Here is a 144,179-nt window from a genome sequence, read left to right as displayed (position 1 = left end):
TAAGGAAAACAAATTATCTTACATAAATTTTCGAGAATAAATTATATTTTATATCACATTACAAAATAAAATATATTCGCATACATCGCATGAGTTTGTGACTAGTTTAATCTAATTTGTCAAACACTTTCACAGGTTTTTACAAATCGAACCTCATTATGCACAAAACTCGTGTTCGATATCTAACGTTTGCTCCTATCAATAATAATCTTTTAAAAAAAAATTCTAACATTTGCATAACATTATAAAATTGTGGAGTTAATCACTAACTTGAAAATGAAGAAGCCATGTTCATTATCTAACATTTGCTTAACATTATACACTGTGGAGTTAATCACTAACTTGAAAATGAATAATACAACATCCCCCAATTATTATTTATTTTTATTTCAAAATAATTCGATAACTGAAGATAAGAGATTACCTTTAATGTTGCAATTATCAAATTAGAAATATTAAAATATGTCAACCAATCTTTTTGCTTAATAGGGCATCTCTCTATCATCTTTTTATTCATTTATTTATTTATTTATTTATTTATTTATTTATTTATTATTATTATTATTATTATTATTCTTATTATTATTATTATTATTATTATTTTTTTACTTCTCAATCGTTTTTTATTTTTATATTTTTTGACTTGCTAATTGGAGATAAGGAATTTCAACCATTGATAGATCCATTAGAAGAATCAAGAGATGCTGACTAGTAGTACAGGGCTCTTGGCATTCCTCAATCTAAAGAACATATTGGCCAAAAGCGAGTTCCCCAATAAATCAATCATTTTGAAAAACAACTGAGTATTGTTCTTTTTGGTTAGCTAACGGGTATTATATTTCATGGTATCTTGTATATGAAATGTTCCTCTTTTATATGGGTTTTCATATATATGTACATGTTAGAGAATCATAACTCACACTTCTATAAAATATAATTTCTTATAAATACATATCTGTATTCTAAATATCCTTATGATTTTCTAATTGTCAATAAGAATGTCTTAGACCAAGAAACAAACACCCATTAAATGTTGTACAACATAAAGGCAATTCCTAAATGGGTTTGAAAGAAAAATGTAATCCAATAACATTGGAGCATATGTCCATGGACATTGAGAAGGAGAAAGTTCAAGCAGAGAGGATTTCTTTAAATTCAATATACACACAAATAAAATCCTCGAAACCATTTCCTTGGAAAAGGGGTTGCCAAGAAGAACTATGTGCGAGAAATTTAAACCCCAGAAAGAGAAAAAGACTCAAAATAAGGATACCCAAATGAAAATAAAGAACATAGAAAGCAAAAACCATGGAATATTGGCGTGGTGGCTCATAGACAACAAAGAGCAAAGAGGCAGAACAAAGTGCTTAAAACCTAATCTCGAAAAGTCCTATAGAAGAAGAGGGGCTTATGTATCAAAATGACAATTGTGTCCTCGGGATTGCACTCTTAATTCCTTTTAAAACCAAAATTAACAATCCAAAAAAACCATTTTATACTTGCATACATTTTACAAAAGGATTCTAAAGAAAACATATATATAAAAGGTTGGAGCATTTTAGAAATTTAAGAATTTGTGTGAGGATATTTTATTACGCAAAATAATGAAACCTAAACAGAGAATCTTGTTATTAGTATAATATATATATATATATATATATATATATATGTATGTATGTATGTATGTAGGAATGTATGTAGTGAGGGTAAAAAGAAAGGCCACCCCTAATTTGGGCCTAGCCCTTTGAATCCAATTGGTCGTGTTGTCTTCCACTTTAGCCCAGTGAAACATGGTCAGAGATGCCTCACCTTGGAAGGTCCCACTGATGATAACCAGCCTCATCAAGGACATGTGTTAATATGGGGACGAACATATTGTTGAGCACAAAATTGGCATCAAGCACAAGTTACCAAATGATCTTCTCAATGTTAGAATTCAAGCCCCACCTTTGATAAATGATTTGACAAGTATGAATAGTACTGTAGACACAAAGAACCACTTAAGCCCTAAGGGTAGTAGGGCCCACACACTTGTGGAATATATTGCCATCATAAGGGCTCCACTAAGAGGATGTTATAAAAGGAGGAAGAAAAACCAAATAAGGGGTTGGAACAAAAATTAGAAGAAGGATATACGAGAGAAAAGTGAGAACACGGTCTTGGGATTAGAGAAGTCTTGCTTGGATTTCAAATAGGAAACTCAGCTGCTTGAAAGCTTTTTTAGCTAGGACTGATTTGAAGTAGCCCGATATTAAAATAGAACTGGGTGTTGTCCGTCATAGCATAAATCACTTTAGGGATATCCCATTGTGGACTAAACCCAACTAAAAATATAAATAAATTGGGGGCTTAAGCCCAATCAACCTAGGGTTGTTAGGAAAACACCACCACAATATATATATAAAACCCATCATGGGTCTAGTTAATTTATGTCCTTAGGGCACACATTACTATCTATTTTAGGAAACTTTTTATAGAAAATTGAAAAAACTAACAAAAACATAGATCACTTTTTTATTTTTCCATAAAAAGTTTTATAAAGTGATTTACATTATACACGTTAGTATGACCCATATATTATATTCACAGAATATTTGTTCATAAATAATAATAATAATAATAATAATAATAATAATAATCATCATCATCATCATCATCATCATGTTTTGGGTTGGCGTTTCTTTTTATTCAGCCAACTCATAATATATAACCACTGTAAGGTCAAAGAGACCGGTTAAACAGTGTGATTGTGTAGGCATATGTAATTCCATCCTGCACTAAAATATCCCACTTGCTTTTTATAGATCAACTTTCAAAATAAGTAGTTGAACTTAGAACCGATCACATCCCAACTTTTTTTCTATATAACCATAGTCCAATAGCTACAAGTTTCTCAAAAACACAAAAAAAAGAAAAAGGAAAAAGAAAAAGTACTATATCTACATTGACTATACCTATTTAAAAACATAAAATTTATCTGAAAAGAAAGCATTATAGTGAAAACATGAATCCCATTTCAACCCTCGTCTTTGTGCTTCTTTTGACTGTCTTTCCAGCCCAAATTTTTTGCCAGAACTTGATTGATCAAGCTTGTGGTTACACTTCGTAGAAGTCACTGTGCCTAAGCACTCTTCAATCGGACTCTAAGGACAAATCAGCAAAAGATCTCCAGACTATAGCCAAAGTTGCAGGATAGCTTCACTTGGAGCCCAGGAAGTTCAAATGAACACCCCTGAATTGCACCCAAGAAAAAAATTATTATAATATTTTTTTATTTTATTTTTCCTATTTTGACACTTTAAATAAAAATTTGAACATCCTAACCTTAAGTCCAACTGAAATAAACTTAAATATAATCATCTTAACAATATCTTAACCTTTTTAAACACAAAGAAAAATCTCAATAACAAATCAATTTAATCTAAAATCTAGGAAAATTTTTTAATTAGCCCAAAAACGGAAGTAAAATTTTCTAATTTTAAACCTTAGGAAAAGCTCATTTAGATCTTAAGAAATTTTTTTTTAAAAAAAAAAGAGAAATTAGTGGATGAATGATTGCTTGACTACGTACATTGAAACAAATGTAGGTAGTAGGATTGATAATGAAGATATCAAGCAACAATTTCAAAATACAAAATAACATAAAAGGCTTTTTGTTTTTGTTTTTTTGTTTTTGATGTCAATATATTTAATTTATCTTTTATTTAAAATTTTGTATAATTTATGTTTTTTATTGAACCCCTTAGAAAATAATCCTGGAATCGCCATTGCAAAGTTGCACTAAAATATACAAGGGCTAAACCTCGAGTAGTAAATGCCGAAGTCACCAAACTGCAAGGTTCAGCAAAGGACAAGGGCTTGAAGCAAGCCCTAACCAATTGCGCTGAGAACTATGGAGATGCAATTGATCAAATTCAATCCTCGACTGCTGCCTTGGGATCTAAGAAATATAATGATGTTAAGACATGGGTCTCAGCTGCCATGAACAATGCAGCCTCATGTGAGCAAGGTTTCCAAGATCAATCCGTCAAGTCTCCAATAGCTTCTTCGAGTACCACATTTACTCAACTAAGCAGCAATGTGTTAGCCATTACCAATCACCTCTAGGCCTTGATTCAATGTTGGCACAAATAAATTTTCCAACTATCAAGTTGGTGCACATCTACCTTTGTGTTGCCCTGAACGCACAAAGATTGCCAACCTATAAAATTTCCATACTCTATAAAGTATCAATAACATCTACTAGTTTGTACCAAGAAATAGTTTATAAATGATACCATACGTCTTAGTATTATCTTATTTCATATATTTTTTTCATAGACTCATTGCACAAGCAATGCATCCTTCTTAAGGCCCTAACACAATCAATATTAGCTGCAATAGTATGCATGTTAATTCTTAGGTCTAATGCAACGTACCCGTAGCGTAGACATTATAGAATTGAAAAAAAAAAGGAGAATTTAATACAGAGTCTCAATAAAAGAAAGGAGCCCAAAAGGATGGTGCACTAGTGACTAAACACTAGTAACGTTTGCTGCTACATCATCCACATATTTCTAACATTTTGTTCTCTTATTTTTAATTATTTTCTCCTTATTAAATTTTGATCACCTTGAAATTACACTTCAATATTCCCCCCCACTTTTAGTGGATTCTCTCTCTCTCTCTCTCTCTCTCTCTCTCTCTCTCTCTCTCTCTCTCTCTCTCTTTGTATTATTATTATTCTTTCTTGCAACTCTACTTCAGATTGATGATTTTTTGTGTTTATTATATATTTGTATCAGGTTGATACAATTTGGTGTTGTGTCTTGTGAGTTTCTCTTCATATTTACTTTCTCTCCCTCTTATAATTTTGGTTTGAGTTAATTCTTAGATACTATGTAAGAAAGAATTTGAGTTTATATCAAAATACAATCTACATGGCTATGTATTTAAATGTGCCTATCAATTATTTTAGTAATAGCAATTATTATAAATTTGTGATAAAATTTGATTATCGTAGTAATAATATTCTTAAAAGAATGAGAAATTTGAACAATTAATTTGAAACTTTAAAAAGATTTCTTTTTTGAACTAAAACTTTAAAATGTTTAGTTGTATAAAAAAAAAGATAAAGAAATATATAACACATCTATATCTATATATAATATAAAAGCGAAATGTGTGACTTTTTGTTAACCACTCATTGCGCCACGTGATTACATAATTAATGTCATGTATACATTTACTAAACAATTGTGTTTTTTCATTTTTCAATAGGCACGTTTTCAATCAATAGGCACATTTTTATTTAATAGACACTTCTTGGGTTAATAGGCACGTTTTGGTATATCCCATATTAAGGGTTATGACCTCACCTTTTGGTATATCAAATTTGAAGGGTTATGACCTTTCAATAGGCACATTTTGGCATATATATTACAACTTATCTTATATATACCTATATTATATATACAACACAAACTAAATTAGAGACGCAACATTTTGTCTCTTATTCCTTCCCACAAAAACTAATAAATAAAACAACATTGTTTACTTCTGCCTAACTAATAAAACTTTGTGTTATTTGTTTCAACATCATTTTTTAAAAATTTTATGCATTTTTGCTTACTACTCCATCCACTACAAAAAAAAAGTCTACTAGCGAGAATAGAATACCCTCGCAAAAATTCAAATATCGTCGCAAAAGGTTATTAGCAAGGGCATATGGCCCTTGAAGGCTGTCGTATTTGCTCTTGTTGCTAGAAGAGATTTTGCGACCATATCTTCGCAAATAAATAATTTACGAGGGCAATCCACTGTCGCTACTGAACAAATTTGCCCTCACAAATATATTACCAAACGACGAGAAAAGTCAACGATTTATTTTTAGCAAGGGAAAACAATCGTCGTTAACAACTATTTGTGATGACCTTTATATCCTCGCAATTAGTTATTTGTAAATTCCAAATTAACGACATACTTTTTAGTGACAAATAATAACATCGCTAAAATTTATTTGTAAGGGCTTTTAACCTCTCGCAACTTATTTTTAGCGAGAAAAAGCAGTCGTCGTTAATAACTATTTGTGAGGACTTTTATACTCTCGCAATAGTGACAAATAATGTCATCGCTAAAATTTATTTGTGAGGGCTTTTAACCCTTCGCAACTTATTTTTAGCGAGAGAAAGCAGTCGTTGTTAATAAATATTTGTGAGAACCTTTATACCTTCACAATTAGTTATTTGCAAATTTCAAATTATCGACGAGACAAATAATAACGTCGCTAAAATTTATTTGCAAAGGATTTTAACACCCTCGCAAATAATTAAGAATAATAGTGACGACATTAAGGAGTGTCGCTATTCTATTAATTGTGAGGAACTTTGTCATCACTATAAAGTTATTTATGACCAAATTTTTATGTCATCAATGGTAATATTTTATATAATTTTTGAAATATTTTATTATTTATTTATTTTTAATTTATTTATATCATTTTTGTTTAACTAACATGTTAAATTAGTCCAATAATTACTAAAAATTGATCCATTGAAAGATAAAAATTCATATAAGTTCAAACTTTAAAATATAAAGTATACAAAGAAATCTTAAATTTAAACCTTGTTTTAAACTTAAACAACTAGAATTATGTTATTGTTTAAATTTCAACCTTTATGTTATTGTTTGAGTTGTCCTCTTCATCTCTGCTAGTACCATCCTAAAAAAAAAACATTAAACATGAGTTAAAATGAAACAATTAAAGTGAATTTGTATTTGCATCAATGCTTCAATAAATAAGTACACATATACCATATCAAATCTAATCAAATAATAATATATCATAAACAACAGTAAACTCCTTAGGTCTCAGATAAGCTATAAGCAAGAAAAGCTGTATTAGAACTTACCTTTTCAGTAAAGAGGTTCTGAGACTAGTTAAGAAGTCAAGTTTGCTATTCACAGCTTTGTATTTAAAACAGTGTGCAACATCCCTACAGACTGCTTATGGAGGCATAAAGCGTTGAGCTTTGTATCGAGCATATAAAGTCTCTAGCTCAGAATTTGGGTATTCTAAAAAAATTGTCCAAGCTCCATTAAGTTTTTGTGAAAAAGAATGGTAATCTCTCGAGTAGCTATTGGTATAATAATTCTAAAAATAGAAATCAAGCATGTTAACAATATCATATAGCTATGATACCATAATTAATTTCAATAAACCAACATAGCAATAAGTCACTCACTTGCCATCATAAATCTCAACCTCTATTTCACCATCTCCGGCATTGATGCCTTTAGCCTTTCCTCGACCCCTCTTTTTTCCAGCATTAGTACTTATTGAGTATTGATAAAACAAACAATAATATAAATTTGATAACGAACGTGTACCTATTGACATAATTATCTAAAATTATGTCAATTGTTTAATTAATAATGCTAGTACCACAAGAAATTGATTCTGCTTGTCAGTTGGAAGAAAAAAAGAAAAGAAAAAGCTCTCCCAATAAGGGAAAGAATTGTATGATAATATTGTGAAATAAGTTAATAACAAAACATATATCACATTTAACATCTGTTGTTGTTGTTGTTTTTTTGTTTTTTTTTTTGAGAAACACACACACACATATATAGGGGAAGTATTTAACATCTGTTGTTGACCTCTCATGTTCACTTTAATTGTTTCATTGAAGCATTGATACAAATACAAAACATATATCACTGATTTTAAAATGTATATTACACTCATCACAGTCTCATAACATTATTGTAATTGTTAGGATCGAAACGATTTTATTATATTATATAGTTAGCAAAGAAAAATTATATATTTATAGACATTAGCAACCAGTCAAACTTAAGAATACGGGAAGCAATTATTACAATTTTAGTTGGCATACCTTCTAAAAGATACTCTAGGGCTACATAACCCAAAGTTCTTGAAAGCTTAATGTTGTTCTTGTTTTGGGCCCCATTAGACACTGTAAGACCAAAATCTGAAAGCTAATTCTAGACGATGTAAGAAAGAGAGAGAGAGCTTCAGTGAGTTAAATGGAAGATAATTAATATGTTCAATAGCAATATATATAAGAAAAATTCAAGAATTTTATTAAGGAAATCATAGACTACAATGTTTTTTTAAATAAATTTTGCCTTAGCATTGAAGTTGGAATCCAAAAGTATAATTGGTCCTTGTCACAACCAAAGAAAATAATAGATGGACACTAAGAACTAAGAAGGCATCATCACAAACCTCTAACCTATGCTTGTTAGATTTAAATCAGACTACATATATCCCAACTCTGATCAAGCAAACCAGAATGTTCTTTATAAAATTAGAGAGCATTTTTACCAACAAAAAAAAAATTATATAGACAATTCAAAGAACTATTTAAAAACTTGAGACCAAGAATAAAATAGCTTTCATCTAACGCTATACATAAAATGGGTTGACAAAAAATTGCAAATCAATTTTCATATTGGTTATCTCTAAAAAAGGGAGCATGAATTGGCACATGTACTGCTTGTTAGACATTGAGCTTGAGTCCAAGCAAATGAGTGTCTATATAATCAACTAAAGGGGGAAAGACCTTAGCTTTTCTAACTTGCCCATGCTTGCTCCTACTTTTTAACATAAAAGTACATTACATAAAAATAAGATAATAATAAGTTGATACAAAATTGAAAAATGGAAGAAGACCCAGAGCTAAATTGTTGGGTGTTGTAAGAGGCAAAGTTCAAACAGCAGGGATCATTGTTTTAGTATGACTCCATGATCTCCTTCCAACCTCCTTAAATTTAAATGAAGATAAAGTCTATTAAAAAAAGAAAGAGGGGGGGGGGGGGGGGGGTGGGGGCCTTCATCTCTCAATTTGCTTGCCACTAAAACAGTAAATGAACTTTGGTGGTGAGGAAATAAGTGAAATTCACCCAGATACTTTCCATTATACTCAATAACCCACTGAAGTTTGGCAGGTCACAGAGAGAGAGGTGATTGGCAAAAGCTTCGACCCAGATCCAATTCCACCACACTAGCAGAACCTATCACTAGATTCATTACCTAAAATACTCAATCATTGTCCAGGTAATGGACTTTCCATAATCTGACAGATCAAAATAAGATTTAAAAATAAAAAAGAGACGTTGAAACTTATAGGCGGAGAAACACTAAAATAGAGCTCACATTAAGGTTAAGTTGATAATCATTCTTCTAAGCTGGTAGCAGGTGCACCAAATTAAACATGATAGTTGTGTGTGTGTGTGTGTGTGTGTGTGTTTGTAAAGCAAGAGAAGAATACAAGGCTGACTTCCTCTAGATAATGTATGGATTCCAAACATATCAAAAACCATCTGAATGCGGGTATAAGGAAATATTGGTCCAAATATGTTGTCAATTACTTGGCTATTGGCATTTAAATAAAAAGTTATATTTGTTTGGAGTGTAAAAAAAGGAAACATGGCATAGTAAGTGCATAAAACAGGTCCAACGAGCATTACCTATGGACAATTGTTGTATCACCATGGCCAGTGCAAATTATAAGCATGGTATTAGTGGGTAACGTGGCATAGAGGCTACAGATTCTAGCATCCAAAATCAGGTCCTAATTCCAAAAGAAAAGAATATAAGAGCAAGTACAAATGTAAACTATAACCTCTAAAGGGGTTACCAAAGAAAATTAAATATATTTTAGTAGATAATTATTTTCCCTATGTTTCATAATAAGTTACTCAGAACACAGGTTGTTACAGACAAGATACGAGTATTATATAGCCACAATGACAATGACATCTACATTTATATCTCCACTAGTATCCTCCACGACACAGGACACAGTGGCTCCATTCCCTGCCTCATTTCATAGGGAACCTCATTTAGTTGAAATTTGGCTCTTCACAAGGACCACGTTTGGTGTAATGAGCCCAATTTTGTTTTAAAGTAGCAAAAAACTTGCAAAGATGATAATTAATATCTTCCACCTGCTTTTCATAATGAGTATATATATATATATATATATATATATATATATAAGCTATTTTTTTTCTTAAAGATCTTCCAAGTTGGAACTATCAAATAATCAAACCATTAATTCTCCAAATCTCCACTATTGCTCAAATTTCCATTCGCTAATGGTACAATGGAAAAGAAGTACTTGCCATATCGAATCTTTAAAAGTGCTAGTTCCATAGTAGCTTTTGCATCTTCAATACTGTCATGACCATTGCTTGACTGTTGTATCTCCTGAGAAGGAAATTTCCTGGCAAGAACTCTTAGAGCAGTTTTGTAAGATGCACCACGGGGGTGCTTGTACAATACTGCAGTATCTATCACCAAACCATGAGAGATCTTTAATGCTAACAAGTCATTCTCCAAGGAATGCCCAACAAGGATGGTCTCTTTGTAAACCAGCTTTAGAAAATCTTCCTGAACATGGAAGCAACTGTAAATAAAAAAAAAATAAAAAAAAGAAGAAGAAGAAGAAGAAGAAGAAGTAGTCTTTAACATGCAATCAATCGGTGAAGCAACAACATACAATCATGGTAATCAAGTAAGCATACACCCCTGAATTTCCTCAAGGCTTGTAGTCACCCCATTTAGCAACTCACATGTGATTCCAATAAACCTGAATATCCACAATGAATTATTATCAATGGAAAATAGTCAAGTCAAATCACTTTTGACACACTGATAACAAATATGCTTTTTTTTTTTATATATAGGAAATAAAAATTTTATTGAATAAAATGAACATATTGTTCATGATGATGAACACCTTGGACATGAAAACTGATAACATACATACAGAGAGAGAGGACATCCAATTGGCACAGTCACATCGTGTCGGACTCAACTTTTATTATGTAATATATGATATATAAAATAAAAAAAACAGTCATACTTAAAGTAAATAAATAAATAAAAAGACAGTATTGATGATACATACTGGGAACATTAATATGTATCATGGGAAGTTGCTAAAACTCCAACAAAGTTTCTTAGCATTACAGCTTGCTTTAATGATGAAAACACAAGATATCCAAAACCCAAATATTTCTGTTGAGTTCATTTCTTAAAAATCCCTCAAAAATATCCAAATAAATGTCTACCAAAAGCTCAAACGAAAGTGTATAAATGTCTACTAGAAGCTTAAACGAAGGTGTACCTGGTGTTGTAGTTAGTGATAGTGTTTGATGGTTTAACCAATTTATCTAGCACGACCTGGAAAAATTCAGTCATGGCTAATTAGACATCCAAGAAAAATAACGTTGATTACCAAATCTTGTATATACTGTAGGAAGAAATAAACATGTCCACGTAATAGACATGCAAAATGGAAATTTTACAAAGATTCTACAAAAAGAAGAAAACATTTAGGTATTCTATCAAACAACTTCCGTGCATGTAATAAAAAGTTTGTTAGTTAAGTCCACCCCAACAACAGCAAATTTTTTTGAGAAAAGGGGGTGATTGGCAGAGAGAGAAACAAATTAAACTTTATAGAATAGAAAATAATCAAACCTTGAATTAGAAGGTGAAATCAATGTGATCAAAACATGCTTCGATTGAGTCAGGGAAAGTAGCTATGAGAAGGAGATAAAACGCTCCAAGCAAAATGGGATCGAAGGAGTAAAATGCTTGAGTGTGATATATAATTGGCTGAAAGGATAAGGGAAAGTGGCTGGATTGAAGGCCAAAAGACCAAATACTGAAACCAAGTCGCACCTAACGGCAAGATTGGAGGTCGACGACGACGGTGGCGGTGGCTAGCATCGGTGGGAGAGTGTGCAGTGGGTGGCGGTGGCAGATGGGTCCGATGGAGGGGAAAAAGAGAGAAGAGGAGTGAGGGGAGAAAGAGAGATTACCGTGGGAGAGAGAGTGAGAATCACAAGGAGAGAGCTCATGAAATCCCTAATAAGTGAAAGACTGAGAGGGAAAAAATTTTGTGGAAATTTTGTGAGAGGGAAAGAGTGAGAGGGAAAATTTTGTTTATTGGGGGTGAAAAAGTACTTTCTGTAAAAGATTCGAATTAGTACCAATAACAACTTACCACTTAAGATTTGTTACGAAAATATTGTAGACAGAACACTTCTCTTATGATAATGAGTAGTATTAAACCCATCGACTTACTAAATTAGAGCCAACATGATCTAACCCAACACAATACTTTAAATTTGTTTTCATGAGCTGATAGATTCTCTTAAAAACGCACAAATCGAAGTTGTTGACAAAACTTTCAATCTAACCTATTCCACATTATTAATACTTCTAAAGAATATGTATATTTGAAATCATTTAGTTTAATTTATTTAGCATTTAAATAAATAATAAATCACATAAAAATTAAAAAAAATTAATTTCTAATTTTTTTTATAAATAAAATAGGATAATTAAATTAATTTTTTTTATTCCTTTCATTATTATTAATTTTTTGGAAGAACATGTTTATGTTCTTTGTGTTATTCCCAAAATATAACTCATATTCTTAAATCAATAAAAATTAACAAAATAACATTTTATTAAGCATTTTCTCGCACAATCACACACTCAAAAGAAAACTTTAGCCCTAAAACCTCATTCTCAAACCGGTTTCCAACTCTTCTAAGACATTCTCAATCCTTCCTCTCTAAATTTTCCAAAAATATTAGATCTCTCTCTAACTCCATGACCGAGCACCGCTACCTTCGCTCATCACATTGCCACCACCAGATCTCTCTTTAACTCCATGACCGAGCACTACCATCTTTGCTCTTCGCTCATCGCTCATCGCTCATTGATCTGCTCTCTCTATCTCTCAATTTTGCTCAAAATCAGACCCAAATGTCTCAAACTTCTCCTCTCTCAAATCGATTTCTCTCTCTCTCTCTCTCTCTCTCTCTCTCTCTCTCTCTCTCTCTCTCTCTCTCTCTTTGTCTCTCTCTCTTAAACCAGTGGGTCTTTCTCAATGGGTTTTGGTGTTTGGTTGCCAAGAAAATGCAAGAAAAGAAACAAAAAATTGACTAATCCAATTTTATATCTGTGGCAGTGAGGATGCGTGGTGGTGGTGGCGGTGTTTGGTTCCAATGAGACTTTTTGGAATTTTATGTGTATCTTAGTCATTTTAATTGTTTTACCAATATTTCAATCTTTTTGAACTTTTCAATGTATTTTGCATGTTCTGGGGAGTATTTTGGAAATTTTTGAGGTTTTGAGGATATTTTGATCATATTAGGCATATCAAAGGTATTTAAATCATTTTAGTCATTCGTGTAGTATTGTGGTTGTACGTGCCCGAATTCCCTTAGTGGACTGGATTCGAAATTGGGCTGACAATTAATTTATAATGTGGGCTATGGATTTCCTACTATGGGTAATTCTTAGCCAAGCCTAGATTATGTGTTGCTTTTCCTTAGTAGAGCTCTCTTCTCCCTCTAAGTTACTCTCCCTTTACTAGTTTTCTCTCTCTTTCGCTCAGAATGACCAACCCCTTCTCTCTAATCCTTTTTCCTATTTATAGCTTGAGGTTTGTGGGGTGCTCATGATTACCTTCTGGTCTCACTCGTGTGGGTGGGGCCCGATCTGATTATTCCTGACAAGGAATATGCTTCCTTGGAAATAGTGGTAATGGCGTTGGAACTGGTTCCAGCCTCTAAAAGGTTGTTTGGCAGCAATATTCCCCAAGGCAATACCGAGCTGCCAAGGTCGCAGGCTGCCGTACAATGGTTATTTTGAAGAGGTAGTGTTTTTGAGTAAAGTCAATTATTTAAAAGTTATTGAATGGTAAAGCATTTAATGCCCACTTCAAATAGGTAATAAAATAGTGAATATCATTAAACCAATATATCAAAAGATAAAACTTAAGTACAATACAATAGGTGCACTATATTAGGATCTCCAATTGAATTCAAATGTTTGGCTACATTGAATTTAATTGCCATTGGAAAAGACAAGACTAGTTTTATTTTTATTTTTTTGTTAATGATCCAAGGTTTTGAATTCAATTAGAAAAAAGAAAAGAGAAAAAAAAAAAAAAACCTAATGTACTACACCTAAAAGATTGTACCTAAAATATACCCTTTATTACATGGGCAAATTATTACCAAGCATAAATTTATCTTGAATCTTTTGTAGAAAAATATTTTCAACTAGTCTATTATATTTATTAGAAACAATATATTACTAGAAACATAGTAATCATTTAGTTCTATTTTGGTTTAATTTAACAAAATATTTCATTCTAGTTACTAAACCAATACACTTGACCCCCTTTGTTCCACTTTGACTCAAATTCCAATCGATTTTGGTTGTCTTAGCCATTTTTAATCAATTCGGTAGGTATGCATTTGAAATATTATTTTTGTTTAAGTTATAGCTTCACATCTAATAATTTTACTTATTAATTTTTTAAAAACAAGATAAAATAAAAACTACAATGAACAAATGTTTGGTAAATGTGTTATGAGAAGCATTAATTTATAATTTGATATTCTAATGATTAATTCGAAAGGCTAATCTTGGTCATTAAAATGATTTATTATTAGTGGGTGTATATTTTTAATCATCACAAATAATACACTTTTTGTGAGGAAATTCTATTGTCGCTAGCCAAAAGTGTGGAGGAAAAATTTCCCTCCAAAAGTTTTGATATTTTAATGATTATTTGCAAAGGCTAATCTTGGTCCTCACAAATAATTATTATTAGTGAGGGCATTTTATGAACCCTCACAAATAATATCCTTTTCACGAGGGATTTTCATTGCCCATCGCAAATAATTTGATGAAAACTTTTATCTCTAAAAAAAGTTTATATTTTAATGATTGTTTGCAAAGGCCAATCTTGGTCATTGAAAATAATTTAGTATTAGTGAGGGCATATTTTTAACCCACAAAATAAAAAAAATAAATAAAACTTTCTACAAGGGATTTTTATTGTCCCTCGGAAATAATTTGGTGGGAACATTTCCCTCCAAAAATTTTGACATTTTAATGATTATTTGCGAAAGTCGATCTTGGCCCTCACAAATAATTTAGTATTAGTGACGGCATATTTTTAATTGTCACAAATAATACACCTTTTGTGAGAGAATTTTAATTGTCCCTCGCAAATAATATGGAGGGAAAATTTCCCTCCAAAATATTAGCATTTGCGACGGCTGCAACACATAATTGCGACAGCTTTTTTTGTTGGTCACAAATATTTCACATTTTACAAAGTGTTTGCGAGGGCTTTATTTTGCCATTGGAAATAGGATTTTTTGAGAAGGCTTTTTGGGTTTGCCAAAAATTCATTGTCGCTAAAAGGCATTTTTCTTGCAGTGATCTAAAGAATAATGAATTTTTTTTTTCCTGAAACTCATTCAATATCTATTCTCGTGCATCGCACGGGTTAGGTACTAGTGTAATATAAAAACAAAATGTTTGACTTTTTTTTTTACCACTTCTTAATGCACCATGTGACAATATAAATTTATGCCACATATACATTTAAAAATACTGAACAGTTGTGGCTTTTCATTTGTTCATTAAGTTTCAGTATCTAGTCACCGTTTCACATGAGACATATATATTAAAACAAAAAACTGTCATTGAGAACAAGAATGTTCAGAAACCATGAAAACAAAAACCAAAAATTATTCACTAGCAAATAGATTAGGACAACAAAAAAAAGAAAGAAAGAAGGTAGTGAAGATTTTGAAGGTGATCTTACCAAGGAGATTTGATACGTATCCTGATCTTAACAAGGATTCAAGGTGTGTAAACTTACTAATAAAACAAAATTAGACGCATTGTAAAGTATTTAATTTGAACTATACATAAATGAAAATTTTAGATCATGCATAATATGTCCAGTGTTGTATACCTTGAAGCGAGGTTAGCAAGATTGGAGGAAAGATCAAGACATGTCCAGATCAATGATTAGAGTTAGGAGTGGCAAAATCTGACAAGACCCACGAACCTAACACAACTAACCCGTTTGTAAACAGGTCATGAGTTCAAGCTAAACGGGTTCAGGTCATATTTGGGTTGACATGGATGATCTGTTTAATAATCTGGTCGTGTTTGTGTTTAATATGTGAACCAGTCTGACCAATATGACCTGTTTAAGTTATAAAAGTATTAAATTTTGTTATTATTGCTTTTTTGTTGTTGTTGTTGTTGTTGTAATTATATGTTTATTACTATATATATGGTTATAATTGTATTTTAATTTTAGATATATGGAAATTAATAATAGGTTATTTAGGTCAGGTATGACCTACTAATCACACAAGTTGTTAAACAAGTCAATTGTATTGACCTTTACATATCTTGTTAATTAAACGAGTTAAATGTGTCATGTCGGGTCAACCTGTTTAATAAACAAGCAGGGTTAGGGGTTTAGGATTTTTGGCACATTTATAAACAAGTCTAGTTCGGGTCAACCCATATAGCTGAGTACTCATGGCTCGACACGACACGAACCCGACTTGCAAATATGAATTGCCACCCCTAATGAGAGTCTTTGTGAATCCTATCATGCCTACCTTGGAACTAAACTATTTGTGATGTACCCAGATGATACCAAGGTTGGTGAATTTGACCTTGTATATTTCAATGAAAATGAATTTTTGGAATAGTATGGGGCATTGAATTTCAAGATTTTGCAGCAAAAATTCTTTATTTTTCTTAACATTTGGTTGCTAATGGGACTAAGGCATATGGAAGAGAATAAGAAATCTGAGAGGAAAAACACTTGTAAGGAGTTTAAAGAAATCATTTAGTATTATTGTTGGGACCATTGGTGTGGCTTGATTCCTAAACCTTTCTACTATTTAACCCAAAAAAAAAAAAATACTTACAAAAAAATCAACTGCTCAAAATGTTGGGAATTTAGAGGAGTATTATAATGAAATAACAAAATGATCCATTAGACAAACAAAAAATTTGATTGACTTGAAGGTACAATTGAATGTTATCCTTATATAATAGTCCCCCCCTCCCCCCCCCCCCCCCCCCCACAAGAGTTGCTAAAGGGTTACCAACAATTTGTCCCCAAGATACAACTAAGTTTATTGGGTTCTACGAATAACAATTTTGGAAAAGACTTACAGGTTTCTTGTGTTTCTAAAAAAGATGAAAGGGAAGAAGTTAAAAAAAAGATACCGAAAGAATATGAAATACTATTTATACCCAAAGGATTATGACACTTCAAAATGTACAATTTCATTCAATATGACATTTTCAGTCAATAAGCAAATTTTGATTCAATAAACATTTTTTCGGTCAATAGACACATTTTCATTCAATAGGCACATTTTGGTATATATATATTACAATTTATCTTGTATATACCTATACATACCTATACATGCAACACAAACTAAACTAGAGACCAACATTCTATCTCTTGTTCTTCTCACAAAAAACTAATAAATAAAACAAAATTGCTTTCTTCTACCTAACTAATAAAATTTTGTGCTATTTCTTTCAATATCATTTTTTTAGGGCAAATTAAAACTTACTTACCTGTAGTTTAGCCAAAATTTAAGTTGCTTATCTGTGGTTTAAAAGTTGGCACATTGCCCACTTAAGGTTCACTCCATTAGATTTCCGTAACTCACCATTGTTTAAAACTGTTTTTTTTTTTTTTTTTTTTTTTTTTTTTTTTTTGGGTTTCATTGGTGGTAGGCTTTGATTTTAGTGTGATGATGGTGGCTAGTCATTTTTTTGTTAATACTAGTGTTAGCTGCACGTGTTGCCCCAGTAGTGAGAAAATTAATATAGATTTTGTGTATGAAACCGTGAATTTTGGCTCACTCCAATTTGACTATATTAAAAAAGAAGTTTAAGAATACAACAAAATATCACAATATTTTCACAATATATCTTCATTTTTAGGATTCGAATAGATTTTTTTTTTTTATAGAGAAATGCTACCTACATTCATAAAATTTTTAGAATAAATTCTAAATGACAAGTTATTATTGGTTTTGAACTGATAACATTGTTATTATTATTCTCAAAACATTTATTTTTAGTTGCAGTTGGTCACAGTCTTATATTCTATTATTTTATTTCAACTTGTAAGAAATTGATACTTCAATTTTTGTAAGAATATTGTGAAATTTGTTGTGTCGGTATAACAATATATATGCTAGCTTACATAAATATTTAAAAGGAAAAAAAAACACAAACCGATTACAAGGAAAAAAAACTTTAGACAATGTAGGAATTAATGTTAAAATGTTGTGGACTTAGAATTCTTTTATTTGATCTATAAGAAACTGAGATCTCAAAAATTGTGAAAATATTGTGATAATAATAAGTGTTGTAACATTTTCTCAAAACAATTATTTTCAGTTGTGGTTAGTCGCAGTCTCATATTTTATTATTTTATTTTGACTTGTAAGAAATTGACACGTCAATAATTGTGAAAATATTGTAAAATTTGTTGTGTCAGTATAACAAAATATATGCCAACTTACATAAATATTTCAAAGAAAAAAAAAACACAAACCAATTACTGGAAAAAAAAAAAAAAAACTTTAGCTACAGTGCTAGTTGAATAAACCAAAAGCACTGTAGCTCTAGTGCTATCTATCAATAATAACTTACCTATGATTTATTGTGAAATTAATGTTAAAATGTTGTGGATTTAGCATTTTTTTTATTTGATATATAAGAAATTGAGATCTCAAAAATTATGATAATATTGTGATACTAATAAGTGTTGTAACATTTTCTCAAAACATTTATTTTCAACTGTGGTTGGTCACAATCTCATATTTTATTTTTTTATTTCAACTTGTAAGAAATTGATACCTCAATAATTGTGAAAATATTGTGAAATTTGTTGTGTCAGTATAACAATATATATGCCAGTTTATATAAATATTTAAAAGAAAAAAAAAGAAACCGATTATTAGGAAAAAAAATTTAGACACTGTAGAAATTAATGTTAAAATGTTGTGGACTTAGTATTTTTTTATTTGATTTATAAGAAACTGAGATCTCAACAATTGTGAAAATATTGTGATAACAATAAGTGTTGTAACATTTTTTTAATACATTTATTTTCAGTTGTGGTTGGTTACAGTCTCATATTTTATTATTTTATTTTGACTTGTAAGAAATTAACACATCAATAATTGTGAAAATATTGTAAAATTTGTTGTGTCAGTATAACAATATAAATGTCAGCTTACATCAATATTTAAAACGAAAAAAAAAAACATAAACCGATTACTGAAAAAAAAAAAAAACCAATCTCATATTTTATTTTATTATTTTATTTTGACTTGTAAGAAATTGACAGTCAATAATTGTGAAATTTGTTGTGTCAGTATAACAATATAAATGTCAGCTTATATCAATATTTAAAAGAAAAAAAAAACACAAATCGATTACTAAAAAAAAAAAAAACTTTAAGCACTATAGTTGAATAAACAAAAGGGTTGAATAAACCAGAAAAAAAGGACTCACTAAACCAAAGCACTGTTGTAGCTACAGTGCTGCACAGTGCAAAAAACACTGGATGTACAGTGCCAAGACACTGTAGCGGCATAGCCGCTTTTTATATAGTTAATAGAGAAAGATGGCTTCAAATATTTCTTCTCATGGGTGGCAAGATGACTTTGTGTTGGAGAAAAATGGCTCGTTTTAGTCTTTTGGCATCATATTTTTAGTAGGATTACTCATAGTGTTAGGAGTATCTTGAGGAATTGATGTAGCAAGAACAAGATTATGCTATGTACAGCTTCAAATTTAAAATTGTTGTTAACAGAAAAATGAAAATTCATATATTCAATTAAATTGTGTTATCCATAGAGATTATCCAATTTATCTTACCTGGAGATGTAAATTTCGAAGTGCACTACAAACATTTTTACACAAAATTCTTAGCAAATGATTAATGACAAGAAATCCCTTTGCATTGTAAGTACTTCTATGTTTTGCTGTGATTCTTTATGGTAAGCAGTAAGTTGACAATGGTTTCAAGAAAGTTATATTTGGTAAGAGTGTTCTTAATAGGGCATCCCTCTATCCCTTTTTTTACTTCTCTTTTTTTTCTTTTTTTGACTTGCTAATTGGAGATAAGGGATTTCAACCTTTGATAGATCCATTAGAAGAATCAAGAGATGCTGACCAGTTGTACAAGGCTCTTGGCATTCCTCAATCTAAAGAACATATTGGCCAAAAACTAGTTCCCCAATAAATCAATCATTTTGACAAACAACTGGGTACTGTTCTTTTTTGGTACCTAACTGGTATTATATTTCATGGTATCTGTATATGGGATTTCAGATATATGTACATGTTAGAGAATAATAACTTACACTTCTATAAAATATAATTTATTATAAATACATATGCATATTCTAAAAATCTTTATGATTTTCTAACTGTCAAGAATGTCTTATACCAAGAAACAAACACTTCGTTAAATGTTATACAACATAAAGCCAATTCCTAAATGGGTTTGAAAGAAAAATGTAATCCAGTAACATTGGAGTATATCTCCATGGACATTGAGATGGAGAAAGCTCAACCAGAGAGGATTTCTTTAAATTCAATATACGCACAAATAAAATCCTTGAAACCATTTCCTTGGAAAAGGGGTTGCAAAGAAGAACTACATGCGAGAAATTTAAACCGCAGAAAGAGAAAAAGACTCAAAATAAGGATACCCAAATGAAAATAAAGAACAGAGAAGGCAAAAACCATGGAATATTGGCGTGGTGGCTCATAGACAACAGAGAGAAACGACGTAGAACAAAGTGCTAAAACCCCAATCTTGAAAAGTCCTATAGAAGAAGAGGGGCTTATGTATCGAATTGACAATTGTGTCCTCAGAACTGTACTCTTATGGCCTGTTTGGGAGTTTAGAGAAGGAGAAGAGTAGAGGAGAGTAGAGGGGAGGGGAGTAGTGGAGAGGAGAGTAGAGGAGAATGTTTACCCTCCACCTTGTTTGGATGTTTTTATAATTAGTAAGGGGGAAGGGAGTAATTAGCCCTTCCCCTTGTTTTTAACATTGTAATTTTATAAATATAATAAGGGTAAATTAGGTAATTTACTTTATCAATAATTTTATGTACTCTACTCTCCCTCCAAATCTCTCCAATTTGGGGGAATTAAAAATGAGGGGGTTGGAGGTAGTTGAAACCCCTTCAAACCCCTCCCCCTCCTTCCTTAAAAAACTCCCAAACAAGGTAATTGAATTACTTCCCTTCCCTCTACTCTACTTCCCCTCCTTTTTTAAACATCCAAACAGGCCATTAATTCCTTTTAAAACCAAAATTAACAATCTAAAAAACCATTTTATACTTATTTACATTTTACAGAAGGATTCTAAAGAAAACATACATAAAAAGGTTGGGATATTTTAGAGAGTTTAAGAATTTGTGTGAGAATATTTTAGTACGCAAAATGATGAAATCTAAACAGAGGATCTTGTTATTAGTAATACTAGACTCATCACATGCACTTTGCGTATGTAATAATGCTCTTTTTTATTTAGTGTTATAATGTGTAAAAGTGATATATAAATAACTGTGTATTTTTTTTTATTAAAAAAAAGAGGTAAGAAAATGTGAAATAATGTTTAACAATGAGATAGAGAACCACAAAAAGTTGAAACTCATTGGGACATTGAAATTTATTGATTGGGATAAGAATTATGATAAGTAAAAAAAATATATTGAGATTTAAGCAAAACAAATATAATATACATTAGTGTGGATGAATGAGGATTTGTGATAACTGTATAAAATTTGAATTAGAAAAAACATAGACATTTTGGGATAAGAATGAGTAGTTTTTGCGTGAGGTAGTGAGTTTTTTTTTTTTTTTTGAAGTAATTTTTTTTTTATAAAGATAATTGAAGTATTTGAATACAAATAGATTACAAATACAGATAGGAATCATACATTTAAATACAAATGAGTGGTGAGAATAACGGTTTTTTTCCTTTTGTACTTGAGATAGTATTACGCTTTTAACATTTTTTTGGTAGAAGAAATTTTTTTTTTTTTTTGATAAAGAAATTGAAGTATTTGAATATGAATGAGTGATGAGAATAACATTTTTTTTCCCTTTTGTACTTGAGATAATATTACTCTTTTAACCTTTTTTGCTTTTTTTTGTAGGAAAAAAAATAAACTAAAGGGTATGTTATTTTAGAATTTGTATGAGGATATTTTGGTACACCAAAAATTGAAGACGAAACAAGGAAATCCTATAGTGTGTGTGTGTGTGTGTGTGTGTGTGTGTGTGTAAAAAGAAAGGCCCACCCCTAATTTGTGCCTAGCTCATTTGAATCTAGCTGGTCCTATTGTCTTCCACTTTAGCCTGGTGAAACATGGTTAGAGATGCCTCTCCTCGGAAAGTCCCGCCGAGGACATGTGTTAATATGAGGAAGAACATCTTGTTGAGCACAAAATTGGCATCAATGACAAGTTGCTAAATGATCTTCTCAATGTCAGAATTCAGGCCTCACCTTTGATGAATGATTTGACAGGTATGAATAGTACTGTAGACACAAGGAACCACTTAAGCCCTAAGGGTGGTAGGGCTCACACGTGTGGAATATTCTTCCTTCATAAGGACTCCACCAAGAGGATGGTATAAAAGGAGGAAAGAAACCCAAATTAGGGGTTGGAAAAAAAATTGGAAGAGGATAAACAAGAGAAAAGTAAAAACACAATCTTGGCATCAGAGAAGTCTTGCTCGGATTTCAAATAAGGAACTCAACTACTTGAAAGCCTTGTCGGCATAGCTTGATTTGAAGTAGCCCGATAGTAAAATAGAACTAGGGAGTTGTCCATCATAGCATAAATCACTTTAGGGATCTCCCATTATGGACTAAACCTAACAAAAAATACAAATAAATTAGGGGCGTGAGCCCAATCAGCCTAGGGTTGTGAGGAAAACGCCACCACATGCAATATATATTAACTCATTATAGGTTTGGTTAATGTATGTTCTTAAGGAACATTAACTATCAGTTTTGGAAAACCTTTTATAGGAAATTGAAAAAATTGACAAAAATATTTATCACTTTTTTATTTTCCCATAAAAAGTTTTATAAAATAATTTGCATTACACAGGCTAGTAAAACCCATATATTATATTCACAGAATATTTGTACATTAATAATAATAATAATAATAACTAGCCTCTGAGCACGCGCTCACGCGAGTGCTAAGAGGCTCTTCTATTTTTTGGGAAATGGTTAATTTATAGCATTTATTATAATTTGGGATTACTATATTTTTCAATCACAAAAAAAAAAAAAAAAAAAATCTAGGGGTGTGATGAGTATTATGTGCGGTGAAATAATTTTTCATTACACCCCTAGGTTTTTTTTTTTGTGATTGAAAAATGTAGTAATCCCAAATTATAATAAATGCTCTAAATTAACCCTTACCCAAAAAATAGAAGAGCCTCTGGCATGCTCAGAGGCTAGTAAGGTACATGAATAAATTAATAAGTTTTTTGTTAAAGGAAATGCTCCTAGAAATATCCTAAAATATAGTAACTACACATCCACGTTTGTTTGTTTGTTTGTTTTTTTTGTTTTTTTTTTTTTTAACTTTTATGTATGACAGTTATAATTTTTTGTCTAATCCTAAAATATATTGGGTAAATCGTAAAATTTACCCATTTACTAAACATCCATAACATAAGTAAATAAAAGCTTAAATTTCAAATTTTATGGCAGGAGATACACGTTTCTTTTGGTGTTGTTGTTCTTTTTAAAAAAAATTTAATAACATTTATCAATTTTTTTTAATCCAAAAATTTAGTTTTTTAGTCCTAAAAGTTAGCCACTTACTACACATCCATAACAAAAATTAAAAATAGTTTAAATTTCAAATATATCAACAACATCAACAACCTTTAAAACTAAGAAAAAGGTATGTAACATTTTTTATGAAGTAGTAAATTAATACTTATGGAAAAAAATTTAAATTGAATTTCACATAGAATTATACAAATGATAAATATAGTTTCTATTACGAAAGAAATTTTTTTACAATAATTTCTTAGATAACAACCACTTTATGTGAGGTTTAATACATATAATAGTTTTTGTAAAGTCTCTCACCCGAACTTATCTAATATTTCATTCCAATGACTCCTCAATGCAATCCAAAAAATTTGTGCGTACGTCAACCTGAGAGAGATAAAAGAATTAGGGTTAAACCAAGTATTTAAAAAAAAAAATTAATCAACAAACCAAAGTTAGAATTTAACTCTATCGTGGACTCTTTAAAATCTAATCATCACATCATCAACTATTTAAATAAATAACTAAATAAATAAAATAAAATGTAACGCCAAAAACATATACAATGATGGTAAAAACTAAAAAACTTTAACGTCAAAAACACTAAAAGAGAATCAAATAAACACCAATTAACTTCATATCAGAGGAGAAAGTGAATAATTAATTTTTTTTATTAAAAATGAGAATTATCAACCTACATTGGAAATGTAAGCCTCAGAAGTTTATTTGTAAGCTGTTCCTTGTAGAGAAAGAGAAATAGGTGTCCATTAATTTTTTTTTTTTTAAAGGAGAGAGAAAGAGAAATAGATGTCCATTAAAAAAAGAATAGAAAAAAAAAAGGAGTGAAATAAGTCAATCCGTGGGGTTGGTGACTTTTATGGGATAAGTCCTCAATTTGTGGAAGATATCTATGAGTAGTTTTGGTTAATTTTAAAATTTTGAATAAAGGATGGTGAGACATGTGATGATAAGGGTGAAAATGAGGAAATCAGATAAAAGTAGATTGGTGGGAGGGAAGAGAGATAAATGGAAGGGTTTTTTTTTTGGTAAGTGGGGTGGGAAGTTTTTTTTGTTATTAGAAATAGGTGTGTCGGTCAAAAAGAGAAATAGGCATGGGAATTTTTTTTTTTCTTGTTTATTGGAAAGTTAAAAGGAGATTTTTGTGGTAGTTTTGTGTTTTTGTATGACTATCGTACGTGGGATGGGGTATTTTTTTTAAATAATAATAATGTATTTTAAAAAACAATAAAAATGGGTTGGTGGGAGAGTGTTCCTATTTTGTAGTAAATATTTTAGTGCAATGTCTCCTCAATGCAATACAAAACATTTGTGCATACGTGAACTTGAGAATGATAAAAGAATTAGGGTTAAACCAAGTATTTTTTTTTTTTTTTTTTATAAATTTAATCAACAAACCAAAGTTAGAATTTAACTCTATCATGAACTCTTTAAAATCTAATCACCACATCATCAACTATTTAAATAAATAAATAAATAAAATTTAACGCTAAAAACATATACAGTGATGGTTAAAAAAAAACTAAAAAACTTTAACGCCAAAAACATATACAATGAAGGTAAAAAAAAAAAAAAAAAAATCTTAAAAAGAAAAAAAAATATGTAGAAGGAAAAAAGAAGAAGAAGAAGAAGAAGTGAGGAAGTAGAAGATAAAGATTTTTTAGAATTTAACTCACTCTTTAAAATCTAATCACCACATCATCAACTATTTAAATAAATAGCTAAATAAATAAAAAAAATTTAACGCCAAAAACATATACAATGAAGGTAAAAAAAAAATTCTTAAAAAGAAAGAAAAAATATGTAGAAGGAAAAAAAAAGGTGAGGAAATAGAAGATAAATATTTTTTAGAATTAAAAACTTAAATGAAAGTCATTCATAAACCAAAGAAAAGAAAACAAAGAGGAACTTGCAAAAGATAGAACCTAAAAATTTGTTGGTTGAATGTTTCTTTTGTAGCATAAGGCATCCCTGTCTTTGGATCACAATACCTACAACATGAAATGACAATTCATTAAGAAGTACAGTGGTAGAGTATATGAAGGAACCATTCATTTCAAAATTACATTTAAAAAGAAAAAGAAAAAAAACAGAGAGTTAACGTGATACATATAAAAAAAAAGAAAAAAAAAGTAGAGCTCAAAGAAAGTCAATCATAAACCAAAGAAAAGAAAACAAAGAGGAACTTGCAAAAGATAGAACTTGAAAATTTGTTGGAGCCTCTGACAATAAATGTCTTTAATTTGAAGAAAAAGAAAGGAGGATGTAGAGCTAAACTTAATGTCTTCAATCTGAAGAAGAATGAGAGATAGAATGTGAGATAGAAACTGCTAACGTACGTGAGTTTGTGGGTTTTAAAGTGTAGGAGTTTTAATTTACATATTTATCCTCGTTAGTTGAAAATTTGTAAGTGGATATGATAAGGGTAATTTAGACATCTAAAATACGGAATCCAAACAGGGGAAGCACCTTAAATAGTAGTATAGATAATAATAATAATCATATTTTGGGTTGCAGTTTCTTTTTATTCGGCCAACTCATAATATATAACCGCTGTAAGGTCAAAAAGACCGGTTAAACAGTGTGGTTGTGTGGTCATATGTAATTCAATCCTGCACTAAATATTCCATTTACTTTTTATAGATCAACTTTCAAAATAGTTAGTTGAACTTAGAACCGATCACATCCCAACTTTTTTCTATATTACCATAGTCCAATAGCTACAAGTTTCTCAAAAAAACAAAAAAAGAAAAACTACTATAGCTACATTCACTTTACCTATTTAAAAACATAAATTTATCTGAAAAGAAAACATTATAGTGAAAACATGAACCCCATTTCAAGCCTTGTCTTTGTGCTTCTTTTGACTGTCTTTCCAACCCAAATTTTTGGCCAGAACTTGATTGATCAAGCTTGTGGTTACACTTTGTACAAGTCTCTGTGCCAAAGCACTCTTCAGTCAGACTCTGAGGCCAAATCAGCTAAAGATCTCCAGACAATAGCCAAAGTTGCACTAAAATATACAGCGGCTAAAGCTCAAGCAGTAAATGCCGAAGTCACCAAACAACAAGGTTCAGCAAAGGACGAGGGCTTGAAGGAAGCCCTAACCGATTGCGCTGAGAACTATGGAGATGCAATTGATCAAATTCAGTCCTCGACCACTGCCTTGGGATCTAAGAAATATAATGATGTTAAGACATGGGTCTCAGCTGCCATGAACGATGCAGCCTCGTGTGAGCAAGGTTTCCAAGATCAATCCGTCAAGTCTCCAATAGCTTCTTTGAGTACCACATTTACTCAGCTAAGCAGCAATGTGTTAGCCATTACCAATCACCTCTAAGCCTTGATTCAATGTTGGCACAAATAAATTTTCCAACTATCAAGTTGGTGCTCATCTACCTTTGTGTTACCCTAGACGTGCAGAGATTGCCAACCTATAAAATTTCCATATTCTATAAAGTATCAATAACATCTACTAGTTTGTACTAGGAAATGGTTTATAATTGATACCATACATCTTATTATTATCTTATTTCAAGTTTTAATTTTTTTTTCATAGGCTCATAGCACAAGCAATGCATGCTTCTTTAGGCTCTAACGCAATCAATATTAGCTGCAATAGTACGCATGTTAATTCTTAGGTCAAATGCAACGTACCTCTAGCATAGCCATTATAGAATTGAAAAAAAAATAAATAAAAAGAAAAAAAGAGGAGAATTTAACGCAGAGTCTCAATAAAAGAAAGGAGCCCAAAAGGTTGGTATACTAGTGACTAAGCACTAGTAACATCAGCGGCCATATCATTTACCAATTTCTTGCATCTTTCTCTCATTTTAACTATTTTTCTCCTTATAAAATTCTCACCTTACAATTACACTTCAATATTCCCCCCACCTTTAGTGTACTCTCTCTCTCTCTCTCTCAGTGGATTTTTAATTCTTTATTGCATCTCTAATTTAGTTTGATAAATTTTTGTATTGAATTTTGTTAGTTTATAAAGATTTAGAATCATTATTGTATTATGTTGGCAAACTGAGATCAAAACATGTCTACTTTAGGTGTTTAGGCAATGCTTAAATAAGGGTGTTTCAAGTTTTGAAGTCCAACTGTTTGCAGAAAAGAAAAGTGAAGTTCTGCCTTTCTCAACCGATCAAGAATTAGGCTCGACTGATCGAAAATTGCAAGTCCATTTTATTCTGTAGAATTTCAAACAGGCCCAAGCCCGTGAAAACGTTTAGGGTTTTACTTAAACTTCTCTCTCTCTCTCTATATATATATATATAAAAGAAAAACCCTAGCCACATTTTGGGGTGCTGAAAAAGACTTGTGTTACTCTTTGTGAGATTTGAGAGGTTCGGTACCTTCTAACTACACAAGAATCTATCGGAGCTAAAACTACAATCAAGGAATTGGTAGAACTAGTTGCTACATCGAGGTCAACAAGTGAAAGTGGTTTGAAACCTTTGAGTCGGATCTCAAAGTCACAAGCAATGTGGCTTGTGTTGCTGTAAATCAAAGGAGAGAAGGAGTCCGTGGATTCGGAGCTTGCACGTGGTTGTGTCAATAAGTTACTACTGGAGGTAGCATTAGATTTAGGGTTAAATATTTTGTAAAGACTTTAATTCTCTTATAGTGGATTTGGTTTACCTTAAGGATAGTTAGGTCAAATCCTCCATAGGTTTTTACCTTGAAATGTTTAGTTTCATCAGTTTTCCTGGGTCATCATATCGTGGTGTTATTTACTTATCCGCATCTTTGCATGATATGATATATTTGTGATTAACCTAGATCTGAAAATTAATGTGAGTAATCACTTGGTAAATTAATTAGGTTAAACTATCTGGTTAAGGGGTCTAAATGAACTTTCAATTGGTATCAGAGCAGGTTAGCTCTTATTTATAGGTATTTTTACTTAGAATTGATCATTGACCCTTGCTATCATGGAACGTGGTCACTCTCTTGCGATCCCCCAACACTTTGATGGAAATAACTATGCTTACTGGAAAGTTAGGATGAAAGTCTTCTTGAAATCTATTGATTAGAGAGTATGGCTATCTGTTGAGAACGGTTGGGAAAGACCAACCACTGCTATTGGTGAATGGACTATTGCCCAAAAGGAAGCAACAAGCTTTAATAGCAAGGCTATGAATGCGATATTTAATGATGTTTCTATGGAAACATTTAAGGGAATCTCAAATGTGGAGATTGCTCACACTGCATGGAACATCTTGCAAACAGTGCATGAAGGCACTAAGGCAGTAAAAATTAATAAACTACAACAGTTGACATCTAGATTTGAAAGTATTAGAATGTCTAAAGATGAGTCTTTTGATGAATTCTATGCTAAGTTGAATGATATTTTTAATTCTGCTTTTAAATGGGGTGAAGTCTATGATCAACCTAAAATTGTTAGGAAAATTTTTAGATCTTTTACTGGGGATTTTAGACCAAAAGTGACTGCCATAACTGAAAGTAAAGATGTTGACTCTATTCCTGTAGATGAACTTGTAGGATCTCTTTAGTCCTATGAATCTGATTTACCGAAGACTAAAAAATCCAAATTTATGGCTTTAAATTCTGTTGATGATGTTGAAGATTGTGGATTTCATGATGAACTCTCATCTACTGAGATTGCTTATCTTGGCAAGAACATTAGAAATTTTCTGAGAAATAATAATAGGAGGGCAAGAAATAGAAACAATGTTAATTACTACTCATCATTGCGTTACGTGATTACATAAATTAACGACACATATACATTTACCGAACAATTGTGCTTTTTAATTTTTCAATAGGAAAGTTTTCGGTCAATAGACAACTTTTCATTCAATAGGCACATTTTCATTCGATAGAGACTTTTTGGGTTAATAGGCACATTTTGGTATATGCAATATGAAAGGTGATGATGCTGACAATCATCAGTGAGCTGAATAGTCCTCACGTGCCCTTGGTAACCTGCGCAATACAAATAAAGAGAAAACTTGCAGAGAGTATTGACGTAGTATCGGTCAAAGACTTTCCGAAGGTTAAATTAGAAAAGAAAGATTTTCTATCACTCTAGAGCACTAGAGCTAGAATATATCATGCGTACCTTGATTTGTGAGGGCTTTGAGGTTTTTATAGTAGTGAATGAGGAATGAGATCCCTTTGAAGTAGGGATATTTCCTTGTTGGGAAAGTCTGGCGATTTAGGGTTTCCAAGATTTTAGGGTGCCTTTCCATATAAAAAAGATACAGGCATTATCTTGTGTGTTCTCCAAAATGTTTCCATACATAGATATCCGTGGAGTGCAAGTCAAGATATGTTGGAACCGTCAGCCTCTTGGACCCGTCGGCTTCTTGCTTCGTCCATGGATTCCCGTCGGCTCAAGGAGGCATCCGTTGGGTATCATGGTAGGGTCGTCGCTTTTCGTCCCGTCGATTTCTATGTCGACGCTCTTGGTGTCGTTGCTTTTGGACCTTTGTTTGTATCCATAAAGCTAACGGGTCTGTAGGTACTATCAGCTTACAGACCCATTAGCTTCGTGGTACGATATGCCTTAAATTATACTCTCAAGAATACCCTTATCAGCTACCCTTTACTCCGTGGTCCCGTCGGCTTTGGTTGATGGCTGCGGAGTAATATGGGAATTTATGATCATTAATTAGGTGTTTTATTGGAGTGTGTGATATTGAATGGCATAGGTGCCATAGGCTTTAAATGCTAGGGGACACGTGGCGTTAGTTGGTAGGCCTTGTTTCCAATTGTAAGGTTTAAATTTATCAACCATTGTGTTGGCTTTATTCTGTGCCAATTTGCTTGTAATTCAGTACTTAGAAACCCTGTATTTAGGTGGGATTCATGTAAGGGTAGTGTGTGAGAGAGTGTGAAAAAATGCTCAAGAATGTGTAGTGAAGCAGGGACTTGCGGTTGAATCTCGTGGGTGGCTTGCGGCTAGCAAGCCACCAGATGATGCACACGAGTGAAGCATGCTGAGAAGTTGAACAGTTATGCCAACTGGAGCACTATAGGACAAAATGTCTAGTCTAGTCATTCTATTTGCTCGCGGCTTGAACTCGTGACTCAGATAAGTCGCGAGGCCAAGCTACCAGCCAGCCCTGTTTGGGAAAATCTGACTCTTTGCATTCTTTTCTCACCCCAGTAAAAATACCTCTTATACCCACAAAATGTAGAGAGCTTCCAGAGAGAATTTTGAGAGAGAAACCCTAAAGAAAGACAAGATTGACTCATCCACAATCTTCATATAGAGACTCTTCAAATTCCTCTACTCTCTTCCTCTCCATTGTTACATCCTTAAGAGGTCCATTACCAAAACCTTTTCTCACCATACTCACATCTGTGAAAAGGCTGTTTGGTGCTTTAGGAAGCAGTTAGGAAGGGACCCATTTCATATTGGTTAATGCCATGGGCTATAGCGGAATCCGGTTAGCTAAAGAAGAAATAGGTTCGGCGCAACCTTGTTGGAGTAGGAGCTTAGAGGGCTTAGGTACATTGGGTAGATTAGGCTTGGAGGGTCTACTATTATCCATGTATCCCAACTACATTCTTTAGTGGATAATTGACCGCTTGGAGGGCGGCGGAAAGGTTTTACGCCGAGGACTTCAGTTTCCTCTTCGATAACATATCGCTGTGTTGTCCTTGTGTTTGCATCTCTCTTCCCTTAATCTTTGCCATTTAATTTCTGCTGTGGATGTGATTTTATTTGGTTTAGATTGTATTATCAATTCTGTTTTAGCTTATCTACATTTTTCGCACGTACATTGTTTGTTTATAAGCTTGAATTGGTAATTTGTATTTTGGGGGTCTAAACGTTCAAGGGTGTTTTTACACGTTTTTGAACTTTCAATTGGTATCAGAGCGGGTGCACTTGCAGTGGTTCAAACACCTTAGTACGATCCTAGACCCTGTTTGTTATGGGAAAGGTTATGCTGAATTGTGGTTTAAATGATTATGATAATGACTCTATGTGTATGTTTGAAGGATGTTCCAACTATGAACTCTTAGAGTTATTGAAAACCAAGAAACATGCCCGGATGTTTGTCCACATGTTGAAATATTTTGAAAATAAGAATCACATCTTACACAATAGTCTATGTGAGTCTAACTCCTTAATTAAGAGGTATGAAAGAAGAAATAGATTATTGTGTGAGAAGGTTGACAATTTGAAAAAGAAAATTCAATCTAACAAAAGCATGGAAAATGAAACTAAATTTCTGTTTGAGGGTCAAGAATGCTTATCTCATGCTTGCTTGTTTGTGCACACCTCATTGAAGGTATTTAATTCATGTTTATGGTATCTTGATAGCGGATGTTCTTGTCATATGATAGGGGATAAATCACTGTTCAAATCACTCAAAGAGAAGATTGGTGACTATGTGACATTTGGCGATAGAAGTCATGCTCAAGTTCTTGGCAAAGGAACTGTTAAGATACCTGGTTTACCTTTGTTGAAAGATGTCTTGTACATCAATGGGCTACAGGTGAATCTCTTAAGTATCACTCAAATATGTGATGAGGACTTCCTTGTTCAATTTTCAAGGAAGGGGTGCATAATCTTTGATAAAAAAGGGATTCAAGTCTTGGAGGGAAATAGGACTACCGATAATTGCTATGGAGTAGTTCCTACAGCATCCATCTCGTGCCGAAGTGCGCGTGTTGACATGTTGGAACTTTGGCATCACAGATTTGGGCATGCAAATTTTAAACAAGTAGCTAAAGGTTCTAAACTAGAAGCGGTTGAGGGACTTCCAAAGTTTGGAAAGGTGGAGAAGACTATTTGTGGTGCATGTCAATTGGGAAAGCAAACAAAGGCAAGTCATCATAAGGTGAATGTAATCACTACCATATGTTGTTTAGAGCTTCTTCATGTTGACCTAATGGGGCCTACAAGAACTGAGAGTCTAGGGGGAAAGAGGTACATTATGGTCATTGTTGATGATTTCTCAAGATACACTTGGGTTGAATTTCTTAGAGAAAAATCAGAAGCATGTGAAAAATTGGGAATTCTTTGTAAGAGATTACAAAACAAAAAAGGGGTTCCTATTGTCAAAATAAGAAGTGATCATGGCAAGGAGTTTGAGAATGCAAGATTTGAGTCTTTTTGTGAGAAGAATGGTATCAAAAAGGAATTTTCAGCCCCCAAAACTCCTCAACAAAATGGGGTGGTTGAGAGGAAGAATCGGGTGATTCAAGAAATGGCAAGAGTTATGCTTCTAAACAAGCAAATTCCTCAAAAGTTTTGGGGAGAAGCCGTGAACACCTCATGCCATATTGGTAACAGGATATTCTTCTGAGCGGGAACAAAGAAGACCACTTATGAAATTTGGAATGGAAAGAAGCCGAAAGTGAAGTACTTTCGAGTGTTTGGAAGCAAGTGCTACATTCTAAATGATCGGGAGAACCTTGGAAAATTTGATGCAAAAAGTGATGAAGGCATTTTCCTTGGGTACTCTACTACTAGCCGGGCATATAGAGTTTTTAACAAGAGAACCAAGACAATAATGGAGTCCATCAATGTAAAAATTAATGATGCCATAACAAAGGAAGAGATGGTTGATGATGGAGAAGGACCAAGCACTAATAAACCCATTGTTGATGCCAAAGCTCTAGATATAGAAGTTGAAGGACCTACACTGGAAAAGGAATCGACTCCCATGAATTCAAGAATGGAAACAAGATCTATGTCAAGAACATCAAGTCCTCTCACTCCTCCGGAAGTTCATCCTTCCATCTCCCAGAATGATGAAGTCTCCACATCAAAGAAGCCATCATCAAGAGTGGCTAAGAACCACCCGGATAGCAACATCATTGGGTCTTTAGATGAAGGTCTTCGCCTTAGAAAAGGAATATACTTCTGGCCAATTATGTAACATACCATTGTTATCTTGCCCAATTTGAACCAAAAAGGGTAGAAGAAGCTCTCCAAGATGAAAATTGGGTTGAGTCAATGCATGAAGAGCTGAATCAATTTGTGAGAAATGATGTATGGGAACTTGCTCCAAGACCTGAAAATGTTCATGTCATCGGCACCAAATAGATCTTCAAAAACAAGACAGATGAAGATGGAGAGATTATCCGGAATAAGTCTCGGTTAGTGGCTCAAGGATACTCTCAAGTAGAAGGAGTAGACTTTGATGAATCCTTCGCTCTTGTTGCAAGACTTGAGTCTATTCGCATTCTTATGTCAATTGCAAGTACTATGAACTTCAAAATCTATCAAATGGATGTAAAATGTGCTTTTTTAAACAGATACCTGAATGAAGAAGTGTTTGTGGAACAACCCAAAGGCTTTGAGGACCTCACTTCCCTGATCATGTGTTGAAATTGAAGAAAGCCTTGTATGGCTTGAAACAAGCTCCTAGAGCTTGGTATGATCGCCTTACCCATTACCTCCTGGATAGAGGGTTCAAAAGGGGGTATGCCGACCAGACCTTATTTGTCAAAATGATGAAGATTATCTTCTAGTGGCTCAAGTATATATTGATGACATAGTATTTGGAGCTACCATTGATGATTGAGCTATAGAATTCTCAAAGGAGATGAAGAAAGAATTTGAAATGAGCATGGTGGGGGAGCTTACATTTTTCTTGGGCCTTCAAGTGAAATAAAAGAAGGAAGGCATATTCATCTCACAAGAAAAGTATGCTAGAAATATTGTCAAGAAGTTTGGACTAGACTCCAAAAAGCATGCCTCCATTCCCATGAGTTCGTCCACAAAGCTGAATGTTGATTCTTTTGGAGTAGAAGTGAGTCCAACCTTGTATAGGAGTATCATTGGGAGTCTACTTTATCTTACAGCCAGTAGACCGGATATTGCATTTAGCGTGGGTGTTTGTGCTAGATATCAAGCTACCCCAAAGGAATCCCACCTAACTGCAGTGAAGTCAATCATACGATATATCAATGGAACTCCAGCTTATGGGTTATGGTATTCAAAGGACTCAAATGCTTGTCTTGTAGGTTATTCCGATGCTGACTGGGCTGGAAGTGTGGATGATCGAAAAAGTACTTCAAGAGGCTGCTTCTACCTTGGTAACAACCTTGTCTCTTGGATGAGCAAGAAACAAAACTTCGTGTCTCTCTCTACGGCTGAAGTTGAATACATAGCTGCTGGAAGTTGCTGCACTTAACTCTTTTGGATGAAGAAGCTACTTCATGACTATGGAATTCCTCAAGATACAATGTGTGTTTTCTGTGATAACACAAGTGCCATAAATCTCTCTAAGAACCCAGTTCAGCATTCAAAGTCAAAACACATAGAGATACGCTATCACTTCATCTGAGATTTGGTGGAAGAAAAAGTTGTGAGTCTTGAGTTCATACACACTGACAACCAAAAGGCAAACATCTTCACCAAACCTCTCGATGGTCCACAGTTTGAATCGCTCCGTAAGACCATTGGTGTTGGTACAATTCCTTGACACTTTTGTGTGTTGTGTGTTCTTCCTCTCTAATACTTCTTTGTTGAACACACACTCTTTTGTTGAGCATGCTCTGTCTTTTTGTTATTTGCTTTAAATTTTTTATATCGTTTTTGTGTCAAAAATCCAAAAACTCATAAAAAGTAGAAAATCCTAAAAGTTTGATCATCTTTGTTGGGATTTGTCTCAAAACATGTTTTGCCTTGTACCTTTATGCTAATGGCCTTGTGCATCTACGAGCATAGCTTGTTCTCTATGCACTAATTTCAGTGTGGGAGAAATCTTGACATCTATGTGACTGTTGTAAATAGATCTTCAAACTTGTCATGAATGATTAAGTGAATGGTTTTGTCGATCTTGAGACATGCATAGACTTGTGCCTATATATCTTCCTACTCTTTTGTTTATTGTTTTTGCTTAAAAGAGCTCACCAAATGTAAATCTTCAAATGAAAAGAGATATTGAGCTGCAAAAGCTTGTCGCACATACTAGTATTTGACTAGGAAAAAGGGAAAGCGACCTTTATAAAGTGTACAATGCCCAAAAAGCCAAAGGCTACCTCACAAATTGAAATATCAAAGTTTCTGGCATCCATCTCACTATGAGATGTCCTGATTTAAAAAGATCTCATGATATGATGTATATGGAGCCAAATGAAAAGCTTCATTTTCACGCTATTCAGTGTTGTGGGAGGTCATATATGCATATTTCTATAATTGAGATGGGTCACATTATCTAGTACTTATTGTGTATGCCTTGGTTGAATTGATCATTGAAGCTTCACATTAGACTAAGGACTATCTCATTTTTGAATTCCCCACACATCACACAAGCGTATGATCAATGAATGTCATGTTCATTTGTGTGATTGTACTTGATTAAATGTTTTTTCACATGCTCAATCAAAGTTGTTCAAACACAAAACGATTTTTGAGTGTTTTAAATTGTTTTTGGAAAGTATTTTTGTTCTTTCAAAACTGTCAACAATTTTCAAAAACAGTGTTGCCCTGTTTTGGCGACTCAGTCGTGGGTTGATCCAGTCGCATGCCCCAGTCGCGAGCTCATACAGAGATTTTTTGCTACTCCCTGGTGGGTAAATGTCCCAGTCACGAAAAATACTTAGAATATTTTTCAAAAAGTTTGGGTCTTTAGGTTTTTCGCGGCTCAAAGTGGTGACTTGTTCGCGGGTGGAAGGTCTAGTTGCGAGGGGTACACAGAGATTTTCGTGGCTTTCGTCGTGACTTCCTCGCGGGTAGAACTTCCAGTCGCGAAAAACACTTAAACAAATTTTCTTCAGAATTCTGTTTTAAGTGGTCTGGCTACTCAAACTGGCAACTTGCGCGTGACTTGACTCAGTCGCGAAAAACGCGTATTTTGCACAATGAAGTATTTTCCCAAAAATGGTTTCAACAGCTCTTCATTTTCCATTGCATTTTGTGTTTTTGTGTCTTCATGCCTCTCAAAATCACTCTGTTCTCACACAAAATCCACATATTCTTCCTTCTTTGATCACCAATCTTCAAGAATAGGTATGGTTTCCATTTCTGTCTCATTGTATATTACTTTTCTTGACCAAGTTTTCTTGGATTGGGTTTTCTTGTGAATTTTAGTATTGTCTTTGATTGCATATGGGTATTTGTTGATTCGATTCGTTTATCATATGGGTTGTGTTGTTTTTGCATTGTTTCTCTCTGGCTTTGAATGTACATTTTCCTGTAGTTCTCATACACTCTGTAACATGATGGCGACCCTAACAGCATCAAAAAACATAGAACATAAACATAAATTCCATAAAATATCCAAAACACAGCATCAGAAAACATAGAACATAAACATAAATTTAAATTAAGTAAACTGAGTTAAACTGAGTTTCTGACGAGCTCCCCCTCAAATTTACACTCCCCTTCAAGAGCTGCCCTCTTCTTCCCAAAATTCTCCCCCTTTTTGATCGGAATGGCCAAAGGGTTACTGCTGAGAGGAGAAGCTATCAAGTTTTGCTGAGAGGATGTTCATCTAATCTTAAAGTGCAATCAGCCTGTCAAATTGATCGGTCTGGACATCTCTGAGCCTATCAATCCTCTCTAAGATAATTTGGAATGAATCTGGAGGTACAACTGATGAAGATGAAGCTCTGCTCCTTTTACCACGGCCTCTTGAGCTTGAAGCCTGACCTACAGCGTCTGTCTCAGTGTCCATGGGTTCACCTTCAGCTTGTTCACCTTCCTCTTCATCACCTGGGAGACGAATTTGAATCCTTGTGATGGTCAGTTTGTTGATGGCTGAGGGTACAGACATCAGACTAATATCTTGAGAGATGGGAACATCTTTCAGCCTGAAAATCCTCATAAGAAGACTTGGAAAAATTAGCTTGGCCCTAGATGTTGTTCTAGTCTCATCCACAATGGTGTCAAATATGTGAGAGCTAATGTCTATGAATGTGTTTTCTTTGAGCTCCATGAGAAATATAGCTCTGGCATTATTGATTGTAGTCAACTTCTTAACTGGGTACAAATTGAACATCATGATAGTGGTTAGACACCTCATGTTAGCAGGAAAGGCAGTAGTGTTGAGGCATCTTCCCTCTTGTGATCCACCAATGCGAGATTGGACGGTCTCTATGGATAGCATCCTGTCCTTGAAGTTGGTGAAATCATGGTCCTCTAATTCTTCAAGACCCAGCACCTCATCTATATCTCCTACTACTATCATGAATTCCTTTTCTCTTATCCAACAATTCAACTCATCTTCTTGCAAAATAACATTGGCATAAAATTCTCTGATAAGAGGCTCACATACCATAGGTAGGTCACTCAATAACTTTTCCCATCCTCTGCCCTCAAAGCACTTTGGAATGAAGGTGTCCTTTAAATCCACCAAATCCACAAATCTTTCCTGAATGATGGGAGCCTTTACGAAGAAGTCTCTGTATCTCTCAAAGAGTTGAGTTGATCTAAACCTGGTGTTGTCCATTTTCAGTTTTTTATCACCCTTCTTGGCTGTAGTTTTCTTCTTGGTAGGTGACATCTGCAAACATAGCAGAAAAAAGCCACAAAACACAACACAATAGATAGAAACGCAACCATTAGACACATGGTTAGTATAACAGCAAAGAGTATACAAAAAAAAAAAAACTCAGTTCCTATCAATAGAACCACAGCGGAGCACATCGATAGTGGTCACAAATACACAAAATAAGAACACTAGAAGATTCAAACCCAGGCATAGACCACAACTTGGAATAAGCACATGTGTTGAAACAGTGTGTACCACATTAAGACACATAGCAGATAGAAACCACAGGGCAGAAGAAGAACACAAGATAAAAATAAATAAATAAACTATAACCAAACAATCAGAAAGCAATCGAATTAAACCAACCCTACTCACACATAGAGAAACCCATTACAGACCTAAAAAAAAAATGACAATACGGCATAGCATGATGGGAATGGGATGCATAAAAAATAATATAAACAAACTCAATTAAAGAGACTAGAATAAGATAACATCCATGCCGAGCATCATAACAACAAGATCAACCAAACCCAAACCCCAAAACTAGACACTCAAGAACATAACCCAACACCGAAACACCAAAAGACACAAATCTTAGCAACACCACATAAAACCAAGAAAATAGGGCTATAGACATGAAATACTTAAGGAAAAGAAGAAAACCCATACCTTTTTCTCGAGGATTGAGGTTGAGATGATGAAGAACAATGGTGGTTTATGGGACAAACACGATGAGTTTGAGAGAGGTGTAAATGAAAAGACAATGAACAGTCACAAAAGTTCGAGGGAAAACTAAAAAAAAAAACTTTCAAAAACTGAATATAAAACGCAAAATATGCGTTTTTCGCGACTTAGTCAAGTCGCATGCAAGTCGCCAGTCTGAGTCGCCAGACCACTTAAAACAGAATTCTGAAGAAATTTTTTTAAGTGTTTTCGCGACTGGAAGTTATACCCGCGAGGTAAGCCGCGAAAATTTCTGTGTACCCTCGCGACTAGACCTTCCACCCGCGAATAAGTCGCCACATTGAGCCGCAAAAAGCATTAAGACCCAAACTTTTTGAAAAATATTCTAAGTATTTTTCACGACTGGGACTTTTACCCGCCAAGGAGCCGTAAAAAATCTCTGTATGAGCTCGTGACTGGGGCATGTGATTGGATCAACCCGCGACTGAGTCGCCAAAACAAGGCAACATTGTTTTTGAAAATTTTTGACATTTTTGAAAGAACAAAAATACTTTCCAAAAACAATTTAAAACACTCAAAAATCTTTTTGTTTTTGAACAACTTTGATTGAGCATGTGAAAACACATTTAATCAAGTACAATCACACAAATGAACATGACATTCATTGATCATAGGCTTGTGTGATGCGTGTGGAAATCAAAAATGAGATAGTCCTTAGTCTAATGTGAAGCTTCAATGATCAATTCAACCAAGGCATACACAATAAGCACTAGATAATGTGACCCATCTCAATTATAGAAATATGCATATATGACCTCCCACAAAACATGATAGCAAAAGAACGAAGCTTTTCATTTGGCTCCATATACATCATATCATTTGAATTTTTTGAATCAGTAGATCTCATTTGGAGATTGATGCCAGAAATTTTGATACTTCAATTGATGATAGAGCCTTTGGCCTTTTTGAGCATCATACAATTTTCATAAAGGTCGCTTTCTCTTTTTCCTAATCAAATACTAGTACGTGCGACAGGCTTTTGCAGCTCAATATCTCTTTTTCATTTGGAGATTTACATTTGGTAAGCTCTTATAAGCAAAAAACAAAAATAAAAGAGTGGGAAGATATATAGGCACAAGTCTATGCATGTCTCAAGATCGACAAAACCATTCACTAATCATTCATGACAAGTTTGAAGATCTATTTACAACAGTCACATAAATGTCAAGATTTCTCCCACAATGAAATTAGTGCATAGAGAACAAGCTATGCTCATAGATGCACAAGGCCATTAGTACAAAGGTACAAGGCAAAACATGTTTTGAGACAAAACTCAAACAAAGACGATCAAACTTTTAGAATTTTCTACTTTTTATGTGTTTTTGGATTTTTGACACAAAAAAATGAAAAGATTGATCAAGAAAATGATGTAAAAACATTTAAAGCGAAAATAGACAAACCACCAAGAATCATACAAACAAACATATTCACATGACATAGGAAGAATTAATGCATGGACATGTTGTAATGCTTATGCATGAGAACCCTTTTTCACCCACACATCACGTGCATTTGGGGTGATATCCCTATAGGATTGGGTACGAGAGTTAGGACTTTCAAACCTTCTTGTGAAGCTTTCCAAGCAGTTGGTGAATGCGCCAATCATCTTCATCACATCTATCATTCCAGGATCACCATTTCGACCTCTTAATGTTTCAACGACCCAAATTCTCTTGTCATTTCTTGGTCCTATTAACCTTTGATCACTAGCATTCCTCAATGCTCTCAGCTTATGACAATTTGGTCGGGTGTGCCCTTGAAGTCTGTAGTGATGACATACATGGTTCGTTTTAGGACCTCTTTGCGATCGTGGAAGGGATTTTGCTTTGACTTCAAATCTGAACACAGATTGATTATGGGACTTGTTCAACACCCGCTGGTCAGCCACATTCTTCTTCTTCTCAACCTTTGCTTTCTCCACAGTAGGGGCAACTACAGCCGATTCTTTGGCCTTCACAAACTTCACTTCTTTGGAGGCATTGATAGTTGTGCTACTTTCTCTAGTGTATCCTAATCCGGTTTTGTCAAAAAAAGTCTTTTGAGAAGAAAGGACATCATCGAGCTTCATTGTGGATATGCGCTCTATTTTGGCATTTGCTTGAACCACCTCAAGCTCAAGGAATCTTACTTTGGTGTAAGCTTCGATTAGTTTGCCATTTAGCGTCTCAATCTCACACTTAGCCTCTTTGTATCTCACTAAGAGACTACGATAGTCCTCCTCTACTCTGCTCTCTTCATCTTCTTTACAGCCACCTTGGCCACCCTTGCATACTCTCCCGACTTCTCAAGGAGTGAATTGTAGTTCTCTCAAAGACCAGCTGTATCTTCATCTTCTTCAGCATCCGATTCTTCTACAATACCCATGGATTCCTCATCACTATGCTCCCCAAGCTCTTGCACAAGAAAATTCAAGTCCTCCAAAGACTTAGCATGAGCGATAGTCATGAACGCTGAGAAATTCCCTTCTTCATCACAGCTATCCTCCGAATCAGAGATGGAAGAATTTGAGTCACTAAGAGTGGTGGCATAAGCCTTCCCTTTCGATCTCAAATAATTAGGACATTCCTTTTTGAAATGGCCATGCCCATTACATTCAAAACAAGTGACTCCTTGAGTAGATTGGGACTCCTTCCCGTCTCTCTTCTTGAAGTTCTTTTTCTCCTTTCTGAAACTTGTGAATTTCCCTTTGTCACCAAACTTCCCACTGTTCTTGAACTTCAAGAATTTTTGAAAATTCTTTGCAAGGTAAGCTACATCCTTTTCGACTACATCCTCATCCGATGAGTCGTGTGCTTCTACTCTTTCATTTATCATCTTAAGAGCAAGTGATTTGCTCTTTCTTTGATTTGGCAACGACAACTCATATGTTTGGAGAGAGCCAATCAACTCTTGAACTTTGATTTTATCAAGATCCGTACTCTCCTCAATTGTAGTCACCTTTGCTCGAAAGCTCTCTGGCAGTAAACGAAGAATTTTTCGTACAACTTTTGAGTCCTCCGTTTTCTCTCCCAAGTTAAACTTGCCGATGACCACTTCATTCAGCTTACTATAGAATGAGTCAAAGGACTCAAATCAAGTGGTCAGCATCTGTAACTTGGTGTCCTTAACTTTCTTCGTTCCCTCGTATGTGGTCTCCAATATCTGCCATGCCTCCTTGGCAATGGTTATGTGAGATAGCTTGTGGAACTCATCTAGAGATACACCACAAAAAATAGCGTTAAGTGCTTTGCTGTTTGCATTAGACACTGCGAGGGCTGCCTTATCCCATGTGGATTTGGCTGCCTCCGGTCTAGTCCAGCCAACATCAACAGCATCCCAAATAGATTCATCTATTGAACATAGGAACGCTCTCATTCGTACCTTCCAAAAGGGATAATTACTACCATCAAAATAAGGTGGAGCATTCAAAGATTGAGACCTGTCCATCTCAATATGGGGTCAAGGATCGCACTAAAGTGTTTAAACCACAACTAGTGCACCCGCTCTGATACCAATTGAAAATTCAAAAACGTGTAAAAACACCCTTGAACGTTTAGACCCCCAAAATACAAATTACCAATTCAACCTTATAAACAAACAATGTACGTGCGAAAGATGTAGCTAAGCTAAAACAGAATTGATAACACAATCTAAACCAAATAAAATCACATCCACAACAGAAATTAAATGGCAAAGATTAAGGGAAAAGAGATGCAAACAAAAGGGCAACACAGCGATGTGTTATTGAAGAGGAAATCGAAATCGTCAGCGTAAAACCTCTTCGCCGCCCTCTAAGCGGTTAATAATTCACTAAAGAATGTAGTTGGGATACATGGACAATAGAAGACCCTCCAAGCCTAATCTACCCAATGTACCTAAGCCCTTCAAGCTCCTACTCCAACGAGGTTGCGCCGAACCTATTTCTTTTTTAGCTTATCAGATTCCATTATAGCCCATAGCATCAACCAATATGAAATTGGTCCATTCCTAACTGCTTCCCAAAGCACTATACAGCCTTCTCACAGATGTGGGTATGGTGAGAAAAGGTTTTGGTAATGGACCTCTCAAGGATGTAATAATGGAGAGGAAGAGAGTAGAGGAATTGGAAGAGTCTCTATATGAAGATTATGGATGAGTCAATCTTGTTTGTCCCACAAACAACCATTGTTCTTCATCATCTCAACCTCAATCCTCGAGAAAAAGGTATGGGTTTTCTTCTTTTCCCTAAGTATTTCATGTCTATAGCCCTATTTTCTTGGTTTTATGTGGTGTTGCTAAGATTTGTGTCTTTTGGTGTTTCGGTGTTGGGTTATGTTCTTGAGTGTCTAGTTTTGGGGTTTGGGTTTGGTTGATCTTGTTGTTATGATGCTTAGTATGGATGTTATCATATTCTAGTCTCTTTAATTGAGTTTGTTTATATTATTTTTTATGCATCCCATTCCTATCATGCTATGCCGTATTGTCATTTTTTTTAGGGTCTGTAATGGGTTTCTCTATGTGCGAGTAGGGTTGGTTTAATCCGATTGCTTTCTAATTGTTTGGGTTATAGTTTATTTATTTATTTTTATCTTGTGTTCTTCTTCTGCCCTGTGGTTTCTGTCTGCCATGTGTCTTAATTTGGTACACACTGTTTCAACACATGTGCTTATTCCAAGTTGTGGTCTATGCCAGGGTTTGAATCTTATAGTGTTCTTGTTTTGTGTATTTGTGACCACTATCAATGTGCTCTGCTATGGTTCTATTGATAGGAACTGAGTTTTTTTTTTTTTTTTTTTTTATTTTTTTTTTTTATACTCTTTACTGTTATACTAACCATGTGTCTAATGGTTGCTTTTATATCTATTGTGTTGTGTTTTGTGGCTTTTTTTTGCTATGTTTGCAGATGTCACCTACCAAGAAGAAAACTTTAGCCAAGAAGGGTGATAAAAAACTAAAAATGGACAACACCAGGTTTAGATCAACTCAACACTTTGAGAGATACAGAGACTTCTTCGTAAAGGCTCCCACCATTCAGGAAAGATTTGTGGATTTGGTGGATTTGAAGGACACCTTCATTCCAAAGTGCTTTGAGGGCAGAGGATGGAAAAAGTTACTGAGTGACCTACCTAAGGTATGTGAGTCTCTTATCAGAGAATTTTATGTCAATGCTGTTCTGCAAGAATATGAGTTGAATTGTTGGATAACAGAAAAGGAATTCGCGATAGTAGTAGGAGATATAGATGAGGTGTTAGGTCTTGAAGAATTAGAGGACCATGATTTCACCAACTTCAAGGACAGGATGCTATCCATAGAGACCGTTCAATCTCGCATTGGTGGATCACGAGAGGGAAGATGCCTAAACACTACTGCCTTTCCTGCTGACATGAGGTGTCTAACCACTATCATGATGTTCAATTTGTGCCCAATTAAGAAGCTGACTACAATCAATAATGCAAGAGCTATATTTCTCATGGAGCTCAAAGAAACACCTTCATAGACATTAGCTCTCACATATTTGACACCATTGTGGATGAGACTAGAACAACATCTAGGGCCAAGCTAATTTTTCCAAGTCTTCCTATGAGGATTTTCAGACTGAAAGATGTTCCCATCTCTCAAGATATCAGTCCGATGTATGTACCCTCAGCCATCAACAAACTGACCATCACAAGGATTCAAGTTTATCTCCCAAGTGATGAAGAGGAAGGTGAACAAGCTGAAGGTCAACCCATGGACACTAAGACAGAGGTTGTAGGTCAGGCTTCAAGCTCAAAAGGTCGTGGCAAAAGGAGCAGAGCTTCATCTTTATCAGCTATACCTCCAAATGCATTCCAGATTATCTTAGTGAGGATTGATAGGCTCAGAGATGTCCAGACTGATCAATCTGACAGTTTGACTACACTTCAAGATCAGATGAACATCCTCTCAGCAAAACTTGATAGCTTCTCCTCTCAGCAGTAACCCTTTAGCCATTCTAGTCAAAAAGGGGGAGAATTTTTGGAAGAAGAGGGCAGCTCTTGAGGGTGAGCTCATCAGAAACTCAGTTTAACTCAGTTTACTTAGTTTAAATTTATGTTTATGTTCTATGTTTTCTGATGCTGTGTTTTGGATATTTTATGGAATTTGTGTTTATGTTCTATGTTTTCTGATGCTGTGTTTTGGATATTTTATGGATTTGCCAAATTCGTTAAACTCAAGGATCTTATTTATTTAAGTTGTTTTCCAATGCTTTATACTTGTACCCATGTTGCTTTTGTAAGCTTTTAGGGTTTATTCTGTAGGCTTTTAGGGTTTATTCTGTAGGCTTTTATGGTTTGTACCATGCTTAGGCAGCCTTTATGCTTTTGTATCTTTGCTTTGTAGCTTTTGTACTTATTGATTTTCTATGCACTGCTTTAAGTACATCACTCTTGTGCCCTAGTAGGATCTTATTCCTAGATGCATATACTTCTTATATTGTGCATTAGTTGAGTGTTGGACATGCAAATGATTTTTTTGCATTTAAGCTTAATAGCTTGCATGTCCGGATGTTCATTCCAAGTGTGAATGAGCATTGTGGTCACTATTTTATAGTGATTGAGTGTATGGTCAAGCTTTGGTTTATTACTTTACAACATTGTGCTTGATCGAATTGTGCTTGTCTCATATGCATTACAAGTTTTTCTGCATGCAATGATCATATTATGTTATTGTGTTTCAGGAGACACTTGTTCTTATGATTCAAGAGCTTCACGGATTCTAGAGTTTGGTGTGAGTAAGTTTTGTTCAACTGTTCCTAACTCACATGTTAAGTCTAGAGTTTGTTTTAGGGTTTTTTCACGGAATAGCCAAAGGGGGAGATTGTAAGGTTGAAATTTATCAACCATTGTGTTGGCTTTATTCTGTGTCAATTTGCTTGTAATTCAGCACTTAGAAACCCTGTATTTAGGTGAGATTCATGTAAGGGTAGTGTGTGAGAAAGTGTGAAGAAATGCTCAAGAATATACAGTGAAGCAGGGACTCGTGGTTGGATCTCACAGGTGGCTCGCGACTAGCAAGCCACCAAATGATGCACATGAGTGAAGCATGCTAAGAAGTTGAATAGTCACGCCAGCTAGAGCACTACAGGACAAAATGTCTAGTCTGGCCATTCTGTTTGCTCGAGGCTTGAACTCGTGACTCAGTTAATTCGCAAGGTCAAGCCGCTAGCCAGCCCTATTTGGGAAAATCTGACTCTTCGCATTCCTTTCTCACCCCTGTATAAATACCCCTTATACCCACGAAATGTAAAAAGCTTCCAAAGAGAATTTTAAGTGAGAAACCCTAGAGAAAAACAAGATTGACTTATCCACAATCTTCATATAGAGACTCTTCAAATTCCTCTACTTTCTTCCTCTCCATTGTTACATCCTCAAGAGGTCCATTACCAAAACCTTTTCTCACCATACCCACATCTGTGAGAAGGCTGTTTGGTGCTTTGGGAAGCAGTTAGGAAGGGACCAATTTCATATTGGTTGATGCTATGGGCTATAGCGGAATCCAGTAAGCTAAAGAAGAAAGAGGTTTAACACAACCTCGTTGAAGTAGGAGCTTGGAGGGCTTAGGTACACTGGGTAGATTAGGCTTGAAGGGTCTTCTGTTGTCCATGTATCCCAACTATATTCTTTAGTGGATTATTGACCACTTGGAGGGCGGCGGAGAGGTTTTACGCCAAGGACTTCGGTTTCCTCTTCGATAACACATCGTTGTGTTGTCCTTGTGTTTGCATCTCTCTTCCCTTAATCTTTGCCATTTAATTTCTGCTGTGGATGTGATTTTATTTGGTTTAGATTTTGTTATCAATTCTGTTTTAGCTTATCTACATTTTTCGCACATACATTGTTTGTTTATAAACTTGAATTGGTAATTTGTATTTTGGGGGTCTAAACGTTCAAGGGTGTTTTTACACATTTTTAAACTTTCACCAATCATAGGCGTCGCTTCATATAATGTGCCCCCTGGCTTTATAAATAGTTTCTTTCCTCTTTTATTTCTTTACTTCTTCTTGAAAGCTTTGTGAGACCTAGAGCTATCGCGTTGTCAATCCTACTGTTTGTCATTTTAGAACCGCCATCTTTCGAGGAGCATCATCTAGATACTTTGTCTGTTATCTTGGTAAGCTCCCTTCTCTTCTGAACTTTTACTTTTACTTTTCATGACCCGTCATCTTTTTATGTTTTGAGACCCGCCAAGATAGGCTATTAGAAAAACCTCTGTCGCTTGAAGGTGGATAGATGTCAGATAAAGAAGTGACGAGTGAGCTATCGTCGTTAGTCCGTGAGGGTGTGGGCTACGATGAGATCTATCCGTCAAGGTGCGATCCCGAGGAAGATTTCCCTTGGTCCCCAGAAAGGGAACCGTCTACCAACTCTCTTAGTGACGGAGAGGAAAATGAGGAGGAAGACGATGAGGGAGATGTGGAGGGAGAGTATGAGGAGGGAGAGGAAGAGGAAGATGAAGAAGCCAGGGCAGATGAGGATGAAGTAGATAGGGAGGATGAGGAAGACGGAGGGAATCAATTTGAGGGAGGTGAGTCAGTAGGAGAGGATGGGGGTGGTCATCCCTTTATTCTCCCTGCAATATGGATGGTCAATGACTTCCTTCCGATGATGACCACTAAAGTGTTTAACACCCTTCGAGATCGCTACCAAATCCTTGATCATATCCCTATTCGTCTACCCAAAAAACTTGAAAAGTGCTACCTTGGGAAGACCGCGGACGTGGGCATGTTTGATGTTATGTTCGTAGCGGGGTTAAGACTACCATTAATGTACTTACACTGTCAGCTGGCCAATTACTTGGGTCTGTCCATCAACCAAGTTACTCCCAACGCTTGGAGAATTTTCATTGGGGCTGAGGTGATCTGGGGTCAGCTTAGTGGGAGGAACCGTCGGCTAACCCTTGACAAGTTCGTTTATTGCTACCGTCCCCAATACATCTCCTCGTCTCAAGGGATTTACCATTTCTTAGTGAGGAAAATGTCGCTTATGCTAGTGCCAGACATGCCTGATTCAAACAGAAACTGGAAGAATAGGTACTTTTTTGTCTAGAGGACGGACTGGGTGTGTAGACGGGAGGAATGGGATAGCATGCCCCACAGGTTTGACAATACATGGGGTATTATCAGGGACTCAGGTATGCCGCCGTCCATGTTTCTTTTACTCTTGCTTTGTTTTTGTTATCCTTTTAACACTGTCTATTTTTCTTTCAACTTGGGTTCGTCCACAAATAACTGACGAGCAGGAGGCTTTCATCTGTTAGGTACTGGAGATTCCTCTGGATCAAAGGAGGTGGAAGGATCTTGTCACTTTAGACACCCTTCAAGCGTACTATAGTGTCCCTGAACCATTAGCTAAAGCCCATCGCTTACACGCCTTTTCCCATCAACGTAAGTTCTGAACTTTTTTGTTCAACAACCGTTTGTCTTTTTGGCCTTTTTTACTAACATCTATTTACCTTCTTGGCAAAAATGGAAGCAAGATGACAGTGAGCATTGGTGAAGGCAGTTGCTGCGCCACGCAAGCAGAAGGAGCCATGCAGGTCTTTAGCGTCAGCCTCCAAGGTCGTTGCTAAAAGGACACTAAAAAGAAAAAAGTAATGGCAAAGATGTCTGTCTGAGCAAGAAAGGGACAGGCCCCACCGTCGGTGACAAGCAACCGAAACAGCTGTCGCCCCCCAAAACTGGCCATGGTGTCGATAAAGGATTGATGATAGGGAAGGCCCTGTCGTTCAAGGTGTCGTCTGTAGGCTATTTACACACAAGGACCACGCCGTTGGGATGGTTGATTCAATCATCAAGGAGACGGACCTAGATCGTTGCGCCGACCAGACCACAGAGGATTTGGGGGCGTCGGCCTCTTTGACCTATCCAGGGTATATTCCTTCTAAGCCATTGTGTTGTGTGTTTTATCTTCATTCTTTTCCTGACAAATTTTTTGATAGGCGTTGGTGCGGACAAGGGCGCTTCAAGACAAGTGTGTTGCCAACGAAGGGGTGATCCATCGATTTCGCAAGCGTTAGGAGATTGAGAACAAGGAGCTGGACCAATACAAGGAGGCCATCGGTACACTTGACGAGGAGCTGACGCTTGTAATCGCGAAGTTGAAGGAGGAGTCCCGTCTCCAAGAAGAGGCGGAGAAGGTGAAAACCAACCTGATGACAAAGCTAGCTGCTCTTCATGAGTAGACGAAGAAGGATAAAGCTGACGCCGTCGCGGAGTTCTGGTTGTCCCAGCCTTTCTTCGATGCTTGCGGCGTCTATTATGGCAACGGATTCGACGACTGCCTAAAACAAGCCGGGTCTATCTACATTGATCTGGTCTTGTCTAGGATCACCACAGATGACACCGTGCCGTAGACGCCTGGAGGGGACGACAACATCAGTGATGAGCCCAACGACTCTTCCCACACAATTGAGTAGAAGGCAAAGGACGACGGTGTGGTCATTGCTCAGCCCGCTCTTGAGAGCGCCATTGCACCTATGGTCCTGTCTACTGTGGATTCGTCGATTGAGGGTGGCCAGAGCATTATGAATCAGATTGTTCCAGATGTCCTTCTATTTGAGCTCTTTTGCAATTTTTAACTTAAGCATTTTATCTTACTTTTCAAACAACGGTGGATGCCCCTTTGTTTTTGGGCTTTAATGTAAACATTTTACCCTCTACAGGCTTTTATTTACTGTTGTTTTCATTCCTATATCCGTCATTTACTTATTCCTGCTATTTGAATATCCTTTGTCATATGTGGGTTTTTAATCTATTCGTCTGTCCATAGGACTTAGGTTAATTTCTGGGGACCTTGTGCCCGCCGGCATCTATGGTTACTCATTCGCCCCGTAGTTTGGACGAGATAGAACTCTTAAGACCAAGCACCCGTCGGTATCCATGGCCATCCATCCACCTTGTAGGCTCATCGGTAGGACTTAAAATATTTTTAAGAACCTGGTACCTGTCGGTATTTGTGGCCGTCTATCCACCCCTTAGGTAGGACATAGGATATTTTTAAGGACCAGGTATCCGTCGGTATCTGTGGCTTTTAGGGAACTCGTTGGTTTTTCAACCCGTCACTTTTAATAAGAATATTCCAAGGTGACAGTGGTCCGTCTACTTTATAAGTTGAACTTAGTAGATTTTTCAAGATATACATGGTTCGTTCATTAAAAGACAAACGTACCTATACCTTTCTTTGGAAAGTTTACATTTGCATAAAGTGTTGTTGAATAACTCCTCTTATTATGGTAAAACAAATGCATAAACCACATACTATTTTTAAGAATTAAAAACTGCACTTTGGGCTAAAAGTGTTGATAAAAATAAGTAAGGAGAAATAAACTAGAAAGGAGGAGTGGTGATCTATATGCCACCATCTACTGGTAATACTTCTTTAGGTGCTCCATGTTCCATGGGTGACGCAATTTTTGATCGTCAAGTGTCTCTAAGTGGTAGGTGCCTTTCCTTTGCTACAAAGTGATTCTATAGGGTCCTTCCCAATTAGGTCCTAGCTTTTGTTGGGAGGGATCTCTTGTGGCGCTTGTCACCTTTCTCAGGACAAGATCTCCAACCTGAAAGTATTTGTGTCTAACTCCGAAATTGTAGTGCTTGGCCATAAGGTCCTGGTATCGTGCTAGCCTTTGTTCCGCCATTGCTCTGACTTAGTCTACTAGGTCCAGCTGTAGGCGCATAACTTCAACATTCCTACTTTCATCGTGATTCTCTACTATGAAGCTTGTGAGCCCAATTTCAGTAGGGATAATAGCCTCTCTCCCGTACACCAATCGAAAAGGCATTTCCCCCTAGGTGTTCTTACTGTCACTTGTATGCCCATAGTATACTTGGCAACTCGTCTAGCCATATTCCCTTTGCCCCCTCGAGTCGAGTCTTGATGATTTTGAACAAGGATCGGTTCGTGACCTCAACTTTTTCATTGGCTTGAAGGTGGGCAGGCGAGGAGTAATGATTCTTGATTCCTAGTTGTGAGCAAAAATCCCTAAATGATTCGTTGTCGAATTGCTTCCCGTTGTCTAATACCAAGACTCTAGGGATTTCGTACTTGCAAATGATGTTTCTCTAGATGAAGTTTTGTACGTTTTTCTCTGTGATGGTGGCTAATGCTTCTACTTCCACTTCCACCCATTTGGTAAAGTAATCTATACCAACCACTAGGAACTTAAGCTGTCTTATTGCCATTGGGAATGGGCCCATGATGTCCAGCCCCCACTGAGCAAAATGCCACGGAACTGTCATAGGAGTGAGCTCTTCTGTTGGTTTTCTGATGATGTTATTGAACCTTTGACACTTGTTGCAGGCTTTGACATAAGCTTGGGCATCCCTCTACATGGTAAACCAATAGTATCCTGCTTGAATCAGTTTATGTACTAACGACCGTGATCTCAAATGGTTCCCACAGATTCCTTCATGAACTTTCTTCATAACATAATATGCTTCCTCGATGGCTAAACATCTTAGGTACGGTCTTGAGAATCCTCTTTTATACAGGATGCCTTTTATCAAGACGAATTGTGTTGTCTAGACCCTCAACTTCCTTGCGGCCTCTTTACCTTTGGGTTGTGTGTCATCTCTCAAATTTGAAATTATCAGTGTGGTCTAGTTGTCATCCGACCCTATTTCTTGGACAACCACGTCATCTATCACGAGCGAAAGTTGAACAAAGTGAGTACCTTGCTGGAGATAAGCATGTGTTCTGCTGATGCAGCCTTGGCAAAACAATTTTCTTGCTCATTCTCTTCCCTTGGGATTTGAACGAATTTGGCCTGAAGGTTGTCTCCTACCCGTTTTCTTACTTGCTCTAGGTACTTCTTCATCCGTTCACCTTTGCACTAATAATCACCATTCAATTAGCTTGTGACTACTTGAGAATCACAGTAAATAATCACGCTGGTGGCCTCTACTGCTTTGGCGAGGTCAAGTCCTGCCACTAAGGCTTCATATTCCGCCTCATTGTTGGTTGTAGGGAAGTCGAGGCAAACTATGAAGTCGACCTCGTCCCCTTCTAGAGAATGAACCTCTATTCCTGCACCACCAGCTTGTCGGTTAGATGATCTGTCCATATGGATACTTCACTAAGGACAATTCTTTACCCCCTGGCCTTCCATGCTGGTGAATTTCGCGATGAAGTCAGCAACTACTTGTCCCTTCATTGCAGTGCGCGGGCAATATTGTATGTCGAATTTGCTCAACTTGATTACTCATAATGCCATTTGTACAGCAGCTTCCAAATTACTCATTGCTTTCTGTATGGATCTGTCTGTTAGGATAATCACCGTATGGGCCTAGAAATAGGGCTTAAGTCTGCAAGCCGCAGTAACTAGGGCGAAGGCCAGCTTTTCCATCGGGGGTATCTTTCCTCTGCGCCTTTAAGTGCTCGGCTAATGTAGTATATGAGCATCTACACCCTTTCCTCTTCTCTAACTAGGGCTGCACTGACCACAACTAGGGAGAAGAACTAAGTAGAGAAACAACCATTCTCCTGTTTTGGAAGGACTTAACAATGGCTGGGAAAAGAGGTATGCTTTTAAGTCCTCGAATGCTTGCTAACATTCAACCGTCCATTCGAAGGACTTTTTCAATGTGCGGAAGAAAGGTTGCTCTTGATACTAACCTGTTCAGTGCCGCTACCTTGTCGTTGAGGCTTTGTACTTCCTTCACGTTCTTAGGTCGTGTCATCTCCATTATGGCCCAGATCTTGTCCTAGTTGACTTCAATGCCTCTTTGAGACACTATGAATCTTAGGAATTTTCTAGTTGTTACCACGAATGCGCATTTGCTTGGATTAAGCTTCATGTTATAAGAGTGGAGTGTATCAAAGATCTCCTTGAGGTCTTCTAGATGATGACCTTCCCTTCGGCTTTTCACCATCATATTGTCCACGTAGACTTTGACATTCCTTCCAATTCGATGTGCAAACATCTTGTTCATGAGCCTCTGATACGTTGCTCCTACATTCTTAAGACCAAATGGTATCACTTTATAACAAAAAAGGCCTTGACTGGTGATGAATGAAGTTTTCTCTTGGTCAGCCTCGTCTAGCTTGATATGGTTATAACTAGAGAAAGCATCCATAAAGCTCAATAACTGGTGCCTCGTTGTTGAGTCTACCAAGTCGTCGATCTGTGGAAGCAAGTACCTATCTTTGGGGCAGGCCTTATTTAAGTCCGTGAAATCTACACACATCCTACATTTCCTGCTGGCCTTTTTTACCATCATTAGATTTGCTAGCCAGTCGAGGTGGTACACCTCCCTTATAAACTCCACATCTTGTAACTTGCAGACTTCTTCTGCTATAGCCTTTTCTCTTTCCTGGGCAAACACCCTCTTCTTCCGACGGATAGGGGGAAAAGAGGGTGATACGTTCAACCTGTGAACCATGACTGACGAGTCGATCTCGGGCATGTCTTCGTGGCTCCAAGCAAAGACATCTTGGTTCTTTCTTAGAAAGGTCACGAGCGCTTGGCGAATGGGTAAATTGGCGAGGGTGTCAATCCTAGTTGTTTGTTCAGGCCTAGAATCGTCGAGGAGTATCTCCTTTAACTCTTCAATGGGTTCTGCCACCGTCCGTTGTTCTTCTATGTTTAAGGCCTATAAATGGTCGTTCATCTCCAACATTGCTATGTAGCACTTAGGTGCTGCCACTTGGTCTCCCCATACCTCTCCCACCCCGTACTCAGTGGGGAACTTAATCATCAGGTGATAGGTTGAAGTTACGGCTTTTCACGAATTGAGTGTAGGTCGGCCTATTATGGCATTGTAGGTGGATGAAAAGTCAACGACAAGGAAAGTCACATCCTTGGTGATCTGTTGAGGGTAATCTCTGATCGTAACAGGTAATGTAATTGCCCCGATAGGGTACACCTTCATACCTCTAAACCCAACGAGTGGTGCATTGGTCGGTATGAGTCATTCTTTCTCAATTCTCATTTGCTGGAATGCCGAGTAGTACAGGATATTAGTCGAGCTTCCATTATCGACTAGGACTCGATGTGTGTTGTAGTCTCCCATCCGTATGCTAACTACGAAAGCATCATCGTGAGGGTGGTGGAGATGTCAGGCATCTTCCTCTAAAAATCCAATTATGGGGTTATCCACCCACACCATCTTTGGGACAAATCCCATCAGCCAGACATTCTGAACCATCTCGAGATAGGTTTTTCGCACCTTCCTGGTCAAGCAAGCTGCTATAGCGCCCCTACTATTATCCTAATGTCCCCTAGGGGCGGCTTGGGGCGCTCACCATTCCTCCTACCAGCTTACTGCTCTTGTGGTGGGTCGTTATCTATTCTATCTTTGCTGACGAATCGTTGTAGCTTTCCCTATCTGATGAGGGCCTCGATCTGCTGCTTGAGGTCGTAACATTTATATGTGTCATGGTCGTGATCATAATGAAAACGACAATACTTGTCTTTGGACCTCTTGTTGAAATCTCCCTTTAACTTGCCCAGCCATGTCAAGGTAGTATCGTCCTTGATTTGCATCAGGACCTGATCGATTGTGGTAGTCAATGGGGTGAAATTCGAGAACCTTTTAGTGGGCGGCTTGGAGCGCCTATCCTCCCATCGGTCTCTAGTCGTAGTAATCTTCTGTCCTCTCTCCTGCCACATATCCTCCTGCTTATCCCTCTTCTTTGGCCTTTCCTCTCGAGCCAGTAGTGCATCTTCTACGTTCATGTACTTAGTGGCTCGGTAAAGTACGTCTGACATGGTCTTTGGGTCATTTTTATATAAAGAGAACAAAAACTTCCCTTTTCGCAAGCTATTGGTGAAAGCAGCAACAAGTATCTTGTCATCAGCTTCATCTATTGAAAAGGCTTCTTTGTTGAACCGTGTTATATATGACCTCAGCGTCTCGTCCTCCCACTGCTTGATATTCATCAAGCACGCAGTGGACTTTTTGTACCTGTGCCCCCTGATGAAGTGTGATGCAAATTGTGCACTTAGCTCTTTGAAAGTATTGATGGATTCAAGCATCAATCTGCTAAACTATACCCTTGCAGGACCTTTCAGCGTAGTTGGGAATGCTCGACATATGATTTCGTACAAGACTCCTTGTAAGTGTATGAGGGTTTTGAACGATTCCAAGTGATCCAAGGGATCTTTAGAACCGTCATAGGGTTCTATTTGTGGCATCCAGAACTTTGTGAAGAGGGGGAAGGAAGTGACGGGCACTGTGAAGAGTGAATCTGTCCGATGGACCAATTCGTCGAGGTCATTTGACACCTGTCCCTTGAGAGCATTCATCATGAAGTTCATCCTCTCCTTCATCATTTACATCTCCGTGACCATGTGTGGCGGTGTTGTATCTGTGATAGATGGTCTACTTAAGGTGTTGCTGCCTTCTGGTCCCTCTCTATTCCGCCTATCGGTGTTGTGCTAGAGACTGTCACCCTCCTGTTCCTGTTCCTGTTCCTAATTACAGGTCCAAAGTCCCTTTGGCATAGCTATTCTTCTAGGTCGTGGTTTTGCTTAGTAAAGCGTTCCAATAGCCACAGCTAAAGTTTGCACTTGTCTTTCGAGGACAACGACACGTGGTTCACTTTCTTGATTGTTGTTGGTTGTCATCGAACGTGTGAGTACCATATAACTCTTTCTTTAGGAAGTGGCAATATGGCTTCTATCACAGTTCCCACAGACGGCGCCAACTGATGATGCTGAAAATCATCAATGAGCTGAATAGTCCTCACATACCCTTGGTAACCTGCGCAACACAAATATAGAGAAAACCTTACAGAGAGTACCAGTGTGGTACCGGCCAAAGACACTTCGAATGTTAAATTAGAAAAGAGAGTTTTTCTAGCACTCTAGAGTACCAAAGTTAGGGTATATTATGGATACCTTGATTTGTGAGGGCTTTGGGGGATTTTGTAGTAGTGAATGGTGAATAAGATCCCTTTGAAGTAGGGATCGTTCCTTGTTGGGAGAGTCTAGCGCTCTAGGGTTTCCTAGATTTTAGGGTGCCTTTCCATATAAAAAAGATATGGTCATTATCTTGCGTGTTCTCCAAGATGTTTCCATACATAGATATCCGTGGAGTGCAAGTCAAGATATGTTGGACCCGTTGGCCTCTTGGACCCATCAGCCTCTTGGACTCGTCGGCTCAAGGAGGCATTCGTTGGGTATCATGGTGGGGCGTCGCTTTTCATCCCGTCAATTTCTGTGTCGACGCTTTTGGTGCCGTTGCTTTTGGACCTTTGTTCATATCCATAAGCTGACGGGTTCGTAGGTACTGTTGGCTTCGTGGTACGATACGCCTTAAATTATACTCTCGAGAATACCATTATCAAAAGGCTATGACCTTTCAATAGACACATTTTAGTATATCAAATTTGAAGGGTTATGACCCTTCAATTGGCACCTTTTGGCATATATATTACAGCCTATCTTATATATACCTATATATACAACATAAACTAAACTAGAGATGCAACATTTTGTCTCTTATTCATTCCCACAAAAAACTAACAAATAAAACAACATTGTTTGCTTATGCCTAACTAATAAAACTTTGTGTTATTTGTTTCAACATCATTTTTTTAATTATATGCATTTTTGCTTACTACTCCATCCCAAAAATAATGCCTTTTTTTTTTTCTTGAAACTCATTCAATACCTATTTTTGTGCATCGCACGGGTTAGTGGCTAGTGTAATATAAAAGCAAAACATTTGACTCTTTTTTTTTTTACCACTCCTTAATGCGCTATGTGGCTATATAAATTTATGCCACATATACATTTTAAAATAACCGAACAGCTGTAGCTTTTCATTTATCCGCTAAGTTTTAGTATCTAGTCACCATTTCACATGAGAATATATATTAAATCCAAAAACTTTCATTGATAAAAAGAATGTTCAGAAACCAAGAAAACAAAAACTAAAAATTATTCATTAGCAAATAGATTAGGACAACAACAAAAAAGTAAGAAGGTAGTGAAGATTTTCAAGGTGATCTTACCAAGGAGATTTGAATCATTTGATACGTATCCCGATCTTCCCAAGGATTCAAGGTGTGTAAACTTACAAATAAAAAAAATTAGACCTATTGTAAAGTATTTAATTCGACCTGTACCAAAATGGAAATTTCAGATCGTGCGTAATATTTTCCGTGTTGTATACCTTGTTGCAAAGTTAGCAAGATTGGAGGAAAGATCAAAACATGTCCTAAAGATTATCCAATTTATCTTACCTGGAGATATAAATTTCGCAGTGCATTACAAATAGGTTTACACAAAATTCTTAGCAAATGATTGATGACAAGAAAAAGCAATGTTCCCCATTTTATTCCTTACAATCTGGTAAAAAAAATTCTCTTTGCATTGTAAGTACTTGGCGTAAATGCATTTTTAGCCCCTACATTTTGCATCTTTTCCATTTTGGTCCCTACATTTTCATTTCACTACTTTTAGTCCCTAAATCGTTCCATTTTGGTCCTTACCGTTACTCACTTAACAGAAATTGCTGATGTGGCAAACAGAGTGCACTGTTGGTACATTAAATGCTGAAGTGGCTAATAAAATAATATTTAATAATGCCACGTCAGCATAAAATAATGATTAAAAAAGACACATAAGCATCCTCATCAACTTTTGATTTTAAAATTAATTTATCTATTTTAACAAAATAAAAAATAAAAATAAAAATAAACAAAATTAGAACTTGAAATACACATGAATTCAGATCTGGTCTCATCTTAAACATGAACAAGAAAGAACACAAAACCGAAATATTCAATCACATGAACACAGACCCAGAAAAAATAAATTTACCGACAAAAACATAAATTTCCCATCTCAAATCTGTAATTGGTTGCCTTATCTCGTTTCCCTAAATCTCTCCAACAACGCTCTCGCTAGACCAATCCCGAAGGAGATGAGCCCAACGTGAATTTAGATCTAATTACATCTTAAACATGAACACAACCCAGAAATTTTAATCTTAAGAATACAAACTCAAAACACAACTGGAATACAAGATCACAAATACAAAAACCTCCATAACATAAGAACACACACAAACCTGAAACCTCCAGCAGATTAAATCTATAAATCCAGCAAGGAAACACATAGAACATGTAAACCCAAACACACATATCCACACACATCTAAGCCTACATATTTACAATTAAAAATTCAAAACACAAACACTTCAACAGTACACACATTCATCCGAATTTACACCCATTTTGAAAGCAATCCGAATTCCCACACATTCATTAGCTTCTTGCAACCAAACCTAATCAACAAACCAAACCAAAAAAACAAAAAAAACAAAGAGCCTCGGCCATACCCAAAACAAAAAAGACAAATGAAATTAAAATAAATAGAGAAATAGAAAAGAAAACAAAAGGAGGAAGGGAAAGTGATAACGATTGCCACCATTGGTGGTGGTGCTGGTGTGTGCCGCCCTGTCGTTGATGGTTGGGTTCGTGGGTCTCGGTCATTTCGAGTTGAGTGAAAGAGAGAGATTGCATATGCATTCCCCCTCTATTCCCAAATCTGCGTCTTTGGAGAAGAAAACCAGCATTCCACCGTTCACAGCCACCACTCGACGATGACTTCTCTTCGAACCGACCTGGTCTTTCGCCATCTCTCCACACCTTTTTCTCTCTAACCCATCCTCTTAGACTGAAACCCCAAGCTGATGTTCTCAATGGTTCGAACCCTCAAGGCCAAAACCCAAACGAATTCACAACAGTGACCCAATCTCACTTTATCTCCCCTGTCAATTCAGATCTCAAGCTGCTTTCTTTGAAAATAAGAGAGAGGTACCTTTGACTTTTCATGTTTTGGATTTGGGGAAGAAAGAACAAAAGTGTTCTTCCCGAAAAATAATGAAAGCTAATGAATTTTTTTTATTTATCTATTAGATTTTAATGTTTGTTTTTAGTTTAATTTTCTTTTTGTTCAAACATTATGTGAGATGACTTTTAAAAAAAAAAATTAAAATGATGCTCTCAAAAAAAATTTAAAATGATGACGTGACATTTTTTAAATGCCAAATAATTTTTTTAATATTATTTTATTTACCACGTCAGTATTTATTGTGTCAATAGTGCACTCTGTTTGTCACATCAGTAATTTCTATTAAGTGAGTAACGTAAGGACCAAAATGGAACGCGTTAATTGATTTATGAACTAAAAGTGGTGAAATGAAAATGGAAGGACCAAAATAGAAAAGATGAAAAATGTAGGAACTAAAAGTGCATTTATGCCTAAGTACTTCTATGTTTTGCGGTGATTCTTTATGGTAAGCAGTGTGTTGACATTGGTTTCAAGAAAGCTATATTTGGTAAGAGTGTTCTTAAGCTAAAGTTTTACCATTTTTAGAAATATGCTTTTAGATATATTTTTTTTAATGTTTTTATCATATTATTGTGTTTTTAACAGTAAAAGTACAGAGGTGGATTATGAAAGCTTATCGGAATGAACCTTAGGTGGGCAAAGTGCCAACTTTTAAACCACATGTAAGTAACTTAAATTTCAACAAAACCACAGGCGAATAAGTTGTAATTTGCCAGTTTTTTATATATTATAATTTCATGCATTTTTGCTTACTACTCAAACTAAAAAATACAATTTTTTTTTTCCTAAAACTCATCCAGCACCTATTCTTGTACATCACACTGGTTAGCGACTAGTAATAATATAAAAAGCAAAGAGTTTAAATTTTTGTTGACCACTCCTTATTGCACCACGTGGCTATATATTTATGCCACGTATACATTTAAAAACACCGAAAAGTTATATCTTTTCATTTTACCAGTTAAGTTTCAGTATCTACTCACTGTTTCACATAAGATATATATATTAAAAAAAATGTCATTGAGAAAAAAACATTAGTAAGGGGTAGGGAAAGAGAATGAAAAATCTGAAAAGAAAAGCATCTGTAAAGCGTTTAAAGAAATTGTTTAGTATTATTGTTCCTACCGTTGGTGTGGCTTGATTCCTAGACCTTTTCACTCTTTAACCAAAAAAACTGACTTACAAAAAAATCATCTGCCCAAACAGTTGGGAATTTAAAGTAATATAATGAAATCACTACAAAACACAAGGGTTATAGTGGCGTTTTACATAAGTCATAAAAACGCTGCTATAAGTCCATTTGGGCTATAGTTGCATTTTCTTTTCTATAGCGGCGCCACAAAATGCTACTATTATACCTTGACTATAGATCTATAGTGACATTTTACAAAAAACACCACTATAGGTTCATACCCTGTAGTAGCGTTTTTAAATATCTTCTTTTTTTAAGTTGGCTATAGCAGCGTTTCAAAACGCCACCATAGCCAACCACCAACAAAAATAAAATGGTAAATTACAAAAGTGCTATGTAATTTTCATAATTTCATATAAATTAAATAGATTTTAAAATTTATGAAACATAAAATTAAATGCTCTAAAATTTTAAAAATTCCATAAACAGAAAAGAAAAGAATAATAATAAAAAAAAAAGATCTAGATAGACAAAAATTTAAAGAACCAAGCACATCAAACACAAACACAATGAACAACCTAGAAAAATCAATCGCAATGAGCACAAAAAGCAACCTAGAAAAATCAAACTTGGTTCTCAAATGAACGCAATACAAAACGAAGAAGCAAATTCAAACCCAAATAAATCAAACACATAAAATTTTGAACCAGGAAAGACACATAAAAACAAGCACAAACCCAAAAAATTCAACAGAACAAACCCATTAGCATTGGTCTCAGCAATCACCGATCGGGCCACCTGTTATGTGTGTGTGTGTGTGTGTGTGTGTGTGTGTGTAGATATATATATATATACACACACACATATATACACTTCTTTTTTGAGCTAGACCTATGTTGGCGCTTTAAAAAACACCACTATTGGTCCCTCAAAAATATTTTTTTGGCTGGACCGATGGTGGTGCTTTCCAAACGCCAATACGTGTCTTTACCTATGGTCCTTCATTTTTTTTTTTTGGTTGGACCTATGGTGGCAGTTTTCAAATGCTGCTAAAGGTCCTTGTAAGACCTAGACCTATGATAGGTCTTGAAAAATGCTACTATCATTCCCTCAAAAAAAAAAAAAAAAAACTTTTGCCGGACCTATGGTGGTGCTTTCCAAAAGCCACTATAGGTCCTTGTAAGACCTGAACTTAGGCCCCTCAATTTTTTTTATTAACAAAAAGTTCTAGAGAGAGAAAGAAATGAATATAAAATGAAAGGAAGAGAGAGAAATTAATAATAAAAATGAATAGTTTTTAAGTAATGTAAAAAATAAAAATTTTGATAATAAGAGAGCGTTTGGATCCGCGTTTCCTGTGGCGTTTACGTTTTTTTTTTTTTTCTAAAGACCAGCTGCACCAAGGCATATGAACAGTAAAAAAGTAAATAATATTTTTTCACATATTAAAAAATTATTTTGTTACAGTATTTTTAGTTTTCAGTTTTCAGCAATAAGTTCTATCCAAATAAACCCTAAGGGTCTGTTTGGATAGAACTTATTTTGCTGAAACTGAAAACTGAAAACACTGTAGCAAAATAATTTTTAAACGTGTGAATAGTATTGTAGGACCCATTTTTAATGAAAAAGTTGATGAAAAGTGAAATTTGTGGGACCCATGAACAGTAATTTTGTATACTATTCATAGTTAAAAGTCAATATGTGCGGCTGCTTTAAAAAAAAAAAAAAAAAAAAGTCTCCAAAACGTGGACGTGGCTGGACGTGAATCCAAACGCCCTCTAAGTATGTTGTAAAGTGTATTATTAAAATAAATAAAATAATTTTTTAAGTTGTTAAATACTTTTATTTATTTAATTTTAACTTTCTGATTTGTTAAATGGAGATTACGGATTTGAACAGAAAAATTATAATATTTTAAAACAAAAACTAGACTTAGATATTTTAAACAAGATTGAGTTTTTAATAGAATAGTGGTGAAGTGACATGGTCTACACTGGTATAATTTATCAAAAGATAGACTCATTTGAATAAAAGAGAGATGCTTGAACAAGGCTCTAGAAATTCCTCAATCTAAAGAACATCATATTGGCCAAAAACTAGTTCCCCAATAAATGAATCATTCTGAAAAACAACTGGTACTGTTTTTTTTTTTTGGCAAGTAACCGGTATTGTATTTTATGGTGTCTATCTTGTATACGCAATGTCCCCCTTTTATATGGGTTCTTAGATATATATACATATTAGAGAATCATAACTTACTCTTCCATATAAGATAATTTCTTATAAATACATAGCCGTATACTAAAAATCCTTACGATTTTCTAATTGCCAAGAATGTCTTATTCCAAGAAACAATCATTCCCATTAAACGTTATACAACATAAAGCCAATTCCTTTATGGGTTGAAAGAAAAATGTAATCCAATAACATTGGAGCGCATCTCCATGGACATTGAGAAGGAGAAAGCTCAAGCAGAGAGGATTTCTTTAAATTCAATATACGCACAGATAAAATCCTGGAAACCATATCCTTGGAAAAGGGTTGCCAAGAAGAACTATGTGCGAGAGACTTAAACCCCAGAAAGAGAAAAATACTTAAATATAAAGAATACCCAAATGAAAATAAACAACAGAGAAGCAAAACCATGAAGTAAAGAACAGAGAAAGAAAAAACATGGAATATAGGCGTGGTGGCTCATAGAAAGCAGAGAGCAAAGAGGCGCAGAGGCAGAACAAAGTGCTAAAACCCTAATCTTGAAAAGTCCTTTTATAGAAGAAGAGGGGCTTATTATCGAATTGACAATTTTGTCCTAAGAACTGTACTTTTAATTCCTTTTAAAACCAAAATTAACCATCCAAAAAAACCATTTTATACTTAGAAGGCGTTTGGATAGCACTTTTCTGCGTCCACGTCCAGTTTTTTTTTTTTTTTTTTTTTTTTTTTTTTTTTTTTTTTTTTTTTAACGCGTGTTTGTTATTGTTCATTGGCCATAAACAGTGATTTTATGCCAATGAACAGTAACTTCTGGAATGAACAGTGTTTTTTACCCATTTAAAAATTATTTTGCTACAATGTTTTCAATTTTCAGTTTTCAGCAATAAGTTCTATCCAAACGGACTCTTAAGTAGTTAGTATCCGTTTGGATACCTTTTATATTTTAGTATTTTACTACCTAAATTATGCTGGTACATTTTACCTCCTAAACTTTTTTTTTTTTGGGAAAACACCCTAAACTTTTTTAATGCACTTCTCAACTATATATATACCATTGTGGTATACGTAATGCCTAACATGATATATATATATATATATATATATATATATATATATATATATATATATAGAGAGAGAGAGAGAGAGAGAGAGAGAGAGAGAGAGGGTTATGTTAATGAGCACTGTAAGGTGCCCTTTAATAATAACTTTTTGCAGCTTTTTGTAACTTTTTATTCATTTTTGAAAATTTTGTAACATAGTTTTTAATTCTTTTTGACAACTTTTTAAATAATTTTTTGTCATTTTTATTAACACAAGCTTGTTAACATTTTCCTACGTATATATATAGTTTGAAGTGGTATAGTTTAGAGTGGTACATTTTACTTCATTTTACACCCTTAGGACCCTTCATTTAACATCATTGATTTCTACTGTTTGGTCAAAATATCATTGATTTCTCCTCCAAAATTATATAACAAACAAATAGGCTTTTTTTTTTAGAGAGTTTCAACCTATGACATCCGCTCCTGATGATAGCTCTTTATCATCTGACAAAGACACCAATTAGTTTTTAGTGTAGGCAGGAATTGAACCCTAAATCTCTTATTCAACTATCAGAGTTTACTAGTTAAATTAACTAGAACCCATAACAAACAAATGAGCTTAATATCCTTTTTCAAGACTCAAACACTAGCCTATTGTATGGTTAAGGCGAAAGGTGCTAGCCAAGCATAGACCATTGGCAATTCACTTTGTGTGTAGTTATTATAATGTGGGAAAAAAAATATACTCAAAAGTAAATCTATTATGGTCTGTTTGGATTGAAGAGTAGAGTAGAGTAAAGTAAAATTGACCCAAAATTAGCCGATTTTCAGCCAACTTTGCTTTACTCCCCTTCACTCTCTCTCCCTCCTCCTTCAATCCAAACAAACCCTTAAGCATAACCCTATGCTTAGGCTTAAAAGTAGATCTTTGGAGTTGTATATACAACGTGGTTTATACTTACTAAATCACCTCAACAAAATAAGTGCTCCTAGAAATAGATTTGTTCTTTCCCAAAAACTTGCACCATTCTAAAATGAAAAGTATGTTGTATTAACAACCATCCATGCCAATGAAACAATCAAGAAAGCCTATATCAGTGAACATCTAAAGTTCTTGTAGCGTGTAAGCTCTAATCAAAGTTTTCTACACTAGACAACAAAACAAAAACAAATAAACAAACTTAAATTGAAATGGGCGGCCTTTAACCAAACTCTTATGAAACGCCCTACTAGCTTTACATGTTCAAGCACCAACCAACAGAACATATTAAGGCAAGAAGAGTGATTGGATCAAGCTATTTTTAGAGACTACATAACGTGAGGTTTTCCATCATTTGTCTTCTAGCCTTTTAACAGAAATCAAGAATGGTACAAAGGAATTTTGGATTCAAAGCCCAGTTAAAGAGGTCCAGGTCCAGGTCCAGCAGAATTCCACGAGAAAACACCATTAACAAAACGAAAACGCGCGCGCACACTCACATTTCTAATATCTGTCTATCTAGACATTTTTATAAAGTAGTCCATGCCATCATATATATATATATATATAAGACCATTGCATCAAATTCAAGTCATCACAATCTATAGCCATTACGCCCATAAGGCCTTTTCTCCAGTTGAAAACTTTAAGAAGGAGAGGGAGGGGGATTGTTACAATTTCTTGAGCAAATAATAGTCAATAATATGAAGCACCAATTTGATACAATACAACACCAAAGTCAAATATATACCCAGCTTCTCACCATAACTTGAATGAATAAAAGCTCAAACTCCAATTTACCAATGGTTTATGTATCTCATGAGTAACAAAAACACGACTTGTAAAATATGACCCAAAGCTAGGCACCTCGGTTTTCAAGAAAGATATTTAAGCTTGCAAGAAGTTGCTAATTCAATTGCTTCACTCTGTTTAGATTCTATTCCATTGACTTTGACTCCAGGCTCCACAAGATCAATCAAAACTAGCATTTAGAAATTTCAACAATTCATTTCTTTTGTTCTCTGCCAATTTATCCTCCTTTGTTTTCTCAACTTTCAACCGAATCTACATAAGGGAAAAATAATTGATGATCACATTTCCTGTTTAAATAATCTGTTACACAATTCATTGAGGCTACAGTACAAGGTAAATAGTTAACCTTTTTGCCAGATATAGCACTGAGACGAGCACCATCATCCTTCTCACGCCCTAGAAACTGTATGAAGCATACAGAGTTACGACAACAGAAAAACAATAAAAATTGAGACTGCAAATCTTTAGTAACTAGAGTTCAGTGAAAACCTTGGAAAGCCGTACAGGACCGCTACTTCTCTCATCCTGCTGCTTCTATATATGGCTCCCATTGCCAGGACAAACCAGACCCATAAACAAACATCCAGGAAAACCAATCAAGCACCCAGTCATCATGTCACAGACCCCAGCTCCAATTTCAAAGAGCCAATCAATAAAACAGGCAGAAAGTACCATAAGCACCTCAGATATTGATATGCATATCACATAAATTGAAGTCAAACATTGTGAATGCAGTGAAAATTGCCAGAAATACATTATAACTTCCTGAACTTTCAGGTTATACACGGAAAATACAAATTGCATCAAGTTCAGAGAGAGGATTATTCTTTTCTTCTATTTTATCTTTATTTTTCTGGAAAAGAAAGGAAAGCTCTCTTATAAACCAATTCAAGTATAGCATTGACTGAAAGGCCTATTTGGTAAGAGATTTCTAGTAACGTTGTTTAATGATTGTTTAAATGTGTGTGGGTTAAAAAGTGTTGTGGAAATACGTGTTGTGGTATTTAAACACTAAAAACTGTTGTTTAAACAATAGTACCAAACAGACCCAAATTCCAAAAACAGTTTACAATTTCATTGTTATTTAATGTCCAGTTTACAACAATGTTACTTTATGTCTGCAGTTAAAGAAGACAGTTCACTCACAATTTAGATACCAATAGCTTGATTAGGAATTACAAATAAACGCCATTCAAATGTCTCAGAGTTACTCAAAAATCAAATTCAAACATAATAGGAACAAAAAAAAATACTAGTTGACCACTACCATAAAAAACAATCATATGGAGGCAATAAACCTATAAATAGCTGTAACCGCCTACCTCTTTAAGTTTGTGACTATGCTGTTTATGACGATGATTCTTGCTTCGGTCCTTTTCCTTGTTTAAGAAAATGAAGGAAATGAAGCAGGATAAGAAGACAAGCAGAGGATGTAACAAGAGAAGTAAAAAAAGGATTTCAATAACCACCTTCTTTGGCTTGTCATTCTTCTTGTGCCTCTTTGAATGATTAGATGTTTCATGCTCACTGTCAGAAGAACTGTCGCTCCTACAACAACTCAGCAATAGACAAAGTATGTTAGAAAAACCAATCTTCTAACTATCCTCCATAGAAAAAAAATGGGACAATGCCTGAAAAATCTATATAACATAATTCCAGAAGCTATTGAAAATTTCTAATATGCATCATTGCATCTAGACCATGTCCCTTGCTATCAACCCCTTCCAGATAGGTAAATAGGTTTTTAAAAAACCCCACATAGAGACACATAAAAGAGTAAGAAGGCAACTTGTCTAAACCCAGAAAATCCTAATCATGAGAAGTCCTCTCTTGGATTTGGAGGCACAACCACCTTCTCTCCCACAACCGAAGGTTGAGAAGATGGAATTTGAGGTCCCACTTGTTCCAAAAATGCAGAAATACAGGAGTCATTAAATCTCATAATATTTCTTGTCTGTTAGCTTCTCACTTTCCCACATCCTATCACTCCCCACAATTGTCCTGGTAGCTACATTTGATTTACACATCAAAATTGAATTCTAACATGTTCTCAAATAAAGACCCCACCTTACGGTCTTCTTGCTAATTGTCTATCCTCATAATCCTCAAAGAAGCACCAGTGAGAGTTCATTTCAATTAGCCTAAAATGCCAACTCGTTTTCACAGCTAGCTTGTGTATAGTTTTTAACAGCCTCACTTTTCCTAGGTACAACTGCACTTTCTCACAACTTATTTGTAAGCATAATAAGGCAATTAAAAAAAAAAAAATCAAATCTGAATACAATTGAAACAGTAGCTTTCATAATCCACAATTTAAAATAATAATAATAATAACTATCTAATAGTCCCATACCAAAAACCTCAACTAATATACCATTTCATTTTCCTAAAATTTCTCAATAACTAAACAGACATATCATTAATCCAACAAACCAAACTAATCGCACAAATCAAATAACCATAAACATCAAAACTCCAGAAAAAATAGAAATAAAAACAAAAACCTCAATTGGGTTTCTCAAAAACTAGAAGTCCTTAGAAAATTCACAATTTCAATCTTCTTCACCATCCCCAAGCTTCCCCAGCAATCAAACAAAAATATAAACCAACAAGAACAATAATATAAAACCTACAAAAGAAAACACTTAGAGTAGGAAGCATGAACACAAGTACAGGTATGACACAATGACACAAGCAATTTTTGAAAAATTAGAACATAAAATTATTAGTACGACACCGGTTTGACATAGGTACGACATGGATTCAACATAGGTATGGCACCCTAAATGAAGTGTTCGTGCTTCCTACTAGTTACATACTTACATAGCCAAAGAATATAAACCCTAAACCTAGTCCTGCCTTCCTCAGCTCTTATATTTCTAACTAAATGACTATATTTTTCCATGAACTTTCTTTACAAACAAACAGATCATTAACCAAAACAACCGGAGCTGATCACACAGATCACAAAACCATAACCACAAAATTTGAACAAAAGCTAAAAATTAGACCAGAAATCTCAATTGGATTTCTGAAAAAAAAGCTTTATGATTTTCACCTCAAAGAACCCACAATTTCAATTTCTTTAAGCTCTCCCCCCAAGTTTTCCCAGCAACCAAACAGAGAATAAAACAAGCAACTACAACATAATACCCAAACACAGAATCGTAGCAAAAAATACACAAAGCTCAAATAATAAGAACCCAGAAATCAAAAAATAATTCTGATTCTCTCTTCCTTAACTCTCTTCATTCTAGAATTACATCTAATTTTAAAATCAATAAAGAATGGTTTTTTTTTTTTTTTTTTTTTTCCGGTTGGGTTAATTAGTAACTACATAACCAATCAAAGCACACAAACCACAACAATAAAAACCCAAAAGATCCAAAACTAATTCTAATCCTAGCTTTCCTTAGCTCTCTTCATTTTCTATAATTTATTTTATCTTAATCTATGTCCCCCCATAATATAAAAATGAGTTCCTTTTTTTTGGGAGGGGGGGGTTAATTAGTACTTACATAAGCAACCAAAACACACAAAGCTCAAAAATAAGAAGAACCCAGAAAACCCAAAACAAATTCTACTCTTACTTTCTATTCAAAACCATTTTGCACAACAAAAATGGCTTTATTTTTTTGGGTGAATTAGAAATTTATATAACAAACCTAAAAGAGCAAAAAATTTAAAATATAAATACAAGAACAGAGAAAACCCAAAAGTAATTCTATTTATACCATGTTCCTAAAAAAAACCCTGAAAAGAAAAAAAGAATGGTTTTTTTGTTTTTTTTTTCAAGACCTGGAGTAATCGGAGGCGGAGGAGGAAGAGTAAGAGTGTCTGCGACGACGTCGTTTGGTGTGGGAATGGCTTTTCTTTCGGATCTTCAGGGATTCTCTGTCTTTGCGGCTTCGGTGACGACGGCGACGGTGAGAGGAAGTTGATGTGGAATCGGGGTCGGAGGAGGATGAAGAGTATGAGGACGCGGAAGAAGACGAGGCCGCCATTGGTATCCAGAAAAAGAGAGAGATTGGTAAAAGAAAGAATAAGAATGAGGAGGGGTGAATATATAATATTATTATTACAACTTGTAAAGTTGACTTGGAATAAGAAGAAGGGGGTTAATAACGATATGGTTTTCTCTTATTATTTAAATTACTATATTATCACGAATTCACCTACTAATGAAATTTTACACAATTCTTTCACCAAAAAGAAAGAAATTTTAAACCATTCACAAATCTAGTTGAGTTATTAAAATCCAATCAAGTCATACGGTTTGCTTAAAACCCACTAGATTTTATTTTAGTTGGATTTTGTGCACATCTGATTCAATTGATGACCAGAATTGGACAATGTGTCAGGTCACTGAGTTATTAGTCTGACCGGCTAGGCTAAGTCGAATTAAATTACATTAACTAAAAGTAAAAAGTGTCTTATTATTACTACTGATTTACAACAAGAATACTCTTTTTATAGTAAATTTGGTAATTACTAATTTTACTATAAAATGATTATTATATAAAAATCATTTAAGCAATTGCTCAACATTAATAACATTTTTTTCTTTGAATTCGGATGGGTTTTTGTTTCACCAGACTCGAAGGCTTTGGGTTCGAAAAGATTTAACTCATTGGCGATTGTAGACACTAGGGTGTTTAATCTACCAATATCCTTGGATAAGTAGTTGGATCCAATTGGTTTTTAGGTGTTGAGCGATAATTATATGAAGACTGGAGTAGATTAATAGTGTCGTGGCGATTGGGGGAGAACAAAAATCTCTCTAGATCTCCATCTAGATTTGAGTGGTGATGTCTAGATCTTTGTTTCCTTTATAGGAAAGGGTGTCCCTTCGAGTTCTTTGTTGGGTGGGTTATGTGTGTTGAATTCCTTACGTGGGAAACTTGACACTCAACTTGTCAAAGTCACGTTTTGAAACTTTTAATCCCCCATCCCCCCCCCCCCCCCCCCTTTTGATAGCCACAGGGGTTGAAATCAGCCAATACTAAACATGTCGAAAGGGTGGGTCAATTTTTAAGATGTATGGACAGTCTTCTAGTTGATGGTAAATCTTGAAGGCAAAAATCCCTAACCATGCATCGATCGAATTAAATTATGTTAGGAACTCTTATATATATATAATAATTGTTGTAATGTTGCATTTAGTTAGTTAGTTCGCTGATTAGTTAGTTACAATTCCCAGCATGTTAATCATATTTAACACATGTTGAAATTATTAATACACAAAGGGAATAATAGAACCATTAGGATAAGGCTATGTGGCCTAATAAAATAGTTTTATGGTGCTATAATACCTACTTGTAATCATATTTCCATCATTGAAGAATAAATCATCTCTCTCTCTCTCTCTCTCTCTCTCTCTCTATATATATATATATATATATATTTTTCTTTTTTGGAGGGTGACTACATCAAAATTAAGTTGATTTTCCAACAATTCTTATCAATTCCCTTATAATGCCTATCCATTCCCATTAGGAACCACCGAGTTCCTAACAATTTCCTATAATTCTCACACTTGGACCTTTGTTATCAATCGGTGTGTCTTATCCACTATCACCTAGCCCTCATTGTTGCTCACCCACCCACCTTGCCCCTTATTGTGACCATTCTTATTCTTTGTTGTACTATATTTTTCTTGTCACTCTTAACATCCACAAGATCCTCATCTCGTCATCATTGTTGTGTTTTAGTCAACTTTTGAATCTAATCAATTCAATTTCCAATTCAAAATGGAAGATTGATTGAAAATCCAAATCCTATTTGGTTAGTGGTGGGTGCAAAATTCAAACTCAAAGGGATGATGTTAGACCCTCAATTTAATCAAACTCGACTCCTTAACACCCCTATGTGTTTTTGTTAGATACTATACTTATATTTAATATCATTGCACATGTTTATATCAATTTTAAGATAACTGATGTTGAAATTTGTAAGACTTCAAAGTAACATTTTTTTTTTTATGAAAAAAAATGTGATCATCAAACTCAGCCCATTAACAACCCTATATGTTTTTGTTAGATACTATACTTATAGTTAATATCATTGCAGATGTTTATGTCAATTTTTAACTAAATGATGATGAAATTTGTCAGACTTCAAAGTAACACTCTTAAAAATAAAAATAAAAATTCATTGGGTTTAAAGTTATTGTTATAAATAGGGTTTTTCTTTTTTCTTTTTTCTTTTTTTTTTTTGCTTTAATGATTTTACTTTTTAATTTTGGAGAAAAATATTGTCTTCAAAGTGTTTAAAAATATTCCTCCCTAACAGCTCATAATGCTGATATTTTACTCGTTTTTTGTTTTTTTAAAGTTCAATAGTTACAATGGAAAATGAGAGTTTTAAATCTTAGACATCTCTATTGAAAATACTAAAATATGCTAATTGAGGTACAAATCTTTGTCGATATTTATATTTTAATTTTAAAAAGCGAATGAGTTTATCTTGGGAAGAAAGATGCAATTGTTGTGGTTGCTAGAAGTAATTATAAGGAAGATAACTACTAGGTTAATGATTTTTATATCATCTCAACTTTGAAAGGTCATAACATTAAGCTAGGCATTTTTAAAAAAAATTATTGAAATTAGATAATTATAACAATTGAGGAGGAGGATTTGATGAACCAAGAATGTCTTTGTTAAAAACATTAATTGAGCTACAAAACTCTTGACCTAGACATTTGAATGTTGGTTTAATCTATAAGGAAACACGAGGCTAAGAATATGGGAAAATGTCCACCTAATGGTTAAGACTTTATGGTTCCCACATAATACTATGCAAAGTGTTATCTCATTTAACATTTTATATGATATGACATTATATATATATATATATATATATATATATATACACATTTGATTTATAGTATTAATCATAACCATGCCAAGGACAAGATGACAATTTCATCACATACCATCCTCTGCAAGTTTTTTCCTTTAAGAACGGAGGAATTATAATATCCTCATAGTGGACCAAGTCATTTGTCCATTATTCCACTAAAAGAATCTCACATATTTAAAATTGATGAGTCAGGGGAAAAAGAAAAAAAACTAACTAACTAACTATTAACTCAGCATTTTTAAATATGTGGAGGTCTTTTAGTGAAATAGTGGACAAATAACGTAGTCTACTATGAGGATTATATAATTTCTTCCCAAAATGAGTGATAAGGTCGGGACGTGACAATTTTGTCCTTACATGTTATTTTTAAATTTCAATTAATTTTTTTATTATTATTCTAGTAGCTGCATAGACTTTAAATGTGATAACAGTGCACATCATTAGTCACATAAACTTTTTCTATTAGTGAGTTAACGGTAGAGATTAAATTAATTACAAGTTAAAAATATTAGGGACCAAATTGACTACTACCAAAATGTAGAGACCAAATTGACTGTAACTCCAAAATATAGATACCAAAATGGTGTTTTTGCCTTTATTTTTAAAAGTTACATAGTATTAAAATTATTGTGAAAACCAATAGTGAAGATGATGAACAATATTTTTTTAAAAATAATTTAATAGTTATAAAGGAAGAGTAAAAATTTAAATCCTACATATTTCTGTTAGAAATATTATGAAGTATCAACTAGATAATCTGCATACTTTTTGACATGATTAACAGTGCCATGAGTGGAAAATTTGGCTAGTTCAGCTTGTTGTATATATGAATACTTGAAGGCCTTGAAGCATCAAATTTAAAAATAATAAATAAAAAAAAACCCAGCAATAAAAGTTTTTCATATATCTTGGAAGAACTCAATCAATGTACATATTTCTTATAGATTTCCACTCAAATAAAAAATTGCACTTGCTCTAGACTTTTTCTGTTTCGTTAAGAAAACCAGGGTGGTAAGGCACTCCGGTAGCCTTAATCCAAGTATCACCACCAAGGAACCTCCCTGGTGTAAAGTCAAATGCATGTTGACTGGTGATGGTCTTAATTCCACGCCATTTTACTCGTCGTGTTGTATTTGAACCAGGTCCTACGTTCTGAAACTCAGCGTAGAAGCAAGTGTTGATTCCGAAATTGCCTAACCAAGGTGACCATCCATCAGGCTGGATCAGATCATCAAGGTGGGTTTTCATGATGATGGTCCTTGAGAACTCCTTCCATGGACGGCCTAGATATACTTTGCGTTGTAATCTAACGGGGTACAATGCCTGGTCTGCAACAATTTTGGAGTTTAGGAGGATTATTGCTGATGGCTGGCGCCTCTCCTTCCTGCCTTGTGCAGTCACAATGCATTGCTGGTTGTCCATTGGCTTGCGGACCACGAAAGTGCAGTTTTGGAAGATGGCAGCAGAATCACCAAAGACGAAGTCAATTGTACCGGAGATGGTGCAATCACGGTAGAATTGACGCTTGGTGTGCGCGTAAAGCGTGTCTTGGTACCCGTCAAATGAGCAGTTGTAGAAGGCGGAGTAGTCGGATTGAACCTTCAATGCAACAGCCTGATGTTTCTCAGCACCAGCAGTGTTCTCAATTCCAATATTCCTAGCAATGAAGTAATCTCCGGAGACACCTGCATAAGTTGAATCCTTTAGTCTCAAGAAAAGATAGAAACATTCGTAATATACATTGATTTGCCACACCATGCTAGCAAATAAGTAGATAATGTTTCACATCATTTAAAATTTTAAATAAACGTTACACCAAATGCATATCTATATTTCTAATATTTAATTTGAACCATGGAATGAATCTATTTTAAATGGAGAGAATCATTTTGGAATGGTAGAAGGGACAATTTAGGAAGTATTACGTACCAACTGTACAGGTTTTGAAGGTGGGTACGCCATCAACAAAATTCCTGTTTCCTGTAATCCTGGTCTTATGAGGTCCATCACCAATCATCATGACATGGGTCATGGACTTGTTTAACTCTACATACTCTTTGTAAACTCCTTCCTTGATGTAGATCACAAAGGTTTTGTTGCTCTTCTTAGGGATCAGATGCAATGCCTCATTGATGGTCTTGAACTGTCCACTCCCATCCTTGGCTACAGTAACGTCAGGCTTAATCTGGGCTGGAGATGCAGCAAGGAGTCTCCGACTTCCAGGAATATCATCGAACCAATCAGGATATAGTTCACCATGGCCAAGAACAGGCACGTCATGTTCAAGAAGACGACGACCAAGGCTAGGGAAATTAAAGTTAGAGAGCGCTTTGGACAAGTCAGAGACAATGGCAAGACTATTGCTGCTCATTTGCATGGCAGACTTCAATGCCGCCCTCATTTTCTCTCCAGCATCACCGGTCGTGTTTTGAAATGCATCTAAGCAAGTTTCTTGGTATGTGATGGCAGCACTGAGCCAAATCCGCAAATCATTAAGCACTTCATCTACCTTGGAGGCATCAAAATCTCCCAATTGATCGAAAGAGTTCTTGAACTCATCAGTGGAAGAGTCCATAAGCTCTTTGCAACTATCAAGAGCCTCCTTGGCTCTCGGGTCCTTCTCGAGCTCTTTCAAGACATTGGATTTCTTGGCAGCCTCATTGGTGTAATTCATTGCCGCCTTAAATGCAGCTTTAATGAGTTCTTTTGAATCTGTCGTATTTCCAGCCTCAGAACTAAGGCTCTTGACACATTCTTCTTTGTAATCAGTGGGCTGGCAGATGAGATTGATAGCTTTCATTGTAGCAGATAAATTATTACTACTTTTATTATCATCACTAGATGAGCTATGATGAAGGCTAACGCCAACAGTCACGGCTACAACCAAGGCCACCAAGAATATGACTGACAAACTGATAACAGTAATTTTCTTCTTCCTACTTACATTATTTCCTTTAGACATTTTGAATTTAGCAGCTAGCATCTTTATACCTTAAGGGAGTAACAGAAAGAAGTGAAAAAAAAAATTAAAACAAAGTAGATACCACTTTAATTATTTCCTCCCCCCCAACCTCTAATTGTACACAAAGTCCCCCTAGAAGGCAAGAAAGAGCAACTACTATTGCACAAGGGAAAAAGGTCTGTAGAGCTGGTAGCCTTGTTCCCTTGAGTTTTGGTTTTGGGAAGTTAGTTGAGGGAATGGTTTATAATGGAAAAGAAAGGAACCCTAGATTAAAATTTGTTGAAATTGTCAGAGAAACATGAGGCTTGGATGGAAAAGGAAGAGTCAAAGGGCAATCCAGATATGTTTGCGACTGTGTTTTTACTAAAAAATAAAAGGTGAAAACTAGAGATTAGGAGGAGCCATGTTGGAAGTGCTATGCTAATCCTGATCCCTCTCAATTTAGGCCATTGAGCTGATTTTCTTCACATCCACAAGATCCTCGTGACAATATCAACTTGATGGTAAAAATAAAAAAATGTAAAAGATATACATGACAGCCAAGAAGGCCTCCAATTCCAGCTAGCAGTTGTTCGATTTCCGGAATAATGTGATATAAATTGAAACCTCCTCTTTTTTCTCTCTTCAGGGAGTGAGAAATTTCATTTATTGCTAAAAGCAAACTAAACTAAATACATCAGTACACAAAACTAGCCGTAAAGCTACAAAGGCACAACAGTTTCCTATGTTTTCTTTAGTGAATTCCTGTTTTTTTTTTTTTTAACAATTCCTGTTTCTATTTATATTCTTGATTCTTATTTAGGTTAGTTGCTGGTGTACTTGCGTAGCTTTAGGTGCTTGTTGGAATATATTTTGTTTTTCTGCATGCTCAAGTTGCTATTTGTAGGGGTTAATTAATCTCATATAAATATCTCATATTGGGTTCATCGTATTGTTAAACACAATTCAATATAGTGAAGATCTAGTCATCAAAAACTTTCCTCCAAAAAAGTAATCCAATATTAGACTAAACCACGTAATCCCTACATTCTCTCTTTGCTTCAGCTTCTCTCATAATTTTAGATTTATAACACCTCAAAGAACTAAAATATAGCTATATAAATCTACATTAAGAAAAGCTCACAAATAGCAGAGCCTAAGAAGCATGGATACGAATATAGACATAACTCAACAACATGACAATTTTTTTATTAAAAAAATTTATATTTTCACTCCTTTTGTTTTGATGGAAAACATTATATAAAAATAGCTTTTTGTGTTTTTCAATATTTGGTAACATTAGAAAAATGAGTTAAAGGAAAACTATCTTTAGTCAACATAAAAATGTATGACTTATTTTTAAAAATTGTTTTCCACAAATTATTATTTTTTTCCTTAGAAAATAAATATATTTCACAGTAAGTTAAATAAGAGAAGTTAAAAAATTGTTTTTCAATTCATTTAAGGTTACTACCAAATATAGAAAAATAAGATAATTTTATAGAAAACATTTTTTAGAAAATGACTCATTTTCTAAAAAATATTATTGCCAAAACAAACAGAGCCTCCTTTCAACTCATAAAGGACACATACAAATCTAGTGTGTCCATTTTCATCACACACCTAACAAAAATACACTAACGGGGCCACTCCCAAATAATTACTGACTCCCTATAATTACTTGATATAGAGATGTTGCAAAGATCAATGACTTAATAAAGAGTGTAATTATTTTTTTTTTTATATACAAGATAGAATTCTACTCTAGCCTAATCTAAGTGCATATGTGTGTGAAGCTCCCTTTTAGAGATTTGAACCCTGACCCTTGCACCCCATACCCCACAAACACTTATACTTGTAGAATGATCATCGCATCAAAGGTGTGCGATGGTGAATGTAATTACTTGATATAGAGATGTTGCAAGATAAGATCAATGACTAATTAAAGAGTATACAATATGGTATGAACCGGTTTATATGGAATTAAGATGATAGCAACTTAACATTTAAATAAGATGGCGGTGGTTAATTGATAATTAAATTGCTTAATGAAATCAATGAGGACCATAACCCTTATCAATCGGCAAATTATTAATTTCCCAAAAGTTTAAATTTGATCATTTCACCATAATTTTCAAACATTAATTATGAGAGAGAGAGAGAGAGAGAGAGAGAGAGAGAGAGAGATATGCAATAAACATGGGGATGGATCACAATGTGAATTTTTTTTATAGAAAGTTTCAACTTATAGCATTTGCTCTTGATAATAGCTCTTTATTATCAAACCAAGACCACAATCAGTTTTTGGTGTAGGTGGAGATTGAACCCTAGATTTCTTATACAACCATCAAAAACTTTACTAGCTGAGCTAACTAAAACCCACTGTGAAGTTTATTGTAAACTATTCATCTCCTTGTATATAATTGGACACAATAAAATCAATTGCAGCATCTTCATTTATGGTATGGTAACCAGGCCATGTAACACTGTCAATCATGGCTAAGGGCATTAGTCACTGTCTTTCCATGGATGCCAACCCAAAGGGTGGATTGGGCTATCCATAAAAGATGGTATATAAGTACAGTTCTTGAATATTCCTTCCATGGTCTCCCTAGGTATGTTTCTGTTCCATCCAAGTCCTCAGCTGGCCTAATGTTACAATGACGTATGGAAGTCCCAGTAGTTTGTTGTGGGTCAGTTCTACCTTTCGCAGTGATAGCATTGTACTGGCCATGCAATGGAAGTTGTAGATAAATGTTGCAATCTTGGAAAACGCTGCATTGCCAAAGATAAAATTAATTGTACCATAAATATCACATTCTCTATAAAATTGCCTTTGAGAATAGGTATATAATGTATCTTGGTAGCCTTCAAAACTACAGCTATAAGATGTGGACAAAATTGGCCCCATTTCAGACTGCCACAACTTGCTCCTTGACTGATCCGGCTATGTGACAAAAGGTTATTTCCATTGCAACAAATCCTTCATCATCTGCAGTTGCAAAAGAAATTATAATGCACAGAATTATAGATCATCATATAAGCTGTACATTTTTGTTCAAAGATTACCTTACAAAATTGTTCAGAAGAATAGAAATGGCTATATCACCACCAACAGTTTCCATGAAATCTTTAGTTGAAATTAAGACAATTATGGACTAAAATATGAGTTCTTTTAGAGGAAACATAGGGCAAACGTGGTTCATATAATAGAGTTGCTTCCTAATATCACCTTAGTTAAGGTTGACATTTTGTTTTAGAGAGTTTCAACCAATGACATTTATTCCTAATAATAACTCTTTATTATCTGACCAAGATATCGATCGATTTTTGGTGTAGTCGAAGATTATACCCAGATCTCTTATTCAACTATAAGAGACTTTAAATTATGTTAAATAAAATATTATTATTAAGGAGCATATGGTATCCCAACTTAATGTAATTTATATTATACTAAATTAAGTTGCTTCTTTAGGTTTCAACATGAAAAATGTTAAAAATATAGGGCAGAACCAAGCCCAGATGGAGTATGCCCAATAGTAGGCCCAGTTTAGTCAATTACCAAAGAGTTGTGTCCATTGCTAAAAAGTTTTATCTCTTGGCTTCAGACTCTTGGCAAACTTCTCTTGGCTTCATACTCTTTGATTGTCTATATAAAACGAGTGAAGGCTCATTTGTGTAAGTGACCAAAGTTTTATTTTATTTTATTTTTTAACATGTGGTGTTTTAGAGAATAATACACAGAGAAACATCTCTCAATTTCATCAAACATTTAGGTGGTAAATGTTGTGTATTTTATTCTTGTAACAATACTACTGTTCGAGTGAAAATAAATTTGTGAAAGGCATTGATTTTCTTTAAAAAGAATATCTATATATATATAATATATATATATATATCACCCAAATTTCCAATGTATCTTACTAAATGTTGCAGAATCAAATCTACTCTACCCATCCTTGTATGTCCATTTGAGAATTTTTTATTTTATTTTCAGTAACTTATTTGCATAATATATATATATCAAAAGATATGATTTTTCTGGTAATTTTTATGTTAGATGTGAAAAAAAAAAAACTAGCTTATTTCAAAAAAGCTAAAAGCTAGTTTATTTGCAAAATAAAAAATAAAAAAAATAGACTAAGTAAAAAGTTTAAAAAAAAAAAAATCCAATAATTCCTAAACGCTTAGTTCTTCTTTGTGTTAACAAGTTTTTACTTTTTAGCCACAGTTTATTGGCTTTTTACTAGGGCTTTAAGTGAGTAAAGTTGGATATTAGAAATTCAGAATTGTTCATTTAAATTTATCTTTAACATAACTTAAGTTCGAATTTATCACTGAATTAAATTTTATGTTATTATTAAAAAAAACTAAAAGCTAGTTTATTTGCAAAATAAAAAATAAAAAAATTAGACAAAGTAAACAGTAGAAATTTTTTTTCAATAATTCCTAAACGCATACTACTTCTTTGTGTTAAAGAGTTTTTATTTTTTTAGCCACGGTTTATTGGCTTTTAACTAGGACTTTAAGTGAGTTGAGTTGGACATTAAAAATTCAAGATGGTTCATTTACTTTTATCATAAACATAACTAAAGTTCGAATTCTCATCACTAAATTAAATTTTATGTTATTATTAATTTATTTTCTTGTCTATTTAATGAACATATTATTTTTTTCTCTCATATATTGTATTGAACGACAACAAAGACAGTCCTAGGAAAAGAAGAGAAAATTTTTGTTAGAACCAAAGCTCTAATACAATGTTGAAATTAAATGTTATGAATAATACAATGTATAGGATTTTTTTTTTTTTTTTTTTTTTGAGAGAGTAGGCTCAATTGGGTTTGAGCCCGAGGATAACATAATCTAACATATGCAATATATAATTGATCAAACCCACCATGATACTTGTTCACACTTCACCGTACCTGTGGATAATTTGATAGCCCATCTGTGAACAAATTAGTTGTGGTAGCACCTAGGAAAATGTGATAACTCGATAACTTGATCCACCTAAAAAGCAATGGCCCAGGCCCATAGTTACTACACTGTTACTGACCATACCACAATGTAATCAAGGTAAAGTTCCCATATCACTTGAGCCACTTTCTGGGCTAGACTAGACCATTCATGTTAGAGCATCCACAATGGCCTTGTAATATGTCAAATGCAAGACACATTTGGCATTCAAGCCCAAAACACACCCAGCAACTGAAAGTCTAAAACTGAGAAATGTCAAATTTTTTTGGCATAGTGCTATGCTAAAACACAATACTATATTTTTATCCGTTCAAGCCCTCTCTCTCTCTCTCTAGTACTGGGCTTTTACACTCTCCATCCCCTCTCTCTTTCTCGCCATTGTCAAGTTTCTCTCTTTATCTCCGAATCACCAAGCCGCTGTCACCAAGCCTCGCTCTTTCTTTCCGAATCACCGAGCCGTTGTCACCCTCTTTCTCTCGGTCCAAGCTCTTTCTCATCTCACATCTCTCTTTCTTGTTCAAGGCTTGCATCGGAGCTGGGTTGGGTTCGTGGTTTGATCTGGGCATGGTGGTGAGTTGGGATCGGTTGATGGTGGGTTTGGATCGACGTGGATTGGCGGGCTGGGTTTGCTGGAGATGGCTCTAATGGCTCCGATGGGTTTGACAAAGGTTTGAATCGGAGAGGGTGGGTTGCTGTGTTGTGCTTGGTTGGCGAAGTCTAGGTTTTGCGTTTTGGTAGGCATGGGTCATGGTGTGGGTTTTTTTTTTTTTTTTAATATGGGTTTTTGTTTCAGTGGGATTTTGGTGGGCAGTGGTGGCGTGGCGGGCATGGTGGAGGCACAGTGGTGGTGACTGAGCAGTGGAGGCGCGGTGATAGAGGTTGAGGGAAGGTGGAGGAGAAAATTAGAAAAAAAAAATAAAAAATGAAAAATATATTTTATTGTGTAGATATATTATTTTAATGAGTAAAATAGGAAAATAAAAGTTGGGATGTTGGAGGTATTGTCAAATGGTATAGTATGATGATAAAGTGACTTTTTGGGATGGTAAAATAGAGTAGAATTGGAATTTTCGGCTATGGATACTCTTAGTGTTCATATTAAACAATCCTAGAATATTGTTTCATTGGCCTCCCTAAATACACTTTCCTACGTTTAAGCCAGAAAAGAAGCTGGTAAAGTATGAAAGGACCTTTCTTTTATATTTTTTTAAATATAATTTCAATCTATGGCGTCCGTTTCTGATGATAACTCTTTATCATCAAACAAGGATGCCAATTGGTTTTTGGTATAAGTAGAGATTGAACCTCAGATCTCTTATTCAACCATCAGAGACTTACCAGTTAAGTTAACTTGGAACCCACATGAAATGATTTATTGATTTAAAATAGTCTCCATCAAAAATTAAGAAAATAATAAATAAAATAAATAAATATTGAAAGACTATGGTGAAAGTTCAAACCCTTAACATTCAAAACAAGATTATGCTTGTTTGAAAAAAATCTCCAAGCAAATTTAGGACAGAATCTTATATTATTGAGGTTCTTTCATACTTAACAAATCTCAATATGCAATTTATAGCAAGCCATCAATGTAAGGCACTCCAGTTGCTGGCAACCATGCATCTCCTTGTACAAATTTGGACACAATGAAATTAACTGCATCTGTCACATTTATGACATTGTAACCAGGCCATGTAACCCTGTTACTAGTGTTTGATCCTGGTCCTGTGTTATTATATTCTGCATAATATAATGTACTTAGGGCAAAAGTCCCACTCCATTCATGCCAACCCGAGGGTTCAATTAGGCTATTCATAAAAGATTGCATATAAACAGTTCTTGAATACTCCTTCCATGGCTTCCCTAGGTATGTTTCTGTAGTTCCATTACTCAAGGCTAAGCCATCAGCTGGCCTAATGCTACAATTATGTATGGAAGTGCCTGTATTTTGATTTGGATCTGTTCTGCCTTGCGCGGTAATAGCATTGAACTGTCCTTGCAATGGAAGTCGTCGATAAATGTTACAATCTTAGAAAACAACCGCTGCATTACCAAATATAAAATCAACTGTACCATAAATATCACATTCTCTAAAAAATTGCCTTAGAGAATACGTGTACAATGTGTCTTGGTAGCCTTCAAAACTATATTGATAAAATGTGGACAGGTCTGCCCCATTTCGGACTGCCACTGCTTGGGCCTTGATTGCTCCTGCTGTGTTACGAAAGGTCATGTTCACAGCAACAAATCCTTGCCCGACCACAGCTGTAATAGAAATTATAGCCCATAGAAATTATAAAAAATCATCATCAAATTTTGCTTGTTCTTAGCAATGGAAATATACTCATTGTAAACCCCAGCTGCCACATAAATTACAAAGTATCCATTGCTAGTACCAGTATTGTTTGGAGCAGCAGCCACAGCATCATTGATAGTGGTGAAGTTTCCACTACCATCTTGGTTCACTACCACCCTTTGGCTCACTGATACATTGCCTGGAGTTGTTTGAAACAGCTTTCTCCCAGTTATAGACTCATCAGTTTCTTCATCAGGGTTTGACATTCTTGGCAAAAGATTGTATTTGGCATTTTCCACATCGGAAAATATGAGCTTCCTTTCTGTTAGTAATCTTTCTCCCTTTGTCTTAGCAACCCAACCAGGCTTACAAAGTGCAAGAGATATGCTATAAAGCATATTCCCATTAGAGAGATGGTCTAATACACCATTTGTAACACTAGGGTCTGATGCTACCACTTGAAGGCCATCAGAACATGTTTCTTGGTTTGTTAAAGCAGCACTAAGCAATGTCTGCAAATCGTCAGCTTGCGAGCTGTTTAAAAACTGTCTGTAGAATTGATAGTTTGGGAAGAGTTTGACAAAAACTCCACGTTCAAGTCAGCTAAAATCTGACAATCTCCGAGGGCTTGAATAGTGGCCTCAAAATATGAGCAATTAGGCTTGAGGAATGATTTGACTAGAGAAAGAATGTCTGATGATATGGACCGGCGAATAAAGTATCGGCCACAGTCTTTTATGGTGCTGGACTTATTAGATGGTAATTTGGATTGGCAGAAACATGGGTTGGGTGTGGCGTTGCAAATGATATCTTGGGAAGAACAGTTTGAGGCAGAGGAGCTTGCAAGGGGTGGAGAGGAAAATAAGAGCATGAGAAAGAGAAGTATGGTGCGAAATGGGGATAGCTTGGAAATCATTGTAATAGAAATACTTTTGGAAAACAGGTTTGGATGGTTAGACTTACATAGAGTATACACACATGAAAAAAGACAGTTATGTTGACTTGTAAATTACTGCTCAAAAGAGTGTTGATCTCAGTGTGTCTGCATTTTTTTTTTTTTTTCCTTTTGCTGTTGATGAAACCCAAGTTCCTTATCTTGTTAATCATACTCTTTCTTTGACACACATAAAGTTTATTAGAAATGCATTATATCCTTGCATTTTTTTACTTTAGGTTGACATTTGAATAGTGCAACTTGAATTTTTTGAGAGGAATATTCTATTATTGATAGGTACTGCCATGTGTAGAAAATGCAATACAAATATATCATTCTATTATTATTTGATTATATATATATTTTTAGGTGATCTATGTTCTTCCAATTTTTGTTATAGTATATTATATTTGCCTAATATACAATGAAACTTTACAAGTTTCAAATTTATTATTAAATTTTTCTCATCTCTTAAGGAATAAGAAACCTATCATCATGATCAAAACTCACCACGAAATTACAATTAGCTAAAATTAAAATGAAAACAAAGGAATAGAAGATAGATTTTATAATAATTTATTACTCAAACAATGGGTAGACACAACACCAAAACACATATAAGATTAAATAAATAAATAAAAATAAAAACCTGTCAACCTAATAAATTAGAGTTTTAAAAAAGAACATAAATCCACTATAAGAAAGTAAAATAAATAAATAAAAAATAGGGAGAGAGTGAGAGAGAATACTTACATTTTTGTGTAAGAAAAATATGGAATGGATGAGAGAAATGATTTAAAAGTTATACAAAATAAGATTGGGAGAAAAAGGGTCAAAACATAAGAAAGAGGAAATGATGGAGGGAATGTAATGGTAAAGTAGAAAATAGTGGGTAGATAAAGGCAAAAGATGAGGGAAAAAGTTGGAAGAAGTGTAACAAACTAACAAAAGCTATGACTAATAGGGAGAAGAAGAATTTTTTTTTATAATTAATTATTAAAATAGGGAGAAGAAAAGTTTAGAAAGAGAAATAAGAAATTGAAAATAAGTGAATGATGTGGCCCAATGATAGAGTAGCAAAATTTATTGCTACATCTCCATTTTTATATATTATTTATCATTAACTTGTGTGATGCACTAGAAAACTATTAAAAATGAGATCTATAGATATATATTATGAACATCATATAATTTAGTTTAATAGGAAAACTTGGTATAAATGCATAATATGCTTAGAAATATGAGGTGACCTTAACAATATACTATTGAACAATCATAATAAATTAAAACATAAAATTGAATACTATCTGACAAATATTAGAATGGTTTTATTTTTTTTAAGAAACAAACACACACAAGAGAGAGGATATAATTCTTTAGATTGAATACATTAGATTTTCCAATTAAATTTAATATTAATTAATTCAAATACTTTTTTCTTTTTTTTGAGAAGAAGTTGTATTGGATTTAATCCTCCTTAGAAAATATAATATTGTCTATATTTTATTGGCCAATGCAATGATTTGTTTGAATTTAATTGAAAAATCTAATATACAATACCTAAGTAATTATACCTAAGTTTTGTCCTATTATAATAATGCTAGAAAAGTTTTGTCTTGTTATATTGATGCTAGAAAATAACCTTAAAACAACACAGTATTTAGCAATCTTTTTCATTCTAAAACATGCGTGAATGTTTGGCAAATTGCAAGTGTAATTTAACAACTGTTTTATATATATAACAAAACTTTTTGTTTGACCTCTTTAGAGCTTGCCACATCATTATTATTTTCTTAAACAAATATAACCAGATTAAAGAAAAAAAAATTCTCTCTCAGTTTCTCACTCAAAAGAAAACACAAACTCAACCCAACAAAATTCTTTTAAAAACACAACTGCATTACCCATACGTGGGAAAATCTCAAAACCAAATTAAAATCCCTAGATGCAGAGCTTTCTCCTTTGTCTCCACATCACCACTATTTTATTTTTATTTTACGTTTTATATTTTAGTAATATTAAGAAATCAAGGATGACTAAATTGAATCACCATAAGTCTACAAAGATGCACTTCCTTAGACCAGTTTGCACAATTATTCTTGAATTACCTTTCTTCACAGGACTCCTCTTTCTCACATGTGTTTGAACTGTGCATATATAGTAAGATTGATCTTTTCTCAATTTTAAGATGAAAAGTAGGCCAAATTCAATTCAAGCTTGACAATAAATAGGTTAGAAGGATTTAATTCATAGACTGCCTTCATCCCTAATACCTCTCTCATCTGCTTCTTTCTTCTATCCTTATCACACTTCACTTTGCTTCTCTCTGAAACCCTAAAACGCCAGCTCTCTCCAAAATTCAAATTCATCAGTTTTCTCTCCCTTCGTTTTGCAGATCAAGCATAGATCTTTTCATTAGCTTTCAACCCAGCAATTTAATATGTAAGGTATTTGACAAGGATAATTTCTCTATTTAACAAACTAAGAAACTATGGCGGCAATTTGAGAGGTAATAATAATAATTTTTTTAATTAATCCAATCTTCTGTTAAATTTTATTGAAATAATAAGTTTATAATTTAATCTTAGTTCAAATTTTATTTTTGAAAGTGTCAAAGTTTATAATTTTAGTACAAATTTTATAGTTTGTTATTGTGATTTACATCTTTAGTTTCTGTGAAAATACAATAATGATGACTGTGAAAGGCTTATTTCATTTATTATTTTGTTCAGGGGTCTATATACTTGAGACACTCTTTGACCCTAAGCAAGATATGCTTTCAGTTTTAGATATAAATTTCTAGGGTCTGTTTTGAATTTTTTTTATATCCTCTCTCTCTCTCTCTCTCTCTCTCTCTCTCTCTCTCTCTCTCTCTCTCTCTCTCTCTCTCTCTCTCTCTCTCTCATTGCATTATTACTATTATTTATTTTTACGGGTCCAAATTTAATTTTTCCTATACCTACCTACTCTTCTAAGTTTATGAAAATTTATATGTATTATTATTGTGATCTATTGCCTTTGCAAAATTGTATATTTATTACTTTTGGATTTTGCAAGCATTTTAGTTAAAAATATGACAATTCATGCAATGATATAGTTTCATAATCAATTTAAGATTTTATAAAATTATTTTAGTCTATCACACAAATAGGTAGGTACTCATACGTAGCTTGAGTTTGAGACTAGAATCTTATTGTAGTTAAAAATGTTTTGGATTCTTATTGTCAAATGGAGAGATAAAAATTTATAATAAGTTACTTTTAGCATGCTATTCTGGCTAATGACCAATTCAAATGAAGGTTTTTCCTTGGTTGCGATGATATTACTTACTTAGCACCATGTTACTACACATTCAAGTGAGGAACTAATTTTTCTTTCTATATTCCTGAAGAGATTTAAGTTCTAGACATTTGAAGGTTTTGATGCATGAGTTGTTTTCAATCTAAATTTCACGCCAAAAGGATTCCGATTTTGTTGGCAAAGTTCTGCCTCCTTTGCCTCTTTTACTAAAATCTTTTTGTTGAGAAAAAAATATACTCAATTCTATGTAGCTCACCTCATAGACTCTTAAATGTTGTAGGTGGTTTCTCTTACCTAGGTTTGTGTTGTGGATTCTTATTATTGCCCACAATCTATTCTTTGATCCTCGCTTGCGACTTTTGAGGTTGGAAGAAAAGGAGAGGGCACCCATTTTGTATACAATTGCTATTTTCAACTTGGTAAATAGAAAGGGTTGACTTGGTTTTTTGGGCATTACTGCAAGGCCATGGAAGTTCTTAAATGGAAAGATTTACATAGACAAATGTTCTTTGTTAACTTAAATCTATTAAACCACCGCACACTTTTGGTGCGATGGTCACTCCATAGGTATAAGTGCTTATGAAGTGTAGGGGGCAAGGGTCGGGGTTCAGTCTCCAGGAAGGAGCTTCACATACATATACACTTAGATTAGGCTAGAGTAGAAATTATCTTGTAAAAAAAAAAAAAAAAAAAAACTTAAATCTATTAAGAGATTCGTCATTTTTTAGTCAATTTGTATTCTCTTTATATTGGGCCAAAATGGGCTTTTGCCATTTTCGCGAAAAAAAATCAGCATATTGCCCAATTTCCCAAACTAGTTAGGAAAATGCCCTTCTTTCGAAACTCGATTTTCTCAAAATCGAGTTAAGCCTTATAGCAACGTTTTAAGGAGCTTATAGTGATGTTTTTAAGGACTTATAGCGGCGTTTTGTAACTCAAGCTCCATAAAGTCGAGTTATAGATAAAATCGAGTTACAAAACGCCACTATAGGTTCTTAAAATGTCACTATAGGCTCCTTAAAACGTCGCTATAAGGCTCCATAAATTTTTTTTTTTCGGAAACTCGATTTTGAGAAAATCGAGTTTCAAAAGATAGGCGTTTCCCTAATTAGTATGGGAAATGGGGCATTTGTCCTTTTTTTTGTGCGAAATGGGCATTTGCCCATTTTCGCCCTTTATTTTGTAACTTTTTGTACTATTGTGTGATTAAATAAATAAAAAGAAAAAATAATTACAATATACTTTGAGCCATATTATGAATAGAAGATGAAACATATTCACTTTGAAACAAGTATTTATTTTCATTAAAATATCATGTGCATCGCACGGGTTAGCGACTAGTTGAATTTAATTGAAAAGCGTAATATACAACACCTAAGCAATTATATTTAAGTTTTGCTATGTTACAAAAGATGCTAGAAAATAACCTTAAAAGATTTCTAGATGGCCTTTATTATTTCTAAATATGTCTTTTCCTATTAGCCAATTAAATCATTATAATAATTTATATTACCTAATGGCATAACAATCATGTACACAAAAGACGCTTGAGGAATCATCTTTCTAGTGTGATTGCTTTTAGGGCGGATAAAGAAAATCCTCTGCAACAAATCATAGCGGTACTAACTCAAACTCTTGAGCGGCCAAACAAATCCTTCTGATGGGAGCCAGGTGCCTTGGCTAAATCCAACTCTACCATATATCCAACCTTCCCTTCGGAGCTTCAGGGACTAATGAGAGAGAGAGAGAGAGAGAGAGAGAGAGAGGGGGTGGGGACTAGAGCATACCGGTACAAAAATAAAGTAAAGAGGTAAATCCATGTACCTGGTTCGGTGACTTTTTTCGCGCGGCTTGCAAGATGGAGAGAAAGATGAAGGCATATTGGGGGAGAAAGAGGTTATTGGCGGATTTGGGGTAGAATGTCAAAGTTAAACTAAAAATTTAATTAATTAAAAAAAAATAAAGGTAGTGTGGAAAATTGTGAGAACTCTAAAGTTTAGGTAACAGACTCTCAAGTTAACGCCAAAAGCCTTATAACTGAATTGACACCTCCTCATGCACAAAGTGCTTAGAGGTCTTAGGAGGAAAATGTTATAAAAAAAAAAAAAAAAAAAAGACTCTCGTTAACAAAAAGTCAAAGGTTTGAATTTTATAGTATACTAGCATTACTCTCGTGCGTTGCACAATTTTGGTTATAAACTTTTAGAATAATTTTATTGAAAAGTAATAAATTAATAATCACTTACGTCTAGATCATATAAACTGTATATAAAGTATTGTTCTTTGGATTCAAACAATCACACAACATATTTATATGAAAAAAGTTCCTGAATTTAATAATTAAAAACCTAAGGAAACTTAACCAGAGGTTTTTCATTTGCCAGAATATTTGTAGTACATCTAATATGTGTTATGCACTTGAATAGTATAGATTACATGGTATTTTGTCTTTCAAACATTTAAAGAGTTACGTTTTGATACACTAATGGTCTCTTTTATCTAAACAAGATCTCCTTAAAAACGAGTGGAGAGTCATGAAAATTCAATATTAAAGGAGTCTTAAGGGATAAAAAGGATATAAAAATTGTTAGAAAAAATTATAGTTCAAGAAAATAGTTGCATGATCATATTAAGATGTGAATTCCTTTTCATGATGTAAATTTAATATTACTTGCTAATAGCAATCTTGTGAAGGAATATGTTTTTGATCTTTATAACATGATATGTTAAAAATATATATTTTCATGAATACTATTCAAATGTGTTGTGGATGATAAATATAGGTATGGATATTGATATTTGTAAAAACCAAAATAAAAATTAATTATAGTGAAATTTAATATAATAAAAAAAGTTACATGCTTATAATATTAGACAATTTCTTTCACACACATATAATATCAGTCTCACACAATCCACGTTTTTGTTTTTGTTTTTTTCTACAAGTTTCATCTTATTAAAATAAGCTACAAAGCTTTTGACTAAGGGATAACATTTAAAAATTATTTAATTTAGAGAAAACATTATCATCTAAATTTTAAAAATTAAAATTCTACTCCAATTAAAAGAGTATTATCAAAATTATCAGAACTTACATATATATAAATTAATTTTATATTATTTGTTATGATATATTTTTTTGAATTAAGGGATAATATTTAATAACGGTTTAATATAGATAAAAATTTATCATTGAAATTTCAAAAAAAAAAATTATATACAAACTAAAAGTCTATTATCAAAATTTTCTAAAATTAAATCTCACACAACCCATGTTTTTGTTTTTGTTTTTTTCCTCAAGTTGTATCTTATTAAATTAATATTTTATTAGATTATTAAGCTACAGAGCTCTTGACTAAGGGATAAGATTTAACAATAATTTAATTTAGATAAAATGTCATCATCTAAATTTTAGAAATTTAAATTCTACTCAAAATAAGAGTCTATATGTGGGGAGTGAAACGACCCCGGTGGGTATATGGGCCTTTGGGCCATGCTAAGGAGGGCCGACTTGCTCCTGGGTTAAGATTTTGTTAGTACTACGGGTCGGCCCATACGCCGAGGATCCGAGGATTCATCCGGGGGTGATTTTCTCCTCGGACGGATATGGGAGAACTAGGGACTTCATTATAAAGGTTAAGGGACGACTCGGTGAAGACCAATGGTTAAAAGGGGTGAATCCTTGAATGTCCTAGAAGCACTGATATTTGAGAAATACCAAAGATAAAGGCTGTCACTTCCACATTAAAGACTCTGCACCTACCTCCTTGGCCGCATTAATGGGGAAGTGACCCCTGAACAGTGGAAAGGAAACTTCTAGTCACTATCCAGAGGCACTAAGGAGAAAAATATCTAGGGGGAAGGGGGTAAGAACAACACGTGGACAAAGTATCAGAAAGAGAAGTATTTAAAGGGGAACTTAGAACAATACAGGGGGATTTTCTTTTTGTAACAAAAAAAAGAAAGAAAAGAGAAATAATAGAAAAGGAGTTCTCGGCTTACGTCCGAGGAGGTTTATTTGCAATAATTGTTTGTTGTTAACAAGTGTTTGTAGCTCTGGGATTGCTATCAAATCCTCAATACTTCTAACTTGGGTTTCAAGCCCACACTCTAGAAATTTATATTGTTGAAGGCTCATTGGGCCTGAGCCCGTGATTGTCTTTGGGTCCAGGTGCAATTGTGCACTTACACTATATATATATGAGATGGGTTCAAATTAAACCTGGTGTAACTTGGCAAGAGTTACACCATTTGTAAACCGTAGATTTGTAATTGATCTAATGGTTAAAAAAATAGCATTAAATGCTAATTGACTTATACCTCATTCACTTAATTAATATCAATTTTGTTTCTCTCTCCTTATTTATTATTTAAAACATTTTACATATATTCCTTTTTTTGCCAATGACTTTACAAATATATTTGCAATACTTTTTTTTTTTTTTTGGAGTTCGTACTACCCTTTTTTCTTCTTCTTTGTCATACTTTTATAGTCTTATCACACAAATGGTATACAAACAAGTGAGAACAAATAAGATGACCATTAATTGCCATTTGTGGGCCTTCAATGATTTTAATTTCTTCTTCCAAACTTGTTTCTTAATTTTGTCATCCTCAAGAAAAATCCTATGATAATATTCTAATGGGTTTACTTTTATGAGGTTAGATAAAAACTTGGTGGCTAATCAAGGTGGCTAAACTTGTTTAATTTTTAAAAGTTATGCATAGTAGACACGGCCAATGTTTCCTCCGTTTGAGTTTTGAAAAGCCAAAATTAATTAATAAAAAGATTTCTTCGTTGATATGTGTTTACAGTTATATTGCCCAATAATTTATTTATTTATTTATTTTAAGAAGGCAAAGAAAATATTCACAATTAATAGAGTATTACCGGCTTAAAGTTGAAAAGAAAATGACATGAGCATTACTGACTCAGGCGCACCCAAAAAAGAAGAAGAGAGAATTGCAAATATGATTGTAAAGTCATTCAACAAAAAAAAAAGTATACGTGTTAATTATTATTTGAGAAACTTATTATTTAAAATCTCATTAAACAACACTTAGCCATTTATTTATTTTTAAGGAGACATGATTTATATTCACAATTAATAAGACTATAAGAGTATGACTGGCTTAAAAGAAGAAAAAAAAAAGAGTAGTATGAACTCAACAAAAAAAAAGTTTTGCAAATATATTTGTAAAGTCATTGGCAAAAAAAGGAATATATGTAAAAGGTTTTAAATAATAAATAAGGAGAGAGAAATAAAATTGCTATTAATTAAGTGAATGAGGTGTAAGTCAATTTGCATTTAATGCTATTTTTTTAACCATTAGATCAATTACAAATCTACGGTTTACAAATGGTGTAACTCTTGTCAAGTTACACCAGGTGTAACTTGAACCCATCTCTCTCTCTCTCTCTCTCTCTCTCTATATATATATATATATATATATATATATATATATATATATATATATATATATATATATATATATACAAGTTGGTTAGAAGCCATGATTGCGCCAAGTGATTACTTTCACTAATTAGTAAATTAATTTTATGTTATTTGTTAGGATATATTTCCTCAAATTAAAGGATAAATTTAACAACTTTTTAATTTGGGTAAAATTTAACATTTAAATTTCAACAAATTTAAATTCTATTCAAACCAAAATTCTGTTATAATTTTTTAAAAAAATTAAATGGAGTTGGGCTTAAATGTCGTGTTGCACCAAGTAGCTACTCTCACTAATTAGTCAATTAATTTTATATTATTTGTTAGGATATATTTTCTCAAATTAAAAGAAAATTTTAACAATCATTAAGTTTAGGTAAAAAATTATCATTTAAATTCCAACAAATTTAAATTCTATTTAAAATACAATTCAGTTATAAAAAATTTCTAAATTTAAATCTCATAAACCACGTCTCACGTTTTCTTTCTATTAAAAAAAAATCCCACATTTTGACTAAGGATAAATCATCTAAGTTTTAAAATTTTAAATTATACTCTAACTAAAAGTTTATTATCAACATTTTAAGAACAATTAATTAGTAAATTATTTTTATATTATTTTTTATGATATATTTCCTCAAATTAAGGGATAATATTTATTAATAGTTTAATTTGTAAAAAATTGATCATTTAAATTTCAACAAATATAAATTCTTTTCAAACTAAAAGTTAATTATCAAAATTTTCTAAACTTAAATCTCACACAACTTACGTTTTTGTTTTTTATTTTTTGGCTCAAAGTTGCATCTTATTCAGTTAATATTTTATTAGTATATTAAGTTGCAAAGCTCTTAACGAAGGGATTCTATTCAAACTAAAAGTCTAATATGAAAATTTTCTAAGCTTAAGTCCCATTCAACTCAAGTTTCTGTTTTTGTTTTTTTTTCCTCAAGTTGCATCTTATTAAATTAATATTTTATTAGGATATTAAGCTACAATGCTTTTGACTATGAGATAAGATTTAACAATATATTTATTTAGCCATGACTTTTCAATACAATCCTTCTTAATCAATAAGTGATCCCTATAATTAAATTTCACACAATACATCCCTTGCTTTTTTTTTAAACTTTTTTTTTCACATCACTATAATCATGCTTATGTTTTAATCTAATAAATGTATCTTATTTATTGTTCTTTGCTTTTGAATTTGTGTGCACGATATTATGTCAAAGGAAGTTTATTATAAAGAAGCAAAATAATAGATATTCATTTAAGTTCTAGGTTCTCTTATGTAAGTTTTTAATTTTTTATTATTCTCAATTTTCGAACTTTTTTTTGTATGTTTTGATTTTGGGTTTTGGTTATTGAACTTAATTTGTGAGTGTTTTTATTTATTTTTTAATCATACTATCACTAGGGAAAAACCAATATTGGGAACTCTTTTTATTATTGTATGTGCTAGCTCAAGCATAGATAAAAAACTCAAATAGGAATGATCAAACTCATACCACATCTCATATTAAGAAATTAACACAAAGTACAAAGATAATTTTAAAATATAAAAATATATAAACACTGATAAAGACTAAACTCTAAAAATTAGAACTTAAAGTAATTTTTTATTAAAATTATTTACTTATTTTATAATTTTTTTTAATATGTTATTTTTAATTGTTTAAAAAAAATTAGCTTACATATGAATCTTCATCAAACCATACATCGTAGGGGAATAATACTAGTTGTTTTAATAAATTCGGATTTAAAATAGGTACTCTTAGTTTCAACCCAAACTTGTAATTTTCCATTTATTAAGTGCACTGAAACGGACTGAAGCGGACCAAAATGAACTGAGTAGACAGAATGGGATTGATTGGACTGATGTGAACAAAAGTAGACTGTATGGACTGAAAGGCCCAAGGTCGACCTAAATGGATTGAATTGGACTAAACTGGATTGATTGGACCAAAATGGACTGCATTACACTGAAGTGGACCGAAATGGATTGTATGGACCGAATAGGTCAATAAATCTATGTTTAATTATTGGACTATGAATTTAAAATAAAACAAAATTTGAAGAGAATGCAATAAATATATATATATATATATATATATATATCTTTTTTTTAAATTATATACCTCTTTTTTCTTTTTGTTAAATATCATCTACCATTTGGATTTCAACGAAAGAGAAACGTATATAACATTTTCACACAAAAAATTTAGTGGTAAATTGTTATTGACGGTAATTTAAACCCATTACTGAAATTTTTTTTTTTGCCCATCAATAATAGCCAGTAACAACTATCCGCTTAGAATATATTGTGAAAGTGTTGTGAATATAACATTTAGTTCACTCCTTTTTTGCAATAGATAATTAATTATAGAGCTAATTAAGATTTTTTTTTTTTAAATCATCAATCAAGACTCTGTGATGTATAGCCTCGGTCTGTCATCTTTTGGGTTGGCTTGTTCGAGCCTTCAAGGCCCAAATTAGATCCTCTAGCAGGCCATGTGTTCAGTGTATTGGGTTGGCTTTCTATACCTTATACCAGTTTAGCATTCATAGAGTTATCATGGTGCTAACAATGTGTTGGGCTAGCTTTTTATACATTATCCAAAAATTGACATCAAAATTGTTGAAAACAAATCTACTTCATATTTCGTATATTAGTAATTTGATGAAATGGTAGAGATACACCATACATTAACTAAGGGTATTGTTTTTAATCACTACAAAAACATGTAATAAGCACAACTGATAAAACTAAATAAATAAATAACAATATATGCAAATGACTTAATTGCTCAATCCTGCCGTGAACCTGATACCAGTATGTGGCAACCATGATGACCCGTCGATGAACCGCCCGACGGTGAAGTAATCAGCCACGGCAGCATCATGGATAATGTGATAACCAGGCCATTTGATCCGCCCCGAAAGTGATGCCCCAGGCCCATAGTTCCTATACTCACCATACCACAATGTGCTCAAGGCAAAGTCCCCATACCACTCAAGCCACCCTCTGGGCTGGACTAGCCCACTGATGTAAGTGTTCATATAAACAGTCCTAGAAAATTGCTTCCATGGCCTCCCTAAATAGGTGGGTTGGGTTGCAAAAACATAGCTATCTTGGATTGCAAACCCAGTACTTTGGTGTGGGTTTTTTCTACCTTGGGCCGTGATCGTAACCTTTTGTAATGGTAGCGGTACCCTAGTGAATATTTTGCAATTTTGGAGGACTGCTGCCCCATTGCCAAAAATGAAGTCTATGGTACCATAGATGTTGCATTCACGGTAAAATTGGCGGAGGGAATGGGCATAGAGGGTGTCTTGGTGGCCTTCCACGCTGCACCGGTAGAAGGCAGATTGATCCGAGTCGACTCGGAGTGCCACGGCTTGATGATTTTGGGGTCCAGCCGTGTTACGAAATGTCATGTCCCTTGCTATAAATCCCTTCCCGGAGACGGCTACAAGCACAATAACATGAACAAAAGAAAGTCATTTGTATGCTAGGAAAGAAAAGTGAACATGAATTGAGTAATGTTTATGCAATTATAAAACTGGCAATTAGTAAAAGAAAGCCGATTATCAAAAAAAAAAGTAAAAGAAAGCCAATAGCATGCAAAGAAAGAAAAGGTGAAACTTTTTGGGACACAAAATGAGTAATTTTAATGAAAGCATAAAACCAAAAGTCATACAGCTGCAAAGTTTGCATTAGGTTCTAATTTGTCTTTTTTTTTTTTTTCAATATGGGTAATCTTTCCGGCCCTGCTTTGTATCTAGTCTGTAAAGATGATTCCCCTTGTTTCTCTCCTTCTTTTCAATGAATTGCAAATTATATAATAAAAAAACAGTTATTTAAAATATATATTTTTTTTATTTACAAAACAAATCTTCTATCTCACTTTTTGTATTCTACTTTATACTTTATTAATCACAATTTGTCATACGTTTTCTTTTCTTTTCTTATAAAATAGCCAAAGTTTAAAACATAAAAAATTAAACATATCAACCACAATTAAAGTATAAAGAAGAAAATAAAAAGTAGAACAGAAAAATCTCTATTCATTAGTTGCATGCTAAAAAAGAAAACGTTATAAACATTAACTAAGAACATAAATTGACCAAATTGCATGTATAAAATCATTAACAAAATTAAGAAAGTCATTAATTTGCATGCTAGGAAAGAAAAAGTGAAAAAAAAAAAGTTGGAACATGAATTTAGCAATTTTAATGCAAGAATAAAACCATATAACCAAATTGAAAGTCATATGTATGCTAGAAGTGAAAAGGTGAAAAAACTTTTGGGACATGAACTGAGTAATTAAATAGAATAAAAAAAAAAAGTAACATATGTGCCAATTGCCATGGGCCATTAAAAAAAGAAGTTAAATAAAAAGGCAAAATAGCTAGGCACTCACCAACAGTAGGGGTTCGAAAAGTAGTCCATCCTTGCATGAAATTCCGATTGCCTGTCACAATGGTCTGTCCCATCCCCTCCCCAACAAGCATAATATTGGTTTTCTTCTTCTTCATGTCTATGTTTTCCTTATAAACCCCCTTCTTCACATGTATGACATACCTCCTATTGCTATAACTTGGAGCTGCGTAAATGGCTTCAGAAATTGTACGATAATGACCACTCCCATCCACTGCCACTATGGTATTTACATGCATACCTTGTGGATTGGATGTAAGCAGATCTTGATCACCTTCACTCATCCATTTTGGAAAATCCGAACTTGTGTTTGTTGGTTTGGTATTATTTCGTGGTGGTTTAAATGGTAAGCTATGTAATTGAGTGTACAAAGCCAAAACATTGCCAATAAGTTGTGTAACTTGTACCAAGCTTCCCTTTATGAAGCTTTCAAGACGTCTATCAGTGCCCTCAAAGCCTTCAAGGCATGTGTCTTGGTTACTTAGTGCAGCACTTAACCAAGCTTTCAAATTTCCTTCATAGTGAATGTTCTTGACACCAGCTCGAATCTCCTTCATCTCATCTAAAGACCAAGCCAATTCAGAGACTGAGAAATCGAGCAGCTCTTTGCAATCCTCGATTGCTATTTGTTCGCGGTAACTGACAGACAAAGCATTGAACTTTGTAATGGTTTCAATGGCTTGTCTTGCTTCATTGATTGTAGTCCTAAGTGCAGCACTCAAGATTGAAGTGGGGTTTTGATCCGGGCCTATTTTTTGGAGCTCGGTTTGCAAATTCAAAAGGCATGAACTTTGATTGTCAGTGTTGGAACAAGCTTGTAACATCATGGTTTGCATGGTTTGGTTTGGTACATTGGAGGAGGATCCATGAGAAAGAGCTTCAAGGTGAGGTAAAAGGATGAGAATTAGAACAAAATTGACAAAGGCCATGTTTTGGCTATGATAATCTAAGAGTTGTCTAATGTCTATGGTATTTATGAAAGAGAACATAATATATTTATAAGCGATGGAGGGTACGTGGGGATTGTTTGCTTTCAAAGTAATGGTTCAATATTTTGAGTTTCTAAGTTACCTTCTTTATACTTTCACCCCACATGAAGTTCTTACATATATGCTTTCTTTTGAGAGCAATTTTTAATATTCCTGCCAACTTTCAGCATGTTGGACAAATAACTAGGGAACTTCTCTAATATGATTTCCCTTTTGCCTGCTGCATGTTGCACAATCAAGGTATCCATGTCCTTGCTAGCTCACCCTATTTTCTAGCCATAGTCGAGTACAAATTTGATCCCTGACCTCAGTTCACACTGTTAGAATAAAGTATCATATATAGGAGGACTAACTGAAAGGCTTACAAATACTTTTGGTCATCAACTTTTAGTCTTTTACAAACAATTTCATTTTGGTTTTCGGGAAAAAAAAAAGTTACACCAATTTAGTTCTTACTCTTTTTATACACATTTTAGTGTGTTATATCCTATTGCTTGCCATCATCTGGCTCATAGAAAATGTAAATATGGTTAATAGTTATTTATGTGTCAATTAATCACAATTTATTTATAAAAAAAATAATATAAAACAACAACAACAAAAAAAACCTAACTAGAAAAAAAAATTGTAATAGTTATAGTAACTTGGTTGGAAAAATAAAACCCCCCATTAGCTCAAAACATTCACTCATTAAACAATATAATAAGATCAAATTTAAAAAAATTAAAAAAAAAAAAAACCTTTATAGGCAATCAAACATAGCACAGACATAGGATAGGCCAATGTAAAAAAAATCAACCCCCAGAATACACAATACCTAGGGACAGAGCCACACTAGGGCCCAAAGAAGCCCTAGTCCCCTTCAGTTGTAGGAAAAAAAATACAAATATATAAAGGTCTAATTTGAATTGGGCTCAAGGAAAATAAACTTAACTTTTCTCCACAAATCATTAACTCAAAAAATTTAACAAAAACTTATTACAAAAATGAAATAAAATAATTTACAACTAACCATATACTCAAAAAAAAAATTGTTTATACTTTGGGTCATTTAACTCAAATTTCTAGCCACGTGCCTAATTATACCTCCAAGCATCGATTTTCTTATCCAACAAACACAGTACACATACACACTACAAATCAACCAAACCCCACAGCACAATACCTCCTAGTACCCACAATCGAGTTCAAGCTGTTCCCACCAATGGCCATGAACCCACAGCCACCAGCCACCGTTGTGAACCCACAACAAAACCACTACAAACTGCTAGAGCACCATAAACCACCAAGCTTCACTACAAACCAAATTAAATGAGCCCAACACTGAGATTGATCGTCCTGGCCTTCAACCAGGGACGAAGCCAGGACTTGGAGTTAGGGGGGCAACTTTGCTGCTAGCTGTGTGCGGTGGCTCCGACCCTTGAGTCTATTTTTTTACTACTAAGGATTTTTGTTAAAAAATTTTTAAATGGCCAAGTAGTTTGTTCTGGGTAAAATATATTGATTGGACTTAATTTTTTTAGTTTTATTATATTGGTAATTTTTGTTGTTGAGCTAATTTTTTTGAGTTTTTATATTTTGTTTTAGATTTAATCTATTAATTTTTTATGTCCTTTAAAAGGTGAAAAATGCTAAAACTACAAAATTTTTACAAATTGCTAATATGATAAGTGGTTATTGATATATAAAAAGTTATGCAAGTGTACGAACTAATAAGAATTTGCTACCTTAATAGTTTGTATAAACATTGTAAAAACGTTTTGGCTATAAGATTACTCTCAAAAGAATTAATGGCATTATTAAGGGGGGACAAAGTGTAATTTTATTGAACAAAATTGTTAAACTTAGTACCTATTAATATAATAATATTTTTATAAAAAAAATTAGGGGGGGGCAATAGTCCAATAACAGCTCCGCCCATGCCTTCAACGGCTGTGACTCGCAACCCAAAAGCCCAATTGCCCCCAAATCAAACTCATTACCTGAAACTCATTTGGTACTTTTCAAAATAGCCCAATCAACCTAGGTGAGTGACCCATTCAATGCAACCATGAATCCCATTTTGTCACATACTTCTTAAGAAAATTTAACCTGTATTTCCAAGAAAATTTTATCAGTTTTAAGAAAATGTTGCACATAAATAGTCATAAATTGAGTAATTTCCATGTTTTTATGGTTGAATTCTGATTTTGATCTTAAACTATCAATTTTTCAATTAAAGTTCAGTCAAACTGGTTCAATATAAATATAGCAATAGCCAACAGTGGTTGGAAAGAAAGAATGGGCATAAGCATGACTTTTGTATTACATCATGGTGTTGATACTTGATATAATACTTTGAAAACACTAACATGCACTACTACGGCTGTAATGTAATGGACTTTTATTATTATTATTATTATTATTATTATATAATGGACTTGATATATTAGACAATGAATCTACCTGATTATTATCATTGACTAATAAGTGTGTGGTGACGGTGGAATTGCTGTTACATCAAAACAAAACTTCTTAATCAAACTCACGTACTTTGTCTATGGTGACACCCAATACAAAAGGACACAAGTACTTTTTAATCACGGCAAATATTAATTTAATCGAATGCAAATTTTACGTCAATTAATCCAACAAGTACAAGAGGACATGATTTTATACAGATTTCAAACTTTTTCTTTTTAAAATAACATTGTCGGCACCTTAGTAGTCTCCCTAATCACATATACACATAGAAAGAGACTTATAAATTAAGCATAGATAGCGTGGGAATCCGCTAATAGTAAAACTCCTCCAACCACATATCCATATTTATATTAAAGTATTTGGTCTAATCAGTCCATTTCAGTCCGCTCTATCTAGTCCATTCAATTCAATTTGATTCATTTCATTCCACTTTAATGATATTTTGAGAGGAAAAGTTGTGTAAGGAGAGGAGCGGTTTTATTAACAATTCTGTTACATTCTCAGTGTAATGTTAGTAGTTTTTGATAAAATCATATATATATAATTTTATAAAATTATATATTATTAAAGTTTTGTATTTTTTTTTTTAATAAAAGTTACGGATTTACTTATGTCTACTTCATTTTTATGTCATTTCAGACATTCAGACATATAGATGATGAATTGTTTGTAAAAAGTACTAAAAAATATAAACAAATTCCAATCACACATTATATTATTTACAAAATATCTCACCTTATATAATAATTAAATGTAAAATGTATTATGTTTTTTTAAAAAATAAATAAATAACTTACAAAATTTAATCACATCATAATTAATGGCTTATATTAGAAAATCTATTCTATTGTAACAACTATATTTTGTTAGAAAATAATCATATCATTTTAAAAAGAGTTTGGGACTAACACTTGTAAGTTTTATCTATTATTTCCGTGCTTTACTTAACAAAAACAAAATTTTCACGCATTGTGTGGGTTTACGAATAGTTTCTCTATAAAAGGAAGGAAGATCATTTGGTAGAAATCTCTCTCTCTCTCTCTCTCTATCTCTCTCTCTCTCTCTCTCTCTCTCTCTCTCTCTCTCTCTCTCTCTCTCTCTCTCTCTCTCTCTCTCTCTCTCAGAATGGAACTGACTTAAACTTTAGAGTGCCCACTATCACCCCCAAGCGATGCTGTTTCCACCATGTAAGACCCAGCTAAGTTGAACTTCAATGAAGCTTCCTTTATAAATAAATCTATTGTAGATGTGTCAATCGAACCAGATAAGGTCCCCCTACAGCTAGCTTCTAAATAAATTCAACACTTCAACTAGTTCTCTACCATGAACATATTTAACACTAAATTGCACTTCAGCACTCTCCAAAACCCAAACTTTGTTGCTTTAGCTAAAGTTTCCCTTACTGCTTCTGATTGCACTTGCATTGAATTATTTAGTATTTTACATTTCAACTTATACATCCAATGATCTGGCAAAAATATTATTTCTCTCCTCTTAACATACTGGACAAAAAGTTTCACTCCTAAGTTTAAGGCCCCGTTTGGAACACATACTCAAATACATATTTTCAGTTTTTAAACAATATTACATGTATTTCCACACATTTTTTCGCCCACACATATTTTCACACATGTTTTCAAACACATCCTTTCAGTTTTTAAGTGCATGCATCAAATACCCCTAAATTCCTTTTGATCCACTCTGTTTTTAAAGAAAGATCTCTATGACAAAGTTTCCACGCAAACACAACAAGCTTATAAGGTAGTTTTAACTTTTAAGAACAAGTTATTGTCCCAATTGATCCTTGACATTCTAATATCCACTTGTTGTATATGTAGATTAAGATTCATATTGCACAGGGCACGTAACCTTTGCTGACCACATAATTTCCTCTACCTGATAATGGCCAAATAAATTTGTCACTTACTATCAACTAAAATTTTCAATGTCCAGCCTGAAAAAGCATTCCAGCTTTCCACCCTTCTAATTAAGTTGAAATTAAATTTATCAATCAGCCCTTGGAAAGTCATTATCTAATGCTACTGAAATGGAATTTGAAAATAAGATATTCCCCAGTATTATCAACCAACTTCATCCCAATGAGCTATTCTTGATGTCTTCTATTGCATTTGGACTAAATATAATTTCTACAAAAGCAACAAAGCCTTGGTTCCAAAATTTGGAGGTCAGATATAAATCCTCAACAGATTAGTTAGGATTAGCTACATGTTACTTGCCCTTACATTTCACAATACCAATCACATGTTTTCTTAATAAAGTTTAAATTTTATCCTAAACCTTGAAAACAGAAAAGAATCATATACAAAAAAAAAAAAAATATATATATATATATATATATATAAGGATAACCAGTTTAATGCTTTTGCATTCCTTGGATAACCAACCTTACATAAGGATAGAAGACAAAACATTGGCACAAATGAGAAATAGAGCCCGGGGCGGGGGGGGGGGGGGGGAGGGTGGGTTGTTGTTGGGTGGGAATGTGGTCACATTGCCTCAACCACTTCTTTGCACTAAAACTTTGGTTGGATTACCATTAACCAAGATTTCTATATGACAAAGTGGAAACACATTCTAGAACAAGTCTGGTCAAAAACTGGTTTCAAGAAATTCCAACTAACACAATCATGTGCTTTAGACATGTCAATCTTAGTGGCTCCAAAGCAAGACTTACCCTTTTTATGTTTACTAAAATAATTCAAAGATTCTTAAGCCAAAATAATGTTATTAGAGATAGTTTGCCCCTGAAAAATGCATGCTGGAAAGGGGAAATCAAGTGGCCCATGAGAGGGTTTAAGGCTTTAAGCCTATCACTAACAATTTGGAAATTACTTTGCAAGCAGTAGAAGATTGCAGGTGTTCCATCAAGTTTAAGAACCTGTCCATAATTGAAAGACATCATTCTTGTCCTCAATTTAGATTGTTACATTCAAGATTCTAGGTAGATCATCTGTCAAACTCGTAACTTAGCGTATGTTTGGATGGGAATTATTGCATTTACGTTTTACGTTTTAGCTGTTTTTTTTTTTTTTTTTTGGCAACTTTTCAGTTTTTCAGGGACAACAGCTACTGTTCATGCACGGTACATAAACAGTAACCGCAAATTATGACTTTTTCAGCCACTTTTCTGCATAAACAGTACATTCATGCACTGTTTACAGACCCACAAATATCACTTTTTAGCCACTTTTTTATTATCAAAAATAGGTTAAATAAGTTCCATGGTACTATTCACACATTTAAAAATTATTTTACTACAGTATTTTCAGCTAACGGACCCTTAATCCTATCCAGCCTACTAAAAGTAATACAAACCATAGAAACCAAGGCCACCATCGAATTATAAGTTTTAAGGAATCTGCATTGAAACCAATATGGTCAACCCCGATGAGTATATCTATTAGTGAATTTGAATAGTTTGTCTCAACTGCATATTACTTTTACACGAGGACAAACTATTAGATACAAGGTGAGGTTGTGAGTGTAAAACACATAAAATACATGTTTTTATCCGCCGCCGCCGCCGCCGGCGGGGGGGGGTGGTGGAAAAACCTAATCTCTCTTTTGGTAAACATTTGAATGTCACCTATTCATACCTAAATTCAGAATTTCATTCAAAACATATACAAGTTATATATTCTGCCTCACTTCTTAACCCAGTTGCTCTGCCAGTGAACTGCCTTAATCCCATAAAAAGAAAGAACGCAAGAATGTAAGGGCCAAGTGGGGCAGAGGGGGGGGGGGGGGGGGGTGGAAAAACCTAATCTCTCTTTTGGTAAACATTTGAATGTCACCTATTCTATTCATACCTAAATTCAGAATTTAATTCAAAACATATACAAGTTATATATTCTGCCTCACTTCTTAACCCAGTTGCTCTGCCAGTGAACTGCCTTAATCCCATAAAAAGAAAGAACGCAAGAATGTAAGGGCCAAGTGGGGCAGAAGGAGAAAAGAGAAAAGAAAAGAGAACAAACATAGCAATTTTATGCCATTATGATACAATCTATTTTGGCAACTTGAAAACCCCAAAATTATTTGGTGAAGCCCTTCTCTCCAAGAAAGCAGAAAAACTTCGTTGGCAAAACTCATCCCAACTTCTCAACAACCTTCATGAAAAGTGAAAACCCATGACAAGAGAAGGTTTTTGGCTGACTTATAAATAGGCTTCATGATATGAAGTTTATTCCCATCTAATCTTGCAGCCCCTTGCATGCAGGGTCTCGAGTATCTCTGTAGAGAGTAAGAATCTGAGAGACCCAATTAACTTGACCTTCTTGATCCGCACACAGCAGGCCCTAAGTGCTAGTTCAAACCCTTTCACTGTGACATTCATGAGGTGCACCAGCTTGACATCCTGCAGCCGTGTTAGGTTCCCCAACACCATACATAGCCCCACATCTGAGACAGCACAATAGCTCATGTTTATCTGCCACCAATAAAAATAGTTTAGCTTAACCCATGTCCCAAAATCTGTAATCAATGATCATTTACCATTATATGCTGGCAGACATGTATTTCATAATCTAAATATGCAGCCTTGCTATTTTGATAAGAGTATGTTAATTAAAAAAAGGAAAACAAATGGCTTAAAAGATTTGTAAAAATAACTGCTCATAACTTTTGGAACTATCACTTTTCATTTTTGTTTTCATCAAACATCCTGAAAAAGCATACCACCTCATAAAACAATGCCATCATTAGTATTCTATTTAATGTGCAGCCAAAAAAAGAAAAGACAAATTATGATTTATAAATAGATATATATAACAACCAGTTCCCGTATTTGATGAAAGTTCCAAATTTTGTTGCATTTACTTTTTATTTAGTTTCATTTATGAAAATTAATTTGCTTAATAAGAATTTCAGCATATTGCACTAGAGATTTTATTCTGAAGAAGATAGAGCTTGTTAGTGAGCGTAATTTACATGTTAATTTGTTTCATATTACCCTATTAAGTTCTGACAATATGTAAGGGAAAAAATGCACCGGGAAACTGCGGTATGAGCCTTGCTTACTTAAAAGGGGGACTTAACATAGAGGCAGAAGCAGAAGCATTAGCAGTGAGTAGCAGGTGCTGTGAATTTATTGTGGGAGGTGAAAATTATAATTAAATAGAATAGGACCCCTAGGTGACTTTCAGGTGATCAGTAGACTACTTGAGAGTGGTTGAAAAGTCCTTTGGGTGCTTAACCATGCAAATTACATTCCGATTTCTTTATTTATAATTCAATAGTTAAAATGGGAGAGGGAGAATTTGAATCCTGGATATCTCCCTTGGAAATACCAGGAGATGCAAACCAGTTGTGATACAAAGCTCATGGCAGAGAGGAGACACCACAGTGTGGTTGACTGCATTTGATAGGTTAGTTTCTCTATTATGATATCTTTTCCTGTTACCCTTCATCCTTATTTTTCTGTTCTATATATAGATTTGTCTTCTCAGCATATACAAGAAAAAGAAAAGATGGAAGCAATTTAACAAAAAGAACAGGAAGCGAGATTGTATTGGAACATCTTGGAAATACAATAGGAAAATAAGTAAACACCCATTGTGTAAATTTGGTTAAGCTCTATATTCATTAACATACCATTTCAGTTTTCAATTCCAACCAAATCCCCCTTATTTTTTAAGTATTGTCACACGCCATGCCCCACAATAGATTTCCTAGAGATACTTTGTTTCACATATGTTTCTTAAATTCGCCTTTGCATTTTTTTATGGGTTGTGTTAACGGGCACCATACGGCATCCATTAACAAGACAGTTTTTGGCAGCTTTTCAGATTTTTAGGCAGCTTTTGGCAATTTTTTTGACAACTTTTTTTCTTTTTTAAGTGAGACCCAAAAATGGAAATCGTTAACAAGCACCGCACGGTGTTTGTTAACGTTTCCCTTTTTTTTTTATTAAGCTTGACAGTTGTGTTAGCTAGGAAGTCACTTTCCTTTTTCTTTTAAAGTAAATGAACACTCATTCCAATTCAAAATATGTAAAGCATACCTGTCGCATGTTCCGTGAGTAGTAAGAAAGTGCCCAGAAGCCCGAGTCATCAATGTTTCCACAATGCTTCAAATCCAAATCTGACAGTTTTTTACAACCAGCTACAACTGCTGTCAAACCCTCGCTTGTGAGGTTGACAAGTCCACGCATTTCCAGATCAGAGAGTTGGCCAAGACGGCCAATGTACTGCACCCCCCTGTCAGTAACTCCATTGCAATATGACAAGTTCAGCTTCATCAAATTCTTGCAACCACTTGATAATGCAGCTAATCCATCATCTCCTAAACTAGTACAGCTGCAACACAAAACAGAAATAAATAAATAAATTCACCTTCCCATTTTGCCTACTCTCAATACATAATCAAATTGACTACTGGGCTTAAATTACCGGTATAAATCAAGTTCACTAATTTTTGTACAGTTATGAGCAATATAAGCCAATCCTTTGTCTGATATGTTTGTGCACAGTCCTAATTTCAAGCTTAAGATTTCAGAACATCTTGACAAATATTTGAGTCCTGCAGATAAGAAGAGCGTTACACTTTGAAAATGAATAAACTTTGGCAAATACAATGAAATAGGATCTGCATCGAATTGACTACATTTTGTAAAAGCAACAAAGGCAGATTAACCACAGTTAATGTCATAACACTGGCTGATATAACTTCCAAAGTTTACCTTTATCATTTACCCCACAACAATCAGTCAGATCAAGCTCCTCGAGTTGCAAGCAACATGATCCAAGCTGATCGAGACTCTTTTCAGTGACCTTATCACAAGCCTCTAACTTTAGGGAGACAAGGTTCCTGCAAGAGTTTGCTAAAGCAGAAATCGCTTCATCAGTGATGTAACGGCAACATGTTAGATTCACGATCTTCAAACCCACACAGCCATATACTAGCTGCATAATGCCCATGTTGGTCACCCCAACACATTTGCTCAACCCAATTTCCACCAATGACTTGCAATTGGTACTGAAGGTTTGGAAGCTTGAGTCAGAAACTTGAGCCCCGTCAATCCTTATTGTGTTTAGATTCTTCAAGTCCTTCAAGCTGTGGAGAACCATTGCTGAAAGCTCCTACGGAAAACCCCAAGGTTTAAGAATTAGGAACTATATTTAAAATTTCAGTGAAACCAAGTACAAGCACCAAAATAGATATAATATCCACTCACTGAAAAACAGTATCCTGCATTGAGTATGGCAAGACCTCTATGTCCTCTAATTACAGATATCAAGCCAGAAGAACTAACACAACCACACCTCGATACGTCAATTGCCTGCAGTCCTTGGAAAATGCAAATTAAAATCAATAATTTCTAGTTAATAATATATTTTCTTGAATTGTTGTGATGTCAACCAAATTATAAACTAAAATACTGTTCTCAACCATTAAAATATTTCACCTGTAGTGATGGGCATCCATGTTCAAGAAACTGCAATCCATAATCATCTAAAAAAGGGCACCCCACCATAGCCAAAACCTCCAGTTTCGGCAGAGAAGCAATTGAGCAAAGAGATTCACTTGTAACCTGAAACCCAGCTATGCATCATATTTCCCAGTCATAAATATATAAAACATAGCACTTAACTTGAAAATCCATGTTTGCTTGCTCAAAAAATTCAAGGGAATTAAACAATACAATAGAAATTTCTATCCATATCTACATGTTTGGTCTTCAAAATATGATATTCTCACCTCAACTCAGCCAAAATGGTCACATTGCACTCATTTGTGCAGAAAAACCATATAAATCTAGCAGTATATATACTTCAACTCGTTTATAACTCTTCATCTAGCACTTCCTCAGAATCCAAACAGAAAACCTTGAAAACTTTTATAAAAAGAAAAAAGGGAAAAAAAGAAGAAAAGAAAAATATAAGAGGCATAACCCATAAGGATAAGGTGGCACTATTGGAGTTTTGACATGTACATATATATACGAAGAGAGAGAAAAATTCACTTTCCCAATTTAGAAACGTCCCTCTAAAAAATATAGCAACATACTGGCAGTCTGGCACTAGCTACAAGCTTCACTAGAGTGGCCTCTCTCTCTCTCAAATACATAAAATTACAAACATGCAACTTTCTTTTTTCGTTTTCTCAGCAACCAAACAAGCATTCGCCAGCTTTTATATTAGAACAAAATATGAAATTGAAGTTCATTACCTTACTTCTCTTTCCCTCAATAATTACCTTCATTTATTCTATTCTCTTAGCACACCCATGTCCCACATAATGAAATACTACTTTCACACCAAAACCCAAAACTCCAATCCCATTACCTACCCACACACACACACCCAGATTTCGAAATAGTTTTCACTGAAATAGTTGTCATTCCCAAACCCAAAACTCAAATTCCAAACCCATTACCTTTATTCCCTTACCACCCCAACACTCACACACACACACACACACACACACACACACGCACAAACTGTCCAAATATTCAAACAAACAAACTAAGAGGGAGAGAGAAAGAGAGAGAGGCTGAGACCTTGAGATAAGAGACATCAAGAGACTTCAACTCCAAGCACTTCTTGCACAAAAGATCAACACCCAGATCAGAAATCTCCATGCACCACTTCAAGCTCAGCCTCTCCAGCTTTCCACACCCAACAGCTATCTTTGCCAACCCAACATCGCTCAGTCCCAAACACTTAACCATCTTCAACTCCCTCAACCCTCTCACACTCGATATAGCCCAAGCCTCTCTATCCCCGTATCCCCAACAGTACGACACGTCCAGTACTTTCAGACACGGACACGCCCCTACCAATCTCTCCAACCCCCCGTACCTCAACCCGCTCGCCCGACTCAGCACCAACCGAGTCACCCACCGAGTCCAACTCACCGAGTTCACCGCCTGACTCAGCAACACCGACACCGTCGCGTCCTCGATTCTCGGGCACACAGACAGGTCCAGCGTATCCAGGTTCTTGTACTTCGACAGCAGCCCATGTAAGAACTCGGACCGTAGGACTCGGAGGGACCGCCGAGTCACTGAGTCGACTCGGAGGAAGTCCTTGCAAACGAGTCGCCAAGTCTTCCTGTCCGAGTCAGAGCCGAGTTTGCTGTAAACTCGGACCAGCAGGTCTTCGGTAAACGCAGAAAGCAACATTTCTATAAAATGTTTCTAAAAATCAAATCTTTTCGATACAATTCGTGGAAATTAAGGTTTTTTTTTCTTTTTTTATTGTCTGTTCGTGGAAGAAACTAACGTTTTTGGTTTGAGTTTGAGAAAACCCAAGGTTTTGTTTGTTTTTTTTTTCTTTTTTGTTGAAATTAAGGATTTGGTTCAGGTGGGGACGAACAAGAAGAAGAGCAAAGGGAGGTGGGTGGGTTTTGAATTTGAGATAGTCCGAAAGAGACTTAATCGGATTTTATGGGTCGGGTTCATTGTATTAACGGTGAATCGGGTTTTTGTTTCGGGTTGGTGCAGGGAGAAAAAATATCTGAGTTTGGTTTGAGCTGAAGCTATTGCAGAGAGAGAAGGCTTGGTTGCTGAGTTTTATAGCATTGAAAGAAGAGACAGAGAGAGAAGTTATTGGGTGTGGACTTGACTACGGTTGTACTCTTTGTGGCTTGCAAAGTATGGTAGGCAGTACTTAATTTTAGGTGGACAGTACCACGGCGAAGATATTTAATTAGGTAGACTCTTTAGGTTTTGTGGTAATCTAACGTTATGTAATAAGTTAGGATTTGAGTTTGCTATACTCGATTTTTGTTAGGAATTTAAGGGGTGTTTAGTATATATTTTTAAATAAAATTATACGTATTTTTATATATATTTTTAAATAACAATTTTCAGTTTTTAGGTGCATGTACTAAACACTCTCTAAGTTTGTCAAACTCGAGAGCTATTTAGTACATGTGTTTAAATACATGTTTTCAGTTTTTAAACAATATTACATGCATTGTTACACATTTTACACTTATACGTATTTTCAAAAAATACAAACAACATTACTGAAACAACTTTATCAAATAACCCCTCGAGTTTCAAAAAAAAGTTTACCTAACTAAATAACTTTAATAACATGTTATTCTCCTCAAATTTTCCTTAAAAAAAAAAAAAAAGAAGCAAACTTTACACCTTGTGACTAGATATTTGTTTGAGTTTGGTGAGGTGGCATATAATTATTGGTTTGGAGGTGTAACAGCTGGATAAGGCCAAGGATTTGAAATGAGGGCTGTCCTTAGATTTTATTTTTATATATTCCCTCATTTCATGTTAATTATTTGTTCAACTCATTTTATATTCTTTTTTAAAAATTTATTGTTTATTTAAATCTTTAAAATTAAATTTTCAAATGAAATTAACATAATTCTTGTTTGGAATCATTTGGTTCAGTATTCTTGCACATTAATACTCATTAGAAAGGGTAAATATGTTAAACACTTGTCACCTCCACATTTAATAAATCTAAACCACATGTGCATTTGATTCAAAATTCAAAAATTTGCATTTTTTGTTAATTTTAAAATTGAGAATGATTTTTTATTATGTATTTTCTTATGAGTCCAAAGAAATCTAATTTTATTATAATGATAGTTGATTTTGAATGGTGTGATACTACACAGTGTACAACTATGCATAGCTTTGAATTTATGTAAAATGAAATGTTACTCAAATACGTCATTTTCATATAAAAACATAGAAATAGGAAGTTATGTGTTATTTAAGTAATTTTACAAATCGATAACCTTTTTTTATTATTAGTTTAAACTTTAAAGCATTGCATCAAATGACACTATTCAAAACTAATTTTTCTAGTAAGTACTACAATCAATTTGAAAAAATTGCTATGCTATATGCACATGTTAAGAAACTTTTATAGCAGTGAATCTGTGAATGTATCTGGACATACCAAAAGGTCATTTTTGGGAACCGTCTGATCATATTATGGTTCAGTGACATCTTAATCAGACGGGTGAGAAGTGCATGAAAGGACACGTGGCGAGTGGAGGAAGAAGATGGAGTTGTGGTGGAAGAAGCAGAGGATAAAAAGAATTTATTGAAGTGGGCTATAGAGTTAGATAAAGACATAAAGTTGTACGCGCAACTTCCGCGAAATCCCCAAAGAAAAGCTAAATGATACTATTTCGTACGGTGCCGTTCTGTGGGGCCCAACATAAGGTAACAAAGACCGTACCTATCTCCGTTTGATTCTAGAAAAGTGGGCTTGAGAGTTGAGAAAATAATTAATTAAAGAAAGAGAAAAAAATATTTTTAAAAAAAACAGAAGAAGAAAAGAACAGATACTATGCTGCTAAGCTATCAAATCATATCAAGCCAAATTGACTGTGATAAATATCGATGGTACCCACTATAGCAAATCAAGTTGTGACACTTGGGCCACAGTTTAAAGTGATGTTTGATTATGGATTTTTATCGGGGGCAGTCTTGATGTAATAAAATTTTTGGATTTTGAATTTTGACCTTTACTAAACTCTGGGGTCTCTTGGCTCTTGACTCTTGAGCCCCTCTCCTCGAGCTTGCCAATGACCAGACTACCTCGTTCCAATTTATTTTCTGGTTTAGAAAGTCAAATTTTGTAAGAGCATCACTATTCATTTTTTCAAATTTTATTTTATTTTTCTATCCTAAAAAAAAATATTTTATCAATTATATAATATCATTTGTCAATACACCAATATCTAAATTTTTATTTTACCATACTATATATATTAAAATAATATAAAAATAACACTATAAAAATATTTCTCAATTCTCTCTCTAATCTCTATTTTTCTTCCTCTGTCAACCTTCTCAGTCACACCACCCACTTCTGCTAAGCAAAATTCATAGCAAAATCCAGCTAATCAATCGTCGATCTCCGATCCAAATCAAAATCAAAATCAAAAATCTAAATCCAAAATCAAAACAAGAAACCCAAATCACTCGCCGATCAAAACAAGAAACCCAAAACACAATGAACCAACGAACTTGAAACCAACCCACACCACATACCCAGCAACCACCGTGAACACAAACCTTAACCACAACTCATTGCCGCCACCACCACCACCACTACCACTGAAGAGCATGACTGTGAGCAAAACTCACCACCAAAAAAAATAATAATAAAACAAACCCACAGCAAGCAAAGCCCAAACCCATGGTGGCAAACCCACGGTGAGAAAATCCCAAATTTACGCCGGCAAACTCAGACCCACGGCGAGCACACCCTGATTTCGTTCAACCACCCAATCGCCACTCCAAAACCCATTCCAAAAATCCAACACAATCAACACAAACCAACACCGGTTTATCAAAAAAAAAAAAAAACAACGATCCATGTCACCGCTTTCAACCAGAGAGAGAGAAACCAAGCCACGTCGCCGCCGTTAGCCAGGCCGATTTGCTGTGGTGTGGTGGCTATGGATTTTGGGTCTGTAGAGAGAAGGAAGATAGCAGAGAAATAACGAGAGAGCAAAAGAGAGAGGAGAGAGAAAGTTTTGGAATTTTTTAATAAAAATGAGAAGAGAGAGAATTAAATAATATTATTTTCATTTACCATTTAGCTACCGTGCATTCTACATTTAGAATTACACTGTAGCTAAATTGCAAAAAAAATTGCAATTGTTGGCTTTTACAATAATCAATGGAGTGAAGTTTTTGGGCTTAAATGGGAAATTGGGTTTGCATTTGCCATTTGCCCTATGCGTTGTGGATGCTCTAAGAGAACATCGTTTATTGTCTTGTTTGTCTTATAAAAATATATAAGTTTTCAAAACTACCCTTAAATTAATTTATGAAAAAATAATTTTGAAAATAAAATAGTGGTATAATAGGAATATTAGTAAATTTTTATTTTTAGAAACAAAACAATATTTTAAGACATCTCAAAATGGAATAGAGGACAAATAAACTGGAACGGATGAAGTATATTTTATTTTGATTTCACATGACATGAGGATGGGAAGTCATAAATTCAAAAAAAATTATATAGTATAAACACTAATAATATTTATTTTTTTGATAGCTTATTTCATCTTGGGAGGGGTATACATGTTTTGAAGACTAAGGGTCTATTTGGTTTAGCATTTTAAACTCACATTTTTACATTTTAAACAATATTACACATTTTTTCTCACACTTTTTCACTCACATGTATTTCAAAAAACTACAAAAATCTCATCTCAAACTATTCTACTAAACAACCCCTTAAAAAGTGGTGTACGGTTCGATATACAACATTGACTTTTAAACTTATGCAAACATTTTTTTATTCCGATGTGAGATGCGTTTCTTCTTTTCTGATAGTCTATTTTACAGGGGAAATAGAGTTTTGAAGACTTATAAGTGGTGTATAAATTCTGTAATATTATTACTAAACATTTTTAGGTATGATATCAACTATTTGTAAGTTTTTAAATTTTTATCTTTTTAAAAAAAATAAATAAAAAAAACGCTTAGATTAAAACATTTGAAATAAACGATTATGATCATAGTGATTACCATATCTAAGATGTACATAGAAAAATACCATATATTCTACCTTAGATGTGTAAGTTAAAATATTAATAGTGAAATTAAATTTTGTTTAAAAGATTGTTAATGGCTAATTGGTGACAATATGCACATTCCATTTAATTGAGGTGTCTTGTTAAATCAATATACGACCAAGTTTAGACATTTATTTCATGGGCATTTCAAATCAGAATGGAGTGCAAGCTAAATCTTTAATTATATGCGCATTTAACATTGAGGTAAAATTACTTCTCAAAAAAAAAAAAACATTAAGGTAAAATCAATAAGATTCATTTGTTAATGGACTTTGACACTTTGTAATTGGTGATCATGGATGAGTCGCCAGTACTTTTCTTAATTGAATGCTTGTTTCGATGTGCTAGTTAAATTATACTAGAAATAGAAGTTAGATTTTGATTAAGTGTCAAAAACTAGCTGGTGACAACATACAATTCGTATTTAATTGACTTGCATTTTGTTTCAAACCGTATTAAGACCAAGTTTAGTCCTTTTTTTTTTCTTCTTTTTTGTATAGATTTCAAGTTTTACGCAAGCTAAATAATAAGTCCTCCATTTACAAAGGATGCACAATTAATTAGATTCCTTGTGTTAATGGATTGATATCTACTTCATGAATAAGTACATGGATTGATGTTTAGTGATTAGTCTGTGGCATAACTTAAGCCCCTTTTATTCCCTGGGGCTCAGTCTCACATCACTTGTACCAAAAGAAAAGACATCTAGTGACTAACGAATGGGGATGACTCATGACTGTTTTTAGTAACTATCTTTAGTCAATGGTTGTTAGGATGCACTTCATATTACTTGTTTTTTGTATTCAAAGGATTTGGTACTAATTTATACCCAATGTGGGGGTAAAATAATTAAAATATGCATTTAGGTTTTGGGCATGATTTGGTGGAGTAAGTCTGTCCAAGTAGAGCTTTTAAGGCCCGCAAGCCAGTTCATGCTAAAAGAGTTGGAGGATCTGTCCGAGGAGGAGTATTTCCTCGGATGGATCAAGTAAAGGTCATAGGACATGCCAAGGTGTTTGGAGAGAGAGTCCCGGAAGATTTGTTGGGTAAAAGCATAATCCACACAGTTATGGGGAGGAAGAACGTATGAGAAATATTAAAGGGGAAAATACTGCTACCACCGCATTAAAGACCCTGCACCTACTTCCCTGGCTGCATTAATGGAGAAATGACCTCTGAACAATAATGTTCAGCCTTCTAGCTAGTGTTTGGAGATTTCAAGAAGATGTTGGATAGGACAAGTATCTAATTGAAAGATATGTGGTACACGTGGAAGAAGAAGGGAAGAATAAGAGGGATATAAGAGAATAAGGGAGAAAAAAGGAGAAGGGGAAAAAATACTTGAACTGTAATTGCAATATATTTTCTAAAAGAAAGAAAGGTAATACAAGTGGTCCTCAGCTTACGTCCGAGGAGAGTTTTTCTGCCATCTTTATCTATTGAATACATAGATAACGACAATCTAGTCTGTGTTTCTCTTTATACAATATCCATAGTCTAGGTTTTCAAGCTCATACTCTACAAATTTTATTGTATAAGGCTCTTTGGGCCTGAGTCCATATAGTGATGGGACCGGGTACGAATTGTGCACTTACAATTGACGTCGTCTGTGGGAAACCTAGTGCTTAAGGAATTGGAACATTATAGCAGGCTTAGATTCGCATCATGCAGAGTCTCAGGGGTCCCAGCATGAAGATCACTTTGAGCGTCTCGAGCGTCAGAGGGATCGAAAGGGAAGTGTGCATATGGTACACCCCGGTGCAAGCCATTCACGTGGTGGAAGCAGAGCCACCCATAAGGATGACGCCAAGGCCATGCAGAAGGAGATTGACCACCTAAAGAAAAAATTACACCGTGTCAGACGAAGGCGAGCCTCACCTCTTTCCGACCCTTCCTCTAGGGGCTCCTAGGGAAGCAGTTAAAGTCCAAGGTCCAAAACTCCTTCTAGCGAAACTTTCTCTTACGAGAAGGATGAGCTTCCAGGTCGTAGGCATAAAAAGTTTCCCTCCAGTGGCTTGGGAAATGACGCTATGAGCAGGGCGTTGCATCAGATCTCTAAGTCCCTTTTCTCACGTAGGATCGAGAAGGGAAAACTTCCACGACAGTTCAGCCAGCCCACTTTCACCATCTATAATGGCAGGACGGACCCAGTTGAGAATGTGGGTCATTTTAATCAGAGGATGACGGTACACTCTCAGAACGAGACCTTGATGTGCAAAGTCTTTCCCTCTAGCTTGGGACCTGTTGCTATGAGATGGTTTAACGGACTGAAGGCGGGATCTGTTGATTCTTTCATGGAACTCACTAGGGCATTCACGTCTCGATTCATTACATGCAGCAGGGTTTCTCGGGCTTTGGACTCATTGTTATCTATGGCCATGAGGGAGGGTGAGACCTTGAAAGCGTATTCTGACAGATACTGGGAGATGCTTAATGAAATCGACGGTGATTTTGACGAAGTGGCGATTAACACTTTCAAGGTGGGCCTCTCAACTGATCACAATTTAAGGAAATCTCTGACCAAGAAGCTCGTGGGGAGTGTACGTCGGCTCATGGATCGCATTGATGAGTATAAAAGGGTCGAGGAAGACCAACAACAAGGTAAGGGTAAAGCGAAAGTTATCCCTCAGGAGAGGAGGGATTTCAGGTCGGATAGGTATATTAACAACAGGACGAGGAGAGATTTCTTTGGGCAATCTGGTTCAGCCTCCCCTTAAGTAGTTAACACCGTATTCCAAGAACCAGTGCACCAATTGTTGGATAAAGTCTGCAAGGAACCCTACTTCAAGTGGCCTAGTAAGATGGCTGGGGACCCTGCGAAGCGGAATCAGAACCTTGTTTGCCAATACCATCAGGATGTAGGCCATACTACTGAGAATTTTCGGACACTTTGGAATCATTTGGAACAGCTGGTCAGTGAAGAAAAGTTTAGGCAACATTTATATTAGCCCAATGGGCAAGGAAGCAATTCGGGTTCGATTAACCTGAGGAATAATTCATCTCGGCCCCCCTTGGGAACAATTAATGTCATCCTTGCAGCCCCAAGCAGGACCGAGTCCTGTCCTACTAGGATGATGTCCGTATCACATATTCTCACCGAGGAGTCTGGCTCCAGGCCAAAAAGAATTAAAGGTGCTTCTCTGCCTATCTTGGGCTTCTCGGACGAAGATAAAGTTGGGACCATCCAACCGCATGATGACGCCCTGGTGGTTACTCTAAGGATAGGGAACTACGATGTAAAGAGGGTGATGGTTGATTAGGGTAGTGGTGCGAATATTATGTACCCTAATTTGTTTAAGGGGCTCAATTTGAAGCTCGAGGATCTTACAGCTTACGATTCACCACTGATAAGTTTTGAAGGGAAGGTCGTCATACCAAAGGGATAAATTCGTTTGCCGGTGCAATCAGGTCTGGAAACAGTTGATGTGGATTTCATTGTGGTTGACGCTTATTCCCCATATACGCCCATCGTTGCAAGACCTTAGCTACATGCTCTGGGAGCTGTTTCCTCAACTCTACATGTCAAAGTAAAGTTCCCATCGGGAAGACAAATTGAGGAGATTCTTGGGAGTCAATCGGTAGCAAGGCAATGCATATCGGCTACAATACTGCGTCAGGCCAAACTAGAATCCTCGGCCTCGTCTACAGAAGACTTATAGCAATTAACGACTCTGGATGCGCTCAGTGCGATGACAGCAGAGAAGGCAACGTGTGAAGAGTTGGAAAAATTTCTTATTAATGATGACCCTGAAAGGTTCTTTCAGGTTGGGGTACAACTACCACATCAAGAGAAGATGGAATTGGTGATGTTTTTGAAAAGCAATATTGATGTATTTACATGGGATCCCTACGAGGCTCCAGGGGTTGACCCAAGCTTCATTTGCCATCACCTGAACGTTAATCCTGCTGTTATTCCCAGGAAGCAACCACCTCGACGTTCTTCTAAAGAACATGTCGAGGCCGTCAAAGAAGAGGTGCTCACGCTCAAAAGGGCTGGGGCTATTAAAGAAGTTTTCTACCCCGAATGGTTGGTGCATACTGTTGTAGTAAAGAAGAAGAACGGGAAGTGGAGAGTATGTGTGGACTTCATAGACCTGAACAAAGCCTGTCCCAAAGACTCATTTCTAATGCCTCGCATCGATCAGCTGGTGGATGCTACGGTCGAACATCCTCGAATGAGTTTTTTAGATGCCTTTCAAGGCTATCACCAAATACCTTCGGCGTTGGATGACTAGGAGAAGACCACCTTCATTACTCCTACGGGAAATTATCATTATAAAGTGATGCCATTCAGTTTGAAAAACGCAGGATCTATCTATCAAAGGATAATGACCAGGATGTTCGAGTCATAGTTTGGAAAAACTATTGAGGTATATGTGGATGATATGGTGGTGAAGAGTAGGACGGTACCTATGCATGTGAAAGATTTGGATGACACCTTTCAAACGCTTAGGAAATACATGTTGCGCCTTAATGCCTCTAAGTGCTCTTTTGGGGTGGGCTCTGGTAAGTTCCTAAGCTACATGGTGACTCATAGAGGAATAGAGGTAAATATGGCGCAGGTCAGGGCCATCCATAGCTTGCAACCACCTCGAAATCCAAAGAAAGTTCAAAAGTTGACTGGGATGACTGCTGCTCTTAGCAGGTTTATCTCTCAATTAGCTGATAGGTGCAGGCCCTTTTTCCAATTATTGAATAAATGAAAAGGATTCGAATGGACCGAGGAATGTGCTTTGGCTTTTCATTAACTTAAAGAGTATCTTTCCTGGACACCCATCATGTCTCGGCCAGAGGTCGATGAAGTCTGTTTGCATATATAGCTGTACCTATCCATGCAGTCAGTTTGGTTTTAATACGGGACGACAGTGGAGTACAGAGACCAGTTTACTACATTAGCAAATCTTTGAATGAAGCTGAGGTGCATTATCTACCTTTAGAGAAAGCAATTCTGGCCGTAGTGCATGCTACGCGGAAGCTTCCTCATTACTTCCAATCCCACACCATTGTGGTTTTGACTCAACTTCCTCTTAAGTCGGTATTGTGAAGTGCTGACTACTCAGGGAGGGTAGCCAAGTGAGGAACTATTCTAGGAGCTTTCGATATCAAATATATGTCTCGCACCTCCGTAAAGGGCCAGGTCCTTGCTGATTTGGTGGCAGAATTCACCGAACCCTCATTAGAAGAAACTGCAAAGGAGTTGCACATGGATGAAAAATCAGTTGGCATGGTCACATGCAAAGGGCTTCCGGTCTGGAAAGTATATGTTAACGGGGCAGCGAATCAAAGAGGGTCAGGTATCGGACTTGTTTTAGTATCCCTTGAAGGAATCACCTTTGAAAAATTGTTGAGATTAGTGTTCTCGACCACTAATAACGAGGCTGAGTACAAAGCTGTCTTAGTTGGTATGGGTATGGTCTAGAGAATAGGGGAAAAGTCATTTCATATGTTCTCGGATTCTCAGTTAGTTGTGGGCCAGGTGATGGGAACCATAGAGGCAAGGGATCCGAGAATGCAAGAATACCTAGCTAAGGTCAAATGTTTACAATCTAAGTTTGATTCTTTCATCCTGACGCATGTCTCTCGAAGTGGAAACACACATGCAAACTTATCGGCCACTCTGGCAATAGCCTTGGCTCAGGGTTTGCTTAGGATTATCCTCGTCAAAGACTTGCTGAAGCCTGCTTTAACAACCGCTAGTGTCATCCGTATTCATTAGGTAAGACTCAGACCTAGCTGGATAGACCCCGTAGTTTCTTTTCTAAAAAGCGATGTGTTGCCCGAGGAGAAGTCTGAAGCAGATAAGATTCGTCGAAAGGCACCTTGATTCTGATTGTCCGAGGTTCAGAAGTTGTATAAATGCTCTTTTTCTGGACCATACCTGCTGTGTGTACACCTTGAAGCGACGGAGGCACTTTTGGCCATAGAGCTCTGACTTAGGGATATTGGTGGCCCAATATGCAGAGAGAGGCTCAGGACTACGCAAGAAAATGTGACCAATGCTAGAGATTTGCTCCCAACATCCATCAGCCTGATGGTGTCCTTAATCCTTTGTCTAGTCCCTAGCCATTCGCTCAATGGGGACTGGATATAGTTGGGCCTTTTTCAAGGGCTGTGGGAAATAAAAGATGGCTACTCGTGGGAACTGATTACTTCACTAAGTGGGTTGAAGCTGAGCCTTTATCAAATATTAGGGATGTAAACACCAAGAAATTTGTCTGTAAGAACATTATCACTAGATTTAGGGTACCTCACACACTTATTTTAGATAATGGCGTGCAGTTTGGTAGTAAAGCTTTCAGGAAGTATTGTAATGACTTGGGCATCACAAATAGATACTCCACTACAGCTTATCCTTAGGTAAATGGGTAGGCTGAGGCCGTTAACAAAGTTATAGTCAGTGGACTCAAGAAGAGGCTAGATGACGCAAAGGGTAGATGGGTAGAAGAGTTGCCACACGTTTTGTGGACATATCGGACTACACTACGAAGATCCATAGGAGAAACACCCTTCTCCATGACTTACGGGGTTGAGGCAATGATACCTTTGGAATTTGGGTTTTCGACATTAAGGACAAGCTCTTTCAACCCAGAAGATAACGAGGGTTTGCTGGAGAAAAGCCTTGATCTAGTTGAGGAGTGGCGAGAGGCCGCCATGGTTTAACTGGCTTATTATCAGCAGAAGCTCAAACGAGGATATGATGCTCATGTGAAACTAAGGCCACTTACGCCTAGAGATTTGGTCTTGAGGAAAGTCATGGGTACTTCTAGGAATCTAGCTTGGGGAAAGTTAGCACCTACTTGGGAAGGACCATACCGAATCACCTCTGTTGCGGGTATAGGATCGTATTGCTTAGCTGATCTAGATGAAAAAATTGTACAACGTCCTTGGAATGTAAATAACCTACGAAGGTATTACTATTAATGAAATGCACTTTTGTCATTTTTGTTCGATTATTATTATGTTGCATTTCGATCTATTTATTATAAATATCAAACAGAAACTTGGTCATGAATGATCCTCGGACCACATACCTCGTAGAAATTGATATCTTATTCAATGTTAAGTAGAACCTTAGTTACGTCGGGTCCTCGGACCTTCTACTTTGGGAAAATTAACATTTCGATCTATTTATTATAAATATCAAACAGAAACTTGGTCATGAATGGTCCTCGGACCACATACCTCGTAAAAATTGATATCTTATTCAATGTTAAACAGAACCTTAGTTACGTCGGATTCTCGGACCTTTTACTTTGGGAAAATTAACATTTCGATCTATTTATTATAAATATCAAACAGAAACTTGATCATGAATGGTCCTCGGACCACATACCTCGTAAAAATTGATATCTTATTTAATGTTAAATAGAACCTTAGTTACGTCGGGTCCTCGAACCTTCTACTTTGGGAAAATTAACATTTCGATCTATTTATTATAAATATCAAACAGAAACTTGGTCATAAATGGTCCTCGGACCACATACCTTGTAGAAATTGATATCTTATTCAATGTTAAACAGAACCTTAGTTACGTCGGGTCCTCGGACCTTCTACTTTGGTGAAATTAACATTTCGATCTATTTATTATAAATATCAAATAGAAACTTGGTCATGAATGGTTCTCGGACCACATACCTCGTAGAAATTGATATCTTATTGAATGTTAAACAGAACTTTAGTTACGTCGGGTCTTCGGACCTTCTACTTTGGGAAAATTAACATTTTGATCTATTTATTATAAATATCAAACAGAAACTTGGTCATGAATGGTCCTCGGACCACATACCTCGTAGAAATTGATATATTATTCAATGTTAAACATAACTTTAGTTACGTCGGGTCCTCGGACCTTCTACTTTGGGGAAATTAACATTTCTATCTATTTATTATAAATATCGAACAGAAACTTGGTCATGAATGGTCCTCGGACCACATACCTTGTAGAAATTGATATCTTATTGAATGTTAAACAGAATCTTAGTTACGTCGGGTCCTCGGACCTTCTACTTTGGAAAAATTAATATTTCAATCGGTTACTCTAAGCATCAAATAGAAACCATGCCTTGTGGTTACATGCTTCATGGAAATTGATGTATTGATAAATCATGGTAAGTTTGACGGTTTACTTTATGCCCCAAACTAAATACCAAGTTAAGTCTTAGATTGTGTGTTGTTGTACTACATATATTACAATTTCGATACATAATTTATTTGTTGATGATTAAGATTGATAAAGTGAATGTACTTTTATGTGGGGTTATTGGTGATTGAGGCATTGAAAAGGTTTCACTATGCATTGGGATATTGAGTTAGTTGTTCCACACGTGTAATTTGCATTAAGGTAAAGCGAATTAGTATTTTACTAATGGAGATTGGAAATCAGTTAAGGAGCAACTTTTTAAATTTCTTATCAATTCTGTCAAAGGATACATTGGAAATAAAACTATGAAATAAAAAGGTTAAGGTAAAAGCTCTAATACAAAAAGAAAAATTGTTACATAAGGAAAAGGGGTCCTAACTGGCCTATGCCTTAAGTCTTGGTGGGGGGTCCTGCTTGGACTTACTGGCAGCTTTTTTGGTTTTGTCCTCCTCCTCTGTTTGTTTAAGCTCCACTTCGAATGAGGTTTGAACTTGTTTCCCTTTGTCCTTTGCCACTGGTAGAGGAACGTTTGGCTCGGCATCCTTGCTCGGACGCTTCTCGGCTTTGTCGCCTTGTTCCTTCTCTTTGTCGGAACCGGCAGGTTCTTTAGGAGTTGGAATGAGTTCTTGAATGATGGATGGCTGTGTTGAAGGCACTGTCTCGGGGGTAGATGTGACAGGAGGAAGCTCTTCGAACACTTGGATATCCCGAGGAATCCAAATGTTCTCAGGTTTCCTCAATTCAAACATTGTGGGAATTCCTGCCATGTTCAGGGCTTCTGCCCATACTTGTTGGCAATACTCCCTACATAGCTCTGCCAACTCCTCTGTCAGTCGATCTTCTGTCGCCTCAACCCCTTCATCGTAAGCAGCCTTCCTGGCAGCCTCCATGGTTTCCTTGAGGGTACGAGCCTCTTCCTTTGCTCGAGCAAGCTCCTTATTTAACTCAGAGTTTTCTTGTTGAGCTTTAGACAAGTCCTCGTCCTTTTGGCACAGAAGTTTGCGCTGCCCCCTCCACCTAAGTTCTGATCGTTTTAAGGCTAGCCTCGGCACCGTTTCTCTCCCTCTTTTCATCTGCCAAGTTCTTGGTCAGATCCTCGTTCTTCGCTAGGGCTTGGCCTAAGGACTTCTCGGTCTCGACTTTGATTTGGAGTTCAGCTGTAGCCTTTTTCCGAGAATCTTCCACCCACTTCTTTGCAGCAAAGACTTCTTGTATAGCCTACATTGAAATATTGAACAAATGCATTATTGTTGAAGCAAATTCAAAGTACGTATGAACGATTTTTCGCTAAGTCTTAATGAAAGCGGTAAGATGGAGGTAATTGGAGGACACTCACCAAAGTTAAGTCCCTTTTGAGGGAGAGAAAGAGATGTGGCTGAGCCATCTTATCTAGGGCTTCCATGTCCTTCGGTAGGAAAAGAGGCTGCTCTAGAGTGTCAGCCAGATGATGAGCATGTCCTTGCTGGAAAGCCCTGATACTGGACTGGCAGGAAATTGGGGCCCCATCTAGCTTTAGTGCAGGAGACCAATTGGCCTGTGTACGGCGTACCTTGGCCAGGTCACGGTTTCTCCACTCTCCACTGAAGAGGCACGCGACTTACCCCTGCCTACTTTTTGTTGTTGTTGTTGTTGCTTAGGTTTTTTCTGCCTCTCCATCTCTGCCTCCTCGGCTTCGTTCTTCCTCTTCTTCTTAGGTTCCGGGGCATGAATCTTAGGATCGGTGGGAGGAGGGGGTGGTGGCAGAATGGGAGGGGGTTGCGATCCAACCTCGCCCTTTTTGGGAGCCTATGTGCCCCTCCTGGACATCAGCTTTCTAAGGGTAGACATGTCGTCTTCCTCGAAACTAGAGTTAGGTTGTGCTATTACCAAACCCTTTATGCCAGAAATTTCCGCAGGCACGTGTTCTTCGTCCGAGAGGATGACGAGGTGATCCTCTTAAGGTCTTTCAGCTTCTTCAAGGAGAAACTGATCAATTTCCTCTTCGAGCGTTTGTTGCGAAGATGTTGGTTCTTCTCGGATGGTTGTCGTCTGGGAATGTGCCGAGAAAGGAACTGCTACGATGGGGTGAGAGTACAAGATGATGGAGGGGTCGTCCAGAAGTTCGTGGGCAGAAAGGAAGCCCGGTCTTGAAATATCTATCCTTTTACGTCTCTGGTTGCCTGCGGTGATCGCGTTGCCAATCTCTTGGAAATCGTCTGATAAAGGATCGTATCCCAGTATCAGAAGGGCTGCCTTCACTTGCAGGTCTTCGCTTACGAACGCTTTGGATCGAAGAACGCGATTGAGACCCGCAATGCTGCAAAGACTTAGACGAGGCCTATAAGACTTAGATATGTGGTACACGTGGAAGAAGAAGGGAAGAGTAAGAGGGATATAAGAGAACAAGAGAGAAAAAAGGAGAGGGGGGGTGGAAAAAAAAATACTTGAACTGTAATTGCAATATATTTTCTAAAAGAAAGAAAGACAATACAAGTGGTCCTTGGCTTACATTCGAGGAGAGTTTTTCTACCATCTTCATCTATTGAATATGTAGATAACGGCAATCTAACCTGTATTTCTCTTTATCAAATATCCATAATCTAGGTTTTCAAGCCCATACTCTACAAATTTTATTGTATAAGACTTTTTGAGCTTGAGTCCATATAGTGATGGGACCGGGTGCACTTACACCCAACATGGCCGCATTTTATAACTCATACATGAAAAAAGAAAGCCAGTCAATCTTCCTATTAGTCAAATCTGGGTATTACAACAAATAATGTAGCTGAGTCAGAAGTAGTTAGATATGGTTTAATGTTAGCTTGGCATGTGGGCTTTTAATTTGTTATCTTGAATCTTAATTCTACTTTGGATATACAATGGCTAACAAAAGACCGTTAATATGCACCACATCTTGTTCCTTTAATTGATTATGAAACTTTATCGGGTAAGAGTAGACTATCCATCTTCTTCACGCTTATCGTGAGGTGAACATGGCAACAGACGGACTAACAAAGAAAAGTTCACAAGAAGACAAAGTTTTTGTTTATCAATCTTGCTCTATTTTTGTTTATGAGCTGTATATTAAGGGCAGTTTTCAAAGAGGCACTCATAGAGAAGAATTTAGAGCTGGACATGTTATCCTGTAATCTGTTTCCTTTTAAATAAAATTCTTTTTTGCACCCAAAAAAAAAAAAAATTCCTGTTTGTCAAGAGTATTGTGTTTTAGTAGTATTACCTTCAAATTTTTTATTAAATCAACCTCCTACACTTGTGGTAAGCAAAAAAACTTTCTTATTGAACTTTCTAGGAGGTGATAGAAAAGGAGATAAAACCCATTGCAAAACATATCTACAAAGCTTTTTTGACTCGTGATGCAATAGTCAATAAACAATGTTGACATCAATCTTATGTTCTTGCTTGGCATCTTGATAACCTAAAAAGCCTTCAACAAAGGGACCACTGAAAAGGAGCTTAGCCCATATAGAAGGGTTCCTTTCTCCAGGAATTTTGATGACCTCTTATTTAATCTATATATATATATATTATTTATATATGTCATCGATCATGATGTACTTCTTACTTACCCCCCCCAAAAAAAGAAAGGATCATGATGCACTGATGTGCATGTACTTCTTCAAAACTAGATTTTCAATTGGCTCATGGTTTTATTTTTTGGCTCACATGCCAATATGCCATGAAATATTTTTCATTTTATTTAATTAATTAAATTACAATACTTTTGCAGCAGCCGCCGGGAAAATAAAAGAATAAGAAAAATCAGAAAATTCCAAGTCACGTTCTTTCTAGTTTAAATTTTACAAACAACTAGTACAAGACAACCAACTTCAACTTAAAATAAGAAACTTTTTATACATTAACATTTTTTTCCCTGGTTTGTTCCTTTTAAATTCAACAACAATCTCACTTACCGAATCCCGATCCAACTCAAGTTCTCAGTATCTAACCTGTTTTAGAGTGGAAAATGTTGACATTTTCACATTATTGATAGAGCATCTTGATTGGGTCAATTTTTTTTTTTTTTTTTTTTAAACCAGAGATATTTACAAAAGAATAAAAATTGGGGCATTATAGCTCTTTTATTTGGTTGATCATACATTTCTACATTCTCAGTCTTCCATATATGGTATATCATTTCTACTTTCTCATCCTCAAAATTTTTACATAAAGCTTTTATAGTTTTATGGCCACCTTTTGGGGAAAAAAAAAATTAAGATGACAATTAAAATTTTTTTTTTTGAAAAATATATATGTGTAGAGGTAGGTTTTGTAGTTTTTTTTATAACCTTGAAGAAGGTTCCAAAGTAATAATTATAATCAGTAAAAGAGATAATAAAATCTAAATATAAAAACTTAATTAGTAATTTTAGAAAGAATTTTTTTAACAAAAAAACTCTATAATAGAAAATTTTAAATAACTATTATTTAATTGATTATTAAATATTAAAAAGTCTCTCTTAAATTGAAATATAAAAATTTAAATAACTATTATTCCAAGTCACTATATTGAGTGGACCAACATCTCTCGATCATGTAGCTAGTCAAGGCAAAATTTCTCTGCCAATTTGGTAAAAACTTTGAAGTCCTTTTTCTTGTCGATTTTTTCGTAATACTTGAGATGTATGACTAACGTAAAAGCTGAAGCTGACACATGCAAGACATTTCCCAAGTCCAAGTGCATTGTCATGAATTTGAGTATTCAGCCAGCTTCAAAAAAAAAATAGAAAAATAATTTGAGTATTCAGCCTAGTGTGCTTGATGTGAATTACCAATAAGATCACTGAGATGAGTGTACGTTACACTGACAAAGGTTTATTCCCATAAGATTTGATTGGGATCAACTGGACGAGTGCTCCATTGACAAAGTTTTATTATGTGATTTGAACTTTCATCCTTACTTGAGGTTAGATATGAATTGGAGTCACTTGAGCAGGATTAAGAGAAGAGACACGAAAATAAACACATTGATTTTTGAATTGAAAAAAAAAAAAAAAACTAAACACGTTAGAATCTCTTGAATTCAAAAGGTAATAGGGTTTTAGAATTTATCAAAGAGAAATAAACAAAGTTTGTATTTTTATAAATCTGAAAACTCACTTGCTCTGAAGGCTAAAATATGTTTAAATAGTAAAAAAAATCTTAGGGTGGTTATGAAAATGCCCAGAAACCCTAATCCGCACTAATCATGTATTTAGGTGACAAAATAGTTATTTTTTTTCAAAAATAGCTATTTTTGTCAAAAATAGCAAAATTTAATTGAAAAGATTGTCTCTAAGAGATGTCCTAAAATAGACAAGACCTTATTCTAACTTTTAAATTAAAAGTTATTAAAAAATAAATATTACTATAAATAGTAAAAACATTGTTTTTGAGGCCTTAACGAAGAAATTTGCCTAAATTTAGGCGATATTTGAGACAATAGTCTCAAGTTTGGATCAGAATACTGTTTCCCTTCAACTTGCCAAATTTCATGCAATTCTGACAGTATCGCCCCGATGGCCTCTATTGGCTTCCCTTAATCTTATGCTGTGACTTCCAACGCCCTTATTGCTCCAAAAAGGTTTGTGCTGTCTGTTCTACATCAAACCTGTTCTTTGATGAATTTTAAGCAAATAAGACTTCAAAAGCTAATCTCTACGCACTCATTCACTTGGTGTGCCCAAATGGCTTCCACCATGGATGCAAATCTGTTATCTTATCCTATTGCATCTTAATCTATTTAATTAAAGCCTAAATCAAATTGCTTGTGGGAATCCCACGTCACAAAACAATCTTATTGCTGATATATCGGTTATCCTAATAGCATATTTTTCCACTCAATTAAGTCAAAAACAATAACTTTTATGCAAGTCATATTTTCAAAAGGGTCTCTTTATCCAAAGTGCACATGCAAGATCAAGTATCTTTAATTCAGATGGAAGGAGCACATGCTTTCGAAGCAAGTAATACACACTATCAATGAAAAATTCTCTGTATCTTTAACCTATAGTTTATAAATTATTGTAGCAAAAAAAAAAAAATGCTCATCTTCTCATGTTTATAAACTTATATAATCACTCGCTTGTACAACTTGTCACCACCTTCTACGGGTGAGTAATTTGAAGCCGGTTGCCTTTGTTATGTTATCTGCTCTATCTGATGCCATCACTGCCTTGGCATTATTCCAATACCAAGGTTGAATATAAGGTGAAGTGATAGATGAGGAACATGAATTAGGATTAAGTATTACAGAACCCCAATCTCTAGCTCCAAAGTTTGCTTCTTTTAATCTTCTCCTAATTAACAAGCATCCCAAATCTTCCTTCTTCATCTCTGATACACTTCTGAGTGTCGAAATGCATAGAAGAAGGACCAATACTGCATCCTCTTCAGGCAACAATTCAACTACCAACAGCTTCCAATTTAAAAGAGCTGTTGCTCTTCCAATCTAACCAGTGTTACAAACCCCTCCTCATCTTCACCTTCCTTTTTCTGGCTTGATGTTCTTTACTTGATACTGCATTTTTCGCCCATTCAATAGCTTCACCTGTGAATTTGTGACTAATGAATTGTTTCCAACCTAAATTACTGACCAAAACATTTAAGATAACCAATTAAGATTGTAAGAAAAAAAATAAATGGCCACCCTACTGATGGTTCTGGAGACATTCGATTTCCCAGAAAAAAACTGAGGCCAGATATAGATGTAGATGAATCCCACGCTATCATTAGTTTCAGTTCATCTCCTGTTGAAAAATTCCAAGCAACTTTCCAGTGTTCTGATGGTTCTTTTGGTGTTGCCATTCCAAACCACTTTCTCTGAACTAGATGGCAACAATGACAGAAAAAAATAATGTTTAAAATTTGATCTAAGAGATGCACAGGGAAGCCAGCATAAACATATATAATTTCTTAAGAAACCAATGTCAGATGTTTGTCACACACCTTTGGTAAAAGTAACTAAAAACATCTATTTCTCATGTATTTTTTCTTATAAGAAAAAGTACAGATTTTTATGGTGTCCCTGCACAAATGTTATGAATCATATGCATAGTGGTTTTTCTAACTCCTTCATCAGTAGTAGCAAGTGACTTAGTCTAGTTGGGTGCTGAGAAAGACAAGGAAAGAAAACAAATTAAGCTTTGAATCTTAGTTTGAACATGAGACAAACACCTCGGAAAATCATTTCATCATGATTTTATAATCTTACAATTATAAACAACATAAGCATATGATATAACATACTTCTAGTTTTTATCTTTTCTTTTGCTTAGTGGCTAATGGCTATATAGATGGTATAAATTCATTGCTGGTTTTTCTCTTCAATTTCAAAACGTCAGATTATGCACTCGCATCAAATCTCACCCAGGTAAATATGTTGTACCTTGTTCAAAACTACTTCACTGAATATTTATATACAACATACCAGGCGCTCTACCATTGGAACCAACAACATAAGACCACGAACCTTCTCGCATCTCTATGATCCTATCCTCCTATTTCACAGCTGAGGGAGTTTCGCCTCCTCTTCTCCCAAACCCTTCGATCTCCCACCCTGCAAGTTGTATTCAAATTTTGTTTTTTAAGTACCAGACACAATGCCATCATAATATCCTCTCAAAAGTATTAAAATTGTCCTTCAAAGAACGAAGATAGAAGGCTGAAAGTTTACCTTATTCGAATACATATTTGCAGTAAATTTTTTTGTTCTTAAAAAAGATAATACGTTTTCATTGGTCAATACAATCACGTGTCGGAACTTATTTGGAGAACCTAATGAATTACACATAAAGAACTGTACTTGAATTTCGCTAAATATATATTATGATAGTGAATTTGGCAGTTGGTTTTCAGTCTGGTCAGAATTCAGTGGGTAATGACTAGTGGTGGTATTGATTTATTGGCTTCTTGGCAAGGTCACTATGGCAAACATCCCAATCATATGCTTCTGGTGTGCAATTTCTCATTGCCTCATATGGTGCATTTGGAAGGAAAAGAACGCAAAGTGTTTTGAAGGTCTTGAAAGCTCAATTTCATGAGTGAAGTTCATATTTTTCAAATCATTATACGAGTGGCTTTCAGGTTCTGGACAGTTTTCCTTTTCTAATTTATTTGATTTGCTAGATCTTTGTTATTTTACACAATACTTGTTGGTGCATCTCTTGTGTACTTCACGTATACTTGGGTTGCACCCTTTTCACTTTTTAACGAATGTTTTACTTATTATAAACTATATATCTATAAAGCTTTTTGATTTGATTTTGTAGGTGTGAAAATTGGAAGATGTTCGATAATCAAGAAGAGTTTGGTTACTTGTATGGATGAGGTAGAAGAAATACTCTCGGGAGAAATAGTCCTGAAGAGTCGTCTTTGTTCGCTTTCTGCATCAAAGCCCATTTAAAATTTGTAACCCCCCCACCCCCCACCCCATGGGGCCAACTCCATTCTTTAAGTACTTAATTAGTTAATAATTAATTTTTATAGTTTGTGTAATCTTTTGTTCACACAATTACTTTCTTTCATGTGCACTGGAAATGCTGTCACTGATTGAACTCATTGAAGGTATGTAATCCAAGCTCAAATTCATTTAAATGAAAATTGCTTAGAAATCATAAAAGGTTGTGGTTGTGGGTTTGATTAGATATTAGGGCAACATTAATGGGTGCATTTTGGTTCAACATTGTAAGGTATTAATTTTTGTAGCGCTTCACCAAACTCCTTTTGGTAAGTAATAAAATGCAATAAATAAATAAATTGAAAAAAGGCCACAACTCAGTACACGTGGAGTATATAAAGGGAATGCGCAAACAAAAATTAAATTAAAATATAAAAACAAATAAAAATATGACAAATGAAAGTTCAAGGAATTTAAAAATTGTAGAAAGTCCACGGTAGACAAGGTGGTGGAGGATGAAGTTCGTCATAATAAAGGGTTAAAAATTAGGAACTTTTATTTAATCAAATTTTGTTCTTTCCCTTCAAAGAAACCTTATTAAGCTCGGTGATTGTTACACACATCATGTCATACGTACTATTACACACTTATTTTTTGAACTGAATTGTTTATCCATTTTTTAAACTGAAATCATATCTCTAAGTTCAAAAGATATGTGTAACATTTTATGTAAAAGGAGAAAATTTATCATGTATTCAATATATGCATTCACCTTCTTACATGAGATTGAGTCTCATACATACCAAACTGTGTCTGATACATGAATCCATCCCATGTGAGAAGATATAGGTACTTGTATCGATTAAATGTAATACCACCTCATGTAAAAGGATGTGTAACAATTTTTATCATTAAAGCAAGGATGGAGTAATTACACTTCTCTCCTTTGAGGTTTGGAAGAATGACATTCTACCACAAACTTGAAACAAAAAACATTCATCTCCTTTGAAAAGATTAACACTCCCCCCTCTCTTTTGTTTATATTAGTAATTAAATATTCTAAATTTTTATAAGAATTTCTTTACAAAATTTTAACAATGATTGGTAAGAAAATAACTCATAAATTTAAAATAAAAATGCAAAATTTGAGATATATGACTAGAGTAACAACTGAAGCCGACACATGCAAGACATTTCCCATGGCAAAGTGTACTCATGAATTACCAATGTGGTGAGTGTTCAAGTCCTCTCTTCCCCTAATATGGAATCATATAATATATATATATATATATATATATATATATATATATATATATATATATATATATATATGAAAAAAAAAAAAAAAGACTTCAAAAGCAAAGCTCTGCGCACTCGTTCACTTGGTGTGGCCAGATGGCTTCCATCTTGGATGCAAACCTGTTATCATACCCTATTGCATCTTAATCTATTTAATTAAGCTTTAATCAAATTGCTTGTGGGAGTCCCATGTCACAAAACAATCTTGTGGCTGTAATATCAGTTATCCTAATAGCATATTTTCCACTCAATTAAGCCAAAAACTTCTAGATTAGGGACAATAAAACCAACAAGTCGTATGCAAGTTATATGTTAAAAAGGGCCTCTTTATGCAAAATGCACATGCAGGATCAAATATCTTTAATTCAGATGGCAGGAGTACATGCTTCCTAACTAATCCTACACAGGTAATAAACACTATCAATGCAAAATTCTCCATATCTTTCACCCATTACTATATAAATTATTGATGCAAAAAACCAATGCTCATCTTCTCATGTTATAATCCCTTGCTTGTACAACTTGTCACCACCTTCTACTGGTGAGTTATTCGAAGCTGGTTGCCTTGCGATGTGATCTGCTCTATCCAATGCAATCGCTGCCCTGGAGTTCCAATACCAAGGTTGAATATAAGGTGAAGTGGTAGATGAGGAACATGAATAAGGATGAAGTATTACAGAACCCCAATCTCTAGCTGCAAACTTCGCTTTCTTCAATCTTCTCCTAATTAACAAGCATCCCAAATCATCCTTCTTCATCTCTGATACACTTCTCAGTATTGAAATGCATAGAAGAAGCGCCAACACTGCATCCTTTTCAGGCAACAGTTCAACTACCAGTAGCTTCCAATTTAAAAGAGCTGTTTCTCTTCCAGTTGGGTTCTCCTCTGTGAATCTAACCAGTGTAACAAATCCCTCTTCATCTTCATCCTTGAGTAGGCTTTCTTTATCCTTGCTTTCTGACTTAACGTTCTTTTCTTGGTACTGCATTTTTCGCCCTTTCAATAGCTTCACCTGTGACTAACGAATGGTTTCGAAGCTAAATTATCAACCAAAATATTAAGATAGCCAAGATTGTAAGAAAAACATAAATTGCCCCCCTACCAATAATTCTGGAGACATTTGATTTTTCAGACAGAAACTCAAGCCAGATGTAGATGTAGATGATTCCCACCCTATCATCAGTTCATCTCCTGTTGAAAAATCCCATGCAGCTTTCCATTGTTCTGGTGGTTCTTTTGGTGTTGCCGTTCCACCCACTTTCTCTGCACTAGATGGCAACAACGAAAGGAAAAAAGATGTTTAACATTTGATCTTAAAGATGCACAGAAGAGCCAGCATATACATATATGATTTTCTTAAGAAACCAATGTCAGAAGGTTGTCACACACCTTTGGAAAAAGTAATTAGAAAATCTGTTTCTCATTTATTTAGCCTAATAAGAAAAAGCATAAAATGGTGCCCTTGCACAAATGTTATGAATCACATGCATGATGGTTTTTCTAACTCTTTCATTTGTAGTAGTTAGTGACTTAGCTAGTCCAGTTGGGTGCTGAGAAAGACAAGGAAAGAAAAGAAATATAAGTTTTGAATCTTCTTTTATTAGTCTTGTTAAATATTAGCATTGATACACCATGTTGAATATACTAGTATAGAACATAAAGTATAGAACATAATAACACACGAGAGTTACGTGGTTCAGCCTAACGGCCTATATCCACGGAGGAAACCCTAAAAGACTACATCAATAATATATTAGAGAGTAGTACAAATCCTGTATTACAATGAACCATAACATGTGTATATATAGTAGACTAAACCCTAAACTAATAGACTTCTAGTACAAGTAGAAAACTTGGCTTGCACACAAAGTAGAATTAGGCTTGGGCTTATGCTAATGGGCTAATATATCTCTAACAAGTCTTTTATCTTTTCTATTTCTTACTGGCTATATAATGACATAAAGCTTATTTGCTGAAAGTTGATTAGAGTATAGTTGCACCTAACAAAAAGTGAGGTTAAAGATTAAAGCTGATTGCCAAACAGACTGCATTTTTAATCTTTAAATTCAGAAAGTCAGATTCTGCTCTTGCATCAAATCTCAGCCAGGTACATGTGATGCACCTTGTTCAAAACTAGTCAACCGAAAATTTTTATACTACATACTAGGGGCTCTTCCAATGGAATCAGCAACATAAGACCATGAACCTCCTCGTATCTCTATTATCCTATCCTCCCATTTCGCAGCTGAGGGAGCTTCACCTCCTCTTCTCCAAAACCCTCTCCCACTCTAAAAGTAGCGTTCAAATTGTGTCAACAAGTAACAGACACAATGCCATCATAAATTCATAATATTCTCTCAGAAGTACCAAAATTGTCTTCCAACGAACAAAGATAGAAGGTTTGAAAGTTTACCTTGTTCTAATGACAAACCACTCTCTCCCTGCATGATCAAGAACAGTCCTAGACAACCAACGCCCTTCTTGAGGCCGATACCTATTCATTCTGAGAATAACGTCTGATATCATGGCCCCTGAATCATCAGTGACCCGATCAGGCACACATTTCAACAAGTATGGCGCTTGAACCGGTGGAGTTATTGAAGCATGAATTCTCAATTGTTGAGCAACTCCTCTTTCCAGAGTTAGAGAAGATACTCTTAGTAAGTCATTCCAATGGAATGTAACAGTCTCTTGCAAGCTACTTCCTTTGAAACAGTGGCCATCGCGGTGACGTAGCTCAAGTATGATTCCCTTGGTCCCAAACTCACAATAAAGATGCCAAGCTTTTTGCCATGAATCATACTGAAAGTTGGAGATGGATTTTTCGAGCTTCAACTCCCTGTGACATCTTAACATACCAAGGCGGAGGAATTCACTTGTCTGTTGTGTTGCCTTTGTCCTAGAGTTAAGTACAAACATACAGACCTGTGTTTAAAATAGCAGTGCAATCGTTTAAGTAACACAAACATGCAGTGCTTCTATATATCTTTTGATGCCAAAAAAAAAAAATTACTTGGATTGAAATATCTCTAATTTCATAGCAAAAACTCAATTGATTGGAGCTGATTTTTGTTGAAAACATGAATCGCCCAAATGAATAACAAACATATGAAGCTGACTTTCCCATTACCTCTAACTAGCTTGCCTTAAACTGAATTTTACCGAACTTCATTCACCATCTAAAACCCATGGCAACATGTTGAAGTGGAGGTTTCAATCGCAAGAATGTATAGTAAGCCCCAACAAAGAACTCCCAAAATCAGCATACCAATATTAAATTAGTTACTATTCTCATAAGCCAAAGAAGATGAAAATATCTAGAAGATATATATTTTACAACATTGTCAATTATTAGTATGAAATATATTTCATTACTTCAGCACTCTTCCATTGAATCAATAAATATTGAAATGTTTGATCTTAAGATTAGCTCACCTCATTTTTGTGAAACTCTCAAATCCTTTAATGTGGTTTTAGTTTGACCACAACTTATACTGAATGCACTTTCTCTATTGGTTTGCTGAATAAAAAGTAGAATTCCTTAATTATTGCACAGTCAAAAATTGACCATGATCCTTTTGTAATTCACGAATGGTGAACTTCATGAAATGGCACCAGCCCAAGCTTTCACAAAACTGATGCTGTTTTAGAACTTCATGAAATGGCACCTAAAGCACCTTTTCTTTCTCTACCCTTGACATTGAAATGGGGCTTTAAGGGTTGCCATTTGTTAGCCCACTATTTGTGGCCATATCCACTGCATGGCAAAAAGCCCACAACCTGAACATCATAAGAAAGGAAATTACCATTAAATCCCCATGAGAATTTAGGTATACTGTTTTTGTTCTCTCCTAACGAGTATATTAATATTATATGATGTTAAAAGACTTTTTTCTGTCCTAAAATATTTTAAATGAGGATAGCATTTTTATAGTGGAATGTCGATTTTAGTGTTTTTTTTTTTTTTAAAAGTTGGGCCCATTGGTGGCATCAAGTCAACTTGGCTTTTCCAGTAGATGGGATTTATTTAGTGAAATTAATTATCCCATGATTACCAAATCTTGCTGAATCAACACCATCATGTCAAGATGAGCAATAGATAGGAATAGGAATAGGAATAATGGAATTGGAATACCATGTGATGGTTAATACATCAAGTGCATAAAATATTGGAACAATGAAAAGAATCCTAAGGTTGCGATGAGTCCTGTCAATCTTGGTCACAGAATGCATTATGAAGCAATAACTTTTGGTCTTTTGCCTCATTGTAGAAATTACTTGTAACTTCTAGGCTAGCATGTTGCATTGGTCAAAAAGAAAGTACTCGCCCAAGAAAGAAATAATTGCGGTTATAAGTGGGTGCACAGAGAGTGGCAACAGTACTTAACCCAACTATAAATTGCTAAATCATACCAGTAATTACCTTACATAATGGTTAATGCTTGGTAAACGATACAATGTATGTAGTTATATGGTGGTAAAAATCTAAAGACATCTCTTAAGCAAGAAGCGGATCTAAGCTAAGTTCAGCTCACACACTTGAAAAAAATTCAAAATTAAGAACAAAGAATCACTGCCCTCTAAATTTATTAATCCAACATGATCCTTTGGTGCTAAGGTCTAATGTAAATTTTGTTGAAAATCTATCTAAGAATAAACAATTGAAAGAAAGAAAGAAAAAGTTATACTCAAGATCTGGATTGATGTAACTTAAAATAACATGAAAAAAAGATACGAATTGAAGTAAGTCTAGGCAAACAGTTGTGGTCCTCAACATGAAAACAATCTTTTAGGAAATAGGAGAACCAAATAACAGACCAAAAAATAGTTCTGAAGACTCTTGATTTCCCAGAAAAAAACTGACCAAAACATTTAAGATAACCAAGATTGTAAGAAAAAATAAATGTCCACCCTACTGATGGTTCTGGAGACATTTGATTTCTCAGTGTTAGTGCAAACACAATGATAATGGAAATAACACGAGGAGAAACTGAGACAATTCATGTTAGCACAATAATCACCACAATTAAAAAGAACAAAATAGTCTCTTTCTTTTTTAATGTGGAATTAAATATTTTCACTAACTTCTCATCTTCCACATTCACTCCCCCATCTTTACATTTATGTTATAAAATTTATTCATTTAAATTATTTAATATTAAAATGCTCCATCATACAGAAAAAAACTGAGGCCGGATATAGATGTAGATGAATCCCACGCTAACATTAGTTTCAGTTCATCTCCTGTTGAAAAATTCCAAGCAGCTTTCCAGTGTTCTGATGGTTCTTTTGGTGTTGCCATTCCAAACCACTTTCTCTGTACTAGATGGCAACAATGACAGAAAAGAATAATGTTTAAAATTTTGGCAAAAGTAACTAAAAAATCTGTTTCTCATGTATTTTTCCTTATAAGAAAAAGTATAATTTTTTATGGTGTCCTTGCACAAATGTTATGAATCATATGCGTGGTGGTTTTTCTAACTCCTTCATCAGTAGTAGTAAGTGACTTTGTCTAGTTGGGTGCTGAGAAAGACAAGGAAAGAAAAGAAATTAAGCTTTGAATCTTAGTTTGTACATGAGACAAACACCTCGGAAAATCATTTCATCATGATTTCATTATCTTACAATTATAAACAACATAAGCATATGATCTAACATACTTCCAGTTTTTATTTTTTCTTTTGCTTAGTGGCTAATGGCTATATAGATGGTATAAATTCATTGCTGGCTTTTCCTCTCTTCAATTTCAAAAAGTCAGATTATGCACTCGCATCAAATCTCATACAGGTAAATATGTTGTACCTTGTTCAAAACTGCACTGAAAATTTATATACAACATATCAGGCGCTATACCATTGGAACCAACAACATAAGACCACGAGCCTTTTCGTATCTCTATAATCCTATCCTCCTATTTCACAGCTGAGGGAGTTTCGCCTCCTCTTCTCCAAAACCCTTCTCCCACCCTGCAAGTTGTGTTCAAAATTTGTTATTAAGTACCAGACACAATGCCATCACAATATCCTTTCAAAAGTATCAAAATTGTCCTTCGAAGAATGAAGATAGAAGGCTGAAAGTTTACCTTATTCGAATACATAGTTGCGGTAAATTTTATTGTTCTTAAAAAAGATAAAATATAGTTTCATTGGTTAATGCAATCACCTGTTGGAATTTATTTTGGGAATCTAATGAATTATACATAAAAAACTGTACTTAAATTTTGCTACATATATATTATAAATGAGTTGTGTTAACACGCACCGTAATTTTTTTGACAATTTTTGGCAGTAATAACAATTTTTTTGGCAGCTTCTGGCAGATTTTTATTGCTTTTGGAAATTCTTTTGACAATTTTTTTAATTTTTTTTTAAGTGAAACCTATATTAAAAAATTTTAATAAACACGGCACGGTACTTGTTAACATTTCCCTTAATTTATAATTGTGAAGTTGCAAGTACACTTTGGTAGTTGGTTTTCAGTCCAGTCAGAATTCAGTGGGTAATGACTAGTGGTGGTATTGATTTATTGGCTTCTTGGCAAGGTCACTATGGCAAACATTGCAATCATTTGCATTTGGAGTGCAATTTCTCATTGCCTCATATGGTGTATTTGGAAGGAAAAGAACGCAAAGTGTTTTGAAGGTCTTGAAAGCTCAATTTCATGAGTGAAGTGCATATTTTTCAAATCATTATACGCGTGGCTTTCAGCTTCTGAACAGTTTTCCTTTTCTAATTTATTTGAGTTGCTAGATCTTTGTTATTTTATCTTGTGTACTTCACGTATACTTGGGTTGCACCCATTTTTCACTTTTTAACGAATGTTTTACTTATTATAAACTATACATCTATAAGCTTTTTGATTTGATTTTGTAGGTGTGAAAATTGGTAGAAGTTCGATGATCAAGAAGAGTTTGGTTGCTTGAATGGATGAGGTAGAAGAAATAATCTGGGGAGATAGGCCTGAAGAGTTGGCTTTGTTCGCTTTCTGCATCAGAGCTTGTTAAGTATTTGGGTCTAAAGTTTCCAAAGCCCATTTAAAATTTGTAACACCCCCCCCCCCCCTAACCCCAAGGGGCCCAACTCCATTCTTTAAGTACTTTTTTTTTTTTTTTGAGGGGGACATTCTTTAAGTACTTAAATTAGTTAATAATTAATTTTTATAGTTTGTGTAATCTTTTGTTCATACAATTACTTTCTTTCATGTGCACTGGAAATGTTATCACTGATTGAAGGTATGTAATCTAAGCTCAAGTTCATTTAAATGAAAATTGCTTAGAAATCATAAAAGGTTGTGGTTGTGGGTTTGATTAGATATTAGGCAACATTAATGGGTGCATTTTGGTTCAACATTCTATGGTATTAATTTTTGTAGGGTTTCACCAAACTCCTTTTGGTAAGCAATAAAATGCAATAAATAAATAAATTGGAAAATAGGGCACAACTTAGTACACGGTGAGTATATAAAGGAAATGCGCAAAAAAAAAAAATTAAAATATAATATATAAACAAATAAAAATATGACTAATGAGAGTTCAAGGAATCTAAAAAAATCTAGAAAGTCCATGGTAGACAAGGTGGTGGAGGATGAAGTTCGTCATAATAAATGGTTAAAAAATAGGATATTTTATTTAATCAAATTTTGTTCTTTCCTTTCAAAGAAACTGTAAGGTCACAATTTTGGCCCCAGCTCAACAAAAAGGAGGACATAGGCCCAAAAAACCTGATACAATGAATTTATAGAGTGTGTGTTAAAAATCTTGATTCTAATGAGCTTGAACGATAATGGCAACGACCCAAAAATCACAAAACAATATAGATGAACAAGTTTATACAATGAAGTTTATCCTCGGACTCAAGCCGAGAACCAAGTATTTATATTTCTTCTTACTTTCAAAATTCTTTACAGAAAAAACGTCCCTCTCTTTTTCAAGACCTCCTTTCCTCTTATAGTCCCTCTTTCTCTCCCTCAAATTCAGATTGCTCCCATTGATACTTGTCTCATCCTCCTCTTTTGGAAGTCCCTAGGTAATAGCTGTAAGTCTGAAAATCACTGTTCAAGTATCACTTTATCATAAATGTGGTCAAAGACTTAGGTACAGAGCATTCAATGCGGTGGTAGCAGCTTTCTCCAAGATCTTTTCTTTACCTCTCTTGCTCTCTGTGCCCCTTTTAAACATATCTTCATCCCCATGACTCTCTAAAATATCATTCTAGTTAACATGACGTACCACTTGATCCTCGCTATACTCAGCCGAGGAGGTAGTCTTCCTTGGATTATTTACATTCACCTCATTTGCCACATTTGCTTTCGAGCTGTAAGTTTGATATCGTTATTATCATTAACCCGTCCTCGAACAAGCAAACGTCCTTGGCTCAAGCCCATGGCCCAAAAACATGTCTTGGGCCTTTTGTCCCCACAGAAACCTTATGAAGCTTATCTTCATCCCCATGATTGAAATCGCTTACTTATTTTTTGAACTGAAATCATGTCTCTAAGTTCAAAAGATATGTGTATAATATTGTGTAAAATGAGAAAATTTATCATGTATTCAATTTATGCATTCACCCTCTCACATGAGGTTGAGTCTCACACATACCAAAACCATGTAAGAAGATGAATACATGCATCAAATAAATGTAATACCACCTCATGTAAAAGGATGTGTAACAATTTTTATCATTAAAGTAAGGATGGGGTAATTACACTCCCATCCCTTAAGGTTTTGAAGAATGATACTCCATCACAAACTTGAAAGAGAAAACATTCACTTCCTTTAAGGTTTGAAAAGATTAACACCCCCCCCCCCCTCGTTTAAATTAGTAATTCAATATTCTAAATTTTTATAAGATTTTCTTTACAATAGTTTAACATTGATCAGTAAAAAAATAACTAGTAAATTTAAAATAAAAATGCAAAATTTATCAAGTATCAAAGTCAAAACACTTGCAACGGAAAATTTTATCATTACCAATTGAAAAAAGAAAAAAAAAATCAAACTTCACATTTTAAAATACACTTTATTTAAAATTTAAAATAATAAATTTTAATTATGAAATAAATAATTTTAGAAACCTGCACTTAAGCATAGAGCAGGTTAGTACGTAATATTTTTAATATTAATTTAATAAAATTTGGTCAATTAAATGTCTACAGGGAAAGTATTTTTTCCCTTCAAGTTTGGAATAAAGTGTCATTTTTTCAAACTTTAAGAGAGGATATTGTAATTGCCCAAGCAAAGGATACATTTTCCAAATTGTCCCATTAACCTCCCTTGCCAAACAATCCTTTCCAACGTGATAGAAACTCCATCAGGGATGAAGGCCATAACCCAAGAAACACCAGACAAGCAAAAAAACCAATGACCACAGTTCTTGAGCCACCGTGTAGTGGAGGAAGAGATGAGCAGCCAATAGCCACAATCTTCATGTTCTCTACACATCCCTCGGTTCCCTAAATTGTCTGTGATCAAGGTCTTCCCACCATAAGTCAACCACAAGAAGAAAGACATCCTTGGTGGTAGCAAGCATTCCAAAATGCTCTGCCAAGGGAAAATAACTTTTTAACTTCCTCTTCCTCTCAGATCCTTGTAATATCTTTTCACTTGAAATTTGAAAACCTTGAGTTTTAGAAGAGACCCATATTATTTTCTCTGCCTCCCCATGATGATGAATCTTTGTAGCATATATGTCAAGTAGGGTTTCACCAATATTTCATTTCCTAATGCCTATTTTACAAAAAAAAAAAAAGTTTACAATGGAGGTGATAAAGTTCATTAGATTTTGCTCTCTGTTAGTACATGTGGTAACGTACCAATCCCAAAAAAAAAAAAAAAGGTGGTAAATGTATGTCAATTTTTTTTTGGTGAACAGTTATATCAATTTCTTTTTAATTGCCAATGTGAATGGGATTCAAGGGATAACTGGTGATTCCATGGCATTAATTGTCAATGTGAATGCCGATGCATGATTGCTCAGTATGGTTCTAAAACCTGCAAACTGACCAACGTTCGGATGGTCTAGTTGGTAAGATACCGGACTAACAAGTCTCAGGACTTGGATTCGAGCTTCAATAACTAGCTATGTATTGGTGCTCCTTGTATCTTATCTCCATCCCAAACAGTCCAATAAATAATAAGTGAGTTTGTCACAAATCAGGAGTATGGAGTCTCGCCTAGTAGCAGATAGGATGCTACTATGGTCACCCCTAAGTAGGTAAGCCACATTGGTCGCCCTCTCTACCCTTTTTTTTCACCAAAAAAAAAAAAAAATGGAAATTGGGTTTATTCAAACTTCATTTTGATTGTACTCTGTACATCAAATTTGCTTGAGTTTTCATGAGTTGAGATTTGCGACGCTACCTGCTTCCCCTCTTCAAACAACTTTCAGCATTAAATGTGCGTTATTAAAAATTTTCTTTGGTAGGTTTCAGTTTCATAGGACTCTACTTTCATATGCCAAAGATATACAAGTAAAAGACTTTTAGCCATTTTAATTGCCATTGCTTTATGATTCTAGATGTCGGTTATTAACAATGAGTCAATGACCAAGAAAGTATTTGATTGGACAGATCACAGGATATGCTGATAAGCTTAAAAATGCTGGTCCTCCAACGTGCAAAAGTAATTAGCTATGACAGTCTAGCTCAAAAATTCGATCTAAAAATGCTTCGAGCCATGGGTATGTCTTCAACGTTTGTTTCTATGCATTTATTTAATCTTTAATTTTCATGTTTTAGTGTTTTACTGTAGTTACTTTTCAAAAAAACAAATGCTTGACCATAGTTAGGAACCGTTGAATGGCACATATGGCAGCAGTGTAATGCAATGATCCATCAAGGAAAGAATAAATCCAAGGAAGATATACTGAAGATGATCATATGGGAAGTAAAGTGCAGATTGGAAATCTCAAAAAGGTTTATGTGGCTCTGTTACTAACAGAACCATTTGTGGTAGTGTTTCTCATTCTGTTCTTAGGGATACTTCTTCAGGTTGACCCCTGTTTGTGTTCCTTGCTGATTCATGCTCTAAATAGAAATAGTGCATTGAAAATTAATTAGAGAGGTGCTACGTCTACAACATTTTCACAACAAATCATAGGTGGTTAGTTGTTATTGGTTCAAATTTGAACCTAATACTAAGATTACTTTTTTGCCCCAACAATAACAACCAGTAACAACCTGCCACTTAAGATTTGTTGTAAAAATGTTGTGGACGTATCATTTCTCAATTAATAAATATCTTTATTAATTTTAGATTATATGAAAAAAAAATGTTTAATAATACATTGAAAATATAAATATATTAATAATTATTTAATAGACGCGTCCTACCATGCATGTGTCCTATTTTTTCAAAAATTATCGTATCGATGTGTGGTTTCCGTATCCATGCCCATGCTTCTTAGGTCGTATTAGAGCTGATTATTTTCAACTCTTTGGTTTAGGTGCTTTGTTGTATGTGACTTTTCAATAATTTTGAAATAAATTGCTCAATTATCTATAATAATTTTTTTTTTTTAAACAGAGAAATCAAATGATTTGGGAAACTTTCATGAAATGCCTTAAAAAAAAATAGTGGTAAATGTATATAAATTAGGCCAAAATGGCCAAATACCACAATTTTCAGAAATTTATAGCAAAAAAACACTGTTTCGGAACTAAATAGGAAAATACCACTTTTATGGTACTCGAGTTTGGCAAACTCGAGTTTAAGACACTCAAGTTCCTAGAAGTTTTGCCACCGTGGCACTGCTGAGGTGGAAATTGGGCAATTAAAAAAAATAATGTGGTACTTGAGCTTGGTATACTCGAGTACCATGCAAAACAATACTCGAGTATGCCATGCTCGAGTACCTTTTATAAATAAAATGTTGTTTATTTTATTTCTACGGTACTCGAGCTCACCAAGCTCGAGTACCTTGTAACTTTTTTTTTTTTTTTTGGGATTATCGACAAATAAACATAAACATAAAATGCTACTTATTTTATTTCTACAGTACTCGAGCTCACTAAGCTCGAGTACCTTGTAACTTTTTTTTTTTTGGATTATCGACAAATAAACATAAACATAAAATGCTGTTTATCTTATTTCTATAGTACTCGAGCTCACCAAGCTCGAGTACCTTGTAACTTTTTTTTTTGGGATTATCGACAAATAAACATAAACATAAAATGCCATTTATTTTATTTCTACAGTACCCCAGCTCACTAAGCTCGAGTACCTTGTAACTTTTCTTTTCTTTTCTTTTTTTGGGATTATCGACAAATAAGCATAAATATAAAAATAAGCAGCTTTTTTATGTTTTTATTTATTTAAATAGAAGCATTGTAAAACATAGAGATTTTCATTTCAAAATATGAATTTAATTTCTACATTAAGTAAAACTGTTCACTATTTTCTCATAAAAATTTTCATTATTTTCTGCATAAACTATTTCTAGCATTCTGCATAAAAATATTTTATGTTCAGCATTATTTAAAAAAATTGTTCACTCTCTTTTCTTCGTAAATTATTTTCTGTTCACTATTTAAAAAATTGTTCGCTATTTTCTCATAAAACACCTAGTGAAATCGTGTTTTCTAAATTTAAACGTCAAATCTGAATGTTTTTTTATGTTTGAATTTCACAATAATTGAATCTATTTTTCTGCATTGATAAAATCTGTTTCTACATTACTAATATTTGTTCTCTGCACCTCATGTTTACTGTATATTCAAATCTGCTTACTGCATTCATAAAAAAATAATTTTGCATTAAGTAAAACTATTCACTGTTTTCTCATAAAAATTGTTCATTGTTTTCTGCATAAACTATTTCTAGCATTCTGCGTAAAATTATTTTCTGTTCAGCATTATTTAAAAAATTGTTCACTCTCTTTTCTACGTAAATTATTTTCTGTTCACTATTTAAAAAATTGTTTGCTTTTTTCTCATAAAACACCTAGTGAAATCGTGTTTTCTAAATTTAAACATCAAATCTGAATGCTTTTTCATGTTTGAATTTCACAATAAACGAATCTATTTTTCTGCATTGATAAAATCTGTTTCTACATTAATCGAATCTTTTTTTTGCATTAAGTAAAACTGTTCATTGTTTTCTCATAAAAATTGTTCATTGTTTTCTGCATAAACTGTTTTAGCATTGACGCGGTTATTGCACTTAAATGGTTTTTGTGTTTTTTAAATATGTAACCATATGAATAATGGACAAACTCCATGAAAGAAAAATGAGTGATTCGTATAAATCACCTAATGGTAAGTGCCTCAAATAATTCAAATTTGTAAAACG

The 144,179-nt window shown here is 34.7% G+C and overlaps 6 protein-coding genes and 2 pseudogenes across 8 annotated transcripts; 1 reads left to right on the top strand and 7 right to left on the bottom strand.

Moving 5' to 3' along the window:
* Positions 1 to 6,538: 6,538 nt before the first annotated feature.
* LOC142627515 (small RNA degrading nuclease 5-like) lies at positions 6,539 to 11,299 on the bottom strand. Of its 2 annotated transcripts, XR_012842862.1 has the most exons (6): positions 11,250 to 11,299; positions 10,509 to 10,598; positions 10,132 to 10,399; positions 9,475 to 9,578; positions 7,878 to 7,980; positions 6,539 to 6,700 (listed from the first exon to the last, which is right to left on the bottom strand). XR_012842862.1 is itself a non-coding variant. In XM_075801393.1 (4 exons), the coding sequence occupies exons 2-4, from the start codon at positions 10,512 to 10,514 to the stop codon at positions 9,559 to 9,561; spliced, it is 294 nt and encodes a 97-aa protein (XP_075657508.1). In that variant the 5' UTR covers positions 10,515 to 10,598; positions 11,250 to 11,299; the 3' UTR covers positions 8,830 to 9,558. The 2 variants fall into 2 exon arrangements, 1 of the variants encoding a protein (XP_075657508.1); XM_075801393.1 differs by lacking the exons at positions 6,539 to 6,700; positions 7,878 to 7,980 and having other exon boundaries at positions 8,830 to 9,578.
* Positions 11,300 to 34,438: 23,139 nt separating this feature from the next.
* LOC142628416 (secreted RxLR effector protein 161-like) lies at positions 34,439 to 34,867 on the top strand. The gene has a single exon (XM_075802522.1). It carries the CDS (start codon positions 34,439 to 34,441, stop codon positions 34,865 to 34,867), a length of 429 nt encoding a protein of 142 aa, XP_075658637.1.
* Positions 34,868 to 64,744: 29,877 nt separating this feature from the next.
* Positions 64,745 to 68,936, bottom strand: LOC142628295 (uncharacterized). Of its 2 annotated transcripts, none has more exons than XM_075802390.1 (6): positions 68,679 to 68,936; positions 66,350 to 66,428; positions 66,203 to 66,253; positions 65,370 to 65,414; positions 65,227 to 65,283; positions 64,745 to 65,132 (listed from the first exon to the last, which is right to left on the bottom strand). In XM_075802390.1, the coding sequence occupies exons 1-6, from the start codon at positions 68,882 to 68,884 to the stop codon at positions 65,040 to 65,042; spliced, it is 531 nt and encodes a 176-aa protein (XP_075658505.1). In that variant the 5' UTR covers positions 68,885 to 68,936; the 3' UTR covers positions 64,745 to 65,039. The 2 variants fall into 2 exon arrangements, with proteins under 2 accessions (XP_075658505.1, XP_075658504.1); XM_075802389.1 differs by having other exon boundaries at positions 66,203 to 66,259; positions 68,679 to 68,934.
* A 3,713-nt stretch (positions 68,937 to 72,649) lies between these two features.
* Positions 72,650 to 74,703, bottom strand: LOC142629881 (putative pectinesterase/pectinesterase inhibitor 28). The gene is made up of 2 exons (XM_075803933.1): positions 73,671 to 74,703; positions 72,650 to 73,426 (listed from the first exon to the last, which is right to left on the bottom strand). Exons 1-2 carry the CDS (start codon positions 74,701 to 74,703, stop codon positions 72,717 to 72,719), a joined length of 1,743 nt encoding a protein of 580 aa, XP_075660048.1. The 3' UTR covers positions 72,650 to 72,716.
* Positions 74,704 to 81,235: 6,532 nt separating this feature from the next.
* On the bottom strand, positions 81,236 to 82,874 carry LOC142628415 (pectinesterase-like; annotated as a pseudogene).
* Positions 82,875 to 94,286: 11,412 nt separating this feature from the next.
* Positions 94,287 to 97,047, bottom strand: LOC142627467 (putative pectinesterase/pectinesterase inhibitor 22). The gene is made up of 2 exons (XM_075801335.1): positions 96,076 to 97,047; positions 94,287 to 95,121 (listed from the first exon to the last, which is right to left on the bottom strand). The coding sequence occupies exons 1-2, from the start codon at positions 97,019 to 97,021 to the stop codon at positions 94,451 to 94,453; spliced, it is 1,617 nt and encodes a 538-aa protein (XP_075657450.1). The 5' UTR covers positions 97,022 to 97,047; the 3' UTR covers positions 94,287 to 94,450.
* A 6,294-nt stretch (positions 97,048 to 103,341) lies between these two features.
* On the bottom strand, positions 103,342 to 108,831 carry LOC142628170 (F-box/LRR-repeat protein 3). Its single transcript, XM_075802194.1, has 7 exons — positions 108,066 to 108,831; positions 106,971 to 107,096; positions 106,740 to 106,844; positions 106,245 to 106,644; positions 105,955 to 106,084; positions 105,567 to 105,861; positions 103,342 to 103,994 (listed from the first exon to the last, which is right to left on the bottom strand). The coding sequence occupies exons 1-7, from the start codon at positions 108,687 to 108,689 to the stop codon at positions 103,749 to 103,751; spliced, it is 1,926 nt and encodes a 641-aa protein (XP_075658309.1). The 5' UTR covers positions 108,690 to 108,831; the 3' UTR covers positions 103,342 to 103,748.
* An 18,434-nt stretch (positions 108,832 to 127,265) lies between these two features.
* On the bottom strand, positions 127,266 to 134,021 carry LOC142628414 (uncharacterized; annotated as a pseudogene).
* Positions 134,022 to 144,179: the final 10,158 nt, after the last annotated feature.

Source organism: Castanea sativa, chromosome 3 (genome assembly GCF_040712315.1).
Source record: "Castanea sativa cultivar Marrone di Chiusa Pesio chromosome 3, ASM4071231v1".
NCBI classification, from domain to species: Eukaryota; Viridiplantae; Streptophyta; class Magnoliopsida; order Fagales; family Fagaceae; genus Castanea; species Castanea sativa.
The sequence above is the reverse complement of the archived record's forward strand: the minus strand, read 5'-3'. Positions and strand labels throughout refer to the sequence as shown.

Excerpts from the sequence above, each read along its gene's own strand:
- LOC142627467 (XM_075801335.1), bottom strand. The coding sequence starts at position 97,021 with ATGGCCTTTGTCAATTTTGTTCTAATTCTCATCCTTTTACCTCACCTT. Across the intron at positions 95,122-96,075 it reads TTTTCGAACCCCTACTGTTG|CCGTCTCCGGGAAGGGATTT; the intron begins GTGAGTGCCTAG and ends TTGTGCTTGTAG.
- LOC142628416 (XM_075802522.1), top strand. The coding sequence starts at position 34,439 with ATGAGTTCGTCCACAAAGCTGAATGTTGATTCTTTTGGAGTAGAAGTG.
- LOC142629881 (XM_075803933.1), bottom strand. The coding sequence starts at position 74,703 with ATGTCTAAAGGAAATAATGTAAGTAGGAAGAAGAAAATTACTGTTATC. Across the intron at positions 73,427-73,670 it reads CTTCAAAACCTGTACAGTTG|GTGTCTCCGGAGATTACTTC; the intron begins GTACGTAATACT and ends CAACTTATGCAG.
- LOC142628295 (XM_075802389.1), bottom strand. The coding sequence starts at position 68,884 with ATGGCGGCCTCGTCTTCTTCCGCGTCCTCATACTCTTCATCCTCCTCC. Across the intron at positions 66,429-68,678 it reads TCCGCCTCCGATTACTCCAG|GAGCGACAGTTCTTCTGACA; the intron begins GTCTTGAAAAAA and ends GAGTTGTTGTAG. Across the intron at positions 65,284-65,369 it reads GTCCTGTACGGCTTTCCAAG|TTTCTAGGGCGTGAGAAGGA; the intron begins GTTTTCACTGAA and ends TGCTTCATACAG.
- LOC142628170 (XM_075802194.1), bottom strand. The coding sequence starts at position 108,689 with ATGTTGCTTTCTGCGTTTACCGAAGACCTGCTGGTCCGAGTTTACAGC. Across the intron at positions 107,097-108,065 it reads TTGATGTCTCTTATCTCAAG|GTTACAAGTGAATCTCTTTG; the intron begins GTCTCAGCCTCT and ends GCTGGGTTTCAG. Across the intron at positions 106,645-106,739 it reads ATGCAGGATACTGTTTTTCA|GAGCTTTCAGCAATGGTTCT; the intron begins GTGAGTGGATAT and ends GGTTTTCCGTAG.
- LOC142627515 (XM_075801393.1), bottom strand. Across the intron at positions 9,579-10,131 it reads ACTTTTAAAGATTCGATATG|GACCTGATTTTGGATGCTAG; the intron begins GCAAGTACTTCT and ends TTTTGGAATTAG.